Raw genomic sequence first — 143,455 nt, 5'->3', positions numbered from 1 at the left:
GCAGGGAGAGAAAGGGAGGCATCAGGGGGCCTCCAAAGCTTGGGGCCGAGTCACCGGCTTCGGGAATCGCTCTTTACCGAGACGGGGCAGACACACCCCCACCATGCTTCTCTTTCCAGGTTTCTTTCGGGTGAAAGACTCTGAGGCCTGGGGTTTCTCGGGGCCAGGCCTTGTGGTCAGAGGCAGACAGGGTGGGAAGTTGAACTTGCAAAATCTGACATCGGGCCCGGGAACCTCCATGCCAAGCGGATTTCCGATTTCGGTGCAATATAAGCGAAAAGAACTTTAGCCCAACCAGAGAGCTCACGGAAGGCTTCCTGGAGGTGGCGGTGCCTGAGCTAAGCTTCAGGAGGAGCAAGAGCGGACCAGGTGTAGAAACAAGAGGCAACGTAACAGCCACCTGGATTGCCCTCTTCCTACGAGCCAAGGACCATGCTGAACACACATTAACTCAAAGCTTTTAGACTGAGTGAGACCCGCGCTTGGCGAAACCATTTAGAAGGTTGTAATCAGCATTTACACACGAAATGAAATGTGATAGAAAACATCAGAACGCCTCCCTCAGAGCAACAACTGCTCTCTCACGACATCCGTCCCTCGGTTCCTCGTGGCGCGTGTGTGACACGCTGGCTCACGACGTGGAATGCGTTTCTCACTGTGGGTCATGACGGAAAAAGCTCGAAAAAGCTAGTGGATTTCCTCACCTCATCCTCACAACCACCCTATGTGTTGGTTCTCCTGTGACCCTGCTTTGCGGATAAGGACACCGAGGCACAGAGACGGGGGGGTGTGACTTTTCAAGGACACACAGCTGGGAAGCGATGGAGCAGGACTTTGCACACTGGGGGCTCTGGTTTCAGAGGCTGCACAAGCTCCAGGCTGAGAGACAGCCCGGCGGACGGGTGGAGGTAGGACTTCAGAAGAAGAATGGGCCCTCCGGTCGAGAATGAACCGTGAGTGCCCTGGGGAGGGGGGGGAGGGCCGAGCTTTCCTCCTCCGCAGGCCAAGTGTGGGAGGCTCCAAGGGAGTCCATGGGAACTTAGACCGGTAAGTCCCCAGGTGAGGGATGGAGGGAAGAGGCCCGTACACCTCCAGGGTCTGGTGGGACGACAAAGATGTGCATGTGTTTCCCATGAGCCAGTGGGGGATGCCTCTGAAGGGAGCCAGCTGGAGGCCGTCCTGGAGAAGAGGCTCCTGGGAGAGGGCTTTCTGGGTGCAAAGAGGCTGGAGGGGCCGGGAGATGGCGGGTGAGTCTTCAGTGGGCTCACTTCATGGAAGCTTCGGGAATACACTCTCCAGTGACAGGGGTCCCCAAAGAATCACCCCACCCAGAAAGATGCAGCAACTGGGCCTCAGCCACACGGAAGGCCTTGTCCCCACCTTACAACTATAGGAGCCAAGGAGATATTGTCCTGCCGGCTTCCTTGCCTTCCTGCGGACCACAGCTCTGGGCGGGGAGAAAGGATCCAAAGAGAGAAATAGGGACGAGGCCCACGTGCCCCAACATGGCCTCACTGCACTCTGACCCAGGCTTGAGCTGGCGTTGAGGCAAAGCTTGAAACTGGGTGGAGCTGGAGGTTTTGAAATCACAGAGAACTGGATTTTTTAAGACCTGGAAAAGGAGGCAATTCATTTACTCTCAGAGAAGCAGATGTGTGTGGTCTCAGTAGCCAGACCACCTGGGTTCAAATTCTCATTCTGCCGCTTCCAAGCTGTGTGGCCTGTGGAGGGCACATAACCTCTCTGTGCCTCAGTTTCCCCCTCTGAGAAATGGGGATCTTATAGCCCTTGTCTCATAGGGTAAAGAGGAAATGTTGCTACGTGAAAGCACTTAGAACAGACTGGCTTGCGGAAGTCGCAATGACCTTTTCTAAAAAAAATTAGGATTGTTGTTATTATTCATTATTATGATGATGATTTATATTTTTCTTAGGTGTGCATAGCTGGGGTGAGACAGGGTGCTCTTGTGGAAGCTCCGCTGGGGTCCTGAATTCTGATTCTGCCCTTGTGGTCCCCACGATCTCGGGCAGGTGACCCCGCCCTCCTCTGCGCCTCCCCTTCCTTCTTTGTAAAAGGGTCAACAGCAGAGCGTCTTCGGGATGCCAAGAGCTCCCGGACATCGGGTGCCTGTGCTGCATGAGCTCCATACTGACCAGAGTCAGGGCTCTGAGTGGGGGGCCCTAGATACAGACTCTCCCCGGCTGTGTCCTCTCCTTGTCCCCAACCGGTGGGTGAAGCCCCTGGCTCTCACGCACCTGGTAGGAGCAGCCTATGCCAGGCAGGGCTGTGGCCGGAGCGGGTCCTCACGCCAAGGTGCGTCCAGGGGATGCGCATGGGAGCTCGCTCTGTGAGGAGGGGGGGTCTTCTAGACGAGCACTGACAAGCACGTAGGCTTGGCCCCGCCCACCCCTGCCCTGGCCCCGCCCACCCCTGCCCTGGCCACGCCCACCCCGCCTGGCCCCCGCCCCCCAGGCCTGGCCCCGCCCAGGCCTGGCCCCACCCCACCCCCAGCCTGGCCCCGACTCCAGCGGTGGCGGGCTGGGAAGTCACCCCCAGACCTGCCCTCTTCTCTCCCACGGGTTGGTGGTAGTGGTGGGTGGGGAGCCGGCGGGATCTGGGTTCCTGGAGAAGGGGCTCGGGGTTTTGCTCTCTTCCCTCTCTGCTCCTCTCCCGGCGCCCCCACACCGGAAGAATGAAGAAGATGGTGGGGAGCAGAATTGTCTGGCCTCTGTCACCCCACGTTGGGGGCAAGGAATGGCCGAAGGTTATCGGGCAGGAGGTGGCGGGGCCTCGTGCTGGCTTCCTCACTTTCCTCCAGACTCCCTGACTACCAGCTCAGAGCCTGAGTTTTTCTCCTCTGTAAAAGGGGCATGTTAATAACAGCGCCTCCTGCAGAGTCAGAGAGGCCTCTGGACAGGAAGTGCCCAGCACAGGGCCTTGCATATAGGAGGCGCTCCATGAATGGCGGTAGCTGTTAGAATAATGCTAATTATTATTACAGAGATCCAGGGTGTCCTGGGCGCATGCTCAGAAGCCCTTTCTCAGGGTCTTACTCATACTGTCTCCTGAATTTTGGATTCACCTGGCTATTCACAGTGGCTTTTGTTAGTTCTTGGAGGGAGCCACCTCAGGGCCTTTGCACTTGCTGCTCCCTCTTCTTAGAACCTTACACAAGTCATCTCATGGCTGACTGCGTTTCATTATTCCCGTCTCAAGTGACATATCACCTCCTCTAAAAGGTCTTCCCTAATGCCTGCTACATGTCAGGCCCCAGCTCCTTGCTAGCATGTCACACGGTTTTGTTTTCTTTACAATATTTCCTACTATCTGAAGTTATTTCTTTGTCCACTTGTTTATTATCGGCCTCGCCTCCCCCACGCCCACCTCCCTAACTAGAATGTCAGATCCAGGAGGGTAGGACCGTGTCCCAGTGATTAGAACTGTGCCTTGCACGTCACAGGGACTCAATAAATGTTTTTTTAGTGAATGAATGAATAAGTGAATGAGTATAATGGAAGCGTTGGGACTTGAACTCAGATCTGTCTGACTCAGAAGCTCACACTTTTCCCTCCCAGGGAGGTCCAGGTTCCACCCTGGGGCAAAGTGTCACCCATGAGTGTCTAAAAATAGTCCTTATCGAGTGACCCATTGTGACTTTATTAACGTTAGCCATACTGCCTCTTTTATGATTTTTCTGAAGGCCGCTGCTAGGGGGATTCGCCAGGCCAAGGGACCACCGATGGGTGATAAGCAATATTTGCGACTCGAGTGACAACCATCGTGTTGACGGGAACCCTGTGGTGTCTGCTCGTCCAGCATCATTCCCTCTCTTTCCTTTGGGTACCAGCATCTGGGGTCCCCTTTGAGAAACCGGCCTCCTCCTGGTCCCCGGGCAGTGGGAGGGGCCCAGGGCTGGCCAATCAGAGCACTTCATCCTCCAACCACAGTGATTGGGTGAGGGCTGAACATGTGACCCAAGCCTGGCCAATCCGAGCATTTCAACCTTACGTCCCAGTGATTGCTCCAGAGCTGGCACTGTGACCCAAAGCAGGCCCTAGGGAATAAAGCATCTCCTTTCCACTGGGCTTGCTAAACTGAGAGGATCTGAGTGTGAAGCTGCTGGGGGCCCTGTTTCTACCATGAGCCGAGAGGCTGCCTAAGAATGACACCAACACATAGGAAAGTATAGCCAGTCGATGGACAGAGATTTCTGATGACATCATTCACACACCTAGATTCAGCTGTGCCTGAAGTGGGCTCTAGTCCTTCAAATTCTGTGTTAGGTGAGCCTGTATTTTGTTTTTCCCAAACCAGTTTGATTTGGTATTCAGTTACTTGCCTCCCAGAGAACTTTGATGGAAAGGAACGGTGAAAAACATTCCGAGCCTATGACTTGCAAGCTAGCCTAGACTGAGGACAGAGGGGAAAGAAGCCCCGTGGGGAAGAGATGGTTAAACGGAGTCCTGGGGGAGGAGGAGGATGTAGCAGGTTGGTATGTCCCCAAATCTCAGACTTTCTTGTACCACATCATAATTCCATCCGTATGCACACTCCACCTACACTTTTATTTACTTACTCAATATTTTTCCTTAAAACGACTCATCTAAGATAAGCTCAACTCGGTTTTTAAATAATAACATCCACGAAATTGTATACCAATATGCTAATTATATCAATAAGGATGAAAATAAAAACACAATGAGAAAAATGAATATCCAGGGTCAGCCCTGGTGTCCTAGTGGTTAAGTTCAGCATGCTCCACTTCGATGGCCTGGGTTCAGTTCCTGGGTGTGGGCCTACACCACTGGTTGGCCACCATGCTGTGGCAGTGACCCACATACAAAATAGAGGAAGATTGGCACAGATGTTAGCTCAGGGCCAATCTTCTGCAGCAAAAAAAAAAAAAAAAAAGAACTTTCTGTCCACGTAACTGCAAAAATTTTTGTTTCTGTCACCAAAAGGACATGAGCCCCAGTCTGTTGCAAAACAGTGTGAAGATACTAAACACAACTGGATTGTGCCTTAAAAATGGTTAAAATGGTCAATTTTATGTCATGAGTTTTTTTAACCACAATTAAACAATTTTTAAATTATTTAAAAAAATGAGAGGGAGGACAGGAACAGGAGCAAGTGTGTCCACAGCTCGCCTTCACAGTCCGACCGAGGTAGGATGAAGATGAAATTAACCCTTGCTTATACTCCAAGACAGACGTAAGTCACGGACGCGGAAATCCTAACAACCTTCATTGAGTGCATGGACACTGGGGAAGGGACGGACTGCTTAAGGAGGAAGAAAGCAAGCCAATGGCCCATGTGACATCTAAGGAGTCACTTCTCTTTCATTTGGCTCAGAAAACTTAACCAACTGAGGAAGTTTAACATCGCTAGTGACGTCCTGTGGGTAGTATGTAGCCCCTGAGATCATGTGACAAGCAGGCACCTCATCTCTGTGGTATTTTTCCCCTCAAAACCCAGAAGCCCAATCTAAAGATGAGAAAAACTAGAACAAAACCCAAACGGAGAAACGTTCTACCAAATACCTGACCAGTATTCCTCAAAATTGTCCCAGCCATGAAACACAAGTTTCTCACCAAGAAATTGTCACCAAGGAGACTCAGGACACATGACAACTAAATGCAACGTGGCATCCTGGAAGGGATCCTGGAACAGAAGGAAATTAGTGGAAAAATTGGTGAAATTTGAATAAAGTCTAGAGTTTCATTAAAAACAAACCAATGTGAGTCCCACTTGGAAGAAATAGTCGTGACGATTGTTGGCATTTACAGAGACCTCGACTCTGAGTGGGGACTGCTCTAAACACTTTGCGTATATTAGCTAATTTATCCCTCAACAGCTGTGTGAAGCAGATGCTGCTATTCTCCTATTCCAGAGGAGGAAAACGAGGCACAGAGAGGGTAAGTGACTTATCTGAGGCCACACAGCTCGTGAATGGCTGGGCAGACCCAGGCACCGGGCTCTGGAGTCTGTGGTCTTAAGCATTACATGCAACAACCTTTTAAAGTCATTTGGGCTTTCCTTTTTGTAGTTTTTTTTTCTTGTTTTTTTAAATTGTGGCAACATTGTTTTATAACGTTATATAAATTTAAGGTGTACATCATTATATTTGGAATTCTGTGTAGATTACATCATGTTCACCACGCAAAGGCTAATTACTATGCATCACCACACATGTGTTCCTAATCACCCCTTTTTCCCTCCTCCCTCCCCCCTCCCCTCTAGGAACCACCAATCCAAACTCCATTGCTATTTGTCTGTTTGTCGTTGTTTTTATCTTCTACTTATGAGTGAGATCATATGGTATTTGACTTTCTCCCTCTGACTTATTTCACTCAGCAAAATACCCTCAAGGTCCATCCGCGTTGTCACAAATGGCCAGATTTCATTCTTTCTCATGGCTGAGCAGCATTCCATTGTGTATAAATACCACATCTTCTTTATCCATTCGTCCCTTGATGGGCACCTAGGGTGCTTCTTGGTCTTGGCTATTGTGAATAATACTGCGACGAACATAGGGGTGCAGGTATCTTTATGCCTTTGCATTATCAAGTTCTTTGGATAAATACACAGCAGTGAAATAGCTGAATCATATGGCAGCTCTATTCTTAATTTTCTGGGGATACTCCACAGCTTTCCACAGTGGCTGCACCGGTTTGCACTCCCACCAGCAGTGTACAAGGGTTCCCTTCTCTCCACATCCTCTCCAACATTTGTTGTTTCCTGTCTTGTTAATTATAGCCATTCTGACCAGAGTGAGGTGATATCTCATTATAGTTTTGATTTGCATTTCCCTGATAGCTAATGATGTTGAGCATCTTTTCATATGCCTGTTGGCCATCTGTATATCTTCTTTGGAGAAATCTCTGTTCAGATCTTCTGCCCATTTTTTTATTGGGTTGTTAGTTGTTTTGTTGTTGAGATGTATGAGTTCTTTCTATATTTTAGGTATTAATCTCTTATCAGATATATGGTTTGCAAATATCTTCCCCCAATTGTTAGGTTGTCTTTTCGTTTTGTTGATGGTTTCCTTTGCTGTGCAGAAGCTTTTTAGTTTGATGTAGTCCCATTTGTTTATTTTTTCTATTGTTTCCCTTGCCTGGTCAGTCATGAGACTTGAAAATATGCTGCTAAGACCAATATCAAGGAGTGTACTGCCTATGTTTTATTCTGGAAGTTTCATGGTTTCAGGTCTTCACATTCTGTCTTTGATCCATTTAGAGTTAACTTTTGTGTATGCTGTAAGATAATGGTCTACTTGCATCCTTTTGCATGTGGCTGTCCAGTTTTCCCAACACCATTTATTGAGGAGAATTTCCTTTCTCCATTGTATGTCCTTGGCTCCCTTGTCAAAAATTAGCTGTGCGTAGATGTGTGGGTTTATTTCTGGGCTCTTGATTCTGTTCCATTGATCTGTGTGTCTGTTTTTGTGCCAGTACCATGCTGTTTTAATTACTATGGCTTTGTAGTATATTTTGAAATCTGGGAGTCTGATCCCTGCACTTTGTACTTTTTTCTCAGGATTCCTTCAGCTATTCAGGGTCTTTTGTTGTTCTATAGAAATTTTAGAATTCCTTGTTCTATTTCTGTGAAAAATGTCATTGGAACTTTGATAGGGATTGCATTGAATCTGTGGACTGCTTTAGGAATTATGGATGTTTTAACTATTTAATTCTTCCAGTCCAGGAGCACGGAATAGCTTTCCATTTCTTTGTGTCTTCCATTTCTTTCAGCAATATTTTGTAGTTTCCAGTGTACAGATCTTTCACCTCTTGGTTAAGTTTATTCCTAGATATTTTATTCTTTTTGTTGCAATTGTAAATGGGATTGTATTCGTAATTTCTCTTTCTGCTACTTCATTGTTACTGTATGGAAATGCAACTGATTTCTCTCTGTTGATTTTGTATCCTGTGACTTCATTGTATACATTTATTATTTCTAAAAGTTTTTTGGTGGATTCTTTAGGGTTTTCTATATATAAAATCATATCATCTGCAAATAGCGACAGTTTCACTTCTTACTTTCCAATGTGGATCCCTTTTATTTCTTTTTCTTGCCTGATTGCTCTGGCTAGGACTTCCAATACTATGTTAAATAAGAGTGGTGACAGTGGGCATCCTTGTCTGGTTCCTGTTCTTAGAGGGATAGCTTTCAGTTTTTCTCCATTGAGAATGACATTAGCTGTGAGTTTGTCATATATGGCCTTGATTATGTTGAGGTGTTTTCCTTCTACACCCATTCTGTTGAGAGTTTTTGTCATTAATGGATGCTGTATCTTGTCAAATGCTTTCTCTGCATGTGTTGAGATGATCATGTGATTTTTATTCTTCATTTTGTTAATGTGGTGTATCACATTGATAGATTTGTGGATGTTGAACCATCCCTGTGTCCCCGGAATGAAACCCACTTGATCATGGTGTATGATCTTTTTAATGTATTGTTGTATTCGATTTGCTAGTATTTTGTTGAGGATTTTTGCATCGATGTTCATCAGTGATATTGGCCTGTAATTTTCTTTTTGTGTTGTCCTTGTCTGGTTTTGGTATCAGGATAATGTTGGCTTCATAGAAGGAGTTAGGAAGCCTCCCCTCCTCTTCAATTTTTCAGAAGAGTTTGAGAAGGACAGGTATTAAGTCTTTGAATGTTTGGTAGAATTCACCAGGGAAGCCATCTGGTCCTGGACTTTTATTTTTGGGGAGGTTTTTGATTGCTGTTTCGATCTCCTTACTGGTGATCGGTCTACTCAAATTCTCTACTTCTTGATTTAGTTTTGGAAGGTTGTATGATTCTAAGAATTTATCCATTTCTTCTAGATTATCCAATTTGTTGGCATAGAGCTTTTCATAGTATTCTCTTGTAATCTTTTTTATTTCTGAGGTGTCTGTGTAATTTATCCTCTTTCATTTCTGATTTTATTTATTTGAGCCTTCTCTCCTTTTTTCTTGGTGAATCTAGCTAAATGTTTGTCAGTTTTGTTTATCTTTTCAAAGAACCAGCTCTTAGTTTCATTGATTTTTTTCAATTTTTTTTTTAGTCTCTATTTCATTTATTTCTGCTCTGGTTTTTATTGTTTCCTTCCTTCTACTGTTTTGGGGCTTTGTTTGTTCTTATTTTTCCAGTTCCTTTAGCTGCACTGTTAGATCATTTATTTGAGATTTTTCTTGTTTGTTGAGGTAGGCCTGAATTGCTATAAACTTCTCTCTTAGAACCACTTTTGCTGTATCCCATAAATATTGTCATGTCATATTTTCATTTTCATTTGTCTCCAGGTATTTTTTGATTTCTCCTTTAATTTCTTCATTGACCCAATCGTTGTTCAGTACCATATTGTTTAATCTCCACATTTTTGTGGCTTTTCTGGTTTTCTTCCTGTAGTCGATTCCTAGTTTCATACCTTTGTGCTCAGGAAAGATGCATGGCGTTAGTTCAATCTTCTTAAATTTATTGAGACTTGTTTTGTGGCCTAATATGTGATCAATCCTGGAGAATGTTCCATGTGTGTCTGAAAAGAATGTGTATTCTGCGGTTTTTGGGTGGAATGTACTGTATATATCAACTAAGTCCACCTGGTCAAATGTTTCCTTATTGATCTTCTGTTTGGATGATCTATCCATTGGTGTAAGTGGAGTGTTAAAGTCCCCTACTATTATTGTGTTACTGTCTATTTCTCCTTTTGTGTCTGTTAATAATTCCTTTATATATTTAGGTGCTCCTATGTTGGGTGCACAGATATTTGCAAGTGTTATATTTTCTTGTTGGATTGTTCCCTTTATCATTATGTAGTGCCCTTCTTTGTCTCTTGTTACAGTTTTGGTTTTAAAGTCTATTTTGTCTGATATAAGTATTGCTACCCCCGCTTTCTTTTCATTGCCATTTGCGTGGAGTATCTTTTTCCATCCTTTCACTTTCAGTTTGAGAGTGTCTTTAGGTCTGAAGTGTCCCTTGTATGCAGCATAGATATGGTTCTTGTTTTTTTATCCAATCAGCCACCCTATGCCTTTTGCTTGGAGCATTTAGTCCATTGACATTTGAAGTAGCTATCGATAAGTACATACTTACTGCCATTTTGTTACTTTCTTTCGGGGTGTTTTAGTAATTCTTCTCTGTTCCTTTCTTCTTGCTCTTTTCCCCTGCGGATTAATGGTTTTCTTTAGTATTATGGTTGGGTTCCTTTCTCTTACTATTTTGTGAATTTATTATTGGTTTCTGGTGTTTTGTTACCATGTGGTTCATATATAATAACCTACGTATATCAGAATCTATATTAAATTGATGGTCTCTTTAGTTTGACCTCTTGCTAAAAGCTCTACTCTTTCACACCTCTCCTCCCACGTTTTATGTTTTTGACATCATATCTAACCTCTTTTTGTATGTTTGTATCCATTACCCTCTTATCATGGAAATAAGTAATTTTAGTACTTTTGTCTTTTGACCTTCATATTAGCTTCCCAGGTGGTTGATCTGCTACCTTTACTGTATATTTGTCTTTACCAGTGATTCTATTCCTTTTTTTGGGGATAATTTTCTTATTTCTATTTGTGGTCTTCTCTTTTTCACTTAAATAAGTCCCTTGGCATTTCTTGGTGATAAACTCCTTTAGTTTTTGCTTGTCTGGGAAGCTTTTTCTCTCTCCTTCCATTCTGAATGACAACCTTGCCAGGTAGAGTATTCCTGGCTGTAGATTTTCTCCTTTCAGCACTTTAAATATATCATTCCATTCCCTTCTATCCTGTAAGGTTTCTGCTGAGAAGTCAGCCGATAGCCTTATGGGGTATCTTTTGTATGTCACTTGTTGCCTTTCTCTTTCAGCTTTTAGGATTCTGTCTTTATCTTTAATTTTGGACATTTTAATTATAATGTGTCTCGGTGTGGGCCTCTTGGGGTTTATCTTGTTTGGTGCTCTCTGTGATTCCTGTACCTGAATGTCTGTTTTCTTCCTTAGGTTAGGAAAGTTTTCAGCTGTTATTTCTTCAAATAGATTCTCTGCCCCTTTGTCTCTCTCTTCTCCTTCCGGGACATCTATAATACAGATGTTAGAGTGTTTGATGTTGCCCCAGAGGTTCCTTAGACTGTCCTCATTATTTTTAACTCTTTTTTCTTTTGTTTGTTCAGCTTGGGTGATTTCCTCTAGTCTTTTATCCAGCTCACTGATCTGTTCTTCTGTATCATCTACTCTGGTATTGAGCCCCTGTAGTGAATTTTTCATTTCCAGTATTGTATCCTTCATTTCTGATTGGTTCTTTTTTATATTTTCCAGTTCTTTGTTGAAGTTCTCACTGAATTCATCTGTTCTTCTCCCAAGATCTGTGAGCATCCTTATGACTATTAGTTTGTACTCCTTGTTAGGTAGATTGTTTATTTCTGTTTTGTTTAGTTCTTTTTCTGTGGTTTTGTCATCTTCCCTTATTTGGAACATATTCCTTTGCCTCTTCGTTTTGCCTTTTTCTCTGTGCTTATATCTATGTATTAGGTAGATGAGCTATATATCCTGATCTTGGAGAGGTGGTTTTATGTAAGAGATGTCTTATGAGGTCCAGCAATGTGCTTCCCTCTCATCACCAGTTTCAAATGTTCCAGGAGTGACCCCTGTGTGGACTACATGTGTCCTTCTGTTGTGGCAGGGTTGCTCCTGCTGCAGGTGCCCAGGGAGGCTAGGCTGTCCCTCTGACTGGCTGGTTGTAGTGCTCAGCTGCATGTAGCAGCCAGGGACCCTTCAGACAGTTTATCAGGTTTGGGGGGCCCCAGCACAGTTGGCCTCAAGGTCCAATAGTACATTCTTGTTGCAGTTTTTCTGTTAAGTGAGTTGGCCCCCAGTGTGGCTGGTTGCTAAGCTCAGCAGCTTACAGTGGCTGTAGGCCTCCAGTGTGCAAGGCTGTTGTCAGCTCTCTCAGGCTTGCTGCTGAGTGGGGCCGGCTACAGGCATGGGAGCACCTAATTGTTTCAGGGTTTGGAAGGCTGGGCCGATCCCCCATGTGGCTGTTTAAGAAGCACAAGTCTTCTGCAGCTGACAAGCCCCACGGCACACAGGTCCACACGCACTGTCAACACAGTCCTGTCCAAGGCACACGCCCTGATCCACTGAAGTGGGCCCAGTCACCCCACTGTAGAGGCCTCACACAGTCTGCCAATGTGCGCTCACTCCTTGCATACACCCTGCCCCACAGAGGTGGACCCACTCGTCCAGCTGTGAGGTTCCAGGCACCACCCCTCCTCCCCATGCAGGCCTAGAAGTTGCCCAAGGGCTTTCTCTTGCATGGGGCCAGTGGTGGGCTGCCTTCCCTGGCTGAACTGGATTAAATTGGTGCTCTAGTCGGTGGGGCAGACCCAGGCTAACAGGTCAGGGGAAGAACTCCAATGGCGTCTTCCAGCATCCATGTCAGCATGCCCATACTAGGTCACAGCAATAGCTGCCACCAATGTGTCAGTCCCTGTGGAGGTCTCACCTCTCACCAGGATGCGCCCAGAGCCTATCAAGTGAGTCTCTTTTCACCAAAGGACTGTGCACCTTTCTTTCTGGTGATTTTAGGTTGCTTGCCCAAATGGGTCAATTTGCACATGGGCCCTTTAAGAGCAGGCTTTCCCTTTCCTGTATGTCTGATAGCTTTTCTGGGGGTATTCCCCATTGTTGTTAACAGCCAGCAAAACCAGCTATTATGACACTCGTCTCGGTTGTGCTGAGTCCAAAAGCAGCTTATGGTGGTAATGCTCCCCTGCTCAGATGCCCCACTCCTCCAGGGAAGGCTGTGTGCCTTAGGATTGCTCCCAGCTGGCCATTAAGTGCCGCAGCTCAAAAGTGACTTTTTTCTTTCCAGAAAGGAATTTCTGCCTCTTCCTTCTCTGTCAGCAGTGTCCCTGGTTGTGGGGTTCTTTTTTTTTTTCTTCCAAATTTTCAGTTCTCTCTCAGGGGTAATCATTCCAAGAGTATTGTAAATTTGTTGTGTCCATGGGAGGAGGTGAGTTCAGAGTCCATCTATGCCACCATCTTGACACTGTCCCATTTGGGCTTTCTAACATCTCTAGGGGGTAGATATTATTGTTTCCATTTTTTCACATGCAGAAACAGAGAAATCGTCCAAGGTCACACGTACATAAGTCGCATTCACCCCAAGCCAGCCTCACTTCCTTCCTCCCATCCTCAGACAATTAATTTCCTGGAGGATAAGGTCAGGTCCTGTTTTCCTGGCTTCTTGTGTCCCAGCAGCATCATTCATTTCTCCTGCCGTGTGTGTGTGTGTGCATGTGTGTAGGCTGATGGTGTATTGGAGGCGGTCAGTAAAAACATCATTTTATTAATAACAGGACAAGTAGCCAGTGCTGGGCGGCCCTGGACAAAGCCGAATTGTAAAAATCTGCGTAAAGGCCAAAAGGACTTCCTGTGCCACCAGGGGCTAAGTTCGGATGGGAGAAGTCTTATCTCGCATATTTCACATTTCCGTGGAAGGATGTCCCTGTTGTCCTGGAGAAGCATCCCCAGCCCCTTTCAGGGGGGTTGGAAATATCTGCCTACATTTTGGTTGTCACAATGCCTGAGGATGGAACAGTACTGACATTTACTGGGTTAAACATGCTTTAATAATCGGTGAGACTGTCCCATACAACAGAGACTTTGTAACCAGACTCCATGGGTCTGCCTCTTGGTGAGTGCAGAACCGAAAAGCACAACCAAGGTTGATGTGTGTGAAGAAAAAAGTTTTGGGGCCCGGCTCCATGGCCGAGTGGTTAAGTTCACGTGCTCCGCTGCAGCGGTCCAGGGTTCGGATCCTGGGCACAGACATGACACCGCTCGTCAGGCCACGTTGAGACGGTGTCCCACATCCCACAACTGAAGGACCTGCAACTAAGATATACAACTATGTACCGGGGTGGAGGGGGTTTGGGAAATAAAGCAGGAAAAAAAAAGATTGGCAACAGTTGTTAGCCCTGGTGCCAATCCTTAAAAAAAAAAAAAAAAAAAAAAAGCTTTGCTTGGAAAAAAAAGTTTTATTGCTTGCAGAAGCCATGGAGAATGCGGGGATGGCTCCTAAAGCAGTGCCCCACCCCCACAAGCTTAGTGCAGGTGGAGGTTTTATAAACCAGAGCGCAGAGGATTGGTTGCAACTGTGTAACAACTGGGCCTGATCAGGGTGCAGTGGGCAGGCTGTTATGTAACAGGTTCCATGCAACATGCCATTCAGAGCTGGAGCAATTTGCAGGGCTCCTGCTGCAAGTGTGTCAGTTTCACGGTAGGATGGCAACATCTACAAAAATGAGGACATGCTCTTCTGAGAAACAGGACGTTCAGTTTCCTCCTTGTCTGGAAAAACATTTGACAGACTACATTTACTTATGGATCAGATTTTCATTAACCCTTTCCTTGCCTGGTTTCTGGTCACATCTCTTTTCACTTCAAATGCCAGTGGCACCTCCGTTAGAAATCTGGAGTTGGGGTAAAACCTTGATGGCTTTTGTCCCCACCTCCCTATTATGAGATTGATGCTTCTGAGAGACGAAACTGAGCTTGCATGGCTCAGAGCCTCTCCCTCTTTTTGGATCTGCCTGTCTCCGGAAAGCGTACATTTTGGTCTGACCCCTCCTGCCATGTGATAAAGGGCCTACTGGAGGTAAGTTTATACGGAAGAGAAGCTAGTGGCACCCCTGTCCCCTCTAGTAGTCCCTTCTTTCATAGTTGAAGAAGTTTTAGCTGGACACATGGTTGCACGGAATAAAGACTACATTTCCCAGCCTCCTTTGCAGCAAGTGTGGTCACGTGTCCAGGTTCTCGTCAATGGGATGTGAGCAGAAGTGCAGTTTGGAGGTCATGCCTTTAAAGGAAACGGGCCTCCTTTTCTTGTTTTCCCTTCCCTCAGGCTAGAGTGGGGACATGGTGGGGTGGCATCTTGGGCTGTGGGGACAAGTGCAACACCATAGAAATGGCCCACAATGCGATGGAAGAGCCCAGGCTCCTGACACCCTCCCAGAGCAGAGCTGCGCACCAACTTGGACTGTTGCAAGAGAGAGAAACACATTTCTATACAATTTAAGCTATTGTTATTTTGAATCTGTTACAGGCAGCCAAATTTATTTGCTAAGCTCAGCTGTTTAATTTGGGGGGAGAGGTGATGGCAAACCCACCGGACCACACAGCTCAGCCACGTTCCCTGAGATTGCTTATTCTTCAGGTGATAAAGCCGACCTGTTGCCCTCTCTCTCTCTTATTCCTGAGTCTCTCTCTCTGTCATTTGGTTCTGCCTTCAGTTCAGGACAAAGGGTGTTATTCACTGAGATCTTAAATCTCCGTCTGGTTGCTGGTCGGAAAATAGGTGCCAAGGAACCTGAGGTTATATGGACCTTCTTCTGCAAGGCAAGCCCTACCACACAGGGGAAAGACCAGATGTGGGTTTCCCCCTGGATGCAGGAAACTGAAGAGAAAACGTCCCAGGGGTTTTATATTGTGGATTCATTCGCTCACCATCTGAGACTTCCCTCCTTCTGACGTGCCTTCTGCTTACTGCAGAGGCTAGAAAACTAAAGCCACACTTCCTCACCTTCCTTGGAGCTAGGGTTCTGCCAATCTGGCATTCACGCGATTTGCAACGTGGAAGTGAAATGGAGGCTGTGCTTATAATGCTTCTGCCATTTATTTTGGCGTGCACAGTCACAGAGATGCTGGTGTTTTTTTTCTGAGGCACCACCAGTGACTGGCTTTTTGTGTTTTGGGGGACCTTTATCTGTGTGAATCCAGCAAGCACGGTATGGTTCTGGAGCCAACAACTCCAGTGGTAGCAGCTTTTTGATTCCACACATTTTCCGTGGTGGTTCTGCAGCTTCAGGGGGCCTGATGGAGTCAGCTTCCTTTTGCTTTTGCACCAGAGGGCATGTAACCAAACTCAGTGGGTTCGTCTTTTGGTGAGTGCAGAGCTGAAAAGCAAACAACCAAGGCAGTAGGAGGTGAAGAAAAAGTTTCTTGCTTGCATGAGCAGCGGAGAAGCCTGGAGCCTGCTCCTAAAGCAGCGTCTCCCTGAGCTCAGTGCTGGTGGAGACTTGATACACAAGAGAGCAGAAGATAAAAGGTTTATCTGTGGGGCCGGTCCAGTGGCACAGTGGATAAGTGCACACGTTCTGCTTCAGCGGCCCAGAGTTCGCTGGTTCAGATCCCAGGTGCGGATATGGCACCGCTTAGCAAGCCATGCTGTGTTAGGCATCCCACATATAAAGTAGAGGAAGATGGGCACAGATGTTAGCTCAGGGCCAGTCTTCCTCAGCAAAAAAAAAAAAAAAAAAAAGAGGAGGATTGGCAGCAGATGTTAGCTCAGGGCTAATCTTCTTCTTCTTCAAAAAAGGTTTATCTGTAACAACAGTGTAACAACTGTGTTCATTTCAGGCACATGCATAGCATGTATATGTGTTATTACATACATCACATGACCTAAAAATGACTGTTTGGACCCTCCAGAGGAGGAGAAGTTAGGATGCTAATGAGTTAAGGTAACTTTAGGACGGCTGGTGCCAGAACATTTTTTTTTGAGGAAGATTAGCCCTCACCTAACATCTGCTGCCAATCCTCCTCTTTTTGCTGAGGAAGGCTGGCCCTGAGCTAACATCCGTGCCCATCTTCCTCTACTTTATATGTGGGACGCCTACCACAGTATGGCGTGCCAAGCGGTGCCATGTCTGCACCCGGGATCCAAACCAGTGAACCCCAGGCCGCTGAAGTGGAACATGTGAACTTAACCACTACACTACCGGCTGTCCCCTGGTGTTGGAACATTTTGCGAAGATCTTCCTGCCAACGTGTGGTTTCTCTGCAAAACAGCAACATCTGCAAAACTGGGGCAATTCCTGCAAAACAGAATACATAGATTCTTTTTGCCTGAAAAACACTTGACAAGTTTTGTTAGTTGTTTATCAGATGCTCAGTAACCCTTTCTTTGCCTGGTTCCCTGGTCACAGGCACCCAGGTGTCTTTCCCTGGAATGAGTCTGTCCCCTTCAGCCTCTCGGAATTCGAGTGAATCCAAAGCTAAATCAAATCAGAAGCACAAGCACGTCATAGCATCTGACCCACCCTTGAAACACTTCACAAACGTGAGCACCGTAGCATTTCCAAACTGAAAGCAACTTTCTTACCTTGCTGTTTTCAGCTCCAGCCCATGTATCAATAGGAGGGAAAACGTTCATGTCCAGTGACACAACACTATTTGTTTAAATAAAAAGATCTAGAAGAGTCATGGTGGTTTTTTTTTTTGTTTTTTGTTTTTTGTTTTTTTTTTAGCTCTGTGAGGGTGGGAGGAGAAGGAAGTGACAGGGGAAACTCACAAGTCTTTGAACTTTTCAGGATAAGAGAGTGTCAATGTAGACCTTATCACCAGATTATTAGTTAAGACAACTAGTCCAGATTTGGCAGGTGTCATGGACTGAACCGTGCCCCTCCCCACCCCCATTCATATGTTGAAACCCTCGTTCCCAGTGTGACCACATTTGGAGATATGACTGTTAAAGCGGTGATTGAGTTTAAATGTGGTCCTACGAGTGGGGCCCTAATTCAATAGGATTGGTGTCCTTATAAGGAAGTGACACCAGTGATGCACACACACAAGGAAGCGGCCATGGGAGGAGACAGGGAGGTGTCACCCATTTGTTACTGGCAGTTAGCCTAGAGTTTCAAGGCAAAGTCTTGTAATCACTTTTTTTTTTTTTTTAGCGCTAAGAGGAGAACAACAAAGCAGCTTCAATGTGGTCCAAACCCTCACAATGGAAAAGGAAATCAGAAGAATAGGACTAGGAATGAATAAATATAGAACACGAGGCCTGCAACGATTTGTATCCACCAAGATAAAGAAACAAAGTAGGAGAGAAAAGTAAAAATTTTGGTTTGAGCTGTTCCAGGATTGCTGTGAACTTGGGCCAGGCTTTTGGTCTCAATCACCTGTCACTTTAAACTGCGTTGCATTTGGAGGTTAAAGGTGACTTTCAGCCACTCTGAATCTTGGGAACTGTCCACATCTGTACAATTGCCTCACCTCTCAGAGACGTGCATTTGGTTTTGTCTTCTTGCAACGTTGGGAAGTCTACAAGGGTGCCAGCTCCAGTCTTCAAGTCTTACTGCCAGGCCCCCATCTTCCCCTTAATGCCCATTTCATATTTGAAAAGCTTCTCATGGATGTTCCTCCTTGCCACCTGTGTGCCACCTGCTCCTCACCGCATCCAATGCCTAAGAGCCTGGGCTCTGCTCAGATGGGAAAATAAGCCTCTGAAATATCAGTTTGGGGGCTGCCCGGTGGCATAGTGGTTAAGTTCCCATGCTCCACTTAGGAAGCCCAGGGTTCGCTGGTTCATATCCTGGGCTCAGATCTGCAGACCACTCATCAAGCCACGCTGTGGTGGTGTCCCACAAAATAGAGGAAGATGGGCACAGTTGTCAGCTCAGTGACAATCTTCCTCAAGCAAAAAGTGGAAGATTGGCAAAGATGTTAGCTCAGGGTCAGTCTTCCTCACCAAAAAAAAAAAAAAAAAAGTTTAGATGCTTTTGGCTGCAAAAAATGGATAATGCAACTCAAAATGGTTTAAAACTCGACATGTATTATCCTACATAGCAGAGATTCCAAGAATAGGGCCGTTTCTGGGTTGGTTAACACAGTGGCTCAGTGATAATAACACTGAAGAGCCAGATTCTGTGTCTTCCATGGACCCACAGCAGCATCCAAGGCATAAAAGGGGACCAGCTGTTCCTAGGTCTCTTCAAGAGCAAATAAGATCTTTCCCATCAGCCCCCGGCAGACTTCCTCTCACTCGTCATTGGCCAGAACCACTTCACATGACCATCCCAGGGAATGGGAGCATCGCGATTGGCTCGGCCTTTGGCCAATCAGAATTTGTCTTTCCGAGAGGGCTCCAGTCCTGAAGCCACCACCCAGAGCAGGGGGAAGGCGGCTGTCATACAAGCTGGGGCTCTTCCAGCAAGGAAGGCGGGATGGCATGGATGCCTCCACCAGTCTCCCACATATGCCACACCTGAGGCAGGTACCAGCTCTCCAAGTCCCCGCCCCCAGTGCCAGCCTCAGGCTCTTCCTTCTGCATTGTCTCACATTTAAAAGCGGCCCTATGGAAGGGTCCACCTGGCAAGACCGGGGCCTCCTGCCCAGAGCCATGGGAATGAGTCATCTTGAAAGCAGATCTTCGAGCCCCAGACAAGGCTTTAGTTAACTGCACCCTTGCCCTCGTCTTGCCGGTAACCTCCTGAGAGATGCTGAGCCAGAACTCCCCAGGGAAGCCGCTCCCAAATTCCAGACACACAGAAACTAGGTCCCATCATAACTGTTCTTTTTTTTTCTTTTGAGAAAGATTAGCCCTGAGCTAACATCTGCTGCTAACCCTCCTCTTTTTGCTGAGGAAGACTGGCCCTGAGCTAACATCCGTGCCCATCTTCCTCTACTTTATGTGTGGGATGCCTGCCTCAGCGTGGCGTGCCAAGCGGTGCCATGTCCACACCCGGGATCCGAACTGGTGAAACCTGGGCTGCCAAAAGCAGAACGTGCGAAATTAACCACTGTGCCACCAGGCCGGCCCCCATAACTGTTCTTTCAAGCAATGAGTTTTTGGAGTAATTTGTTACACAACAATGGACACACTCCTTCACAGGGACCACGGGCGGATTCGATGAGGTCATATATGTAAACACATGTGCTTGATGCGTGGTACACGCTGACTTTAAATGATGCCTGTTACTATTTTAATTTTTACTGCAGTTTATCAAACTTTCCTCCAATGGTTTAAAATCAATCTCTTTTACAGGTCCCCCTGGGCTGAACTGAGCCACGTGCCAGTCCTTGGAAAGGGGCCATCATTACAGTCTGAAGCAGCACTGAATAATCAAAATATAGTCGAGCCACAGAGCTATTTTTTTTTTAAGATTTTATTTTTTCCTTTTTATCCCCAAAGCCCCCCAGTACATAGTTGTATATTCTTCATTGTGGGTCCTTCTAGTTGTGGCATGTGGGACGCTGCCTCAGCGTGGTTTGATGAGCAGTGCTATGTCCATGCCCAGGATTCGAACCAACGAAACACTGGGCCGCCTGCAGCAGAGCGCGCGAACTTAACCACTCGGCCACGGGGCCAGCCCCCCCCCCCATTTTTAAATTTTCTAGTAGTTACATTAAAAAGCGAAAAGACAGGATAATCGATTATTTTCACCTGTTTGCCACTGCTTACATAAAATAGATTTCAGGTGGCCATTATTCTGCTGACTCTGGACTGAGTAGTCATTGCAATTGAAGCTATATGTAATTAATATATCTTGAACTCTAAGAATCATTGAAAATTATATCTTGAAACTTGGGTATTATGAATTATTGATTAAAAACACTAGATGAGAATATAATATTCTTATATATTTGAAGTCACTGATTTTGTGGTCCTTGCCGAAAGTGGATTGTCTTGACACACTATTATTAATAAAAATGATGGGTGCCATACTCATAGAGATTTCTACCAAAAGAATCAATGCTAGAAAACTACAACAACAGCCAAGGTGGACGCTGTTTCCTTAAATTATTCTCCACTGTGCAGAGGAAGACAGCGACACCCTTAGGCAGGGCATTTGAAGGCCTGCATATTCTCACCTCTACCCACATTTCCATTCTGACTTCCCACAGTTTCCGCCAGAGTGTATGGAGGCCTGTACTCCTGTAGGGGAGGAAGGGGGTTTCCTCCACCCTCTAGGTCCTTCTGGCTGGCCTAGGAGTTAAATTGACACGAGACACAATAACAGGAGAAAATCAAACGAAGTTTAATAACGTGCATACATGGGAGAAGCCCAGGAAAACTGAGTGACTGGCCATAATGGCTGAAGCCGCCACCTTAAATACCATCCTCAGCTCAAGACGAAGGAGGATGTTGGGGGTGGTGGTTCAGGACTTCAAAGGAAGAAGGCAATCCACGTGGAGATGAAAAAGCAAATGTTTGGTCAATAAATGTTTGCTGGGCCATCTGTAAACAGTGGGACCCGAGAGAGAGAGAGAGAGAGAGGGAGGGAGGGAGGGAGAGAGAGAGAACTGTGATAAAATGGCCTTGCCAGGTCCCTCCCTAGAGTTATCTGCCGCACTCAGAGCTATCTATGACGCTAGCTCCTTCCTGGGACAGACCTTCTGTCTTAAATTCTTTTAGGCAGTGACGGAGAAGGTCAGAGTTTCCTTCTGAGTCTTTTGTTTTTAAAATAGTCAAGCCGAACAGACACATTTTGGGATTGCCAATTCTGATCCCCGACACTGTACATGCAACCACAACCACAATACCCAGATTATTTAGCAGGCGACATCCCACTCTTCCTCAAGAGCTGCCCCTGTTCCTCTGCCGTCCCTTGGGTACTCGTTGACCACTCTGTGCTCCCAGAACACTACGCTGGCCCCTCCTCCATAGCCCTCATCACGTTTGGTTGAGGGACGCCCCCACAGCTACACTGTGCTCCCCGGGAGTAAGGATGCGCCGTGTTCTGTGCATCCGAGGCCCCCAGGGAATGGCCCCCAGGAAGCATTGAACGGATGTTTAATTGACTGGCGCAGGAGGCACATTGTATGTCAGAGAGAGACTCTCACTCCTGTCTGTGTATCGGAACCATCAGCAGAGGTCTGTGAGCATGCAGGTGCCCGGGCTCCGTTCCAGACCCACTAAGTCAGGGTCTCGCAGGGGCGGGTCAGGTTTGTGCGTTTGGGGTGCCAGCTCTGCAGATGATCCTGATGTGGGAACAGCTGAGTGTGTAAAAAGATAGGTCAGTATAGACCAAACTGCTGAGGAAAGGTCATAGAGGAGGGGCCTGCCCCAAACTTCGGAGTTTTGGGGAAAGATATATCAGATCAAGTAAAAACAAAAGCAAAAATACAGACATGAAAGTAAAGATGACAGTAAGGGGACCAGTTTTTTGAGTAAAAGGCTTATGGGAGAGTAATCGTCGATAACTGCAGATGAGCACAGTGGGCGAAGATTGTGAAAAGCTGTGCAGATCCAGCAGTCAGCAGAGGGTAGAGATGGGCACATCACTGAATCCTGTTGTTGGTGACACAAATGATCCATAACCGATCTATAAATCAAAATTGGGGTGAGTTTATTATGAGCCAGATATGAGGACCAGCCGAGGCCTTCTTTCCCCAAGGAAGGAAGCCCACCCAAGAAGTGGGGGGTACAGAGCGGTTCTATACTGTCTTGGAACGAAGAGCAGACACCACATATGACAAAAATGTCCTTTTTACAACAATCACGAGATGCTTAGCTGGAAAAACAGGTCAGGGGTCACAAGGGGAGCACAGCACGTGGCTAATTAATCCTTAGTTTCCAGGGAGAGATGTTTATCCTTAAAGAAATGCTGATACGGGGGTAAGTTACATCTCTCTTTAAGGGCATCATCCTTGGCTTTGGGACATTGTAAATGTTTAAAGCAGAGGTACAATGTGTGCTCAACAGGCCACATCAGGCCGTTTTGAGGAAACAAGGTCAGGCCCAATTAGTTTTACACCAAACGGCTCCCTCATAGACTCCGATATATCCTATTGCTTGTCATTTATTTATCATTGTCCTGGCAGCGAACGCTCAAGAAGAGCCTAGCTTGCTTATGAAAAAGAATGAAGAAGGCCTCATTCGTAAGAAAATATTTCTCTGAAGTCTTTCTTCGGAAATTTGCCAATGAAAGAATCAGAATTTGAGAGCTAGAAATACACGTTTATCCTTTCCCCTTAAGTTGAATTCTGCAGAAAACGATTCTCTGTTGGAAAAAAGCAACGGTTCCATGGTTAAATAAATTTGGGGATTAAAAAAGCAAAAAGAAACAGGTAAAATTAATTTTAATAATGTATTTTATTTAACCCAGTATATCCAAAATATTGACATTTCAACATGTATTCAGTATAAAAAATCGCTAATGAGATGCTTTATATTCTTTGTTCTTTTTTTGGTGAGGAAGATTGGCCCTGAGCTAACATCTGTGCCAATATTGCTCTATTTTATGTGGGATGCCACCACAGCATGGCTTGAAGAGTGGTGCTAGGTCCATGCCCGGGATCCACACCTGTGAACCCTGGGCTGCCAAAGTGGAGCACGTGAACTTAACCACCATGCCACCCGGCTGGCCCTATATTCTTTTTTCATACAAAGTCCTCCAAATCCAGTGTGTATTTCACACTTATAGCATGTCTCAAAGTGGACCAACTGCATTTCGAGTGCTCACTAGCCCCATGTGTCTAGTGGCCACTGTTGTGGACACTGAATTGTGCACGGTAAAGCAAGATCAGAGAGGTTTGGGTCTCACTCAAAGGCACACAGCAGGGCCCAGCTCTGCGTTCTTCTCAGCCCCTGGTTTTGGGGCCTGACCTACAGCATGCTCTGAGCCAATGCCTCTCGAATTCTAAAGCATTTGAGAATCACCTGGAAAGTGAGGGTCCCAGCCCTACAGCATCAGAATCCCCATGACTCTGGTACATGTCTCCGGGGCCCACCTGGGGGACCACTGCTCCCACACACTGGAATCACTTGGGGAGCTTGTCAGAATCCCAGGGTCAGGCTACACCCCAGCCCAACTGAATCCTACTCTAAAGCTGGACCAGGATGTGGGTCCACCTTTAAAAATCAGCTTCACGGAAGTGTAATTCACATCCATGAAAATTCACCCCTTTTAAGTGTAAACTTTGGTATATTTTGACCCATGTAACCACCACTACAGTCAAGAGATAGACCATTTTCATAACGCCCAAAGATTGCTTTGTGCCCCTCTGCAGTTAATGCCCCTACCCCAGGCAACCCCTGATCGGCCTTAAAAAAAAAAAAAAAAAAGAAAAGAAAAGATTAGTTTCATCTCTCTTAGTCTTTCTCATCAATGGAATCACACTGAATGCGCTCTTTTGGGAACATTTTGAGCACCCATTTCACCCAGCATAATGTTTGTTTTCTTTTTTTGAGGAAGATTGGCCCTGAGCTAACATCTGTGCCCATCTTCCTCTCCAGCATAATGTTGCTGGCCAGACCCCTACCCAGTGTAGCCAAGGGACCATTTAGAGCTGAGAGTTCCGGATGCGCTTCCCGGCCTGTGGCGCCCCCGGCTTTTCTCCCAGAGGCTCAGAGAGGCCTCCGGCTGGTCTCCTTGTCCTTCCATCTCCAGCCCATCCTCCACTTGCCCCCAAATTCTTCCAGCTCCTTGGCCATGACCCCGTCATTCGGGCTGTAACAGTACAAGCCGTCGGGATTGTTCCACTCCATCCTGCTCCGCCTTGCCGTGCCGTTCCCTGGCAGCCGACGCAGGGGGGATATACCCCCTCAATCTAGTTCTTAACCTCTCTTGTCATCCCGTGAGGGTGTGGGCCAGGACGCCCATGCCAGGCCCACCGTGGTTGGATGCAGGCTCTGTGAGTGGCGCCCCCCGGTGGTGGAGGTGTGTAATTGGGCGAGGACCGTGGTGGCATGGATGCTCATTTAGACAGGGGTGGGGGCTGGGCCTTTGGCCTCTGGGGGGTGTAGGACATCAGGGCCTCACCCCATTTACAGCTCCTGGGGATCACCGGTGAGCACGTGCTGTGGCCGCCACATGGGGAGAATATTGATTAGTGGTGGCTCCCAGCTGGGCAGGGACCTTGGCCTGGGCGGGGCTGGGATGGTTTCCTCTCTTGACAAGAAGGCTGGACTCTAACAGGAGATTCACAACTCCCTGACCTGCTCCCCGGGCCACCACCCGTCCCAGGTGAGCTCCATCCACTGGCCCACTGTTGATAGTCTCTTTTTGGCGGAATCACTTCTCCAAACGTGTTTTCAGGAAAGTTCTCTGTTCAGAGGCCTCAGGGACTGAAGGCTCAGGATGCCCTCCGCCTCTGCAGAAGGGACAAGATTTTGGGAGAGCGTCCTTTGATATCCTTGCCACTTTCTTCCTTTGTAAAAGCCTTGATTTTTCAATGGACACATTGGAACACAGCAAAAGTGACATTGTCTGTGTTCCTCTGAACCCATCTCTGAAGACATGTGGCCATGGGACTGCATTTCGGCCAATAGGTAAAATAGAAGCGTAGTTTGGGACTTGCAGGAATTGGCCTTAAAGAGAGTTTTTCTAACAGCTTCTTCCTTTTCACTACTGACTGGAATGCAGGTGTGACAGCTGGAGCTCCGGCAGCCATCTTGGATCACAAGTTATGTACTGAAGATGACAGAGCGATATGAGCAAGGAAGCTGAGTGCCCATGATTATGAAGCTGCCACGTTAGCCCTCCATTTATGTAGAAGTAAATTAAACTTTCGTCTTGTTCAGGCCACTTGATTTTGGGTTTTTCTGCTACTTGCCACTGAACCTAGTCTTGACAAAATGCTCTCTCAGGGACACCCAGAACCACAGGCTTAAACCGCCGTGGGGATTTTTCTCTCTCTCTCTTTCATACCTGCCTCTCTCTGTGCCCTGGACTCGTTCTTCTCCTTTCTTACAGACCAGCTGTCTCCGCAGAGGCCAGAACACGGCTGCTCATGGCCCCCAAGTTCTCTGCTCACAGGTTGGCCTCTCAGAGGGACACAGAGTCCCCCAATCTCCCAGGACTATGAATCCTGAGCGAGCACAGATGCAGCTCCTGCTTTCAGCAGGGCCAGGGGTGTCGGGGAGGATGCTGACCCAGAGGCTCTGGCCACCGGGAAGGTCTGAGTCCCCTGACCGGCAACCTGCAGGACCACGCCCACCGTGACCTCCAGCGTCTCTCTCTGACCGCCCATTCCTTTTTTCCCCCGTATCCGTGGTTCTGATTGTCCCCACCGGAACAATAGCTCCCCCGTTAGAATCTGGGGTTCCCGGGCAAACTGAACAATGTGAGGAAATGCTGGTGATACCATATGGCCTGGAATAAAAGCACGACGAAACTGTTTGTTCCCGAAGCCACTGAGCTCAGCTGCTCCGTCAGGGTCAGTGATCTGAAAGGAATTAAGGCGGAGGGTGGAGCCTGTGAGCTTGGGGAGGAGATGCTCCAGGCCCGGCAGCATTGTAGCCCGGAGGTCAAGGGCACGGCTGCTGGAGCAAGTCTGCCTGGGGGCAATGCCTTCACGCTAGCCTCTGGGAGCCATTGGGCAGGCTATTGCTCTGTGTGCCCGCAATCTCTGTAAAATGGGGGTAACAATACCGTCTACCTCGTTAGGTGGCTGCAAGGGTTAACGCTCCTAGATCTGCGCCCGGTGGGTGCTGAGTGCTCAGTTTGGGGAGCTCCTGTGGCACAGCCGTCAAAGCGATTGACATGCGGCATCGCGTCTGTCTGCCTGGATTGGAGCCCCAGACTCTCCACATGCTGGTGGCTGTGGCTTTGAGCAAAGCACCTCTCTGAGTCTCCGTTTTTTCCAGTGGAACTTGGTGAATACTCAGGAACGCCAGCTCGTGGTTCAGCCGTTTGTGGCTTGAAATCGGCTGGCCGTGGCGGGAGTATTCACACCACAGAAACGGACAAATCAAGGCTTTTGTTTTGCTTTCAGACAGCTGGTTTACCGGCCAGCCACGGCACCCTGCTCCATGTTTCCGGGCGTCCTTTCTTCCTCATCTTCCTCTGAGACCCAGAACAATCCATCCAGCTGTCTCCTGCGTGTCACCATCGCCACACGCAGACCCACAGTCCCCTCAAGCCCTCATGTGGGAACTCAGCTTGGTCACCTCCACTCTGCCCTGCTCCCAGGCCCTCCACGGTGGCCCCCGTCTCTGCCGTTCCCCGTGTCACCCTCCGCGCTCCCCACCCCTTGGAGCCATCCCCAGCTCCTCTCACAGTCCCATTCAGTCTGTCAACAAATCCTGTTAGCTCCCCCTGCAGAGTGTTTCCAGAATCCCCCATCACCACCGCTCCCAATCCCCAGTCCCCAAGCAAACTGCTGGTCATCTCTCTGTCACTGCAGGTTCGTTTGCATTTTCTCGCCTCTTACATAAACTGAATCACACAGCCGGCACTCCTGACTTTTGTCTGGCTTCTTTGACTCAGCATAATTATTTGGAGATTTATCCACCTTGTTGCATGATCAGTGTTATCGAGCCCTAAGGGACCGGTGGTGACCCCAAAGTGGGTCCTTTGGCCTGGAGCCACTCGCGCCTATAGAAGGAGACGGGTTTCAGCAGAGCAGAAACTTCATCCGTTGATCAAGGAATGGAGAAGGCAAGAGCACGTGCTCCCAAACACCTTCTCCCCGAGGGGAAAGCGAGCAGGGTTCTTGTGGGACATGAAGGGGAGGGATCTAGGGGGCCAGCTGAGTGGCGCAGAGGTTAAGTTTGCACGTTCTGGTTCGGTGGCCTCGGGTTCACCGGTTTGGATCCCGGGTGCAGACATGACACCACTTGGCAAGCCATGCTGTGGTAGGCGTCCCACGTATAAAGTAGAGGAAGATGGGCACGGATGTTAGCTCAGGGCCAGTCTTCCTCAGCAAAAAAAAAAAAAAAAAGAGGAGGATTGGCAGCAGATGTTAGCTCAGGGCTAACCTTCCTCAAAAAAAAAAACAAAACAAAGGGGAGGGGTCTCTGTGTCATTGCTGGGGACAGGGGCATTTGGGGCATGTGCAGATCTTTCTTTCTTGCCCAGGCACCTCATCACCATCTTGGACCTTTGTGGTTTGGACCGGTTATCCGGTTTGGCCATGTGCCGATGTTCTGCCTTGGTTCCTGGAAGCAAGCACAACTGAAAACCAAAGCTTAGGTGTGGGAAATGTTATAGGGACTTCTCGGGGTGACATCATCCCTCCTCTGACTCCGTGTGTTCCCTCATTCTGGAGGAGCCATGGATGAAGGTCGTCTCCCCTAACCACTTGCAGTGACTGAGGGACGGCATCCCAGGGGCCCACAGAGGAGCAGAGCTGACCCCTGGCAGCTATCAGGGACGTTTGCTTGTCACCAGGTGGGACCCCCAACCTCTCATAGCCCATTTGGAACTGAGTAGATTCTAGTCTTTTGCAAAGAAAGGAACCCAGGCTGTTTAGAATGTGAGGTCCAAAGAGGAGAAGAAGCAGAGTAGCCAGCAGAGACCCCCCAAGCCGTAGAAGCCAGGTGAGGCTCGGAAGAGCCTGCTGGACCCCACTCCTCATCTACTTTGTTAGGTCTGGTCGGCTTTTTTTTTTTTTTCTTTTGAGGAAGATTAGACCTGAGCCAACTGCTGCCAAGCCCCCTCTTTTTGCTGAGGAAGACTGGCCCTGAGCTAAGATCCGTACCCATCTTCCTCTACTTTATACTTGGGACGCCTACCACAGCATGGCTTGCCAAGCGGTGCCATGTCCGCACCCGAGATCCGGGCCGGCAAACCCCGGGCCGCCAAAGTGGAATGTGCACAGTTAACTGCTGTGCCACCTGGCCAGTGGTTGGCCTTTTTTATTTAACCAGTTAGCCTCTTTTTGTAGCCTGCTGGCGCTGTAGATACAGGCCCTCCAGGGGGAGCACGGGCCGGGGGAGTATGAGGACAGGAGAGGGAGTCCCAGCATCTCCCTGGGGTGGGCCGCCAGCCCACCAGGGACTTCTCTTTGTGTCTCCGGAACGAGAGCTTCAGGTCTGAGAGGGGCTCACAGGAGAAGTCAGGATGCCTGGAGTTTCCAAGTTTTCTGGTCCGGGGTCCTCTTGACCCAGGTGTGGTGCACCCAAGGGGTGACCCTCTGTGCTTTCAGGACACAGCGAGTGGTTAGGACGACCAAATGAGGCCCATGTCACTTCGGAGGAAGCTGGTCTTGTGGACGTCCCCCAGCGACATCAGGAGCTCATCCCTTTGTATGGATTCCCCACAATTTGTTTATCCACTCCCCGGTGGATGGGTACCTAGGTTGTTCCAGTTTTGAGAAACTAGGAGCACCCTGGTCTGAGCACTGTCCCCTGGGGTCTGGGACCACTTCTCCCTGTTCTCCCTGTTCTGGGCCTCAATCTTTGCCCCGCACGTAGCCACCAGGATTCCATTAAAACCTAAACCCCATCTTGTCCCTTCTCTTCTCTGTCTGAGCAGAGCAAAGGCCAGAGTCCTCAGCACACTCACAAATTCACACGCCCTTCCCCATTAGCTTTGTGCCCTCGCCTCCCACGCTCTCCCCACACGCATTCTCCGACAGCCGCTCTGTGTTGCAGCTGTTTGTCCCTTGACCATGGCGGGCCACGCCCCAGCTCAGGGTGGACCCCAGATCCGGCCTCTGACCCAGATCTGCGCCAGTTCAGATCCTGGGTGCAGACATGGCACCGCTTGGCAAACCATGCTGTGGTAGGCGTCCCACATATAAAGTGGAGGAAGATGGGCACGGATGTTAGCTCAGGGCCAGTCTTCCTCAGCAAAAAGAGGAGGATTGGCAGATGTTAGCTCAGGGCTAGTCTTCCTCAAAAAAAAAAAAAAAATCTGCCTTCCAGGCAATCAGGCCTGTGGAATCCACGCACATTCTTCAGAGGCTCAGACTTCAAGGTTCTGGGCCTCCGTCTCCGTTCTCCCTCCCGTGTCTCCACCTGGGGCGGATCACTTTGTCCGCACGAACTTGCTTCTTCCTCCAAGGAGCCATGATGATAAGTCTGACCCCACTGTGTAGGGGGGACTCAGGTATGCAAGGCACATAAATTCCCTGGCACGGAGAAGAAACTCGATAAAAGTTGGTTCCCTCCACGCCGGGGGACGTCCCGATGTGTCAGGCCTGGAGTTTCCACTTGGGGAATTTGTGGTCCAGTAAAGAGAGAAGAGTAATGCTGTCGGGGCCAGAAGGGAGAGGAAAATGGGGAGTCCCGACAGCCGGCTGCTTCCTGCTTGGGGCGGAAAGGTGGGTCTTCCATCGTTCATTCATTTCTTCATTCATTCATTCGCCATTCAACCGTGAAGTTTCGGCTGACTTTCAGTTGGCAGGAGTGGGTGGGGAGTGAGGAAGGGGAGGGAGAGAGAACTGAGTGGGCAAAGGGTCAGTGTCGGGGGGCGGGGGCCACATGTGCAGACGAAATCAGGCAGCTCTCCATGAGGAGTTCTGACTTCGCAGCCAAAAGGCAGAACTCATTCTTCTGCTTAAAACCCTTCAGTGGTTTGTCTTTGACACTGAATCAGAGTCAGGTCGCTCCATCCCTGTGTGGCTTCTGAGATCCCACGATCCTTCCACACCACCCCAGGACTCGGAGCACCAGACCGCTGCGCTGCCTGCATTTCTCTCATACAGACTCTCTTCCTTCCCGACCCTCCGTGTCTCCCCCGAATGTCACTCCCACCTCACAGCTTGGCTTCAGCCGCAGCCTCCTCTGTTCCACCCCTGTCCCAGCTCTGGGTGGGCGAGTTTTCTTACCTCCGACCCCCTTGGACTGGCAGAGCCTTGGGGGTGGGGCTTTGGGGGTGGGGCTGTACCCCAGACGTGCCAAGGGATGTCACAGGAGAAAAGGGGCTGACGTGGACCCAAAGAAATGAGTCTGCGTCCTTGGAGGTCCGTGGTGCCTTTGACCAGAGAAGAGCCAGCCAGTTTCCACTCATGTTACACCTGTCGGCGCTAATATGAAAAGAAGGCAGCTGTGCAATCCCCCTGCGTCCCCAGGCCCACCTGGCCCTCCGCGGAAGGGTCAGCGCTTCCACCGCTGGGCGCTCTGGACTGGCGCCCTGATGCCGGCTTGGAGAGCTCCCGGCAAACCAGTGCGTGTTGCTGGGCCCACACGGTGTTTGAAAAATACCTTCAATGAGTCCCTGACATTTACAAATGTAAAGATTGTGCAGAAAAGTTCAGAGTTCCAAATCCTCTTGAAAAACAGCAAGACAGGCTGTGCTGGCCCACGTCTCTGCAGGACAGCGGTGCGCTGGTCTTCGGCATGTGCTCCTCCTTCCCTCTCTGTGCTGGGTCGGCGAGGTCCTCGGCCTCTGGCTTCGGGCTGGGCATCTTTGAGAGATTGGAAGGAGAAAGAAGAGTGACGTCTAAGTATTTGTTTCCCAACATCCTCCTGGCCCAGGCCGTGCTCCTGTGCCGACAGCCACAGCTCCTATTGGGCAGCGTGTCCTACACCCGCAGCCTTGGTTCTGGCTCTTTCTGGGTTCTGGCACCATCCTGCCTTCCTTGTCCTTCAGGTCAACTAGTGGGAGTGGCCCCTTAAGCTGTCAGTCCCCGTGAGCCACCCCCTCCGCTAGTGGCTTTTTTAACCCTGCCCACGCCTCCATAAGCCATTCAATGCTTTTCAGATAAAGTCTTTGTGCGGGCCATCTGTTTCCTGCCAGGATGCTGACTAACCCCTCCCCACGCACACACAAACCTACCCTCTCTGGGCCTCCCCCACCCTCACTCCGTTTGATGTTATTTTTAAAGCATAATCCAGATCCGGAAATATGCACCCATCCTAAGTGTAAAGCTTGACAGATTTTCACAAACTGCACACCTCTGTTTAACCGGGACCCAGATCGAATTCAGAACATTCTCCCGCGGGGGTCCAGGGCGGGCAACTCCAAAATGTTCCGCAAGGGCACGTTGACTGTTTTGAGTGAAAGTTACTTGAGAAGCAAAGAGGGCATTCTGAGCCTCCTGTCTCCGTTCCCCTGAAAGCGGGAAAGGAATCTCTGCTATGACAGATGCTCTCCTTTCATCCTCCTCACCAGACCTGGGGATTCAGGCCCGAGAAGCGGCGTCAACAAACCTTGCTAATTCACTGCCTGGAGCCTAAACTCTGCTTAAATTCCTCACTGTTTATGTAGCTCAAATCTCTTTGTCCCATCATTCCTCACAAACTTACCGTTTCTTTGCGTAAAAGATGTATACACTGCCTGCTTTGTTCACTCACCCAGCATCATGTCTCTGTGATCTCCAGTACGTATGTATTAAACTGGGGTTTTCTCCTGTTCATCTGGTCTCGTGTCAGTTTTATCATTAGTCCAGCCATTGAAACACAAGAAGGATAGAAAGGGGGATTTTCCCCACCCTGATGCTCCCAATGCCCCAGCTCCCTCGTGCCCCCTCCCGGTCATTGTCCCCCAAAGGTAACCGCCATCATAACCGCTAGTTGCACGGGTTCACTCTGCCTGCATTTGCACTTTATATATGTGATCTATATAGGTATAAAGTGGAATATATATATTCCACTATATATATAAGTGGAATCCTGTGTTGTACACTCTTGGGTCCGACTCCTCTCTCTCCACCTTAGGTTTGCAAGCCTCAGTGGTTGCCTGAATTACGTCGCTGGACCACACGAAGTCACTGAGATTCAACCCCCTTTTGATCCACACAAATAGCACTTCATAGCTTCCACCGAATAGAGTGTTCTTTCTCATCCCGTGTAGAATGTCGTCATCCAAATAGACCAGGATGTGTTTATCCCATCTATTCAGATGGGCATTTGCATTGTGTCGTCGCATTTCTGCTGTGCTTTCCTCGCAGCAGGTATAAGACGAAAGTGAAATGTTTCTTGAAGCTGTCGAGAGAGAGAGAGAGAGAGAGAGAGAGAGAGTGTGGAAATAGACCGTGGAGCCAGGGGGCTGTGCGTTTTGTGAAAAAGTGGAAGGGAGTGTGCTTCCTTGTGGAAGTGAGGAACAGGCTATGAGCTGACCCACTCTGCAGCCTGGGACCCGCTGTCGCCCTGGTTGGACAATGGGTTTGCGATCTCTGCTTCTCGGACATTCACACGCTCCTTGCCTCAGGGACCGCCAACAGCGGGAAGATCCAACTCACACTTTCTGCGGATCAGAGGACCGCGTGGGGCACGGCTGTCGTGTAGTGGGTGCCGCTTTCCTCGGAGCCGCTGTTCTGGGCTGCCCAAGGCTCCCTGCTGCGTCCCTCTCCAGGAGTGACCCTCCTCCCGGGGGAACGCCTCACCCAGAGCCACAAACCTCCTCCCTGGTGGCCAGCGATCGATGCACCCGTGCAGGGACCCAAAGGCCCACCCCTGCATTGGTTCCCCCGGGCTCCCATAACAAGTACCACCAGCTGAATGGTTTAAGCAACAGAAATTTATTTTCTCAATTCTGGAGGCTAGAAGTCTGAAATCGAGGCGTCAGTAGGGTTGTGTCAATGCGAATAATCCATAATCAATCTATGAATCAAAATTGGGGTGAGTTTATTATGAGTCACGTTTGAGGACTATAGCCCGGGGCCTTCCCTCCCCAAGGAAGGAAGGGCACCAAAGAACTGGGGTGTTCAGGCTGGCCCGGTGACACAGTGGTTAAGTGCACATATCCCGCTTTGGCAGCCTTGGGTTCGACGGTTCGGATCCCAGGTGTGGACATGGCACCGCTTGGCATGCCATGCTGTGATAGGCGTCCCAGATATAAAGTAGAGGAAGTTGGGCATGGATGTTAGCTCAGGGCCAGTCTTCCTCAGTGAAAAGAGGAGGATTGGCAGCAGTTAGCTCAGGGCTAATCTTCCTCAAAAAAAAAAAAAAAGAATTAGGGTATACAGATTGGTTATATATTGTCTTGGAACAAAGAGCATACGTCACATATGACGGGAATGTCCCTTTTACAATAGTCATGAGATGCTTTGCTGGCACAGCAGGTCAGTAACTAATCCTCAGGTTTTAGGAAGAGATGCTTATCCTTAAGGGAATGCCGATATGGGAGAAGCTCCATCCTTATCTTTAAGGGCATCATTTTTGTCTTTGGGACATTGTAAATGTTTAAAGTAGGTGTAAAATGTATGCACAACAGGCCATCTCAGGACCTTCTGGAAAAGCAAGGTCAGGTTGAATTAGTTTTAAACCAAATGGCCTCCTCGTATGTTCAGGTATTTTCTATCGCTTTTCATTTATTTACTGGTGGGTTCCTTCTGTGGATTATGAGGGACGGTCTGTTCCAGGCTTCTCCCCGAGCTTCTGGTCCCTCAGTCGTCTTCCCTCTGTGTGTATCTGTCTCGGTGTCCAAATTTCCCCCTTTCATAAGGACACAGTCATATGGGGTTAGGACCCATCCTACTGATGCCATCGTAACTCGATTATCTGCAAAGACCCTATTTCCAAATAAGGTCATGTCCACAGGTCCTGGACTTAGGAATTCACCATCTTTTGGGGGACACAGTTCAATCCATAATAACCCCTTTGCCTCAGTTTGGTCCAGGCCAATCTCAGAGCTCCCCATGGGGTCTTAGAGTCGACCGAGGCCTCACGTCCTGTCCCACAGCAGGTCAGCCTCTCCCTCCGCCCAGTCCTGCCTTCCATGCCACCGCACAGACATCGTTCTGACAGCACTCCCAGGCGAACCTCCTCCGTGCAACTGCCTGTCTCGGAGTCTCTTTCCAGGGACCCTAAGACACTGGGCAAACACAGGGACACAGAAGCTCCCAGAACCAGCTTTGCTCAGAGTGAAGGCTGGTGATGTCCTCCAAAAGGGTCACTGGCTTTGGCACACACATTGTGACCACAGTCTGCAGCATGCCCTGCTCCTGTAGCAGGGCAGCAAAGACCTCATGCTGGATGGCCAGGGTTCAAATTCCGGTCTTGCCATCCACTGGCTGTGTGATCTTGTGAAATTACTGAACCTCTCTGGGCTCCAGTTTCTTCGTGTCTAATGGGGATAATACACATACCTTCGTCCTAGGACTGATGCGAGGATTAAGTGAATTAATCCCATAAAGCTCTTATAACTGTGCCTCGTACACAGTAAGTACTCAATGTGTGTTCACTTTCATTATCCCAGGTTTCATTATCCCAACCCCTCAAAACTCCCAAAGGAGGCAGGCTCTGGGTCCTGAATTTCTCCTCCTAAGTCTTAGTGCTCGTCTCCTAATGGCCAGCTTACCTTAAAGTCAACCCCTCTGGGATGTGTTTGCATCTGCCAGAGTGTCAGAAAGTTTCATATTACATTTAATTGACCATGAAACTTAAACTTAATTTTTGTTTTAGATAGAAAAGGTGCTTAGGCAAATTGCCTCAGAGGTCCACAAAGTCTTGCAAAGTGGATGAAACAGAACAAGAGAGGCACAGGTGTACAAAAGAATGTCATCCTTTGCAAGAGGCTGCAAATTTGAAAAGCAAATTGATTGCAAATGCAAAAGTAAATCCAAGCGCCTTTCACATTGTTGTTTTTTGTTTTTGTTTTTGCTTTTTTTTTTTTTTTGCTGAGGAAGATTGTTGCTGAATTAACATCAGTGCCAATCTTCCTCTGTTTTGCATGTGGGATGCCACCGCAGCAGGGCTGATGAGTGGTGTAGGTCTGTGCCGAGGATCTGAACCTGTGAACCCAGCCTGGCAAAGCAGAGTGCACCAAACTGAGCCACTACGCCCCTGGAATGGCCCCCTTGCTTTTTTTTTTTTCAGTAATGACTTTCTCTTTTGAAATAGTTTGACTCAAAAGAACTTGCAAAAATAGGACCAAGGACTGGCCCAATGGCATAGTGGTTATGTTCACATGCTCCAATTTGCTGGCCTGGGATTCTGCAGGTTTGGATCCCAGGTGCAGACCTACACACCGCTCATCAAGCCATGCGGTGACGGCATCCCACATACACAATAGAGGAAGATGGGCACAGATGTTAGCTCAGGGACCATCTTCCTCAAGTAAAAAGAGGAAGATTGGCAACAGATGTTAACTCAGGGCCAATCTTCTTCACAAAAAAAAAAAAAAAAAGGACCCGGAGCATCTGTGTATTTTCTTTGCCCTGTTTGAGATTTTTACTCACAACACCTCTGAAAGCAAATATATAAGTTTCTTTTCTCACCCCAACAACCCATTCTCTGATTCTCTGACACCAACTGGTGTGTCCTCCAATTCAGTTCACTTCTGACACTAACTACCCAGAGTCAGTGTCAGACGCCAGTCGCAAGTGTTGGGTCCTGAGGCTCCTCCCACTTCTGTCTGACTTGGCTACAAAGTTGGGGGGGGGTTCCCACAATCCCTCCCCCTCTTCAATAATGTGCAAGAATGGTTCCCAAGACTCAGGGAAGAAACTGACCTGCATTTTCTGGTTTATCACAAAGGATACAACTCAGAACAGCTGACAGAAGAGATGCATAGGGCAAGGTGCACGGGGCTTCCATCGCCCTCTCGGGGGGGCACTACCCTCCCAGCACCTCGGGATGTTCACCAGCCCCAAGCTCTCTGAACCTTCTTGCTTAGGGTTTCTCTAGAGGCTTCCCTACACAGTCAGGCTGGATTAATTCCTTGACCATCGGTGATTGTCTCAACCTCCAGCCGTCTCCCCTCCCCAGAGCTCTAGGGTGGGGTGAAGCTGAAAGCCCCAGCCTGCTAATCATGGCCTCCCATCCAGAAGCTACCTGGGCGCCCCATACCACTGTCACCTCATTTGCATACAAGAGACTCTCATCACATGGGAAATTCCAGGGGTTTTAGGAGCCGAGTGCCAGGAACCCGGGTCAAAGGCCAAAGTTTAGTTTTGATTAGACCGCACCCAGCTTTCCCGGGCGCGAGTATTTTACATAAGCTGAGTGCCTTGTCAATATCAGGAAACTGACGTTGGGACAATACTGTTAATTCAGGCACAGACCTTATCACATTGTTTTTAAAAAGTGTTTGAAGTGCCTAGAAAAACACGAAACACAAAAGAACAAGAGGGGGTGAACTGTATGTCAACCACATAGAGGGGCTGGATCTTCCACGGTCCATCCGGAGGGTGCCGGCTTTAGGCAAATTCCCTGGCAGCGGCCGGCTGCGAGACCGTAGACTGAGTGCCAGATGGATGCGGTGTCTGATTGTGACGTGCCAGACCCCTGGGTCCAGTCCATCTGTGCCCCCCTCACTTGCCTCTGAGAAATTCGGGAACATTTTGTCCCCAAATTGAGACTGGAGCCCACTGTGTGTCCTGCATCTCTGCCTGCTGGAGAAATGGATAGACAGCTGGGACGAGTTGCTCTGCAGACAGACTCCGGCTGGCTCCGCTGGGTGTGGGCTGTTGGTGCCTCGGTGCTAATCGGCTCCCACTAGGGAGTCAATCGCATTGCCTCAGATTAACTGGTTTATGGTTTGTTTCTCAGATGTGCCAGGTTATTTCTCTTTTTTTTTTTTTTTTGAGGAAGATTAGCCCTGAGCTAACTGCTGCCAATTCTCCTCTTTTTGCTGAGGAAGACTGGCCCTGAGCTAACATCCATGCCCATCTTCCTCTACTTTATATGTGGGATGTGTCAACGAAAATAATCCATAACCAATCTATAAATGAAAATTTGGGAGAGTTTATTCTGAGTTGAAATCTGAGGACCATGGCCCAGGGCCTTTCTTCCCGAAGGAAGAAAGGGCACCAAGGAAGTGGGGTGCACAGAGTGGTTATATACCCCCACACAGGGTCTTTCACATATGATTGAAATGTCCCTCCCACAATAGTCACAAGATTGCCCTGTCAGCACAGCCCTTGATGGACACAGCAGGTAGTGGGTCTGCTCTCTCAGAGGGCGTAGCAGGAAGCAAGCCTATTGTCTCTAGCTGGGTGGTCACAGGTGAGCGCAGCAATCAGTTCCTAGCCTAAGGGAAGATGCTTAATCCTTAAGGAGATGTCACCATTGGGAGGGGGAGGGAAGTTGCACCTTTATCTCAAGGGCCTTTGTTCTTGCCATAGGGAATATCTAAAGCAGATACACAATGCATGCTCAACGGCCACGGTCAGGCCCTTTTGGAAAGACAAGGTCAGGCCGAATTAGGTTTACACCAAATGGCTTTCTCATATTCTCCAGTATATCCTATTGCTTGCCATTTTTATTTGTCAGATGCCTATCACAGCATGGCTTCACAAGCAGTGCCGCGTCCGCACCCAGGATCTGAACCAGTGAATCCCAGGCCACCGAGAAGCAGAATGTGCAAACTTAACCTCTGCACCACCGGGCCGGGCCCCTGGTTATTTCTGATTAATGTCTCCCGCCTGAAGACGTCCTCAGACGATGGGACTCACAAATCCAACAGTGCCCCTGATGAGAATGTGGTTTGATGTCAGTGGAAACAAGCAGGGCCGTGCCTGTCTGCTCTCTGCCCTCCTCTCCCCATCACCTTTGTTACCGCACAAAGCTGCGGCTCTCCCATCCAATGTTCGTAAAAAAGCCCATTAATTACGTCATCAGCTTTTGCGAAAAGGAAACAGCTTTATTGCAACATCGATCTGCAAGGAGACGGGAGGCACATGCTCTTAGATCTGTCTCCGTGATCCAGGACTTGGGGCAAAATGTATGGGATGCAGAGCAGGGTGGTCTGAAGTGTGGGGACAGATGACTGGAGGTGAGGAGAGGTGAGGTCATTCATGATCTGCGCAGGTGGAGTCGAGCTTCGTGGTTCTTCACAGGACGCATGTTCACAAAATGGCATTACTGTGATCCAAGGATGGAGTTTTAGCTTCTTGACCTCAAAAAGGCCACTTATGTGGCATTTGCGCAGGCCCAGTTGATGGGTTGGTGGTCTCAATTGGGCTGAACTGGACAAGGGGTCTCAGTTCCTGAAAAACTACTCTTTGTTACTCTGCTGATGAGATGGGGTCAATTGAACTGGTCCTGGAGGGCCCACGGTTACACCATTGCTGCCAAACCTGAAGTGAGTTCACTCACCCGTTGTGCAGCAAGCCGATCTCTGACACCGGGGGTGGTGGAAGAAAGTAGGAATTTTATTATTGCACAGCACTGACCACAGAGAGAGGGAAGCTAACGCTGAAATCCCAAACTCCTCGAGAAGCTAAAAGGAAGGGTTTTTATTTGGGGCTTTAGGTAGGGGAGGGGGAGCATATGACCTTGCTGGTTGCAGCTTTCCCACCAGCCTGTCTTTGGCCTTGAGACTACTTGCAGACAGGAGGGAGTTCATGACCTTGCTGGTCAGCAGCTTTCCCACCAGCCCATATCTCCTTGTGGGGAGGAGATAGTCCAGGTGCTTGTCCTTGATGGTGTCTGTCTCCATGGAGGATAGTGGATTCTGGAGCCAGGAAGCCAGAGAGTAAGCAGGGAATGAGTGTTTGGGTTTTAACCCCATATGTGCTGGGTTTAATGTGGGGAAACTGATATCAGGGTCGATATTGCTTATAGCCATACAACTGAACAGTACTGATCAATAAAAAGGAATGGCTCATTGATACGTACAATTACATGTATGAATCTCAAAATAACTATGCTGAGTAAAAGAAGTCAGATAAAAGATACATACGGTGTGAGTCCACTTAGACAAAACTCTAGAAAATGCAAACTAATCTGTAGTGACAGAGGGCAGATCAGTTGCTGCCTGGGGCTGGGACGTGGGGAGGGGCAGGAGGCAGGGTTGCGATGGAGCAAGAGGACATGCTTCGGGGTGATGGAAATGTTTACTATCTTGATTGTGATGTTGGTTTCATTGGTACATACGTATGTCAAAACCTATCAAATTGTAAATTGAAAGAGATGGATGCTCTCCTATGTTCACTGCAGCACTATTCACAACAGCCAAGATGTGGAAGCAACCCAAGTGCCCATCGACTGATGATTGGATAAAGAAGATGTGGTGCATATACAATGGAATACTACTCAGCCATAAAAAAGGCAAAACTGCCCCAATTGCAACAACATGGATGGATCTTGAGGGTATTATGCTAAGTGAAATAATTCGGACAGAGAAAGACAAACACAGTATCACTTCACTCATATGTAGAAGATAAACACGTATAAAGGAGAACAGATTGGTGGTTACCAGAGGGGAGGGGGTGGGTGGAGGGTGAAAGGGGTAAAGGGGCGCATATGTATGGTGACGGATAAAAGCTAGACTGTTGGTGGTGAGCACGATGCAGTCTATATAGAAACTGATATATAATAATGTACGCCCGAAATTAAACTATGTTATAAACCAATATGACCTCAATAAAATAATTTTTTAAAAACCTATCAGGAGCTGGCCCAGTGGTGCAGCAGTTAAGTTCACACATTCCACTTTGGTGGTCTGGGGGTCGCTGGTTCGGATCCTGGGTACGGACATGGCACCACTTGGCAAGCCATGCTGTGGTAAGCGTCCCACATATAAAGTAGAGGAAGATGGGCATAGATGTTAGCTCAGGGCCAGTCTTCCTCAGCAAAAAGAGGAGGATTGGCAGCAGTTGGCTCAGGGCTAATCTTCCTCAAAAAAAAAAACAAACCTATCAAATGGTACACTTTACATACAATTCATTGCACGTCAATTATACTTCAATAAAGCAATTTTAAAAACGAATAAAAACGGGCCCCTTTTCACCCGTTAAGCTGTTAAAGTTGTTTGTTGTTTTTAAAGGTAATATCCAGGGTGGTAGTGTGAGATCGTTTCAAACACTGAGTTCTAACCTTGGTAGAGGACAGCTCCGCCTTGTGCATCAAGAAGCCTTGACATTTGACCCATTCATTTTACTTTGGGGGACGTTTTCCAATCACAGATGTGTGCAATGATAGAGCTATGATGGTGGTCATTATAGCTTTCTTTCTTTTTTTTTCCTGAGGAAGACTGGCCCTGAGCGAACAGCTGTGCCAGTCTTCCTCTATTTTGTGTGTGGGTCACCGCCACAGCATGGCTGCTGACAAGTGGTGTATGTCTGCACCCGGAAACTGAACCCTGGCCTCTAAAGTGGAGCGTGCGAACTTAACCACTGGGTCACAGGGCTGGCCCCTCTTTCTTTTTTTTTCAATTGTGATATAATTGACATATAACATTGTGTTAGTTTTGGGTGTACAACATAATGATTTGATGCATGCATATATTGCAAAATTTTAGTCCGCATCCATCAAGTCAACGTAGTTACAAATTTTTTTCTTGTGATGAGAACTTTTAAGATCTACTCTCTTAGCAACTTCCAAGTATACAATACAATCTTCCTAACTATAGTGGAGCTTTATTTTTTTTATTTTTATCTTTTTAAAGATTTTGTTTTTCCTTTTTTCTCCCCAAAGCCCCCCGGTACATAGTTGTGTATTTTTACTTGCGGGTCCTTCTAGTTGTGGCATGTGGGACGCCGCCTCAGCGGGGCCTGATGAGTGGTGCCCTGTCCGCGCCCAGGATCCGAACCAGTGAAACCATGGGCCGCCGACGCGGAGCACGTGAACTCAACTGCTCAGCCATGGGGCTGGCCCCATTTATTTCTTAATATAAAAGTAATCAGAACTAAAAAGATTGTCCAATAGTCCTGCAGTAAAGTGCCAGTTAAATAAATTATTTTGCGTCTACATAACAATACTCTGCAGCCATCAACGAAGTTATTGAAGAATGTCGCTGACATGGACGAGCGGGCTATGTCTGTTTTAGTCCCCGCCTTTTATCCCCCTTGGGAAGAACTTTTACTGCAGAGAAATGCTCTGCTCTAATTTCACTTTTCAGATTTGCAAAATATGCCATCGAGTGGATTTACCACGGCGTTTTTCACGAACACCCTATTTTGGTTGTTTCCATTTTTTTTCTTGCTGTAAACGTTTTCATGACTGGCCCAGAAGTGAATATTTCCGTTTATCTACGATTGTCTTAAGATCAGTAGAAGAGGATTGTGAGGTCAGAGAGAATTCACATTTTATGTTTTCGGACACATCTTGACAATCCTCTCTCCAGAAAGCTCGCCTGTTCTAGCCAGTACCAGCCACTATCATTTTAAAACTCTAGAGCAGTGGTTTTCAGACTTATTTTTCCCTTATTTTCTCCCCTGCTGATCTGATAATATGTATTTGTGCATCCTCTCCGCCCAACCCCCTTCCCATGCGGCCTGCAGACTTTGAGAACCAAGGATGGAGCTGATTTCAAAGTGTCCCTTATGCAGGTTGCTTGCCCGTCCATCCCAAGGCCTTTGGACCCTACTGGTGGAAACTGGGAGGCTGACTCTGGGACTCAAGGAGTCACCTTGACCTTTTCTCTTGTTGCCACCTGTTCTGATAAACTCACGCCCACTGCCTTGGAAGCTGTTCAACATCCACACCACCACCCCAGGCTGCAGACGCCTGACAAAAATCAACCCGGAGACCAGGCTGGTGCCAACCTCGCTGTGACCCTACCCGGGGCCAGCACTGCATGCCTGGCACCTCTCGGGACACAGAGGACCTTGGCCACGCGGAGGCCGCCCCGCCTGGCCGGGGGCACAAGGTCACGCTGCCCGTCAGCAAACGCAGTGGCAAGCTGCTCTTCTGGGCCCCGGCCGCGTCCGAGCTGGATAGAGGGTCGTTGCAGAGCTGGAGGGACCTGGTGGGACCCTGATTGGTGCGAGGGGACCCTGCCCCAAACCCAGGCCTCTTGCCAGGTTCACGCCCGAGTCCCTGGGGAGCTGGTCACCCTCACGGGGCCATCGGGGGTGGATGGGGCTGGACTCAGGGGGCAGGACTGACTGACTGTCTTTGGGGATAAGGGAAAACCAAGACCCCTGCACGGGGTGGGACTTCTCAGACACTCTTGCTCCTCCTCTAGGCCTGGCCCCCATTCGGGAGGAGGCAGAAGGACAGTTAGACCATTGAGGCATCACGAAAACACGGCTGGCCCCGCAGAGGGTCCCCGCAGAGGCTGTGGACTTTGGAAATGGCTCTGTCTCACAGGTGACAATTAATGACCATAATACCTGATCTTCTTCCCCGACCTTCTACGCCCCCCTGCATCTTCACATCTCGGGGTAGAACACCTCCATTCTTTCAGGTGTTTATGCCCCCAACCTCAGAGTCATCTCTGACTTCTCTCTCACACCCCACATCTCCTCTGTCAGCAAACCCTATTGGCTTCAGATCACAGTTTCTCCGATATCTCTCGCCTGGATTGTTGCAGTCACCTCCTAACCGGTCTCCCCTGCTTCTGCCTTGCCTGGGGTTGCCACGGAGAGCTGTACAGGTTGTGCACTGCACAAATGCTGGGAGCACCGTTTGCATTGTTATGTGAATCACATTGCAACTGTCAGGCGAACGGTTGCTCACCCTGTGGACCTGAATAATGTGGCAACTCTACCCTAGACGCCAGAATCAATGCACTCTGCAGCCAGAAGGATCATTGCAGGACATCAGGCGCATCACGTTCCCCACCAGCTCAGAAGTCTCCAGGGGTTCACTAACTCTCTGAGAACACAATCGTGCCAGCGGTCTACATGAGCCTGCATGAATTATTCCCAACCAAGGCTCGTACTGCCCCCTAGGGGTATTTGGCAACGTCTGGGGATGTTCCCTGGTTATCTTCCAATGTGGAGGGAGCCAGTAGTGAAGTGGAGGGCCCGAGGTGCTAAAGCAAACTCCGCGCAATGCACACGACAGTCCCATGTGGTGAATCACTGTCTTGCCCAAAATCCCAAGAGCATCCTCCGGCCTTATCTCCCATCTCTCCCTTTTGCTCTCTCAGCTCCTGCCACACTGAAGTCTCTGCTATTCCCTCAAAATGACAATCTCCCTCCTGCCTCAGGGCCTTTGCACATGCTTTTCCCTCCCCCATTATCAAACTCCTTTGAGTGAGCATCTAGGAGGGGAGGACTCTAGTAAGAACGCCGCTCACGGGCCCCCGTGATAGCGTCTCTTGCCTCCTCCCTCAGTCATCTTCCTGAGCTCCTGCGGCAAGCAGGTGTCTGCCCAGCTGACCATCATTGCCACGGCCATCTCTCCAGGGGCCACCGAGGGAGACAATGTCACCCTATCAGTCCAGGGCCTCCCTCAGAATCTCATCTCCCACAGCTGGTTCTGAGGAGCTGCCGCCACTCAGGTTACCCGGATCCTCAGTTTTAAATTCAGCCGCCGTGCCGACGCTCCGGGGCCGGGAGACAGGCAGCGCTGACGGTTCCCCGACCGTCACTGATGTGCGAGTGTCCGACGGCGGCGGCCGCAGCCTGCGGCTCATCTCTGTAGATGGGGCGGGGGGCCATCATGCCATGCTACTCGTCTCTGGCAAGGCCTACTCCGGTCAGGGGTGGGGGCTCTCTGGTGGCAAACTAGTGATAGTTAGCATTTATTAAGCGCCTTCTGTACACCTGGTGCTGCTCCATGCCCTCTGCAGATAGGGTGTCCTGGGCCCTTCGCTGTGACTTTTAGACCAGATTCACGAATAAGGACGTGGAGGCTCAGCGAAGCTTCACAGGACCCCCAGGGGCACCCAGGGAGCTGGGGCTTGAACCCCGTCTCTGCTCCAAAAGGAGAAACTGAGGTTTGTGGCAGAGGTCAGCTATTTTAACAGATTTGGGGTTACTTGCATAGTAAGGGAGAGGTAATCACTCCCCAGTTTCTTTCCTTTAAAAAAAAAAACGCTTCAGGGGCGGCCTGGTGGTGCAGTGGTTAAGTGTGTGCACGTTCTGCTTCGGCGGCCCAGGGTTCGCCAGTTCGATCCCGGGTGCAGACATGGCACCGCTTGGCAAGCCATGCTGTGGTAGGCGTCCCACATATAAAGTGGAGGAAGATGGGCACGGATGTTAGCTCAGGGCCAGTCGTCCTCAGCAAACAAACAAACAAACAAACAAACAAACAAAAAACCTGCCTCTGCAGGAGGGGGCAGATTTGGGACGTCCACTCCCGTGGCAGCTTTGTCCCCTTGGGTGGGGTAGAGAGGAGAAAGGGGAGGGTACCTCGGGGTGGGGGCGGGGCTGAGTGGAGGCAATCTGGAGGGAAGCCTGGCTGAGGAGTGGGTGGGTGGTTGGAAGACTCAGAAATCCCTGGAAGAACAGGGTGGGTGACCAGCCCTTGAATGCCGGGCTCGTCTGCACCAGCTGCCCTCAGCACGGGGGCTGCAGAGTTTAGGCGCGTGGTGGGGTGATTCGGAGACAGGTGTGGATTGATCCAAGCGCACAGAGGAGACGGGGCTGGAAATAGCCAGAAGCCACCTGAGGACTTTGGAAGGTGGCACCCGCGGAGGCTAAGAGCCAAGCAGACCAGAATCCCTGGCCCCAGATGCCCTGTGACTTTAGGCAAGTCAGCGCACCTCTCTGAGCTCCAGGGTTCTTACCCACGAGGTGGGATAACCACATCCCTTACTTTACTCTACTGTTCGTCTGTCCCCTGTGTGTATCCCCTTCTAACACCCCGTGTCGTTTACCTATTTATTTTGTTTATTGTCGCCTGTACCGCTAGAACAGAGTTCTCTGTTCTGTCCCCTGCTGTCCCCCCAGCACCTAGGGCAGGCACAGCAGGTGTTCAGGAAAAGTGTGTTGAGTGACTGAGTGAGCACCTTCCTCTCAGGGCTGCTGTGAGTATTCCAGCACTCCCCAGTCATGACCACAGTGGGGATTCCCAGGTACTGAGCGCTTACTCTGTGCCAGGTGCTGTTCCCAGCCTTAATTCATTCGATCCTCACAACCACCTTGTGAGGCACCCAGAACTCGGACGCCAGCCTTCCGCTCATAACCTCAGGGCCTCTGAGGAGGCAAAACCACCGTCATCGCCCTCGTACGGAGGGGATCGGACGTGCCCGAGGCCACGCGGTCAGCAGGCGGAACAGCCAGGATCCCAGCCCCCGCAGACTGGCTCCAGGGGCAGCTCGCTCAGCCTCAGGCTTCACAGGAGCGGATCCCTGGTGACCATCCCGTGGCAGCCGTGAGTCCCAAACAGGGGCGGCAAGACGAGGCGGCCGAGGTCTCTTTCCCACCATGCCAAGGGGCCCCTTGTGCCCTAAGGAATCGTTATTGAGTTTTCTCAGCCTTCTCTTGAGCCACCCGCCCTCTCCCTGCCTCTGTTCTGGAGCCGCCTGAACCTCCCTCCGTGACTCAAACTCAGCAACTTCTCACCCGCTGCTCCCTCTGCCAACCTGACTCACTCCTGCATCCTCCAGCTCTCAGAGCAGCTGTCTCCTCCTCCAGGAAGCCCTCTCTGATTTCCACACTGGCTCAGGCACCCTCCTCTGTGCTCCCCCATCCCAGCCCTGCCCAATCTGGGTCGTCCTGGTCTGGGGACAGGTGTGTTTCCCCTACTGGGTTGTGAGCTCATGAGGGCAGGACCCTAGGGATGTCACTGCTGTGCCGCCAACACTACCAGGCACAGGGATCGGCACAGAGGAGGAGTTCATGGGATATTTGTTGAATGAATGAATGAATGAATACACGACTAATGGTCGTTCTCTGATCTGACTGATGACATTAAATCTTCTTGGTCTATATGCTCCCAAAGACCAACAGCTTGTCTTGCCCATAGGGAATTAAAAAAAAGGAAAAAAAAGCAATTCTCGTATATTGAACCTTTCCTAGGTCTCAGCTCAGATGTCTCCTCCTCCAGGAAGCCCTCCCTGCCCCCTCCCCCCCAGGCTGGGTCAGGCGCCCCCTGGGGCTCTCCCACCCTTTGTTTACAACCAGGAATTTGGATCACTAGCATCATTTCAGCTCACTTAATGCTTCCAGGCTGCTCAAGACGAGCTTGGCACCGGTTTTACTAAGGCTTCGACCACAGAAGCCACCGATAATATTTCTATTGTTTCGTTGTCTGTCATTGCTGTTGACCATTGTAATCCTGGTTCTTGGTCCCTTTGACTCTGGCATGCTCGAGTCGTCCCTCCCTGACACCACTTCTTCCCTGACTGCTCCTCATCCTGGCAGAGCTGGGGAGGGGGGCTTATGAGGAAGGGCGCATAGTTCTCAAGGGGACCCACGGGCCAAAGGGCAGGGTTTTCTTTCTCCCTTTCCACCTTGCTCTCTGGATGGAGAAGGAAAGTGAGCCCTGGGCGCAGCGGGGTGGCCAGAGTTCCTCCCTGTCTGTCCTGGGAGCCGCTGTCATCGACGTGCCTGTGAATTTGCAGCGGAGAAGAGGGGAAGAAAGGGGAGCTGGAGGGGCATTTTTTTTTTATCCTTAAAGGGCAACTGAGGCAAAAGGGGGAATCTGGAACATTTTGATAAGAAAAGCATTTTAGAGGCAAAGAAATGATTTTGCAACGTGCGGTGTGCAGAGGCGAGGGCTCAGGCCGGCTTTGCTGTGTGGCCCTGAGCCTGGCCCTTCCCTCTGGCCGGAGCTTCCTGGCTGACCCCGGCGGGCTGCAGGGCTCCAGGGTCCTCCCGCAGGGCTGAGAGTTGTCAGCCGGGTCTGTGGTTTTCTCGACAAGGTCTGCTTCCTCCCAGTGGGACAGAAGGCAGGGCCTCTGGGGAGGAGGCAGGGAGGAGGACTGGGTCTTCATGTCGGACCGGCGTGATGAGGCCCCCCGTGAACGATTTCATTCACGCTATTTCATTTAGATTTATGACATTATACGAGGCAGGAACGATGCCATTTTACAAATGGGGAAACTGAGACCCCAAGGACAGCACTCACTCCTCAAAATGTCAAAAAATGGGATGCAAACCCAGGCAGTCCAGCTCTGAGCTCTTAACCTCTAAGAGCAGTGGAAGCAGAAAAACACAGACATAGGAAATAACAATAAACATGATAATAATGACTGAACACTATGAGCTGCTTTAAGCACGTCCCATCTGATACCCCATCAGACCTCAGCACTACCCTACGGACTGAGTTCTACTATTCTCCCCATTTTGCGGTTAAACAAACTGAGGCTTACGAGGAGAAGGCCCCTTGCCCGTGATGTTAGAGCCAGTGACCACCAGAATCCATATTTGCTTCCAAATATCCTAAGAGCTTAACCACTGACTGAGCGGGGAATGGGCCGTGCTTGGGCCAAAGTGGGGTCTTTTGAGGGATGGAGAGGGGCGTGGCTGCCAGCCTCTGTTAATTGGGCTGATGGGGGGGGGTTTGGGGTGTCAAGGTCAGCTGCACAGGAGCACGGCTGCTGGGGTTGGGGGTCCCCACCCATATCCACTGTGTCTTCGAGCATCCATAAAACCGTGTGCAGAATGGCCAGATGGAAAGCCAGGAACTCCTGCTGTCTTGTTCCCCTTTCCTCCTCCACGCAAGGGAACCCCCAAGGGCCAGTTGGAGAAAATGTCAGCGGTCAGTTTCTCCCACCAAAGATGACAGAAGAAGTTCCCATTCACCAGAGATAGGGTCTGTGCCCATCCCTGGGCTGGCAGGAGGAATTCTGCGGTGTGGAGAGCCCGGTCCTTGGGGGCTTGGCAGGCCAGGGTCAAGTTTAGCTTCTGTTTCTTCCTAGATAGTCTTGGAAGGTGCCTTCACCTCTCTGAGCATCCTTCTCCCTCTGTGGGGCACGGGGCGGCCGATCATGCGTCTCCCACAGAGTGACCATCATTGGAGAGAGCACAGCGACCCTCAGGGGGCCCAGGCAAAGCTTCCCAATGTTCCTTGTCGCTCTGCAACGGCCTCAGGATGCAGGAGATCTTATGCCCACTTTACAGCTGGGGAAATTGAGGCTCAGAGAAGAGAAGAACATGCTGAAAGTCACATGGCCAGTAAACAGAGGGCAGGAGTCCAGCCTCTAGGGGTGGGGTGCCATGTCACACCCTTAGATCTCCCTCTGCTTTTGAAGACCATGACTAGACACCCCCATCCTACCCCCCAACCCCCGGAATGCTTCCTCTTTCCCCCACAGTCTCGCTTTTGACTATATGGAGTCTGCCAGCTGCAGCCCAGCTCATCCTTGGCGTCAACCTGCTTAACACCACCCGGAGTGAGAAGGATGTGTTCCTTCTATGTCTGGGACCCCCTGGACACCCCTGCCTCAAGGCAGATTCAGAGATGTGGGCACAGAAAACAAGGCTGTCATTCTGATCTCTGCCTCCACACCTCAAGAACCTTCTAGCGGTTCCACGCCCAAGCAGGATGAGTCTGATTGGCCCAGCCAGGGTCTGGCAACAACCAGTGGGATCCCTTGTTCTGGGGGCAGAGGTAAAGGGGTGGGCTGTGGCTGTCACGGCTGTGGGTGGGGAAGACTGGCTAAGAAGTGGGTAGCAGGACCTGACTAGCATCCCTCTTACGAGCTTGATTCTCTCTGCAGCTGCTATTAATTGACCCATCGTCATGTCCCAGACCCTCCGCTTTATTTGTACAATCCCATTTAACGGGGTTCAGAGAGGGCAAGTTACCCAAGATCACGGCTAGAATGAGGAGCAGATCTGGCATTTGAGCCCAGCCATTCATCTCCAGTGTGTCTTTCGGTCATTCTAATCCATCCCTCTCTCTCCGGGTCCCTCTGTGACCACGTCTTGCTTGGTCTCTCTCTCTCCTCGTGCAGAATTGCTGGCCAAGCCCACCATTTCAGTCAGCCAGCTCACTGCCATAGAGCAGAGGGAGATAGTGACCTTCTACTGTGACAGCAAGGATGACGACATTACCATCCACGGAGTCTCCAGCAGTCTCCCCCTGGTGTCTCATGAGCATATGCAAGACCCTTCCCATCCTCACTGTCCGATGGGAAGACTCTGGGACTTCCCAGTGTGAAACCTGGGGCGTCCTCCAGGTCCAGAGCAGCGACCCCACCTACCTGACGGTCAACTGGGAGTCGCTTTCCATTCTCCCCAGCCCCTCACCAACACTCACTTCCTTGGTGATCTCATTCAGTCTCCCAGCTTTAAATACCACCCAAATATGGACTTGTCTACCCTCGAACTCCAGCCATGTAACTGTTTGACGTCTCTACTTGGGTTTTACTGGAAACATCCAACTTGACATTTCTGAAACTGAGCTCCTTAACCTTCAGATGTGTGGTCCAAAATCTTGCCTGGGTTGGGGTGAGGAAAGAGCATTTACTGGCGTGCTCTGGACGTGTCTTCCAATCCTGCCTCCCCAGGGATAAGGCTGGTTCAATCTCCATCAGACTCCTGCATCTCGTTCGTAATTGATCCAGGGCTTGTGTGGGGAGAAGAGAAATATTAATATTTATTGACACCCTGGGTCCCCCCTAAGAGAGCTGTTGCTGATGCTGTGTTACTGGTGTGGTTGTTCCTGTCCTCCTGGGTGGTCCTGATCCTGTTGAAATCAAGTTGGAGTCCGGTGTGCACAGTGGGGAGGTGGCTGAGGTGACAGGATTCCACCATGACCTTCTTGGAACAGTCTCGCCCACCTCCTATCTATTCCTGGTTTCTCCCCAATGTTTCCATCTCATCTCCCACCATAAGAACAACCACCATCCTTGCTGTGTCCAAGGGAACACAAAGGCATGTACAGGTGCTTGGTGCTCAACAATGCCACCCACCCATCCCGCCTGGGTGCTCTTAAAGTGTGCGTTCTTGGTGAGTCTCTCTTCCTGTTCCTCTCCTTTGTTTCTCTGAGAATCAGAGCCACACAAATACCCCAGAGTTTGAAGAGGATCCACCATGTGGCTGGTGGCAAAGCAGGGCTCCGACCACAGGGAAGGACCTGGCTTGGCACAACCTCAAGAAGACCTCGTTAGCTCTCTGTGGGGTATCCATGATTTGATTCTCTGGAAGTAGTGGGAAGTTGATTTTCTCTATATAAGCACTAACACAACACTCACACATGCTATGCACGCATAGAGCCACACACCCACAAGTATTAATCACACATGCACAGCACACTCACATGTGTAGAACATACAGCTCACACACAACACACATGTAACATACAACACTGCGGAATACGCCACACATGGAACATGCACACAACACACAGTACATGACACATTGCAGACACACAACACACACACACACTGTACACATTGCCCCCACAAAACATACGCACAAAAGACACATATGCACAACACATATGTAACACACAGGACATATTCACAAGCAAAACAGACACACATGTCTTACATGCAAGAAACAATACCAAAGACACACAACATGCTCTCATGTAAAACACATATACACACAATATATAACATGTACCCAATGGACACACACAACACACACGTCGCAGACACTCAGCGTCCTCACATACAACACAGAAAATACACCGCATACCTATACTGAGCACCCCTCAACACACGTGCAAGCTTGCACTGAGGAAGACCCCTCTGGCTGCTGTGTGGAGGATCTGAGACTGAGATGGGGAGACCGGATGAGGGCAGGTGAGGGATCCTGGCGGCCATGGGGTTAGGATGGGGAGAGACGAAGATTGAAGGAATATTTAGGAGGGGGGCAAGGGCAAGATTTTTCTCCTCTCCTGGAATGTCCCGACTGGAAACTCCTTGTATCCCTCTTTCCAGTCGTTGACATTAATTTCAATAAGACAAGACTCAAACTCTCGGCTTGCGTGAGAAACCCAACAGACATTGTGTTTGTTTCCTTCATGTGTGTGGGAGGGGAGCCAGGTGCCAGTGCTCCCCTTCTGGCTTTACAAAGAAAGTCCGCAAATTGCCTGATGAATCCAAAACCAGCCTCATAATCCATCTCAACACGGTGCCTTCTAGCACCCTCTACTGATGGACGGGAGATGGCCAAAGGTGAAATAAAACATCTTAGCCGTCTCCAGCCTAGGATTCTGGAAGGATGGCTCTCACGAAATGGAAGTCCTCCAGAGAGAGCCACTCCAGCTCAATTTTACAGAGAGGAAATCCGAGGCCCGGAAGGAGAGGGGATAGACTCATGCTACAGAGGACCCACTGGCACAACTGGGGCTAGCTCTTCACTTCCTGTCCTCATCCGTGTCACCCAACAGCCGTATCTAACTCAGAACTTGATTTCTAGGACATTCCCAGGTCAAGCTCGCTGGAGATGTGATGGAGAGACCTGGGGAGGAAGGAAGGAAGGTTCCTGCCACCTCCTTCCTGGGAATGGGAGTGACCAAGAAAAACAGTCCTTTCTCCCTTATCTCTTCCTAACTCCAGCCCTGGGCCGGCATTCACTTTCTCTAGACTGGTGGCGGCCCGCGTATGCCAATAGACCCAAACTCCAAGGACAGGTGGGAGTCAAAAACGTGGGCGATGCTCCAGAGGGACCCTCACTGCTCCCCTCACTGGCCCTTCCCCAGTCCAGCAGGGCTGTTCCAGGTCCAGATCTTGGGGTGGGGGTGGGGTGTGTTCTCTTGAGGACACCCCGTGCTGGTTTGGGTCTGTCTGCATCTCCTCCCCTGCTTTCTCCGGGGATCCCAAGGCCTTCCCTGGCTTTCCCATCTCTTCTCTTGTCTTTCTGCTCTTGCATAGGACAATCCCCAGCCTTGAGCCCCTCTGGCAATCAGAAGGGATATAACTGCCTCTGAGGCCAAAGCTATTTTTGAGAATCTCCAGGGGTGGCCCCCATCCCAAGCCCCATGACCTCTTCACTCCTTTTTTTCCCCCCAAACGCTGCCACCAGACCCCCCAGAGCAGATCTAGGAGGAATGTTGGCCCTGCCAGCTTTGCTTAAAGAAGCTGCCGTGGGAATGCGACGTGAGAATTTTGTATTTGACAAGTCTGAGAAACCATCCTGTCTACATCTTCCACTGGGCCTTTTAGGACCAGGGATGGGGATAACGTGGCTCACGGCCTCCCAGGGAGCTGGTTCAGATTCTAGGACTCTGGCTCCTGTTCTGTGTTCCTTCCACCTCCAGGGCTTGGAATTGGATTGCCAAGGAGGTGGCATTGGCCTAGCATGTCCTGGGATGAAAAGGAAGTCTTGGAGTAGAGGTTGCAAGAGTAGCCAGGTGAAAGGAAAGAGTTCTGGGCCAAGGACGGGGCCCTGGGTCCTACATCTGCTTCCGCTTCTGATTCTTTGTAAGAACCTGCGGGAATCTCTTCTTCTCTGGCTCTGTAAAGAGAGCAAGCTGGCACTTTCTAGGCTGTGATTCTAAGGCGATCGTGCCTGTGGGCCCCAACTTATCTCTCTGTTCACCTGCAGAAGGAGCCACCCTCAAGCTCTTCTCACGGCCCCAGGAAGCCCGTTGCGCAAACCTGTGTTGCATCTGTTGTTCTCCACCCTAGGAAACATGGAGGCAAACGATGAGGTATTTTCATGCCGCGTTGAGCCTTTGGACAGGTCAAGAGCTGTCACCGATCAGCCTTTTCCTCCTTGCTGAAGAGTCTGTTGGATAAATTATTGAGAGGATTTCCCTGCAAAAATGTTTTCAATTCCATTCCACCCATTTGCATCCTATCATTTTCTGGTTCATTTCGTTCCGTTCTTTTCCAGTCCACTCCATTTCACTGCATTCCTCATGTCTCCATGGCAATTATTTTCAACCACCGTTTCCCTTCTATTCCTTTAACTTCACTCTATTTCTTTCTTTGTCACACTGTTCCACTCATTTACTTTCCATTCCATTTAGTTTTATTCCATTCCAGTCCATTCCTCCCCATTCCATTTCTTCCAATTCGATTTCTTTCCACAAAATTCCCCTTATTGCCATTCCATTCCTTTTCATCTCTTTGTATTCACTCCATTTCATTCCTTGGCATTCCATCCCACTCTACTGTTTGATCCTATTGTGTTCCTTTCCATCTCTCTCTCTCTCTTTTTTTTTTTTTTGGAGGAAGATTGGCCTTGAGCTAACATCTGCTGCCAATCCTCCTCTTTTTGCTGAGGAAGACTGGCCCTGAGCTAACATCTGTGCCCATCTTCCTCTACTTTAAATGTGGGATACCTGCCACAGCATGGCTTGATGAGTGATGTGCATGTCCGCACCCGGGATCTGAACCAGTGAACCCTGGGCCGCCGAAGCGGAATGTGCGCACTTAACTGCTGTGCCACCGGGCCGGCCCCTTCATCTCTTTCTTATGTCATTCCTTTCCATTCTTTCCCACATCTTTCTATTACATTTTATCTATTTTTACTTTTCCCTTTTAATTCCACCCTATTCATTTCTTCTGCATTCCACTACCTTCTAGTCTATTCCTGTCCACACCATTTCCATCCCATCGCTTCACTTCATTTCCATTCTTTTCCTCCCATCCCATTTTATTTCAGTTCTTTCCATCCACATTTTCAATCCATTATTTTTCCCACCACTCCATTCCTTTCTATTCCATGTTCCTATTTACATTCATTTCTGGTTGATTGGCTTTCCTTTCATTCCACTGCATTCAGTTTCTGCTCATCCTATGTACTTCTTTCCCCTTTATTTCCCCTTGCCCATCCCTTCCCCTCCCATTCAACTCTAGTTCACTGTTGTCCGTTCCCTTCCACTCTGTTCTCCATTCTGTTCCTTTTTCACTCCTCTCCAATCCACTCCACTCTATTGTGTTCCATTCCATTCTACTCCGTCCTTTTCATTTCCACCTGCTCCCTTCATTCTCTTCCATTGCACTCCATTCCACTCGTCTTTGCCACTTTCCGTTCCACACTTCAACTTCTTATTCTCGAGTCCTCTCATTCCACTCCTTTCCATTTCACCCCAGTCCTTCTTGTTCATTTTCTTTTACATTCCCTTCATTTCATGCTCTTGCATCAGTTTCATTCAATTCCATTTCATTATTTTGGCTTCCACGCATTCCATTCCATCACCTCTTCATTATTTTCAATTTCATTCCTTCACTTCTATTCTTTAATTCCCTCGATTTCCCTTTGTTATACTACTTTTCTGTCATTTCTTCTCCATTCCTTTTCTCTAGCTTTCATTTCACAGCTTTCTGCCCCTTCCTTTCCTTTCACTCAGTTCATTTCCTTTCCACCCTTTTCCATTCTGATCTGATACTCCATTTCATTTCTCTCCTTTCCACTCCATCTTATTGCACTTCATTCTTTTCCTTTTCATTCTATTCCCTTCATACACATTTTTTTGGATGCCAAGCCATTTTATTCCACTCCATCCCTGCCTTTAATTTCCATTGTCTTCCTTTCTGTTCTACTTTATTCCATTTCCCTCCATCCCATTCATGCCTTTCACATCCCTCTCAGTTGCATTGCTAACCGATCTACTCCTTCTGATTTGTTTCCTTTTCTTTCCAGTCCTTCATTTCTTTCATGATATTTACCTACATTTCTCCCGTGGGGAATTTGAGGCAGTTCCCAGCAAGCTTGTATACCACACCATAAAACGGTGCTAAATTAGAGATAGGAGTCACAATCAGGAAAATATTTTTAATAATAGTAGGAAGTCAAGATATGGATAAAAAGTGGAAAAATCCTGGACTTATATAGTATCTGTCGCTATACTTCTCATTTGTTTTTGAGTTTCCCAGTGGCCAAATGAAAAAGAGAAGTATGATTAATTTCATCAACCAAGAGGAAGAAACTTATTAGCTCATCCAGACATAAGCAGAGCTTCCCATAGCAAGTCAAGATGATGCAGGCGATGGCTTCCTAGCTCTGTGGACTAGGGAAATTCCTTTAGAGAACTCAGGGGATAACATCCTTGTCGTCAGGACAGCCAGACTACTCCACATCCGGGGATGGACTTTAGACCCTAATGCTCTGAAGGAGCCAGTGACCCATCAGACTTGGAGGAGGCAGAACAGGGGCTCAAATCCCTGTCCAACTGACAGTGTTTTGTTGGGTTTGGAAAACAGAACGTTTGGGGACATGGAACTCCAATATTTTAGTATCTGAAGTGCTGGCTTGGGGTCGAGGGACAAGTGTGTTCCCTGTTATTCCAGAGGGCAGATCAGAGGATAGGTTAGAGAGTGGATGATTTTAGCCCAAATGACAGATGAACCCTTCTCAACAGATGTGAATGTCCTATATCTCTTAGGGATTTTTAATGAAAAAGACAAACCTTCTGAAAGCAGTTCAGATGAAATGGGGATTAATTGGGAGAACACTGGGGAATCTCAGATAACACAATTTTGGAAATTACTTGTGGGCCTCGTGGAGACTGGATGTTATCACGAAGCTTTTCTCTCTTATGTGGTTGCTCATTTTTGCTGATCTGTGAATTCATTCCATTCTGCTCAATCCAGATTGAATTCCTATGCAAGTTTCTTGGTCACTACCCCCCTATAACTTCAGAGTATATATAACAACATCCTCTCCTACCATTTAGGGTTTCCAGGTTCAAATTCTCCAGGGGAGAACCACGTTGGCTCAGGCCGCTGTCTGGATTGCGTTTAGTTTTGCCAGCTCTCCAGTCAGCTATGAGCTGGTACAGCCTGAGCCTCTTAAGTCCCTCTTTCATCAGGGTCTGGGGATGGGAGCCACATTTGTTCCTTTTTGTCAGTAGAGCAAAGGTGCTTCCGAAAAATCTCACCCAGTAAACATCGTCTTATATCTCTTTGGCTAGAATGGTGTCACGTGGTATTCCTTGTTGCAAGGGAGGCTGGGAAAGTGAGGTGTTAACCTTCCCAGCCTCGTCAGGAGAAGCAGATGGAGGAGAAGACATAGGGACGAATGTCAGGTCAGCCAACTCAGTGTCTGCCATGTTCTGGAGGGATGCAGTGAGCCACACAAAGGATCTGGAGTGGAACGTTCCAAGGAAGAGGCGGCAGGTGAAAAGGCCCTGAGGTGGGTGTATTAGTTATGTGTTTCTGCATAATGAATTACCACACACTTAGCGGCTTAAAGCAACACACGTCTATTATCTCACAGTTTCCATGGGTATAGGAGTCCAGACACTGGGTAGACGGGGCTTCTGCAGGGTTGTAATCAAGGTGTTGGCCAAGGCTCAGGTCTCATCCGAGGCTCACCTGGGGAAGCATCCACTGCCAAGCTCACGTGGTTATTGGCAATATTCAGTTCCTCGCAGGCTGTCATAATGAGGGCCTCGGTTTCCTACCGGCCGTCAGCTGGAGGCCACCTTTAGTCCTTTGCCACGTGGCCCTCTCCATAGGCAGCTCACAACATTGCCTCTTGCTTCTACAAAGCTAGGGCAGAAGTCACGATCTTATGTAACAGAATCGTGTACATGCCATCATGTACATCTGATCACCTTTACCATATTGTATCGGTGAGACTCAAGTCACAGGTCCTGCCCCCAAGGGAAGGGGATAACGTAGGGCATGAGTACCAGGAGGTGGGATTATGGGGGCCACTGTGGAGTCTGTCCTCCACAGTGGGGAAATATAGGACCATCCCAGGAAAGAGAGAGGTGCCAGCGGGACTGAAGGGCAGTGAGAAAGGAAGAGGATCTTGGGAATTTCCAAGGGTGGGGAAGGAGAGTGCCGGAGTCTTTGGGCCCGAGGCTACAGCAGGTAGACCAGGAGGGCCCATCCCGAAAATGGAAAACTCACCTTTTCTCTTTGTGTAACAGGTGCTTGTGAACTCAAAATGCAGCATTTACTGCCAAATGGACCCCTCACTCTGACGGAAGCAGAGATCCTTTCTCCCAAAGTCCTAGAAAAGCCATGCACCCAATAAATGTCATTGAATATGTCTCCCTCCCTCATATATTCAATGACAGTTATTCGTGCATATTTTGTTCCAGCCATTCTCTTTGTACACCTTGTGACATTCCGTTTCAATGTGTTGTTCAGCTCTGGACTCTGGCTCCCACCAAATCTTAGGCTTTTGACTCATGTTTCTTTAAAGGCAATAGAAACAGGGCAAAGGTGGCCAAGAATTAGAAGGCCAAGCTGGAAGACCGAGCAGCTGGGGATGCCACGGCTGCATCACGAGGACGGACAAACGCTGTCAACGGACACAGCAGTCAGGGAGATGGGTGAGTGTGAGTCAGCCACAGATGAGCATGGGGGACGTTTGCATGGGTCAGTCAAGGAGCGTCTTTTCAAATCATGGTAGAGGATAAGGAACAAGGAGCTGTTAAGAGATGACAGGAGACAGAATGGCTATAACTAACAAGATGGGAAGCAACAAGTGTTGGAGAGGATGTGGAGAGAAGGGAACTCTCATACACTGCTGGTGGGAATGCAAATTGGTGCAGCCACTATGGAAAACAGTATGGAGATTTCTCAAAAAATTACGAATAGATTTATCATACAATCCGGCTATTCCACTGCTGGGTATTTATCCAAAGAACATGAAAACACACATAAAGATACACGCACCCCTATGTTGACCACGGCATTATTCACAACAGCCAAGACTTGGAAGCAATCTAGGTGCCCATCAAGGGACGAATGGATAAAGAAGATGTGGTGTTTATACACAATGGAATACTACTCAGCCATGAGAAACGATGGAATCCAGCCATTTGTGACAACATGGACGGACCTTGAGGGTATTATGCTGAGTGAAATAAGTCAGAGGGAGAAAGTCAAATACTGTATGATCTCACTAATAAGTAGAAGATAAAAACAATGAAGGCAAACACATGGCAACAGAGATTGGATTGGTGGTTACCAGAGGGGAAGGGGGGAGGGAGGAGGGCGAAAGGGATAATTAGGAACATGTTTGTGGTGATGGAGTGTAATTAGTCCTTGGGTGGTGAACATGATGTAATCTATACAGAAATCAAAATATAACGATGTACGCTTGAAAAACAAAAACAAAACAAAACAAAAAAGAGATGAAGGGAGAAAACATAGAATGAAATGAGGGACTGAGGCACCCGGGATGGAGTAGGCACGAGATGCTCAGAATCCCAAGGAATTCAGGGGTGGAGACGGTGAGAATGAGATTTGCTGAAGGTAGAGAGAGTGAGGAGTCAAGGATGACTCCCAGGTTTGTGGCCAGAGCATCTGGCCCACTGGCTGGCCATTTTGTGAGGCAACAGTGGGAGAGGAGCAAATTTGGGATAGAGAGGGAAATCAAGAACGTGGTTTAGACGTGTCAAGAATCAACTTGAGAATCAAGGAGGCAATTTTTCATAAAAGTCTAGATAGATCACAGCTGTGGAGTCACTTCTGGGAATTGTCAGCGGAATTCAAAGCTACGGGGCTAGATGAGATCTTGTGTTGGGGGTCTCCAAGTCACCCTCAGGCTTGATGATTTGCTAGAAGTATTCACAGGACCCAGAAGTCATTATACTCATGGTTGTGGTTTATTACAGCAAAGTACAGAGAGTCAAATCAGGAAAGGGAAGAGGTGCACAGGGTGACGTCTGGACATAGCAGGTGCAAGCTTCAAAGTGTCTTTCTCAGTGGAGTCACATGGGAATTCCCCCAGCGATGACGTGTGGCAAGACGTGTGAAGGGCTGCCAGCCAGGGAGCTCACCCTCAACCCGAGTGTCCAGGGTTTTTATAGGGGGTCAGTCACATAGGCATATGCTACCTGTAGGACCGACCTCGGTCACTGAAGCTCCAGACGCCCAGAAGGAAAGGTGTCATCCACGGATCACACTGTCTGCATAAACTATCTGGACACACTGGGACCGCATGGCTCAAGGCCTCAGGGATGCAAACACACTTTTATCAGACAGAACAAGAGTTCAGTTCCTAGAAGCTGGCCAAGATCTAGTCACGAAAACAGGCCTTTCTTGGGACTATTCAGGGTGTGAGCAATCCTGGCCTGTTGAGTTAACGCTTTGCCTTACAGATCTCAAAGACAGTGGAGGAAGACAGAGGAGAGCAGGGGCTGACGGCTAAGCCCTGGGTCCCTCCAACGTTAATAGTTTGAGGACACGATCAAGCACAGGGAAAGGACTGTCCTTTTTTTCTCCTCTGCCAAGGATCCCGTCTCCGTCAATAGCCTAGGGACAAGTCATTCTCCCTCTAGTATCTTCCAGCATTTAGAACAAATGGGTCCACGACCTCCTCGCTCTTCAGTAGAGGTTCAGACCTTCCCCAACTCCAGGCCAGCAGGAGCTGAGTATGAAACTTGGGCCTCAGTCAATCCCCAAACAACTGACAGAGGGAAGCTCTGGGCGGAATGGGCATCTTTCTAGAAGGAGCTGCCGTGTCTCAGCAGGAGCTGTTCTGAAGTCCCTGTAATACTAGGGTCAGGTCAGGATTCGAGTGCTCCTGGAATCGGCACCGTCTTGTTCATTTTGAAAGAAAAATACAAAGACCAGACAAAAGACACAGTCAGTCTTAAATTACGTATTACCAATGCTTTAACGTCTGAATATCTTAGAGGAAAACTATAACAACAAAAACAGGTGAACAGAGAAAAAGGAGGACGAGCGAACGCTCACGGCATCCCCTTGTGCTTTTGTTGTATTTGGACTCAATCTGTTGATCGATCTGCAAGCCTGGACATCTCTGCAACACAGCCAGCAATATGGCATTTCTATGTCTTTTATCTGTCTTGCAGGATTTTTAAGGTTTCTTCTTCTTCTTTTTTTTTTTTTTTGGCTTCTATTATGAATAAACATGAACTTAGCTGTCTTGTTTGCAAACTTAGCAGTGCTGATGTAGACGAAGATATTGACGTGTAGGCAAACGGCAATATAATCTAGAAATTCAGAGCACGGACTCTGGAATCCAGCTTCTTGGACCCAACTCCCAGTTCTGCCCTTAGAATACAATCTAGGGTAATTTACTTAACATTTCTGGGCTTCAGTTTCAGCTTCTGTAAAATGGAAATAACAGTGCAACCTCCTAAGAGCCGCTACGAGGACTGAATGAGAAATCTTTATAAGGCTATACAACAGCGCCTGGCGCAGCATGTTACATAAACGTCCACTATTATTCGTTTCATATTCAATGACTTTGTAAACTCTCCTTGACGTTAATTTCTCTTAGTTAATTCTCTTGGGTCTTCTGGTTTGTAATGACGTCCACTAATAATAGGAATTTTGTATTCTTTGTACCTAATGCCAGTCCTTATCTATCAGACAGACACTGAAATGTTTACAGGTGAAATCATGTGTAGGCTTCGCTTCCAAATCACTGGGCGATGAGGAGAGTGCAAAGCACAGGTGGGGGTACAGATGACACACGATGGAGTGGAAAATTGTCTAAGTTGCATGATAGGCCAATTGGGGGTAATTAAACGAGTCTCTCTACTCTTTTGTTTGAAATTTGTATAGTAAAAATTAAAAAAAAAAAATCAGCTACCCACTTCAACTTAAAACCTAACATTGTATTTAACCCTCAAACATCAGAGGCATGCCAGTTAAAAGAGAACACAAACAAGAATGCCACTTTTACTGACATTATTTTGCAAATGGCAGCCAACACAATCCCATATGAAAGGGACTATCTGGCTAAAAATACTGGTAAACAAGAAATGAAATTATCTGTAGATGACTGTCTCACTAGAAAAGCCAAGAGGATAAAATGGATACCAGAGGTATTCATGACATTTCAGTAGGTTAACCAGATACAAAATAAATAAATAAATATTTTTTTGCTGAGGAAGATTGGCCGTGAGCTAACGTCTGTTGCCAATCTTCCTCTTTTTTTGCTTGAGGAAAATTAGCCCTGAGCTAACATCTGTGCCAATCTTCCTCTTCTTTGTATGTGGGTTGCCACCACAGCATGGCTGACGAGTGGTGTAGGTCTGTGCCCGGGAACCGAACCCACAAACCCAGGCCACTGAAGTGGAGCATGCAAACTTAACCATTAGACCACGGGGCTGGCCCCCAAAAATAAATATTTTTAAAAAATCAACTACAATAACCAATTATAAGAAATGTTGGGGGCACAGATTACATGTCAAATAGCAATAATTTGTTGTTGTTGTTAAAGTCAGGATTTATATGAGAAAAACTACAGGAGTGCTTTGACATTGTTAAAAAACCTTTAAAATACTGTATTTTCATACAACAGGGCTCCAATTTGCAGCATCCTCCCTGGAGAAGTGGAAATAAACATCACAATTTGCTCACAGGGCGAGTGTGCTGGTTAGCGAGATGTTAAAGCATTTAACATAAGGCCAGGAACCTTTGTTTCTTAAAAAAAAAACAAAAAACCCAATATTTATTGAGCACCTATTACATGCCAGGTACCCTGGGTGCTGCGGAGACAGCAGTGATCAAAACGGATACAAATCCTTTTGCTTACAGAGTTGACAGTCTAGCCATGAAGGCAGATAGATAACAGACCAAATACGTATCTAAAAAATTGAGTGTGTTAGTGAAAACTTCTCTATAGAAAAAATAAAGAGGAGGAGGGAGACAGGAGTAGGTGGGGAGTGAAGGGTTGGTTTGCAAGTTTCCAAGGGTTGGTGGGGGAATGTCTCATGGGAAGGTGACACCTGCCTAAAGACCAGACGGTGAGAGCCAGCTGGAATCCTCAGAGGAGGAGCAGGCCAGGCAGCACGAACAGCACATGCAAAGGTCCTGAGGTGGGAGCCTGCTAGAGTTAGAGAAGGAGGAAAGGCCAGCGTGGCTGGAGCTTAGCCAGGAAAACGGTCAGGAGACGAAGGCAAAGACAAAAAGGGAGGGGTAGGGTACAGATCCTAAAGGCCTTACAGGCAGAGAAAGAAGAAGATTTAAAAAACAGAAGGATTCTGGTTATTTTGCTATTATTATTAACTGCAAAAACATATCAGATTCTCGAAGGGCTTGATAGGAAGTGACGGGACTGGAAAAGGGGTTTGTCGCAACTATCACAGGTGTGCCTTAAGGACCAAAGGAGACGGTGCAGGCCAAGCGTCCGACAAGGCAGCAGGCGCCCGGGAGGGGTCCCCGCCGTTCCCCTCCGGATCCCATGTCAGGGCCAGTCGCGGGCGTCAAGCGGGGCCCGAGGCCAGCCTTCCCCAACTCAGCCACTCCCCACGCATCGGGACCCCGGTCTCCGCCTGTGGGTCCCGCTCCTCCCCCCGGGGACACCCGGACCTGACGCCCGCTCCCCATCCAGCCGCATCCCCGCACCCACGGCCCGCGTGGAGCTGGAGCCCCGCCTCCTCACCGCCCGCGCCGCGAAGGCTTCTGGGAATTGTAGTTCCCGCTCGCCGAGCCCCAAAGCACTTCCGGGTTCGGCCAGAAGCGCAGCCATTGTCCTGCGCGCGGACGCTGGCTGTCGCCGCGCGCCTCGGCCCTTTGGAGCTTAACTCGAGCGGCGCTGCGGATGCCGAGTTGGGGGGTGGAGCGAACACGCTTAGCCCGAGTCTGTCGTTTGCAGAATCGGAGCAGGGCTTGCTTGAGCCGCGCTCGTCCTGCCGCAGAGACGCGCCGGGCACGGAGGCTGGGACAGGCCGGGCCGCGCGGACGCCCAGGTTGGTGAGGGGCGGGGCGGCGCTGGGAGCCCCCTGCGCGCATGCGCAGGGTCTAGGCGGGAAGCTGGGTTGGGGAGTGTGGGTGGGAGATCTGGGACCTGCGCGGGCGGCGCTTCAGCTTCGGGTCCCCGAAGTTGGTGGGGGTTCTCGTGCAGCTGCAGCTGCCGGGGCTGTGCTTTGCGCGCGTGCGCGGTGCTGGGTCACGTGGTGCTCTGGTCCCGGGCCTGAGGGTGCCCACCGTGGTGGGCGACAGGTCAAGTGCATGGGTGCGGGGGAGATCCTCGCCTCCCCCTCTTCCAATGCCGCGCCTGTTTAATGGAGGGCCTGAGGACGACCGGGCTGAGGGAGTGCTCAGCTGCAGATTCTGGTCCCTGCAGGAGATGCTCTGCGCCACTGTCCCCATCCCCTTGAGCAGGCCTTTGAGTAGGAAGGACGAGGCAGGAGGCGATATTCTGGGCAGCCGGGATCCTGGAGCAGACGCCGCTCTTCTCGCAGGCCTTCGGGCACCCTGCAGGTAGAGGAGAGACCAGGCTGGAGTTGCACATTCTTGCCCCGGGAGAGGCAGTGCTCCTTCAGCAGACCCTCAGTAGGAGTCGCTGATGGACTGCAGACGCCCAGGATGAAGGCGGGACCGGGGCCCAGAGGCAGGTTCTAGGCGGAGCACTGCCTGCACGTGCTGGGGGTGTCTGGATGCGAAGCAGGGGCTCCGAGGGATCATCCTGGGAGCCAGGGAGCATAGGGCAGAGCCCCAGGGCATTCAAGTCTGGTGGAGACGCTGCGGTGGAGGTGCAGACCACGAGAGCGGGAAGGACAGAGCTGCAGCAGCTGCCATCACTGCTGTTTGGGGAGGAAGCAGGATGCTGCCGGCGTGAGGATGAAGTAGGCGTTCCCGGGACCTTTGTCAGAGTTTGCTCTGCTTGCAGGCATGACAATGCCCAGGTTGGGAGAGGGACAGAGTCTGGGCTGCAGCTCTGGACCTGGAAGGGTCTGTCCTCTGTCTGTCACCCGGGGGCTCATGTTTGGGCAGGAGGAAGCGAAAGGGCCCACTTGCGGTGGGAGCTGCCCTGTCAGGAGCTTGAGACCCCCCAGGCTGGTGAGTGCCCTGGTCCTGGGGCTGATTCTGGAGCTCTGTGCTCCAGCCAGTGTTTGGGTGTGCTGATGGCAAGCAGGCTGTGGGGCAGGTGACCCCACAACCTTCACGGGGGCTTGTGGGTGCCTGTGGTGTCCCAGGTGGGTTGAGGCCCAGAGTGGGGATGCAGCTTCTCATCTCAGGAGCAGGACGGGCAGAGAGCCCAGGTCCTGGATGCCGGTTCTTGGCGTGAACCTGCCCTGTGTGTGCGTGGATATGTCACTAGGAGGGAGAACCTGGGTGGGTGGCCCCTGTGCGGTGGCTGCTGGAGTAGAGTCTGGGGCCCCAGTTTGGAGCTGCGGGTTCCCGTCTTGGGAGAGCCGAGGCTACTCCAGCTGTACTCCACACGTGCACTGGTATCCGGGCAGGATGGTGAGACGTGGGCAGTCCTAGGACCCTGGTACTGCCGGGGGATGCCCAGGTGGGTGGAGGGAGCAGCTGCAGACTGCACTGCAGAGGGTAGGGCTGCCCCAGGGCCCTCTGTGCCACACACACACAGCATTTGTCCTGGAGGTGGGTCTTAGACAGAGGGTGCTGGGGTCTTTGTGCAGACGGTGCCCTCATCACCGCTGGGTGATGGCCAGGTTAGTGGAAGGACAGGATCTCCCTGAGGGGCCCAGGAGGGTACTTAGGCAGCAACCTGGACAGGTGTGGCTCAAGTAGTGGCCTGTGGAGGAAACTGGGTTTGGGTGCAGGGTCTGGTACGGCTGCATTGTGAGCCCACACGATACTATTTGAGTGAGAGTCCACTGGGAGTGAGGGAGCGGGTAAGAGGAAGAGAGAGAGCAGGAGTGGAGTGTGTAGGGTGGCATTTCCCAGGGGCTGTTTTGTCTCAAGCTCAGAAACATCTAGTCGGTACAAAGACAGCTGAGCTCCAGAGGTATACATTCTGGGCCTGCCTGAGACAGGCTGCCCTTGGCTGGCATGTGCTGGTATGTGTCACAAGGCCCCCAGTCCTGGGCTCAGTTGCCGTTTTAGGCCTGACGACATCCAGGTTGGTGGAGGGACCAGGTCAGAGCTACAAATTCAGGGCCCAGGAGGGTTTGGGGGTGGGAATCTTGGCTGGCGCTGTTCTGGTCGGGGCCAGCGGACCCCAGGACGGTGGAGGGACAGGTCCTGGGTGCCTGGAGCTGTGTGCATGTGCTTGGCTGTTTGAGCGGGAAGTGGGAGGCAGACCGCGAGGGGTATCTGCAGGCTCAGGGCTGGTGAAGGGGAGGGGAGACCCGGGGAGGGTGGGGCTGTGTCTCGAGCTCTGAGCTTCGTGCGTCTAGTTAGGGAGGGGGCTTCTGGGCCGTAATCCCCCAGCCGGCTGCTTGCCCTAGGAAGCGGTGCTGGTTTGGGGCTGCAGATTCAGCTTGAGGGGAAGGGGTGCACACTAGGGGATCCTCTATGTGCTGGGTGTTTGTGGGCGTCCCAGGACCCAGGGGGGTAGGGAGGGTCTGATTTGTGCTGCCGATTTTGGGGGTGGGCGGAAGGCCGCCTTTGGGCGTGAGGTTGGCTCACGGGTAAGTGGCCCTGAGGCCCGGATAGTGGAGGACCCGGGTTGGAGCTGCCGAGTCTCGGCCTGGGAGAGGGACTACATGTGCATGCATGGCTATTCGGGCAGGAGTCTGAGCAGAAGCTTCTAGAAGCACGCTTGCCATGGGGAGCGCATCCTGGGAGCAGAGACTTATCCAGGGAGGGGGCGCCATGGTGGTCCTGCACGATGATGCTGTACTCAGGCTTCTCCTTGCAGCTCAGGACCTCGGGCCCCTGCCCGCCTGGAGGAGAGCATGGAAGAGCAGGACGAGAAGCCGCCAGGGTCCCTGAGGGCCTGTGCGCAGGTGAGTGGAGGTTCTGCTGGGACACCCAGAGCTTGCTGCCACCCAGGCCCCACCGCGCAGCCCTCTATGCTGGGGAGGCTGCCCCAGCTCTCTTTGCAGCGTTTCGGGGCCTGTTGGTCCCTCCTAACCGGTAGGCTTCTAGCATTTACACACTATACATTGTATTTCCTCGACGCTCCACTGACATAAGGACAAGCCCTGGAGCCCTGTCTGGCCACGGACCTGGGGAATGCTGTGAATTTACCCCAATGAACCTGCCACCTTCACCATCACTACTCTGTCTGGAGGAATTTGACACCCTGTATCAGAAGGCCTTAGAATGCTGCTTCCCCATCGGCCAGCAGCTCACAGCTCTGTTTGAGAACAAGCAATTGGAAATACGCTAAGTGTGCGATGTAAGAGGAGGTGTAAATGAATTATGGTTAGACCATGAAATCGAAAACACTGTAGCTATTGATATAAGAAGGCATACTTACCGACATAAAAAGGTATTTATAATGTATGTTGAGTAGCTAGCGTTTAGAAATGGTCACTTTTTAAAAAAGGGATGTTGTTTGTGTGTGTGTAGAAAATATACTAGAAGATTATAAATATTCCAGTTTACAAAGATCATCTGTAAGTTACATTCCAAGTGACTTTCTGTGTTCATTTACTTATCTGTATTTTCATACTTTTGTACAATGCATTTTAAAGTTAAGAAATTAACCATTTAGAGAGTTTTCCTACAACAGATATTCTTTGAAAACATTTAATCTCTTAAAAAGTTTAAATTAGAATTTCACCTTCCCCTTCCTGAGCAGTTCAATCCGGGAGGCCCTAGGTGGGGCCGAGTTCGGGAGGCATCTGCCGTTGAGGATGGGTGGCCTGCTGTGGGTGTCACAGGCTGATCAGGGTGTGGAGGGCGTCACTGGCCAAGCAGGGTGAGGAGGGCATCTGCACGGGATGGCAGCTTGGCACGGGGATTCAGAGCCCAAGTGGGTGAGGCAAGTGTCTGTACAAGGGAGGGAATCTGTTTTGGGGTGACAGGGCTAGAGTGGGTGAGAAGGAGGGGAGACCCCAGTGTGGGCAGCCCAGGTGCAGCGATGGTGTCCATGCAAAGGGCGGTCCAGTGTAGGCTGTCGGAGCTGGAGCAGGTGAGACGTGCACCCATGTCGGGGACGGGGACGCTTGCTGGTATGCCATGTCACAGCTCAAGCAGGCGGAGGGCATCCACGCATGAGGGTAGCCCGGCGTGGGGTATCAGAGCCCACGCAGGATGTCAAGGGCACCCACACGGAGCCCGAGTCCGAGTGGCACGAGAGTGAGGCCGTGAAGAGGCCGCCTCGTCTCCAGAGTCAGATCCCAAGCAGAGCAAGGAGGACCCTGGCAGGGGGGTGGCAGAGGCCGGGGGCCGAGGAACCTGTATGTGGGAGAGGCAGTGACAATGGATGTGGGAGATTAGTTCCCTACAGGGGGTTGATCAGGTAAGTAAATACACTGAGGGTCCAGCGAGCCAGGGTTCTCGCTGTCAGACACGGAAAGAGAAAACCCTGGAATGCACTTTGTGGTGTGCAGTGGGAAAGGAGGCGTTGACGTGGCTCATGGTTTTCAGTAGACACGGGTGTAGACATATGTGGAGAGGTGCCTATGGGTGTGTGTGTGTGTGTGCACAGACATATGCACACATATTCCCTGTCTGTCCACTGTGAGGGCCTGGGAGCCGTGACATTCTGATGCCAACGTGCACACCTAGTGCCCAGATTTTGATTTCTACGTATGCCACAGGCTTTATGGGTTCACTTTTAACGGATGTTTAGTGTTCATTTTTTTGCTGTTACAAATAGCACCGCTGTCAGTGTTTGTATGTATGATTCCTTGTACACACGCGCGTGAGTTTTAGCGTGAGTTATGCAAATGTAACTTTACATTCACAGCATTATTGGAACTACAGGTAAGGCTTGCCTTGACATGGCCATTGACGTTTTGTGCTAAGCTGATGACTTTGGGTGTTTTCTGGGAATCGTAATGGTCCTTTTGCCATTTTCTAGTGCGTTGTACACCTGAGTTAGCAATCTGTTGTTAGAGTGTTTACTTCCATCACATATTTATTGATTGCCTCGCCAGCGTGAGGGCCTGTGTGAGGCACTGGGGAGAAAGCCGAGTTAGTTCTCACAGACAGAAGTGCACTTTCCATGTGTTGCAAGGCTGCGTGGGAAAAGCACACGCACCCTCCTTCTTGTATTGGTTATCTGTGATCGTGTGCCCCAAACTTAGCAGCTGAAAGCGGCCAACATTGATTGTCTCACACAGTTTCCGAGGGTCAGGAACCAGGAGCAGCTCGGCTGGCTGTTTCTGGTGCTCAGGGTCTGGCAAGGTTGTGATAAGGCTGGGGCTGCTGCCTCCGGAAGGCTTCTCTGGGTGGGAGGACTCGCTTGCAAGGTCACTCATGTGGCTGTTGGCGAGAGGCCTCCACACCACATAGACCTCTTTCTCCCAGAGCAAATGATCTGAGAAAAAGAGAGAGAGAGAGAGAGCGCTTAATTGCACCCAACCAAGATGGAAGCCAGAGACTTTTAACATCTGACCCCGGCAGTGACACACCGTCACGTCCTCTGTAATCTGCTGGTCCCACAGACCCACCCTGGTACCATGCGGTCAAAGACGACCCAAGGGTGTGCATACCAGGAGGCAGGGGTCCTGAGGCCATCTTGGAGGCCGGCTACCACACGTCTCCAATCTGAATGTGCCTAGTTAGTTTTAATCGATATCAGAAGATGCACAGGTACCTTGTTTGGGCCTGAGGGATGTTGATGAGGGCCCTGGCAGGGAGGAAAATCCAGGGAGCCCAAGTCTTGGCTTTGAATGAGTGACGGGCATTAGTCCAGTGAGCTGGCCCAGGAAGGAGCCGTATTGAGACATCACCTGAGAGAGTTCAGTGGCTCCCACCCTGGAAGTAGCTGGGCCAGCGAAGGTCTTCAGGTGACTCTGAGCCCTCCCTGCCTTCAGGGACTGAGACCAAAAGTCCTGTGAGCCAGCCCTGGTGGCCTAGTGGTTGAAGTTCGGTGCACTCTGCTTCGGTGGCTCGGGTTCGGTTCCTGGGTGTGAAGCCACACCACTCGTCTGTCAGTAGTCATGTTGTGGCGGCAGCTCAAATGGAAGAACTAGAAGGACTTAGAACTAGAATATACAACCATGCTTGGGGCTTTGGGGAGGAAAAAAAAGAGAGGAAGATTGGCAACATATGTTAACTCAGGGCGAATCTTTCCCAGCAAAAAAAAAAAAAATCCTGCCAAGGGGGTGGTAGAGCCTCACCCATCCCCTGTCAGTCTGAACATTCAGAGCCGGGCGGGTTGTTGATGAGTTGGCGACCCCCGTGGTGGAGGGTCTGTCCTGCGCTTTTGAGGAAACTGAGAATTATTCATAGATGGTGGTGTGGGATGGGAGAGAGAATTTTCTTGGGCATGAGAACTAGTGAGACCCTCTGGTCCGGAGGACCTCTGAGTAAATCAGACGGAACCTTCAGCTTTCTAGTTGGATGAGGATTGGTTGAATTATTGATCAATGTCCGCTTGAATCAATAATTAAGAAACTTCAGGGCCTCCACGTGGGCCCTGTGTGTCACGGCCGTTGAGCTGAAATGTGAGCTCTGTCCTGTGTCTCCTGCGGGCACTGAGAAAGAAACACACCGAAGAAGGACCAGTCCCCTGATGGGGTGCCTGTTAGAGTTAACTTTCTGAAGGTCCTCACGGAGACAGAGAGCTTCCAGCTGGCACACCCCAAAGGCAAAGCTTCGAGAATTGAGTTCAGCGATAATTCTGTGCCTTGACTGGAAGCTTTGTTGTGTTGCCTCAAGGACCCCCCAAGTTGAGAAGGGGGTGTGTGGTCACCTCTATTTACAGGTGAGCAAATGGCAAATGGTCCTGGGTCTGCTTTGACCATGGGCTTGCTGTGAAGTGGACAGGTCACCTCGTAACGGCTCTGCTCATCTCCTTCCTCTGCTCTGGGTCCCATGTGGTCCCAGTGAACAAAAAGGATAATTTTTAAATGCTCCAGAAGGACATTATGTTAAGTGAAAGAAGCCAGACACAGAAAGACAAATGTGGCCCAGTCTCACTTACATGTGGAATCTAAAAATGTCAAAGTCACGAAAGTGGAGAGTAGAGTGGCACTTGCGAGGGGCCGAGGGTGGGGGAGACGCAGAGATGTTGGCCAAAGAGTGCAGAGGTTCAGTTACGCTGGGTGAGAAAGTTCCGGAGATCTCATGTGCAGCACGGTGACTGTGGTCGACAAAACTGTATTGCGTACCTGAAATTTGCTGAGAGAGTTGATCTTCAGTGTTCTTACCACAAAAAAGAGCTGTAACTGCGTGAGGTGGTGGGTGTGGTCATGCGCTTGCCTGTGGTCTTCATTTCACAATGTGTATGTCAAACCTTCTCGTGCACCTGAAAGATGTACAATGTTTATTTGTCAAGTGGATGCCAATAAAGTTGTAGAATGAATAAATAAGTTGTTAATAGTGAAAATAACAATGCTCCAGAGCACATAGACGTGGGGGTAAAGGCTTTTAATTCCATGCCACCGTCCCAAACCGTGCACATCCCCCTCATCCTTTCAAATTCAGAGAACCCACATTGTGCTCCTACTCAATACTGAGGAAAAAACACAGATGAAAAACATAGTTCTTGACAGGATAGAAGTCATGACCCAGGGGAGAGAGATCTAAGGATGGAAGTAATACGAGAATGATTTCACTGATACTGCAAGGATCCAGTGTGAACAGCTAAGAAATCCTGAGGGAAGAGGAGACCAGACTTTGTGCAATCTGGGAACACTGCATGGAGGAGGTGGCATCTGATCTGGGGCTTGAGTGATCCGTCAGACTTGAGTGGAGGGGCGGTTGATAGAGGGGAGCTGGGAGCAGTCAGTCAGTGTTCAGACCATCTTTGCTGAGCTCTGTGGACTTCGGTGAGTTTACTGAACTTTATTCCTGTTAATTTCTGTTTTGGCGAAATAGACATCACTCCTTTCTTCAAAAAACTTTCGATGGGCCGTCCCTGTGGCTGAGTGGTTAACTTTGCGCACTCTGCTTTGGTGACCTGGGTTGCCGGTTCGGATCCTGGGTGCGGACCTAACACCACTTATCAGGCCATGCTGTGGTGGCGACCCACACAGAACAACTAGAAGGACGTACAACTAGAATATGCAACTATGTACTGGGGCTTTGGGGAGAAAAGAAAAAAAAGAGGAAGATTGGCAACAGATGTTAGCTCAGGGCCAATCTTCCTCACCACAAAAGCATACCTTTTAAAAAAAAACCACAAACACTTTGGAAATTGCTGGAATTGCAATACCATTGGCATTCCCTTTAAAAAAAGAAAAAGAAAAATTTAGATAATTGGGTGAGATAGTCTATGTGGAAGTATTCTATCTATTATTAAACGTACTGAGCAAATGACAGATGACTAGATTATCTAAAGGAAGCTGCAGGAGCTGAGACGGAAATACGGGAGACATTCCTCAAATGGTCAGTTATAAAGTGGATAGGGAGAGTGGATGGGGGTGGATGGGTATGTGTGTGCACACGCTTGTGACAAGATGGTTTTGAGCATTTAGTTTGAGTGAGTGAGTTGGGAGCAGGTTCTGGACGCTGACGCCTTGAGTTTGCCGAGGAGGAAGGGCGCCCACTGGAGATTCTTCTAACCAGAGGAGCGATCGCGCCCAGCAGTGGTTGGGTGCCTTTGGGGGCCACAGGGACATCCGTGAAGGCTCAGCACATCCCGTGTCCCTCCTCTCAGTGGTTGCCTTACTGTCCACACACGTTTATGAAGGGCCTACTGTGTGTCAGTGTTGATTCAATCGTGAGACCGTGGTGAACAGGAGAAACGAGAGCTCGGCCCTTAGGGAGCCCACTCCAGTGGAAGCTGGATAAAAAGCAAAGGCTTAGGTCTGTGTGTGACGCCCAGAAATGGCAGCAGGTCCCGTGGTGGAATCGCCTGCCTGGATGGGAGCTGTTGACTGTGAGCTGGACTGATCTCCATTCTGTTTTCCTCGTGAAAACTTTTACACCAAAAGGTGTCGAGAACAATTTTGATTAAAGAGAAGGGGCACCGTGTTCCCCAAGTAGGATTGTTGTAGCACTTGTAGCAGATAAGGAACATTTTGGAGTTTTGTTTCTTCCAAGTACCTGCTGAGGTAGAAACATTAAGTTGTTCAGTTCTTGGCATTGTTTCTTAACTGATCTTAGCTGTTTTAAAACAAAAAACGGGCCAGCCTGGTGGCATAGTGATTAAGTTCCACGCACTCCACTTTGGCAGCCTGGGGTTTGTTCACAGGTTCGCGTCCCGGGTGTGGACCAACCCACTGCTCATCAAGCCATGCTGTGGTGGCGTCCCACGTATAAAGTAGAGGAAGATGAGCACGGATGTTAGCTCAGGGCCAGTCTTTCCCAGCACAGAAAAAAAGAAAGAAAGAAAGAAAGAAATCTTTTTCTGACTTTAAACGTATTAATGTCAGCCATTTTTAATAACCATTATGCAAGAGTGAAATTTTCTCTAGGCTGATGAGCCACATCTATTGAAAAGTACAGTAGTTTGTTTCCTTTTAGTTTGTGATTCAGAGACTCTGAGTGATAATCAAGAATCAACAGCATTTGCTTTTCAGTGTTTGAAGATTTAAGGAGCAAAGTATACTTCAGTGGGCTGTCATTTGACAGGTTGAGTTATTGTGCTCTGGAGAAAAAAGCTGCAGGAAGCTACAAAGGAATTATCTTGTTTCAAAGTGATTTTTCAAGAGGAAACACTTTCTGCTGGTTTCTGAATATTTAATTAAGGAAAATAAATGGCATTTACAAAATAGATACAGGATTAAAACATAGACAGTGCACCTGCCTTTGCATTCTAACGCCCCTCCCCCCGTAATAACTGCTTTTAATGCTTTTGACGGTGTCTTTCCAGATTTTTCTGTGCATGTTTGTATTCTATAAAAATCGATTTATATTCTATATACTGTTCTTAATTTTTCATTCAACAATATGTTATAGATATCTTTCTGTCATTTATATGCGCAGACTGTACAAATCTATTTCTTCTTGTTTTGGCTGCTAAATAGTGTTTAGTTATCTGAATGAAGCCTGATTTAACCAGGCGCTTACTAATAGACTTTTATTCCCCCCTCCCATTTTTGCTCTGATGACGTAACCCTTTAATGAGAGTTCTTGTACATACATCTAAGTATACTTTCTATTATTTCCTAAGGAAATAGTTACAAGTAGATTTATTGGATATTACATTACATTTAAAAAATATATTGGCATTAAAGAAAACAAAAGTAAACGCAGAGAGTATATGTAAAAACTGATGAAATCTGAGTAAAGTCTGCATTTGAGTTAAAAATATTATGCCAGTATCAGTTTCCCGGCCTTGACAATGTGCCGTGGTTGTGGGTGACACTCTTGGGGCAAGCTGGGGGGAGGGTCACAGGAACCCTCTTTCTATTTTTGCAACTTCTTGTGTGTCTTAAACTATTTCAAAATAAAATGCTTTTTAAAAATATATATTGCCAATCCAGGAAGGTTGTATCCACTTTAACTTCCATTAAGAGTGGATGAAGCTCCCGACCAGGGGCCTCCAGGCAGGAGACATTAGCATCAGGCAGAAGAAAATCTCCCTGTGCTTGGGGTATTGGTTACATCCAGGGATCTGAGCACATAAGTAGGTATAAAGAGGATAATGGGAGCCGGAGAAGGCAGGCACAAATATAGAAAGCAGGAAGGCTAGAAGAAAACATGTCGTTGAGTTGTAAGTGGAGGTATCAGTATGAATTTATGGTCTCGAATATATAGAGATAGTTATAGAAATAGAGATTTGACTTTCTCTGATTTAAAGAGGCAAGCATCTTTTTGAATATTCACTGGCTGTTTTCTTTCTTCGTAGTTGAGTTGCACTGTACTTTCCTTGGTCCATTTTTCTGTTGAGGCTTCCTTTTTTTTTTTTTTTTTTTCTGATTTGCAAGAAATCTTAAGAGTGTAGATTCTTACTGGTGGTGCCTTTATTGGTGGTACTTTTTGCCAGACATTTTATGGAGTTAATTCATTGACCTTTTCCTTCATGATTCTTTGGTCACGTTGTATTTCGTCTTATTTGTTTACAAGTCTGTGATCCAGGACTTCAGGCAGGGCCCAGCTGGATGGTTCTTTTCCTCCATGTCGTGCCTGGGGTTGCTCGCTCATCTCCATTCGGCTGGTAGCTGGGCCGGCCTGGAAGATCCACAGAGACCTCATGTCCGTGTCTGGTGCCTCAGTGCTCCTCCACACGGGCCCTCTCTCTCCACAGGGCTAGCTTGAGCTCACCAATGGGCGGGAGCAGAAGTTCGCTTGGCGGGATGTGTTAAGACAGGTGGTCTTTCGAATCCCAGCCTACCTACTGAGCAAGTTTTGAGCCATGAGTTAGCTCTCTGATTATTTCCCTTTTTCTCGCTGGTTTTGTCTTCTCAGGACTCCCTCCTTCCTCAAGAGATTATCATCAAGGTCGAGGGAGAAGATGCTGCGCCGCTGGCCATCCCATCCCAGGTGAGTTGGACGTGGGCTCTTTACACTGAGAAATGCGCGTGGCTGGTTGGCGGCGGAGGCCAGATGGAAGTGAGGAAATGGAGATACGAGTGGACAGCCTTTACAAACCCTTGGGTAGCATGTGGAAGATTGAAGAGAATGAGAGCCACAATAAAATTTGAGCGTGAGCAGCTTTTTAATTTTTTTCTCGAAGGATTGAAAACATTTGACCCCATTAAGTGGTTACAGGAAGGAGTCAATGGAGAAAAAGAAGTTAACAATCGGGAGAGAGAGGTGATAAAACTGTAAGGCAGAATTCTTGATTAGTGCCAGGGGAATTAATTCAGAGCGTGGGTGAGGAAGAAGGCTCCGCAGAGGAAGGAGGACTCATGCAGGAAGACGGAGGTTGACGGAGTTACTTGAGGGCTTGGATTTTTCTCTGTGGACAGTCAGATAAAGTTGTCTGTTGGGCTTCAGGTGGGACATGGAGAGACGTTTGACGAGGACGGAGAAGGCCTCCAACAGTAATTTTGGATTATGAGAGAACAAGCTGCTCCAGGAAGTATCGTAGGGTTGCCGGTGGGTCTGAAAGGATCATTCCAAGAGAGTGAGCAGTAATTGATAATACTCTATCTGGCTGCTTCTGTGGGTTTTTTCCAGGGGCATTCTGTAACCTGCTTTTCATGGATAGCAGATTGACATTCAGATTTGCTCAGTTTTGGTAAATCTGCCAGGTGCGTTCAGTGGAAGCCCCGTAGGTCAAGGTAGTATTAGAGAGAGAATTTTTGCGTATGTCAAATAGATTAAAATGAATTATCTATGGACTGTAAACTGAATAATTAAGATGGAAGAGATAAAGAGAACACTAACTAGAAAGGAAAGAATATAGACCAGGAGTTGATAATAGCAGACGTTTGAGTAGAATAGTGGCCCCAAACCGTTGAAGAAGAAGAAGGGCAAAGTGAATAACTGAGCAAGAAAGGTGGAGCAGTCTGGTGTTGTAATAAATAGTAATAATCTGATGTTGTAATCAAAAATAGTAATAATCTGGGGCCAGCCCAGTGACATAGTGGTTAAGTTTGCACGCTCTGCTTTGACAGCCCACGGTTCATGGGTTCAGATCTCGGTTGCGGACCTACACACTACCCAGGAAGCCACGCTGTGGTGGCTTCCCACATATAAAATAGAGGAAGATTGGCACAGATGTTAGCTCAGGGCCAATCTTCCTCACCAAAAATAATAATAATCTGATATAATCGAAGAGTGGGCAGTTCGAAGAGTGGGCAGTTCTGTATGTGTGATTTAAGAGTTGGAGTACTTTACAGTGATTCCAAGACCCTCTGGGGTCTCATCCTAAGAGTGAGGCGCTGAAGAACAATCCTAGGGTCTGGGAGTTGGGCTAGTCCTATGAATCAATGACTGGAGACAGTCTCTGGTGTCAGGCAACCTTGAGGTTGCATCTCAGCTACCGACCTCAGGTGTATGCCTTAATTTCTCTAAGCTTCTAATTCTTCATCTGAAAAATGCTGCTACTAATAGTATTTTCTCACAGGGACCTTGTAAGAATTAAATGGATGATAGTTTATGCAACATTCTTAGCACACCACCTGACGCCGCACATTAAGCAGTTCATTCAAGTCAGTCATTTTTCTACTGTCATCAGAGAACTCTACAAGTGCATGCCGTGGATGATGCAGGATTAAACAATACAAGTTCTTGAATTAGAGGTCAGGTCCTGGGTTGAAGTCTTCAGTGGAGGAGGGTGGTGGTGTTCGAGAGGTTGGTAGGACAAAGCTGCAAGAAGGGTAAATGGCATGAGTTTCAGTGTAACTGGGAGGACACACATGCTCCCCCTTTGGTGCTGAGCCCCCTGGGATGGGAGAGCGTGACCACCCTGAGCCTGTGAGGGCTTAGTAGGAGGGGGTCCCCGGGGGCAGGTATAGGTTTCCATTAACACAGGGATGCAGAGGGTAGAGGTGGGGAAGGATGCTGAAGCTGTGGGATTTCATTATTGCGGAACATGAGGTCCTGAGGGCCTAGTGGGAGGGCTCGGGAAGGAATTTGGGGGAGTGCAGAGTTTGGCATGGGTGAGAGGAAGAACAGAACGAGTGGAGACAGGAGTCTGGAAGAGCCGGTATCCACGCGTGGAAGGACTTTTTCAAATGGGTCTGCGATAGGCATTGTGAGATTCAGGTGAGGGGAGAGGGCTTAAATCAGAATTGGGACCAGGATTATTTTGATATATTACCATCTCTTGATACTATTGATTCACATATTGAAATAATTTACCAAAGATGTAGTTATTATGGACTATGCAGCCACCCTGCACTAAACCCTGGAGTTACCGTTGCAGACTGTGAATACCTTGTCCCTGCCCCGTGCATGGAGCCTGGTGACAAAGTTGACCATTCTGCAAATGATAAGAGAATGTGCTGTTTTGATGGAAGTCCCTGGGACTTTGAGAACATGGAGCCAGGAGTGGAGCGGGACGTGCTCATCTAGTCTAGCATCATTTGGTTGACGTTTGGACAAGGCTCATGTTACAGGGACCTACAGTAATTGGCAAAGGGGGGATATGTTTATGAAAAGGAAGCGTGGATTGGACGCTGGAAAACAGTATCTCTAGATCTGTGTTCAATACTGGTGGCAGTTTGCAGATGATGTTTCTGAATCCCGTTTTGGGCTAATCATGAAAATCTTTGAGATTTGGGTGAAATTTATGGGCCCCAACTTAGAGAAATGCATGTCCTGTAGCATTCTGCATGGAGTTTCGTGGGATTCAGGGACCCTGTGTTCTGGTCATGACCCACAGCGTAAGAACGTCTGATCTGTTGAAGAAATCTTTAGTGGCTAGTGGCATGGGCCTTCCCTGGATTTTGCTGCCTTTCAGTAAGGACAATCACCCTCAGCACTTCTTTTTTGGATCAGAATTCCTGCCCGATAGTCTTGGGAAACAGGTCCTTTCTTGCTTAAAGGAGGCAGGCCGAGAGGCCCCTTTACATGGCAGTAATGACAGGGAGTGTCTCATGAAGGCCCCACGGTGCAGCTCTGAGTGTCGACAAAATAGAACTGTCAGCTGAAGATGAAGAGTTCAGGGTGGAGGCTACATTGGCTGTCAGTTAATTATTCAGGATTTTCAGACCTAATAATCCTGGTAATAATTGCCAGCCTTTATTTTTTGTTTAGTAAACTCTGCCAATATATATAGCTTTCCCTATATTGTCACAATTAATTCACTCAAAAACCCAATGAGTTTGGGTATGATTAAGCCCAATAAACAGAAATAGAATAAACCCACCATTGAAAGACTGATTGTCAGATACATATATTTTTTTAAATTCAGACATAGGCTCTTTATAGGTTGGAAAATCCAAGCTTCTTTTCTTCCACATTTGGTGCTCTTACCCTATTCACACTGCCTTTCATTAAGGCCCACATTTCATCTTCTCTCTCAGGCATCAGCAAAGTAAAGCCCGTGGGCCCAATTCAGCCCTCTGCCTGTTTTTGAAAGTACCATTTTATTGTAATACGGCCGTGCCCGTTTGTTCATATATTTTCTGTGGCTGCTTTCTTGCTACACCAGCATTGCTGAGTAGCTGTGATGGGGACTGCATGACTTGCAAAGCCTAAAATACTCACTCTCCAGCCTTTGACAGACAAAGTTTGCTGACCGTTCTGTTAGTTGCTTGGGAATTTGGAGGGAATTGCGTTTTCACCAGTGCAAAAGTCAGCATAGGCATTTTCTTTAAGGTGGACAAGAGGGAAAACAATTTATGTCAGTTCTTATCTGGGGTTCCTCTTTGGGGTTGAAAAAACAGGTCCAGCATCCAAAACCCAAAGGGGCTCCCCCAGAAGACACCTGTACACTTTGACTAGAATCCTTTGAATGCTGGCAATCTTAGGACAACTTCCAGGCCATCAGATTTTTCGTTTTCCATGTGTCAGACTTTTCCTCCTCTGTGAACACTGGAGGGAAAGGGTGCCCAGCTGAACGGGAATGTGTGTCCTGTTTTAGGAAGGCGTGAACTTCAAGATTGTGACTGTGGGCTTCACGCAGGAGGACGAGGGCATTTTGAACCCTGCTCCGAAGACCCTGGACAGAGATGTGATCCTGGAGAACCACAGGGACCTGGTCTCTTGGGGTAAGAATACAGTCTCCTTTAATAGAAGTCTGTATATTGAAATTACTTCTCATTTCTATCGATTTCAAGTTATGGAGTTCAGAGGCCAGAATGATCTTGGCCACACGTAGGTTGTGTTTATGGGTTTTATTCCTCAGTGAAGATTTAATTTTAATTTGTAGGGCAGAAAAGGTACAGCTTGTTGGAGCTTGTTCAGTCTTCATGGTTTCCAAAGGCCTAAGACTGGGACCAAATTCTGCAGTGATTGTATTTTTTTTTTTCTCCAGCCCAGCACCCAAAATCCTGTATCTTTCCCTATGAGCTTTTCAAACCAGACTTAATCTTTTGGTTGGAGCAAGCGGATGAGTATAAAAGGAATTCCCCAGCACACATATCCAAATGAGAAACAGACACATAGGAGGGAGTAAAGAAATTTTTTTTTTTAACGAGCTCAACATTTTTTTTTTTTTTTTTTGAGATTGGCACCTGAGCTAACAACTGTTGCCAATCTTTATTTTATTTTTTTCTCCCCAAATCCTCCTCTGGTACATAATTGTATATCTTAGTTGCAGGTCCTTCTAGTTGTGGCATGTGGGACGCCGCCTCAGCATGGCCTGATGAGCGGTGCCATGTCCTCGCCCAGGATCCAAACTGGCGAAATCCTGGGCTGCTGAAATGGAGTGCATGAACTTAACCACTTGGCCACAGGGCCGGCCCCCTAGAAATTTTGATTGAAAGGCATGCTGCATTTTCTTCTGTTTCCCACCCTGCAGTGGATTGTACATCACTGCTTTTTCCAGATACTCTCTATTGCTGGACCTTGTAGCCACCCAGGCTTCTGCTTCCAAGCTAACCTCCATTCTCTCGCAGTCACAGGACTCCCCGTAAGGCATTTAGAGAACTGAGATAACAGTGCCCCCATTGTTTTTCCTAGTTCCCAAATGTACTTTGCCCAGGTCTTACTGACACAGACTATGCTAGCAAGTTTCGTGCCTTCAGAAATTCCTAGAAATGTAGGCGCTAATCTCTTATTTCAGTAAACATGTGTTTAGCACTAAAGAGGGCAAAAGGGGACCCTTTATTTCTTTGCTAAGGATTGCAAAGTTGTTGTGAGATTTTGTAGTTCTGCATAGGTGATCTTATTTTTGGAATATGGAAATTTTGATTTTGCATCTAAAGTCTTATGCATTCAGCGAAACTAACATTAAAATAGTCCCATTTTAGTGCCCTATTATACTGTTGGGCTGTGGTGGTCCTCTGTGTTCTGCTTCCTCCCACCCTTTTGCTTTCTCTATCCAGGTTACGGTAACTGAAAACTAATCCACGTGTGTTTTGCATACTCTCTTGTCAGCTTTATTCCTCTATTCCAGGTCTGACACTTTTTGGCTAGGGTGTTTCATTTTGCTTTCTTCCAGACTTGGCAGCCGCCCTTGGAAGAAGAGAATCAACCTCAGAGCAGAACACGTTGGATGATGAGCCGTCCCAGGGAGTGAAGATAGAAGAGTTGACAAGAGATGATCCTTGGTTATCTTCCTGTGGAGAAGTTCAGGATTATAAGGACCAGTTGGAGAAACAACAGGAAAAACAGGAGAGACTTTTGAAGGAAGGAGCCTTCACTCAAAGGAAAGCTGTTTCTCATGAGAGAGTCTGCAAAGGTGATGAACTTGAGAAGGGGGGTCTGAATTCCAGTTTTCTTCCACCCCAGATGATACCCGTAAGAAACCATTTTCATAAACATGCTTCACATGTTAACAAGTTGCGTCATAATTGTCTCATCAACAGTCATCGGATGGTTGATGACAGTGAGAAACTGCTTGAGAATAATGGATGTGGAAAACCTCAGAGCATTCGCCTTATTCAGTTTACAAGAACTCAACCGGAAGATAAGTCCTATGGACTTAGTGACGGCATTCAGTCTTTTAGCCTTGGTACGCCCCTAAATATACGTGAGAAAATAGGTGCAAGAGGAAAAGCCTTTGATTTTAAGGAACGTGGGCACGTTTTGAAGCACAGCCTATCCCACAATGAACGACAGAGAATCTCTGTTCAAGAGAGTCAGTGCAAATTTAGTAAAACCTCCCAGAGTTCATCCCTTGCCCAAAACGTGAGAAATCATTCTGAAGAGAAACCCTTTGAATGTAACCAATGTGGGAAATCCTTCAGCTGGAGCTCTCATCTCATTGCCCATCAGAGGACTCACACAGGGGAGAAACCCTATGAGTGTAACGAATGTGGGAAATCCTTCAGCCGGAGCTCTCACCTCGTTTCCCACCAGAGAACTCATACTGGAGAGAAACCTTATAGATGTAATCAGTGTGGGAAATCCTTTAGCCAGAGCTATGTCCTTGTCGTGCATCAGCGAACCCATACTGGAGAGAAGCCTTACGAATGCAGTCAGTGTGGAAAGTCATTTAGACAGAGCTACAAGCTTATCGCCCATCAGAGAACTCATACCGGAGAGAAGCCCTATGAATGCAATCAGTGTGGGAAATCCTTTATTCAGAGCTATAAACTTATTGCGCATCAGAGAATTCATACTGGAGAAAAACCCTACGAGTGCCATCAGTGTGGAAAGTCCTTCAGTCAGAGTTATAAACTTGTCGCCCATCAGAGAACCCACACAGGAGAAAAGCCCTTCGAATGCAATCAGTGTGGGAAATCCTTCAGCTGGAGCTCTCAACTGGTTGCCCATCAAAGAACTCACACTGGAGAGAAGCCCTACGAATGTAGCGAGTGTGGGAAATCTTTCAACCGCAGTTCTCACCTCGTCATGCACCAGAGAACGCACACTGGAGAAAAACCCTACGAGTGTAATCAGTGTGGGAAGTCCTTCAGCCAGAGTTACGTTCTGGTCGTGCATCAGAGGACTCACACTGGAGAGAAGCCGTACGAGTGCGGTCAGTGTGGGAAATCCTTCAGGCAGAGCTCATGCCTTACTCAGCATCAGAGAACTCACACTGGAGAGAAACCCTACGAGTGTAATCAGTGCGGGAAAACGTTCAGCTTGAGTGCTCGGCTCATTGTCCATCAAAGGACTCATACTGGAGAGAAACCCTTCACGTGCGGTCATTGTGGGAAAGCTTTTATCAACAGCTCTAAACTTATTAGGCATCAGGCAACTCATACAGAAGAGAGACCCTATGAATGTAGCTAGTTTGGAAACCTTGCCACCGAAGTTTCTTTTCTTTCCTTTTTTCTTCTTTCTCTTTCAGGGGAATCCATTTGTTGGGAAGAGCTGGTGTAAGAACAGCGTGTGTGGAAAAGCTTTCAGTTCATCCTCTATTATTGTGTATCTGGAAATTTGTTCTGGAGAAGAAAGGAATGGAAACGATGAATCACGTATTTTACTTAGCAATTCCGTATTCAAAATCAAACTTAGCCCTTATGACGTATTTCCACAAAAGTAGTAGGTATTGGCACTTTTCCTTGCAGAAAACACTCAGACCCAAATCTGGGAGAATTGCCATTAAGTGGGCAATATGCTGTGGAATGAGTGTGAGCGAAGTAGGGTTCTTTTCCAATAAAGAGTTGATGAGACGGCCAGCACGGGTGGGCTTGTTGAGAGGGTTGTAGTTAATAGCACTTACGCTGGAAAACAGTTTTTCTGTGTATCATTTTACACGCAATTTCCCCAGTAGCTGCTTTGTAATCTGTTTCATACAGCACTTTCTCTTATTGTGAAGATTTTATAAAAATTAGGAAAATGGCTAAGGTATGAAGTGAAAAATACATGACAAGAAAATACAACATTCATTTCTAGAACCACTGTGATAAGATATTTGTGTATGGATCAGGATCGAAAGGAATTCTGGGTGTATCTGTTTGATTTTTAAGTTTATGCCTGGTTTTCTCTTTTTTGGATTCTATGCTATTTTGCTATAATAAAAGATTTGATGAGTAAAAATGAGTCAAAGACACAGATACACAAAAACAGAGTTTTTCATCTCTTTTGTCTAACCATTTAGGAAGGACTGGGTGGCCAGATAGCAAAGATTCCTCAGCACTCTGAGATTGCCGTTTGGATCAGCACAAGCAGATCATCTGTAGTACTTAGAGCCCAGGGATAGTCTCCATTGAAAATAAAATATTTGCCTAGGAATGTGGACCTGGAAGTTTAGGCCAGAAAGGGTTCTGTATGGGGTTCAGAATGCATGGGCAGTATAGTGGGCATTTTCTTCATATATACAGAACAGTATAAAGGAGTTCTATCTTTGAGGGATTTTTTCTCCTCTCACGTAGTATTGTCTTTTTTGTTCTGGGATATATTCCCTAATGTGAGTTCTGAGTGGCAATCACTCCCCTGGCTAAGTGCTCATCACCTAAATTGACCTTGCAAGAATGTTTTTGGAGAGGCGAGATTGAAAGCTACTGGTTTTTTTAGATTTAGTTTACATATCTTTCTGGTCTTTGTCCCTAAATCCTGTATTCTAATCTTGTGGATTTTCACGGACCTGAAATCTCTGATCCCAGAGCGTTAATGAAAAATAAGAGGAGAGGATAGAAAGAGAGAGAGAAAGCTAAAGTGACATTTGATAAGGGTTTCCCTTAGTAAAACTCTGTCCCCACGAGATGACCCTAAGTGGAGCCGTCTCTGTGAGGATTAAGCCAGAGAGTGCAGCACACCTGGCCATGACTGGAGTTCTGGGGGAACAAGTGTTGATGGCTGGAGGACTGGCTCCCCATCCAAAGAGCATCTTCAGTCCATGAAGGTCCTGAGGGAGAAACAGCAAGGGTTTTCCATATGTTGCCTTATGGGGAGGACATAAAATTGTGAAAAATCCTAATTTAGCAAGAGGACCTGAAAAGGCTTCTTTTCCCCAAAGTTTTAGATACAACCAGTGTCCAGTTCTGGGTCCAAGTGGATGATCTTCCCCGGGTGTGTTGACTCTTACTTTTTAGGCAGGAGCCACCATTGTACAAATGAGAATAAAGCCAATGGGGCTAAGAAGGAAGGCTCTGAAGATTTCAGGTTTGGGAAGTGATTTATTGAGAGCTCTTCAATAAATGTTAAAAGTACTTCGTTGAAAATGTGCACTTGGTAAAACTGCAAACAATTTTTGAAGTGAGTGTAAGTAATTGTGTGTGTGTGTTTCTGGCCAGGTTGAAAATGTGGATCATCTGTGCGCACTAAGTCATAAGTGTTATATCAGTTTCTAGGTGGTGATTTATGGTTGCCAGATGTTTTGAAGATAGATTCAGTAAATAAAAATGTTGATTTTTATCATCTCAATAATTTCCTTTTGTAGGAGAGGTATTCTCTCCCCCCACCCCCACAATTTTATTGAGAAATAGTTGACATGGTATTCTTTTAATTAAAAAACGGTCAACCAAAAATGAAGAGAAGTTAAAGTGACAGCCAAAAATATGTAAACTTCCGAACCTAAAATTCAGGGTTAAAAAGGAATTAGTAACTTGATTTTAATGACATATGTATGACATATATGTAATGACATATGTCCCTTGCATAAAAATTTCTGTGTGTATAAAATTCACAAAATTAAAGTTGTGCCTTGCCATAGAAAAATTTTATAGAGATTTTTTACAGACCAAATTTCTTTCACCATAATCGCGTAAAATTAGAAATAAGTGAAAGGTGACCAAAATGTTTTTAAGTACAGTCACACGCCACGTAACATTTCAGTCAACAACAGACTGCATATATGATGGCAGTCCTGTAAGATTATAATGGAGCTGAAAGATTCCTGTTGCTTAGTGATGTCCTATTGTAATGTCATAGCACAACACATTGCTTGTGGGTTTGTGGTGATGCTGATGTAAATAAACACTGAACTGCCAGTTATATAAAAGCATAGCACTTAGAATTATGTACAGTACTTGATAATACTTGATAATAAATGACTGTGTTACTGGCTTATGTGTTTCCTATACTTTTTATCATTATTTTAGAGCGTGCTTTTTCTACTTATAAATAAAAAAGTTCACCATGAAATAGGATGCTGTGTCATGCCAGCAGCAGCCTCATTCATCTCGTGTTTACCATGTGTCTCGACTGTATCATTTCCTCTTGTGCTTGGTTTAGTCTCATGTTGTTTTGTTCATCATGGCCCCTAAGCATACAAAACCCACCACTAAGGTTGCCAATAAGAGGCCATATCAAGTGATTAACCTGGAAATGAAATTAAAAGTGATTATGGACCACGAAGGAGGAAAATCAGTGATGGTTCTCTCTTGCCAGTCAGACACATCCCATTCCACCACAGCTCCAGTCTTGAAAGACAAGAACAAAGTGACAGAAGCTGTTAAAGGATCTGCTTCATTGAAGGCAGTGAGACTCACACAGATTTGAGAAGGGCCTATGTCAGACGTGGAGAAACTTCTAATGACCTGGACTGAAGGCCAGACACAGGAGCGTATCCCTCTCAGCACCATGACCATCACGGCCAAAGCAAAAGGTTTGTTTGCGATGTTGAAAGACAAGGCTAGATCTGACTACAATGTCGAATTTGCTATCTCTGGATGGTTTAAACAATTCCAGGATGGTTATTCATTACATAGTGTGAAAGTGAGCCATGAGTCTGCAAGTTCTGACGGGAAGGCAGCTGAAGAATTTTTGGAATTCTAGCAAAACCGATTGTGGAGGAAAGTTACTTGCCAGAGTAAATATTCAAAATGGATGGAACTCCGTATTCTGGGAACAGATGCCTGAAAGGGCTTTCATCCATAAGGAGGCCAAGTCAGTGCCAGGTTTCAAGGCTTTTAATGACAGGATAACAGTCTTGCTTGGGGGCAATATTGCAGGCTACAAATTAGAACCCTTTGTGATCTGACACAGTGAGAACCCCAGGGTCTTCGAGCATATCAATAAGCACACAATGTTACAGGAGCAGTAAGAGGTCATGGATGACCCAGCTCCTCTTCCAAGATGCCCTCCTGAATTGCTATGGCAGTGAAATGGGGAAGTACTGTTTGCCGAATAATATACCTTTCAAGATTTTCCTTATTGTTGATAATGTTCCTGGACATTTTCCTTTTATTGGTGGTCTTCATCCCAATATCAAAGTGGTGTTTCTCCCTCCAAACACCACCTCTGTGATCCAGTCACTGGATCAAGGAGTTATAGCAGCTTTTAAGGCCTACAGCCTGAGCAGCATGTTTGCCCAGGCTGCTGCTGCAACTGAGAAAGACACTGATGCACTTCTGGAAGGATGACAACATCTGTGACTGCATCAAGAACCTTGCTTGGGCTCAGGATGATGTCACCAAGGAGTGTATGAGTGGCATCTGGAAGAAGGCACTCAAGAGGTTTGTCCTTGACTTAGAAGGATTTGCTAAGGATGAGGAGGCTGTGGTTGAGAGGGCAAACAATTTACCCTGGGTGTGGATGCGGATGACACTAAGGAGCTCCTAGAGGTGGTTCCTGAGGAATTGACTAATGAGTTGTTGGAACTGGAACAGGAATGCATAGCTAAGGAAGAGGGAAGAGAAAAGGAAACTACAGGAGAAGGAAAAGAAGAACCCCCAAGAAAATGCACAGGGAAGGGTTTAGCAGAAGTTTCACAGACCTCAACAAGTTCCTGGAAAAGTCTGAAAACATGGACCCCAACACTGAAAGGTTTTCATTAATAGAGAGGCATGTTCATGGTGCATCATCAGCCACAAGCAAATCTATGATGAATCAAACAAACAAACCGAGCCAACCACCATGGACATATTTCTGAAAAGAGTGGCACCTTCTCAAGATTGGCCTCAGGCGCGTCCTTCAGGAGGCATCCCAGAAGAAGGCTGTGTTAGCATCGGAGATGACAGCTCCATGCGTGTCAGTGCCCCTGAAGACCTGCCAGTGGGACAAGATGTGCAGGTGGGAGACGGTGATGTTGATGATCCTGACCCCATGTAAGCCTGGCCTATTGTATGTATTTGTATCTTAGTTTTCAATTTAAAAGTTTAAAAAGTAAAAAAATAAATAAATAAAAATAGAAAAAAGAAGCAGAGAATGAAAAATGAGCAGAATGTGGCTGAGCGCTTGGTTATTGGCCTTGACAAAGGGAGTTTCTCAATGTTTCACAAAGATCCTGAGAATCACAGCTGTGAGTACAGACGAGGAAAGAGTGTTGCAGGCCAGCACCATCCCTAACCTGTCTGCAAAGGCCAGAAAGGTCACAATTTGTGGGAGGCAGTGCTCTCTTTCAGTGTTTGTGTTCGAGGGCCTGGGTACTCCACACCGTGTTCCATATCTGAGAAAACAGATGCACACACTTGGAGTTTCACATTTGGTGATTCGTGTTTATTCCCATGACATAATCACGATCACATTTGTTATCACCGAAAATACTTACTGTCCATTGGGGCCACCCGGTGGTGCAGCGGTTAAGTTCGCATGGTCTGCTTCTCAGTGGCCCAGGGTTCGCCAGTTTGGATCCCAGGTGTGGACAAGGCACCGCTTGGCAAGCCCTGCTGGGATAGGCCTCCCAGATATAAGGTAGAGGAAGATAGGCATGAATGTTAGCTCAGGGCCAGTCTTCCTCAGCAAAAAGAGGAGGATTGGCAGCAGATGTTAGCTCAGGGCTAATCTTCCTCAAAAAAAAAAAAAGTACAGGAAATACTTACTGTCGACCTCTGACGTGATTTTCAGATACAAATCTACAAGGATACTACAGAGGCCATATCCAGGTTAGCATTGTCTGTTTCTCTGTCAGAACAAATGCCTTTACCCACAATTATCAGAAAACCTTGCTCCACGTTTGGAGTGGCTTTTGCTGTTTGGTTGGTGCGTTGGTTTAACAAGGTCCCTGAGGTCCACTTTCACTTCATCTCTCTGCTTTGCTGTCCCAGGAGATGCTTCATTTTGTGGCCTCTTCCCTTCAGGGTTATACAACGTGGCCTGCAGCTTCATCATTCCCATTTGAACTGGGAGAGAAAGGCTTCCTGTGACTTTCCCAGAAGAGCCAGGAAGACATTTTCTAGGAATCCTCTGCTCCTCGTATCCTTCAGTCTGAGTGGTGGATGGAGATATCATTTTACTGATAAAAGTAAAAGTTCCTTTTGCTTTTTTTAATCTTTCCTTCAAACTCCTGGAGCCATCACGGGCAAAGGCTATGAGATTACCATCAGACAAATAAAATCAAACTCTGAAGATGAGGGTAGCATGAGCCCCTCACGAAATACGTGGCCAGGCTGTGGGGGCGTAGCCGTATGAGCACACTTTTCATGAGTGGTGGTGGGAGGAGGAAAGCTTAAGAGGCAACAAACAACATTCTAACGATGCTTGTTTTATGTATATTTTGTGTTACAAGGACAAGGATGACACTATCATTTATCTTTTAGCATGTGCAAAGGAGCTGATTTTTTTGCTGCTTCTCACGATGAAAATAGCCCTTCTTATAGATCCCTTTTCAAGGTGATGTCCTTATTGTATTCATTCAACCAATAACTTTATTGAATAATTTCAGTGAGTCAAACGCTTTGCTAAACTCAAGGGGAAGATTACAAAACTCCTCATTCCTCTTTTCTACTCCACGTCCACTGCCAGTGTGTTAGTTCAAATTCCTATCACTCATCTCTAATACGACCCCAATAAATGCCAATGATAGAACCATGGATCCCAAATACCCCCCTACAATTTGATCCTTCCCACTGGTCATATCATTTTTCTGCTTAAAATCTCACGATACCCCAACATTTTCTTCTGGATGGTGCACTAATCCCATATTGGGACTCAAAATAATGTTTTGATCCTCCTGCCCAATTTTCCAATTTTTCACTGCCTGTCACTCATGGATCCCTGTGGTCTTAATTTGAAAATTTACTTGGAATAATCTTTTAATCATCTATGTCTTCCAACCTGTAATCTTATTTGTTTCCTTTTTAATTTATGTTTTAAAGTCTAGTCATGTAAGTACCCTCCCATTATCCTAATCTTTCTTGCATATGGACATCTTTGATAAAAATAGTCTATTTGCACAGTAGTTTCCAACTGCAATAATGGTGTCCTTTGGTTGTACTCAGCTTTTCTCAGCCTTCTTGGAAGTTTGGCCAAGTTCTGGTCAATTATATATGAAAGGCAGTGAAGAGGTCGTAGAAAAGTGTTTTTCCTGATAAAATGGAAGAGGATGTGAGCACACGCTATCCCAAATTCTTCCTCTTGATACCTGTGTGCAATATGAATAAGATGGCAGAAATTGGGTCAGACATTTATAAATATGTGGTGGCATAAGGACAAAGCTAATGCACTGAGGTTTCTGTGGCAAAATGTTATAAAGAACTTGGCTTCTGGAAGACGTCCACTGGGGGAAAAAACCTTGAAATTTTCTTCATCTAGAATTCTTGTGAAGTAAGTAAATGGCATTACTGTTTAAACCAGGAGAAGTCAAATGTCTGTTACTTGTAGGTAAACACTCCCTAATATATGGGGGTTTATTTTGTTTTGTTACATTTTTTTGATGCTAATGTGAAGGAAATTTTAAATGTATTTTATAAAATACCTTATTTGTCAGTTATTGATTTCTTTGGTAAATTATTTTGTATACAGCCTCTTTACTTATGTATTTCCTTAATTCTAACATTTTTTAGTTGATTTTTTCCATTCTCAAGAAATGGCAAGAGATTGCTGATATAATACAAATAATTTCTTGGTTAAAACACCTCAGTGGTTTCCCATCGTGATCTTAGGGAAAGTCACAAATTACTTTCCATGGCTTACAAGGCTCCAAGTGGTTATCTACTTCTCTGACATCTTATAACCTTGTAACCCATGTCACTCCTTGTTTATACTTCAAGAAAACTGTCATTCTCTTTTTCTGTTGCTATTTCAAGTCTGGGGCTTCTGTTACTTTACAGGATAAATGTCACATGTCCTTGGGGGCAAATCTTGGGGCCTCTAGGAAATGATGAGGAGATGAGGTACTAACCTTGCTCATGACCTCCCTGAACCACCAGCGCTTATGACAAGGGAGCTCCCTGAACTATAAAGTTTTGGGGTCTTAAGATATGGGACATAGATGGAATCTGCCTTGTCAGGGGGGTTCAGCGATTTACAGAAACAAATCTTTACACAGAGGGACAGAAATAAGTTCTGGAACATAGAGGCATACCTCGGAGATGTTGCAGGTTCGGTTCCAGATCACTGCAATAAAGCAAATATCAGTTTCCCAGTGCATATGAAAGTTATGATTACACTATCCCGTGGTCTGTTAAGTGTACAAGAACATTATGTCTAAAAACACAATGTACATAATTAAAAAATACATTGTTGCTAAAAAAAATGCTTACCTTCTGGGTCTTCAGCAAGTTGTAATCTTTTTGCTGGGGGAGGCTCTTGTGAAAAACAGTATCTGTGAAGCTTAATAAAGTGAAGTACAATGAGATGAGGTATGCGGGTAAATTACCAAGCCAACATCCATCAGGCTCCTTCTTACTTCGCAATAGAATATCAGTTTGGTTCAGGTCTTCCCCCTCTTCCACGTGGCCAAATGTTCCAAGAGAGGCTGTCCCCATACCAGAGGCATAGATATTTAGTGGTTTAAGCCTATCACGATGGCTCTGTTTTATTTGCTACGTAAGGACTTGCAATGCAAATCTGGCAAATAGACATGAGAGGATGTCTGATGAAGAGAGCGTCTTTAAAAATATGCAAAGTAGGAATTTCCCCACATTTTTCACTATGAATATTGACTTTTCAGTGCGTAATGCTTGAAACAGTTGTTGCCATCTTGGGACCATAAGAAAACCCACTCCGTAGGCAGAGCTGATGCACAGAAAATCGTATCTGGGTTTTAGTTGTGCAATAATGAATTTCCTTTGTTTCAACCACTTCTAGTTTTGTTGCTGATAAGCAAAAAGGCCTAACTTAAATAAACATTACTTTGTCTCTTCCTTTCTGTTAGGTACTTTTTATTGCTGTTTCATGTCTTACTGCATTGGCCATAACTTTTACAAAACTGTTATTTGATAATTACATTAATAAGAATACTTCAATTAACTGCAGTTTTACTTAGTAAGCTTAGAATATTTTCTCTTAAATGTAGTGTTGACTGAGGGTCAATTTTAACTCTTAGTTATGAAAAGGAAAGCATCTTTGCCATCTTCCCCCAACTCCTTCCGACTTCATCATCCGTCAGTCACAACTGTGTTCTGCATGTCAGCCTGGCCAGTTTCTTTGAGTTTCCTGAGTAAACCCAGGAGGAAAGTTTGCTTTTGCAATTCCTTCTACTGATAATTACTTATTCCGCATCCTCCAACTGAAAAAGTCATACTCCTTCTTCCATGTTAAATGTAAATATTAACTTTATTTCTAAATAATTGAATAATTAATGATCTTTCCAAAATACTATAAAAATGAACTCCTGTTTACTCTCACAGAACCTTTTCTAATATTTTGTTGTGGGATTTCTCAGAAGCCCTGTCATTATTTCTGCATTATAAATAATTTGAATTTTCTGGATATTATGATGTTTTGACGTCTTAAAAAACCTTTCTGTTCTGTCTGGGAGAGCCTGCCCCTGCCTGGGCCAGCCAATTCTTAGAGATGGCAAAGGGTCCAGCCTGGAGCATGATATGCAAACTAACCAATGCTCCTCTATCTGGCCTGTGCACCGCAGGAGGCAATATTCCGCTGCCTTCACCATCCCAAGGCCAAGGGCTAGGCAAGTAGAGGCCACCCCTATAGCCCAAAGTCCACTGAAATTATTCAAACCAGCCACTCCTAAGATGTTTATCCGGCCCTGCCTTGCCTTTCCCATGGAAACCTCAGTAAGGGCCAGAGCCTAAGCTTTCCCCTCATTCCCGTCTTCTGCCTCCTGACCACCCTAGTGTCTTTCCCGTGTGGCCCTGAGTGGCATGCTGTGCCACCTGTCTCTAGGACCCGTGAGCTTGGTAAACTCGCAGGTTTCCCTGAGCCTCTTTCCTGTCTCCTTTTCTGGCTGCGCCTGACTGACCATCTCATAAAAGAAACAAACAGTTTCCTGAAGAGTTTCTCCCTGCTATAGAAGCTTAAACTCCAGACGACCAGGTCTATGTCCTACTCAATTCTGTACGCTTGATATATTGCACAAGGCTTATTCTTTGTAATAGTAAAATATGTATATATGTATGTATTCAATTATTAAATCGTTTATTCAAATAATAGTTTTTGTTTGCCTACACTGTTGGGTATGATGCTTTTCACCTTGGACACAAAGATGAATCGAATGCCTGCCTTTAAGGCCACCACAGTCTAGTTTCGGAGGAAACTAAAGCAAGCACTTGAAATCCCATGAGTTAAGTTCTGTGATAGAGATAAGCTCTGGTCACTGTGGAATCCCAGAGTAGGACCACCTGGCTCAGTGTTGGGAGACAAAACAGGTTCCATTGGAGAAAAATGAGAGAATGTATAAGAAGCCTCAAGAAAATGTCATTGTGATAATGAGAATATTGGTTATATTAATGTACATACATAAATATATAATCTAATATTGGTTATAATACAGTGTTTGTTAACCTAATAAATGAATGGAGAACAAGGATGAAATGTAATTCTCTTGGGCCAATCCCTGAGCCTTTACTTTTTTTTTTTTATTAATGTTATGATAGATTACAACCTTGTGAGATTTCAGTTGTACATTTTTGTTAGTCATGTTGTGGGTACACCACTTCCCCCTTTGTGCCCTCCCCCCACCCCCCCTTTTCCCTGGTAACCACTGATCAGATCTCCTTGTCAATATACTAACTTCCACCTATGAGTGGAGTCATATAGGTTCATCTTTCTCTGACTGGCTTATTTCGCTTAACATAATACTCTCGAGGTCCATCCACGTTGCTGTGAATGGGCCAATTTTGTCTTTTTTTATGGCTGAGTAGTATTCCATTGTGTATATATACCACATCTTCTTTATCCATTCATCTGTCCGTGGGCACTTAGGTTGCTTCCAAGTCTTGGCCATTGTGAATAATGCTGCAGTGAACACAGGGGTGCATGTATCTTTTTTAATTAGTGTTTTTGTGTTCTTTGGATAAACACTCAGAAGTGGAATAGCTGGATCGTACGGTTCTATTTTTAATTTTTTGAGGAATCTCCATGCTGTTTTCCACAGTGGCTGCACCAGTTTGCACTCCTGCCAGCAGTGTGTGAGTTCCCTTCTCTCCACACCCTCTACAGCGCTTGTTGTTTCTTGTCTTTTTAGTAACAGGCATTCTGATGGGCATGAGGTGATATCTCATTGCTGCTCCCTTTTTTAAACAGAAATGGAAACATGCATGTTTTACATGTAGTCCATATTCCACTACTATATAATATTCCATCCAGATTACTACCAGTTTTAGCACTCCCAACAGTAAAGTGGTAAATCTCCTTTCGTACACACAAATACTTATGTCCTTATCTTCTGTGCTTTGATCTTTAAATTCTATAGTACAGATTTCTAAGTACTGCTGGGCCGAAAAGAATGCGCTTCTTTAAAAATACTTTAATATATCATTGCTGGACCATTTGAGAGAAAATCATAGCAATTCATACTGTTTCCACACTCCTTCAACTCCAAGGATTTATCAAATACCGAATGTTTTTGCTGATGTGATGGGGGACACTGTGTGGCAGAGATCTCCCACTTCATTTTGCCGTTCCCTGCATAGTAAGCACGAGGGGCGCCTTCTCGTATGTTTATTGGCTGACTTTGTATTTTCTTGTCTGTGAATTGCTTATGAAATGCTTTTGCCCCTTTTTTCATTACTTCATTTCTTTTTGAGTTTCTAGGAGTTCTTTCAATGGCGGGGCTGTTAACTCTCCTGTCAAAAGTGTCACAGTTATTTTCTCTCAAACTTTGTGAATGGCAACTTGACCGTAAAGAAGTTTAGGATTTTCGTATAGTTAAATGATTTGTTAGCTCCCTTTTGAAAATCTGGCTTCATATCTAGTTCCAAAAGGCCTTACCCATCCTAAGCTTAATCAGAAAGGCACCTAAAATGATTTTCAGTATTTACATTAACATTTTTTCATCTCTAATATGACTGTAATTTACTTTTGTAGGTAACGTAAGGTCAACGTTTAACTTCATTTTCTTCAAGGTGGATGGCCAATAGGACAACGCTATTCATTTGAAAGTCACCTGAAATACCATCCTTCTCATTATATATTTATTTATATATTCATATATGTATATAGGTAGATGTAAAACACGCACGTGTGTTATATATACAGAGAGAGAGAAAGATAACGATCGAGTCATCTTTCGTGTGATCTGTTCCTGCATTCTGTCCTCTGGTCCCCTGGGTTACTGGCACATCTTCTGCGTTGTTTTAGTATTTATGCCGAACACATACTTTTGAAATTTAAAATTATGAAAAAGAATAATGTTAGAGTTAAAATGTGGCTGCACTTAGTTCTCGTGTTCTCCCGAGCAGGTGTTCTTTTTCGCGGTACATCTGCGACCGACTTCTTTCAGTCATTTGTGGGGTCGTTGGTCTGTCCCCATTTTCTTTCGTTTGTTCACTCAGCCAGTATGTGTCGCACCCCTGCTGTGGGCCATCCGTCACTCTAAGCTCCGGTGACGTATCAGAACTAAACAGGTCCCATCCCTGCCCCCACGGGGCTGAGATTCCAGGAGCGGGAGGCAGGTAGTCAACGTCTTAAGAACAAGACAGTTGCTGTCACGTGTTGTGAGGGACCCGCGCAGGGGAACTGAGAGAGAGTGTCTGCAGCCAGCCAAGCGGAAGTTGCTGCGGAGCTGGACCAGAGAGAGGGAAGTAGAGACGGGAAGAAGTGGAGGGATTTGAAGTGTATTTCGGAATAATAGTTAGCAGCCTTTGTTATGAGCGAGATGTGAGCAGTGAGGACAAGGGAAGGCTCAGGGATGACGCTAAGGTGGATGGTACTTCTGTTGACCCACCCGGGGGAGGTGGGAGAGGGCTGCTCGGGAGGAAAGACTCACTTCTCATCGGGCTGCTTTTGGTTCCCGCTCCCTGTAGACATCCAGATGGTGGGTGGATGTGGTGGGATTCAGTATGGGAGGCAGGGCTGGATATAAAGATTTGGGAGTTCGTGCCTGGCCCACATCCATTTAATTGATTGCCAAGCTGACCCAAGCTTTCTCCCCGTCCCCCTGCTTCTGGTCTGGGGATTGATCTAGGATCCTGCTGGGAAATGGGCTCTGCGGGTGGCGCTCCTTCTCCAAAATGGGAATATGGATTCCTCTGATCTGTAGTCCTGATCTCATTTGGGTGGCAGGATAGCCGAGTGGTTAGAGCCTGGTCAGTCAGGCTGCCCGAGTTCAGTCCTGACTCTGTGCTTAGTAGGTAGACAAATGATAGTCACTTCTCTGAGACCCCGTTTCTCATCTGTGAAATGGCGATAGCAATAGTGACAACCTTGTGAGTAGTTACTGATAATAGATAATAGAGCATTTCCAACAGTCCGGAAAGTTCTCACTTCCTGTGAGTTCTGTGAGAATTAAACGAGAGAAGTCGTATAAAAATGCTTAGCCTAGCGCCTACCTTCTAGTAAGGTTGCTGTAAACATAAGGTGTTATAATACCTCCTGTGCGTCTTCTCATTGTCTGGTGCCCTGCTGGCACACCTCTTGGCTTTCATAGGACAGTTGTTAAAGCGGTGGCTCGGGAGCTGGGCTCTGTGTGCTCCGGTTCCAGCTCTTTCTCCTACGAACTGGGTGACCTTGGCCAAATTCCTTGACCTCTGGGCCAGGGGGTCCCCGAGACCACCCCTGTGTTGGGAAATTTGCTAGGACTCATGGGGCTCAGCACGTGGGTTTGCTCATGGCTGAGATTTCTTGCAGCCACACACCGGGCCGCCCCTGGCCTTCACTCCATGTGCCTGTTCCCTCTGCTGGTGTTTTTTTAACCATAATAAGTCTTGGCTGCGAGTGTGCATGCTGACTCCTGTGCGTCCTCCTGGCGAGTCGCAGAACTTGGGGCTGGTCCTGGGGACCGCCGGCATGAGCCCCAGGACGGCGGGGCTGGCTCTTTCTGGCTTCTCTCTCTCATTCCTGCTGCTTAATACTGTTTTGTAGGTCCTGGACATTTCTGGAATGAGTAATACGTTGACACGCATGCACTCAGCCTTACTATACCTACCTTGCCTGCCTTCTTGTTAAAAATATATCCGTGAATTTTTTTTTAAAACTGAAATAGCTGTGGAACCACAGCTCAGTCTTACCTTGTGACACCTTGTCGCAGGTCCTTCCAGGGACAGGCTGAAGGTAAAGTGTCATTCTGAAAGCACGCTCACGTGCAGTTGTCTCCCTCACAAGGAGGCATGTCCTGGTCTCAGTGAAGACAGTGGTGACATCGGAATATAGTCGATTGCTGTATTTCAGAACCTGTAACTGCTGGTTTTTTCTCACTGGACAGGAGCAATTCACTGAAAAGCTCGGGCCACGCTGCGTCCCTTGGGCTGACACAGCATGATGTGCCCCTGCAGTTTGGACCCCTGTGTCAGCGGTCTCCCCTGGGTGGGGAGATGAGTGCACACACACGTGGTGGTTGCATCTGTCCACTGCTGACCTGGACCCTGGGAAGGGTGTGGCTGTGGAGGGGGTGGCGGCTGGGGCAGTAAGGGGGCAGATTTGCCCAACTGCTGGTGGAGGCGTGAGGCGATGGCTGGTGAACAACAGTCACGGAGGCAGCAGAGGTGGTTTTGGGTTTGTGCGGACGTGGGCCCTCGAAAATCAGGCGCTGTTGGGATTGGAAGTTGTCACAGTCTTTCTGGAGGAAGAATCGGCAACCTGCAAGTTAGAGGCAGGCTGTGACACGCGCGGGCCTTGTGATTCGGCCCTGCCAGGTCTAGGAAGTTGCCCTCAGAAGTGCTCCCCCTGAGCAAAGGATGTTGCTTTTTGTGTGTGTGTGTGTGTGGAAGATTAGCCCTGAGCTAACTACCGCCAATCCTCCTCTTTTTGCTGAGGAAGACTGGCCCTGAGCTAACATCCGTGCCCATCTTCCTCTACCTTATATGTGGGACGCCTACCACAGCATGGCTTGCCAAGGGGTGCCATGTCCGCACCCGGAATCCGAACCGGCGAACCCCGGGCCACTGAAGCGCAACGTGCACACTTAACTGCTCCACCACCAGGCCCGCCCCAAGGATGTGGCTTGCTTTACTCTGGATAACCATGGAAGATCAGTTGGTTAGAGTCAAAATTCTTGGCACCAAACGTTAATAAAACTTGATCGGACTCACCAAACAGAACACCAGCCTGCTTTCTTCTCTACTTTTCTTAGTGACGCAAAGTAAGCTATAGCAAACATGCGGTTCAGCCAGTGAGTGTTTGTGTTGATGGTCCTTCCCATTCTAGGAGCCGGTGACCTTCGAGGACGTGGCTGTGGCCTTCACGGAGGAGGAGCTGGGGCTGCTGGATGCCTCCCAGAGGCAGCTGTACCGGGATGTGATGCTGGAGAACTTCTGGAACCTGCTCTCTGTGGGTGAGGGGAACCTCTGGTTAATTGAAACTTAACTTATTGGAGTGTTCTTCTTCCCCAGAATGAGGATTTTTTTGTCTTTGTACACAAGTTAAACTGGGTTTTTGTTGGTGTGGTTTTTTTGGTTGGTTTTGGGTTGTTTTTTGTTGTTGTTTTCTTTTTTTTGGTGAGGAAGATTGGCCCTGAGCTAACATCTGTGCCAGTCTTCCTCTATTTTGTATGTGGGACGCCACCACAGCGTGGCTTGATGAACAGTGGGTAGGTTTGCGCCTGGGATCTGACCCGTGAACCCTGGGCCGCCAAAGCAGAGCACATGAACTTAACCGCTATGCCACTAGGCTGGCCCCCTAGACTTTTTTTATAGAACTGATCCCACATCTTTCCTTGTTGATCCTTCAGAGGCCTGAAGGTCATGAGATTAGGGCTACCATTTCACATGATTTATTCTTTTTTTTTTTTTTGAGGAAGACTGGCCCTGAGCTATTGTCTGTTGCCAATCCTCCTCTTTTGCTGAGAAAGACTAGACCCGAGCTAACATCTGTGCCCATCTTCCTCTACTTTATGTGTGGGACTCCTGCTGTAGCATGGCTTGAAGAGCAGTATGTAGGTCCGTGCCTGGGATCCAAATCCAAGAACCCCAGGCCGCTGAAGTGGAACACACAAACTTAACCGCTACACCACCGGGCTGTCCCCAACATTTTCAGATAATTTTTTGCACCTCAAAAATGAGCCTAAGTCTTGCATTTCTTGCATTTTCAGGACAACCACCTTTCAAACCTGGTAAGATATCTCATTTGGAACAAGACAGAGAGACCTGGGTGACCGAGAGAGAAGCTCCAAGAGGTGCACATCCAGGTGGGAACCGTGGAGCCTCGAGTCCCGGCTGGGCAGTGGGGGGTGGAGCTGGCACATGGAGGCCGAGTGCTCACCCTCGCTCTTGCCCGTGGGCACTCCTGGTGCCATGGTAGCTGCTTGGTCTGCAACCTCATTTCTATTTCTCAGTCCTCCCCTTTGCGTGGTTCCTCCGTGCTTTTCAGAGAAGGACATAGCCAGAGTGAGTGAGGGGTCTCTGGACTCTCCTCCCAGGCAGTGTGAGACAAGCCGGTGGCAGAGAGACTGTTCCAGAAGATTGAGAGTGCTCTGATGGACTTCTCACTTAACTCTGTTAGCCTCCAAGGCCCTGCTTGTAAACAGGTTCCTGTCACCTCAGCCCCCGAAGGTCAAAAGAGCCCACAGAGAATTTCAGAAAGCGTGGACAAGTTCTTAAAATCATCTGGAACTATGTGGTAAATATGCCAGTCTGGTGGTTTGCAGTCGGTAATGGGGACAAGTTGCACTTTCATGTCTCTGTGCCTTATCAGTGTCACCTGGATCCCTGTTTAATATGCTCAGGGAAGCTGCAGACCCAGCTGACGCACGTGGGGCAGGCGGTGCTGTGTGCCCTCCACAAGCCCAGCTCATACACACCTAGAATTAGACCCACTCTGGGAGGCCGCGTAGGGAGAGTGCGAAGGCTGAGCTCTATAGCCAGACTTCTCTGTATGAGTGCCCGCCCCCCACTTCCTCACAGCGTGGCGGGCAGACTCAGCTCGTTACTTACCCTCTCCGTGACCTGGTTTCTTCATCATAAAATGAAGATAATCACGGCTCCTACCTCAGTGTTATCCTGAGGGTTAAGTCAGTTAATATGTGTCCATCATTGGCGCATAGGAAGTGTTGTAATAGTGTTACATGTGATTATGATATGATTATGGTTATTAGCAACAATAGCCTTATTAAGTGGAGAAGTGAATTTTCTCTGTAAAAATCTGTTCAGAATTTCTTTTTTGCTTGGCAACTGTATGAGACACAGTTCATTACTAATAGGATCATATTAACATTTAACTTCAAAGCTCATTTTTTTGTGTGAGGAGGACTGGCCCTGAGCTGACATCGGTGCCCATCTTCCTCTGTTTTTTATGTGGGACGCCACCACAGCATGGCTTGATGAGCCACGTGTAGGTCTGTGCCCGGGATCTGAACCTACGAAGCCCAGGCTGCCGAAGTGGAGCACACAAACTTAACCGCCATGCCACCGGGCTGGCCCCAAGCTTCAAAGCTTATTAATAGGAGCCTCTTCCTTTTTTCAGACATAAAAATAAGTGCCATGCTGGTTAGGGTGCCTGAAGCTGAATTTTTCTCTAGGCCGTCATTGGCCCAGGTTGGAAAGCTTGATAGCCCTGAGGCAATCCTGTTCTTGTTCTCATGAGTTGTCTTTAACCCCACAGGAGACAGGAATGCAAAGGATTTGGAGAATATTCAAGAAAAGGAATTAACATCCCTTCCCTACAGAGAGCTCCTCTGCTGGAAAATCTGGGAGCAGGCAGCTGATGAATTAACTGGGAGTCAAGACCGTAGAGTGAACCTTCAAGGGAGAGGTTTCCGGTTCTCGGAAGATGCTTCTCTCTGTCAAGGCTGGGAAGGACCCCCTACCCGAGATTCCCAGATTGAAAATATGGTGGGTGGTCTTAAAGGGGAGGGGTCCATCAATTTAGAAAATGAAGAGTTTCTGTCCTGGAAAGCAGTAAGACTGGTCTCCTTTCAAGAATCTTGGATGAAAGCCTTTGCGAGTGAGCCATGGAATGTTCACGAAAGATGTAAAAAACTCAACATGGAAGATGCCAAATGTAAACGTGACGGGGATGGTTATGGCTTCAGCTGGATATCACGTTGTCATGGTGACCACAGAGTACCTGCAAGAGAGAAACCGTGTAATTGCGATAAATGCCGAACAGACTGCGTGAAAAAGTCAATACTTCCTCACCCTCACCTTGGAGAGAATGGCTTTAAAAGAAATGAATGTGGAAGTGGCTTCAGGGACGAGTCAGACCTTCCCACTCACCCCAGAGTGCCCTTGAAAGAGAAACTCTCTAGGGGCTGGCCCCGTGGCCGAGTGGTTAAGTTCGCGCTCTCCGCTGCAGGCGGCCCGGTGTTTCGTTGGTTCGAGTCCTGGGCGCCGACATGGCACTGCTCGTCGGACCACGCTGGGGCGGCGTCCCACATGCCACAGCTGGAGGGACCCGCAGCAAAGAGTACACAACTATGTACTGGGGGGCTTTGGGGAGAAAAAGGAAAAAATAAAATCTTTAAAAAAAAAAAAAAAAGAAAGAGAAACTCTCTAAGTATCGTGAGTTTGCTCAGGGTTTCTGGCAGACTGCCCATCTCGAGAGACATCAAAGAACTCCTCCAGGAGAGAAATCCTTTCAGAGTCACGAGTGTGTTCGGGGATTGAGGCAGAACACACATGGTCACAGCCGTCCCCGGCCCCACACGGGGGAGATGCCCTAGAGATGCGACGTGTGTGGGAGGGCCTTCAGGTATAGATCCGTTCTTCTCATTCATCAGGGAGTGCACACGGGAACGAAACCCTACAAATGTGAGGAGTGTGGGAAGGCTTTTGGTCGAAGCTCCAACCTCCCCGTCCATCAGAGGGTCCACACCAGAGAGAAGCCGTACCAATGCAGCAAGTGTGGGAAAGGCTTCAGCTACAGCTCGGTGCTGCAGGTGCACCAGCGGCTGCACATGGGGGAGAAGCCCTACACGTGCGGCGAGTGCGGCAAAGGTTTCTACGCCAAGTCTGCGCTCCACAAGCATCGGCATGTCCCCCTGGGGGAGAGGCCCTACAGCTGCGTCAAGTGCGGGAAGGGCTTCACTTGCAGCTCCCACCTCAGCAGCCGTCAGAAGACGCACGCCGGGGAGAAACCCTACCCGTGTGACAAGTGCGACAAAGGTTTCAGTCACAGCTCGTACCTGCAGGCTCACCGGAGAGTCCACACAGGGCAGCATCTCTACGAATGTGCCGCATGCGGTAAGTTTCAGTTACAGCTCAGGGCTGCTCGCGCATCAGAGGCTGCACACGGGAGAGAAACCCTACAAATGCGAGTGCAGGAAGGGCTTCAGCTGGAGCTCCGACCTCCACATCCACCAGAGGGTCCACACGGGAGAGAAACCCTATAAATGCGTCGAGTGTGGGAAGGGCTTCTGGCGGAACTCAGACCTTCACAGTCACCAGAGGGTCCACACGGGAGAGAGGCCCTGCATCTGCAACGTGTGCGGGAAGGGCTTTATTTACAGCTCTGACCTCCTCATCCATCAGAGAGTCCACACCGGAGAGAAACCCTATAAATGTGCCGAGTTTGGCAAAGGCTTCAGCTACAGTTCCGGGCTTCTCATCCATCAGAGGGTGCACACAGGCGAGAAACCCTACAGATGCAAAGAGTGTGGGAAGGGTTTCAGGTGCACCTCAAGTCTTCACAAGCATCAGCGAGTCCACACGGGCAAGAAGCCCTACGCGTGTGAGCAGTGCGGCAAGGGGTTCAGCTATGGCTCCAATCTGCGCACCCACCAGAGACTGCACACAGGGGAGAAACCCTACATGTGTTATGAGTGTGGAAAGGGCTTCTGATACGGCTCAGGGCTCCTGATTCATAAGAGAGTGCACACCGGAGAGAAGCCATATAGGTGTGACGTGTGTGGGAAGGGCTACAGTCAGAACTCCCACCTTCAAGGTCATCAGAGGGTCCACACTGGCGAGAAGCCCTACAAATGTGAGGAGTGCGGGAAGGGCTTTGGTCGAAGCTCCTGTCTTCAGGTCCATCAGAGGGTCCACACTGGCGAGAAGCCCTACCAGTGTTCGGAGTGTGGGAAAGGCTTCAGTTATAGCTCAGGGCTGCGGAATCATCAGAGGGCGCATTTAAGCAAGAAACCTTGTAAATAAGTAGGTGCGAGCTGAGGTCTCCCGTTAGAACGCAGAGCTTTGTAGTCGTCTGAGAGCTAACATGGGAGAAAAACGTTAAGAACGTCTCATGCAGCCAGGGCTGCAGGCGAGGCCAACGTTCTCCTAGTCTGCGCGCGACGGAAGGGAACATCTGGAAGTTTCATAAATAGGGAATGCACTTAGTCACAAACTTCGGGCCTCAAGAGTCTGTAGCACTGCAGAATAGTCCTTAAAGATACGACGTGCGGGTGGCTTCAGTAAAAATCATCGCGCTCGTCCGAGCTGGCCTAGAATGGAGCTTTACAAATAATACGAGTAGTGAGAATGTTTCGCAGGAGCAGGTTATGGACACGGATTCCTTGTCGGGGAGAAATACCTACAAATGGGACAACCATAGGAAAATAGTGTCACCTGACTAAAGCCAATATTGTAGGAATCTTTGAGAAGGTAGTTTTTATAAAAACTAAAAGATGATAATGTTCGTGGAGGCCAGTCACTTTTAGAAGGTCAGGAGCAGTTACAAGGAAAGGCTTTCTCAGGGCGGGTCTGGGTAACGGGTCGCCATCATGTTTTCATCATGTTTTTGTGGTTGTGCTTTCTCTCGTAGAGGTAAACTGCTCTCAGAGAGAAGTTGTGCTAAATTATAAGAATCTCTCATTTTCTCAGGTTTTAAAAACAAAATCTGATTGGGGTTTAATTGGCCTTGCATTGAATTTACATTTAATTTGGAAAGAACTTACGTCTTTTTTTTTTTGAGGAAGATTAGCCCTGAGCTAACATCTACTGCCAATTCGCCTCTTTTTTTTTTTTTTTTTTTTGCTGAGGAAGACTGGCCCTGAGCTAACATCTATGCCCATCTTCCTCTACTTTTTATATGTGGGACACCTACCACAGCATGGCTTGCCAAGCAGTGCCATGTCCGCACCTGGGATCCGAACTGGCAAACCCCGGTTGGCCAAACCGGAACGTGTGCACTTAACTGCTGAGTGGGACGAGGTTGGCGCAGGTGCTGTGCTGCAGTGGTCTGCTGACGGGACAGACCCTGTTCTCCAGGAGGTCATTAGGTCTGAGGTGGTGAACGAACTGATGGTACTGTCTCATGAACCCCGGAGCTCACTGCCTGTCTTTGAGAGCGGCTAGGAGAGGAGGGGGTGAAGAAGTGAGACTCCGCCCACACCCCCTACTTCAACTCCTGAGCTCTGAGTGTCTCATACACATCAGAAGATTCTCAGGGACCCAGGACCTGGGTCAAAACGCCTTGACTGATTGTTAACCTAAAAAGAACCAAGATGCACAATATGATGTCTCATTTGTGCGGAGGAACAAATACGTGTGCAGAGACGTGTATCAGCATATACAATCATGCATCACTTAATGACGGGGACACGTTCTGAGAAGTGTCATCAAGCGATTTCGTTGTGCGAACACCATAGAGTGTACTTAGAGAAACCTAGATGGTACACCCCACCACACACCCAGGCTCTATGATACTAACCGTTTGGGGCCACCATCGTCTGTGTGGTCTGTCGTTGACAGAAAAGTCGTTACGCGGTGCATTACTGCACACACATACTCAGAGTGGACTCGGGGACTTGAGATGTGGAAGGAGACATTTTATTGTATACACACATTTGTAACTGTTGGAATGTTTAGCTGTGTAATTGAAAAGTGAACCTAGCAGATGGAGAGACTCGTTTTCTGTCTAAAAAATGATTTCGGTGCTCACACGTATACAGCCCTCCAAATCGGCTCAGAGGTATTGAGGTCGGTTTGGATCGTGGCACTGTGGGCTGTCGGGGAGGGAAGTTCCTCCGGAGTCCATCCAGCTGGTGTGTGCCAGGCTCACCAGCTGCCAAAAGCCAGGATATTATGCCCATCAAATGGCCTCACAGAGGACTTGTACCGAACAGGGTGTCTGGAAAACCATCTTAAACATATTCTTTTCCCTGATGCTGGAAACCTGAGGTCCTCTGTGGTATTGATTTTCTAGAAGCCTAAGTCCAGAAGGTCAATAGACTCTATCTTGATTCTGGAGCGTGTGGGGTAAGGGAAAGCACACGTGGCCCCAGGTGGTGACAGGCAAATGCATTTTCTCCCCACAAAAGCACTAGGGACTCCAAAGAGTGAGACTCACGGGGCTGCGCCTGAGGAAGGCTTCAGATCACACAGGAACTGGCCATGTGAATCGTGTCGCTCCAGGACAGCGCTGTCCGACAGAAACAGAGCAGACCAATATGGGAGTTTAGTAAGCTGATCTATACCAAATAGTTATCAATAACTTCCTTAGACCAGCCATAAGGAGTTAGGAAGAAAACTGGGAAGGGATCCCATTCACAGCAGCAGCGACAAAAACCCTAAACATTCAACAAATGAAATTTCAAAAGGGCAGGGATTTTTGTCTCCGTTGTCCACTGCTGTATGTCCAGTGCTTAGAACGGTGCCTAGCACATAGTAGGTGCTTGAAAAACAGGTATAACAATGGCCACAGACAAAAATTCCTGTCTTCATGGAGCTTAAATCCTAATAGGGGGAGGTAGGCAGTAAAGAAAATATGTAAGTAAATGATAGAAGGTGTTAAGTACTGAGACGAGGAAGGTAAAGTGCCAGGGGCTGTTGCAGTTGTAAATAGGAGTGTCCCGTAGGCCTCGCTGAGAGGGACATTTGAGCAGAGGATAAAGAAGGTGAAGCAAACCTTGTGGCCATCTGGGAAAAGAACCTACCAGCAGAGGGAACAGTGAGTGGGTTTGAGAGAGGGCTCGCAGCCCAGCGTGGTTGGACCAGAACGGGCAAGCGAGAAAGTAGTAGAAGATGAGATCAGAGTGGAGGGGCTAAAAGAGAATAAATTAACTCAAATGTGGAGAATCTGCATATTTATCACAAATATTATTGAGGAATAGTAAAGAAAACCTCCTCCTCCCCATCCAACAAAAAGACTGAGGATCTGCCATAATTAAGGATGACTCCCATCTCTGTGGTAGATCTTACTAGATTTTTTTTTTAATCACGACGAAACTGTAATGTCAAGACATCAAAAGAGGCCAAAAGAATTTCACTGTCCTCTTTATGTGCCCTAAGTTGCAATGTCAAGCTGTAGCTGGGTGTTATTTCTCCAACTACTACCCACTGCTTGGAGACCCCCGTCTTCACTTAGCAGTCTAGTCTGGGACTAGAGCCGGGCAAAGTGACTGCGCTCATCCATTTTTGGGGTACTTTCCTCCAGGCCAGAATTGTGAGCCTCTAGGGAAACCGTTATTCAATTTTCTTCTCCCCATTAGGGCACCAAAGAGAAAGATGTTTTCTTTAATAGAAATCTTAAAGTGCTAAAAAAGCGTAAGTCCCAACAAGAGAGTCTTAAAGAAAATATGAAAACTTTACGTGTTTTCGTGATTTGTTGCAATACGTGTCTTTTAAGAGGACCCGCCAGATCGTGCCCTTCCCCGGCTCAACACAGAAGCCGCTGGTCGTTAATTGTTTCTGCTTCTCCGGAGCTGGGGAAATATTACAGAGCTGGGTCCAGAGCCATGTGGGGGTCTCAATTTCCAGAGACCCCCTTCCATAGAAACAAACCGTGCAAAAAAGTATTGAAGTAAATTTTAATTGAAAAATTGCCTGTTTATACAATCAAAGGGATGTCTACAGAGTAACAACCTATAAGGATTTTCACTAAAATGGTAACAAGTGTTCGTTTTCCAGGTGGTAAGCTATTTAGTCTTCTTCCTTTTTATCAGGGGTGGAGAGCGATAGGTCTTAATCATTATTAACATTCCACTGCTATTTCATCGCTATTGTAATTATTACTATTTTAGATAAAGGGACAGAGCCCAGGTTGCACCAGATTTACCGAAGACCCCCGGGCAGCCCTCCGACGGCTGGTGCTGCCGCTGCGGCTGCCGCGCAGGGGCTTCTGGGGATTGTAGTCCACAGGCTCCCTTGCGCCTGCGCCATGGGCCCGGGGGCGCGCCTCGTTGAGGGCGACTTTGTTTGGGGAGCTGAGGTGAGTCGGCCTGCACCGCGCCCCCTTCGGAGGCGTCTCCGGGGATGGGAGTGGAGGATGCGCCGCTGTGACCCAGCCCTGTGGCCTGGAGTAGGAGGAGTTGGAAGCAGGGACTGGTGGTCGATGAAAGGACCTCTTTGGAGAGTCGGGTGATGGGGGCTCCGGCCCGGACTCCCTGGGATCGAGGCGGGGAGCTTGGGCTGGGTTTGGGGGCTTTGACTCAGGAAGCGGCTCTGCAGGTTTCGGGATAACGGCTTGGGCTGTGCATGCCCGGGGCGGGGTTGCTGTCGGTCTTGGGACGTGCGTCTCTGGACCCAGGCGGGGCAGGGGGGCGCTGGCTCCGCTTTGGGGGTGCGGGTTTGGGCTGTGCGTCCCGGACTGGGGAGAGGGACTGGCTCGAGCATGAGAATGGGGGGCGGCTTGGGCTGCTCATTCCGCGGCTTGCCTGCGGGGGGCCGATTCTGCTCAGGACATCCCTGGGTTCTCTGAGCCTTGAGTTCTGGATGCTGCCTTGGGTCCTCGGCAGCCCTGACTCCGGCGGGGCCTTCTTGACTGCGGGGCGGGGGTTCTGGCCTCTGGACACGGGGGGGGGGGGGGGGGGGGAGGGGGAGAGCTCCGACGGTGCATCCCCTCTCTAGTAATAGCTCTGGAGTCTGTCCCTGAATGCACTTTGAAAAGAACTGCCCCGAATTATTAACCCCACCTTCTCCTTGCGCGCTGTGAGCCAAGGAATGCGAACTTTGAGGATTACAAGACACAGCGAATTGTAAGCTGCTAAATTGCAGTCAACAAGTTGGACATTTGAACGCTGACTCTGCATTGGGTAAGATTAGAGAATTAATTCTTTTAGGTGTAGTATTAGCATTTTAAACACTATTTACCATCTTTTAGAGCTACATAACGAAGTATTTATGGACAAAATAATATGATGTCAGGCATTTGCTTCAAAATTTTCTGTGAGTACGTGGGGACCAGGTGGTGGTGTAGTTGAGGCAAGAGTGACCACCTGCTGGTGATTGTTTAAGCCGTGTGATTGGTACCTGGGGGTTCCTTATACTGTTCCGTCTACCTCTCTGTATGTTTGAAATTTTCATAATAAAATATTTTTGAAACAGTTTTCCAGTTAACCAGCTAGGAAGTGCCCGGGGCGTAAAAAGGGTGGCTTTTACTCCTAGCTGCACGTAGCGTGTGGGGGCCAGATCTTGAGCATCCCCCCTGAGACTAGACCCCGGTGCCTCTGGAATCACTGTGAGCTCGGAGGTGCGGTCAGAGTTTCCGGCCTTTCCGTGGAATTCTGTAGTCTTCTTCCTTAAGGAAACTGATTCATAAGTCTTTTGTGTCTTGTCTCTTGTCAAGAGGCTATTTTTTTTTCTTCTATCTCTGTAAATATAGGTTCAACTTCTCAAACCTGATTTTTCCAGAACTGAGCTCCTGATCCTCGCCGACAAAACCTGCCCCTCCTGTGGTCTTCCTCATCTCTGTAAATCCTTCCAGTCACTGAGGCCAAAGCCCCCACTGCTCTTTCTCTCCCACCCCTCGTGCAAACGATCAGCTGATCCCGTTGGCTGTATCTTCAGTATAAATGCCGAGCCCAGTACCTTCTCCCCACTTCCACCTCCACGGCCCTGATCCAAGGCACCGTCATGCCTGCTACCTGCTCCCCTCTTGCCACTGGTCGTCCCTCCCCAACAGCAGCCAGGCAATCCTGTTAACGCCTGAGTTGGATCCTGCCCTCCTCTCTTTAAAGTCCTCCCGTTGCCCCCATCTTACGCGAGTAACAGCCAAAATCTTTAAAATGGTCTCTAAGACCATCTACCATCTGGCTCCCATTTACCTGTGTTTCATCTCCTCTTGCTCGTTTCCTCGCTCACTCCACTTTAGCCACATGCCCTGCACGCTGCCACCTCAGGGCCTTTGCACATGCTGTCCCCTCTGTCTGGAACGCTCTGGGTACAGATATTGGTATCACTGTCTTCCTTACTTCGTTAGCTCTTTACTCACATCTCACTTCGGTGAGCCCCTTCCTGACCACCTGTTTCGCTCCCCACCCCGCTTCCCCCATCTTTTTCCTCCATAGCACTTATCATGGCTGTGTCTTGAGTGTCCAGATCACTGCCTGGCGCACGGTGGGCTCTTAGTAAATACGTGTTGAATGAGGGAATGCATTCCTGTCCTCCCTCAGCCAAAGGCGGAAGGCAATTAAGCAGCCACAGTAGACTGCTGATGGAAGTGCCAGCCACGTAGGTCCCTGCTGGGGTGTCCCCCTAGAATTCATGTGTTGAAATCCTGGAAGGTGATTAGGTCAAATGGGATTGATGCCCTTGTAACCGAGGCCCAAGAGAGCTCCCTTGCCCCTCCCACCCTTTGAGGCCACAGCAAGAAGTCTGTTGTCCAGAAGAGGGCCCTCACCTATGATGCTGGCACCCTGATCTCAGACTTCCGGCCTCCAGAGCTGTGAGAAATATATTTCTGTTGTTTGTAAGCACCCCCGTCTGCAGTATTTTGTTATAGCAGCCCGAACAGACTCAGACTCTACCTAATGTACGAGGGGTTATCCAGGAAGGCTTCCTGGAGGAAGTAACATCTAAACTGAGACCTGGAAGATAATAATAGTGAGAATAATAACAACACGATGTTCACACTCTTTAGCATGGCGTCCAAGATTCTTCAGGATTTGGCCCCTGGTGATGTTTCCAGCCTCATCTTAGCCACGCCGTCCTGTGGTTCTCTGTGTTCTGGTCCAGCCCCATGTGCTTCCTGTGCTTTGATTGGACCACAGTATTTCCCACATCTGTCCTTTTGCTGGCACTTCCATTGTTGCCCCTTATCCTTTTCCTTCCTTGTCGGTTTGGAAGCACCTGTTTCTTCAGGCATCTGCTATGGCTCAACTATCTTTTTTTTTTTTGGTGAGGAAGATTGGCCCTGAACTAACATCTGTGCCAGTCTTCCTCTATTTTGTATGTGGGACACTGTCACAGCATGGCTTGACACAGATCCAAACCCACGAACCCCAGGCCGCAGAAGCAGAGTGCATGAACTTAACCATTACAGCACTAGGTGACCCCATGCCCTCTTTTTTCCTGAAGTTTTCCCTGACCGCCTGGACCTCTCGGGGGTGCTGGCTTCCTGTTCCCTGTGCCTTTGTGCAGCTTTGTGGAATGTCTGCTCCAGCCCTTCTCTCCTTCCGGGGAATTCATTGGCTCATCTCTCCCCGCGGGTCTGCCCAGCCTTTAGATCAAGAACTGACTCTCACTCTTATGTCTGGAGCACTTAGCAGAGAGCCCAGAGGACTGTAGCCCACCCCTGTCACCCCCTATTCTGTGCCAGGCGCTGTTCCGAGCACTTTGCATGTAATGACATTGAATCTCCACGATGACCCCGTGAAATAGGTTCTCTTAATGTCCTGCCTTGTGCCAGTGAAGGACCAAGGCACAGGAGACAGTTGCCCAAGGTCAGGGGCACACAGCCAGTGAATGACGGAGCCTTGAACCAGGGCAGTCCGACCTCAGAGTCTTCCTTCTCCCCAGCCGGCTCTGCTGCCTTCCTCAGAGCCTGCCTTCGACAGGCGGGTCAAAGATGATCTGTGTTCCTTACACTTTTGATCTCATGATCTGACCTCTTCACTCTGAGAATTAAATTTGGCAAAGGCTCAGACGTCTCCACTCATTCATGTATTTGGCACCTATTGCATGCAGCCGTGCCACATGTATGTGAATAATGCAGTCTCTATTCCTAGGGGGCACATGTTACAGGAGAGAAAGCAAAAAGTACCCGGAAAGGTTGCTGCGCATGTGAAAAGTGTTACAAGGGGTGTTGGTACAAGATCCTGTGGTCTGATCATAGAAGAATGGTCCCATGGTCAGGGGATGTGGGAAAGTCATTAGAAAAGTCCTCCCACAGTCCCATCGTTCAAAGTCACTTGAACTGGCCAGTGATAGGCTTTGTCATGTGCACGCAGCCAAGTCTCACTAGTCCTAGATTTGTGGACAGGCTTTCTGAGGGCAGGGCTGCAGTGCAGTCGTGCAGGTTGGGTACTGCACAAGGGCACCATATCTAAGATGTGCCATTCGCATTATAGGATACACAGACACACACACAGGCAACAGTCAAAGTGCCTTCTTCTAACAAAATCAGTATATTATAATAATTTCCTAATAGCTGGAAGAGAAGTATCTTGAGAAAGGGATGCATTTTTTTAACTGGTGCAAAGGCAAATTAGAATGGACCAGGGACAGCCCTGTCCACAGTCCTGCCGCAGGCCCTCAGGGCTGAAGCTGGTCTCGTAGAGTCCTTTGGCTCAGACGCTCACGGCTCAGACGGACAACTTGGGCACGACCACGTGACATTCACCGTCACACACACAGAGGAAATGCCCATTATCCTGGTCCCCAGCGGATCCACACGGTTGCCACATACGTCTGGAAGTGTTCGGGTTCGTCTCCTCGGCTCTGCAGCCTCTAGAACAGCTGGAGGGGGAAAGAGCCAGGAACCTGGCAGCCGGGTTTGGGGAAGGACTTGGAGCTTATGTTTCTGACCGTGTTTCTGGGCAATCGCGGTTCCGAATTCAGCGGCACCTTGACCTCTGGCTCCTCTTCCCCTAGAGAGGCTGATCTGGGCACCTGGTCTCCAGCCGCTGCAGTGACGCAGATCAGGGTGACGATCAGGTGGAGGGAGTGAGAGGCGCCTTTGTGGGAGAGAGCTGTGCGGACTCGGCAGGTGGGGAAACGCGGGGAATTGAGGCCGCGTCTCTGTGGTTCCCCACCTCCAGCTCCACGTCTGCCCTTCCACCCTGCTATTGCCCCGAGAGGCCGCCGTTGCCCTCTGGCCATTGGGCAGCCACAACAGCAGAGTCTGGAGAGAGGGCGATGGTGAGCCGGAGGATCTAGCCCCCAGTTCTCTCTCTGCAGGATTGTCACCAGCTGGCTGCGCTTCTCAGCAGAAAGTTACAGTTCTTGTCATGCGGCCCTTTCCACGCAGCCCTCGGTCCCAGGCCCCAGGATTGCTCCGTCCCCTCCCCACTTCAGGCCGAGTGGAGTGCTGGCGCCTCCCTGTCACTCCCCAGGGTGCTGCCAGGCCCCTCTGGTTACACCCAGCCTGCACCGTTGTAAGTAGTCTGTTTATTAAACTCCCCTCACATCCGATTGTGCCATCTGATTCCTGCCTGGTCCCTGAAACCAGAAGTGGAGGAACCCAAACCCCTTTCCACATACATGTGGGTGCGTCTGTGTCCGTGTGTGCCTGTAACTCCACCTGTGCTGTGCCCGGCTCTTAGCAGAGAACAGATTCTAGAAGACAAGAGCCTGGTATCTTTGTGTCTTTGCACCCACATCCAATGTGTCAGAGCCGACTCTATTTATGCCTCCCTTACTGTCAAGAGTCATTGACTGACTGCTTGATCGGTGGCGGGGTCTTTAGCAGGCACAGCAGATAAACGACTGAGGCCTGGCTATTTCTTCAGGATTTATGGTTTTGTGACAAGGTTAGGAGGAATATATCTGGTAGGTTTTAACTAGTATTATAAAATGACGCGATGAGTGCTATCCTCGGGAGTTGAACGAATCTTCGTTGGAGCCTGAAATAAGGGGCTTCATGCTTTCTCTTAAAGGGAGGAAAGGACGGGAGAAAGTCCGAGGATTTGCCAAAAACACATTTCATATCCTATTAACCTGAATTTGTAACGCTGTGCGCTGCCAGAGCTTGCAACTCAAAGGGTGGCCGGTGGACCGGTGACAGTTGGGGAACGAAATGTTACTGGTCTGTGAACTTGAGTGTCAGCGTTTAAAAATTTGTACAGCAATTTTAGTAATTGTATGATTGATTAATCTACTAATAAAAACACACTCGGACTTGTAATTTCTATGCCTTTTCATTTCCTTTTTCTAGAAGTTTCTTTTTTACTGTATTCTACCAAAATATTAGTCTGTGGCCGATTGAAAATACTATAAAACTGGTCCCTCTCTGTGGGTAGTTTGAGAAGCACAGCAAGAGGACAGAGATGTGGCTTTTGGTCTTGATCTTTTAGTCTTTGAGGTTCCCACAGTGCCTAAAGCAGCAATTGGATGCCATGAGTTTCTCCTCAAAGGCCAGAGGCCCCTGTGTTTACAGGGTTTATCGGACAGAATCCCAGCAGGAAATAGATAGCATGGTCAAATAGGGTCACTTGAGAAGAGCTTGAGAAAGGGACAGTTGACAAAGGTGGAAGCAGGGTATGGTCGTCCACAAAGGGGACCGCGGTATCCCTGAGCTAGTCAAAGCAGGGTCACTGGTCCCAGGACCAAAGGGCTAAGGGAGCGAGCAGGTACCAGAACCTGGAGAAGGAGCTGTGGGATGAGGACCACTGACAGGCACGATGACCTTTGGTCAAGGGTCATGGAACATGGCCAGTCCACAGCAATCCCAAGGAAAGCACTGGGGGAATAAATACTCTGACTTCATTTTGTCCCTCCTCTGGATCCGCTGCTGGCTTTCCCCATTGGCTGAACCCAACAGGAAGTAGAGGACAAGGGAATCCACTAATAAAAGCAGCACAGAGAAGGGAGTTGAGCAGACACGGAGAGGCAAGCTTGCAGCGTTTCTGTCTCCCTGCCGCAGTTCTAGAGAGTTCCAACTCAGAATACTGTGGGCGTTTCCAAAGCAGCGAGCATGCCTCATACGTCCTAGGTGTGTCATCAGTATTTGCAAAAGTCATGGGAGCCCTTAGGATGGAGGTGATGTCAATGCATTCACGAGTCTGAGAAAAGGAAGAGAGCATGGCGGTTTTGACCCAAAAGCTTGAGGAGAGAGAGAGTGGAGTTACCAAAGGGTCTGGGATGACGGCAGTGGGGGAGGCCCGAGGAGGTGGGAGTTCAGTCTATCGAGAGCGAGAAGAGAGGAAAAGATACCGTGGGAGAGGAGAATGTGGGAGAAAATAGTACAGATAGGAAGGAACCGATATTCATTCACTCCTGGGTTCTTCTTCATTGCAGTCCCGCCTTCTCAGCATCCAGCCCCTTCCCAGAGGAAGACAGTATGCTTCGGTTCCAGGTAAGTTCAAGCTTCCTTTCTTTCTCTTAAATGCCATGTCCATCCTGAGGAGCTGGGGATCTCGATTTTCTGGAAGGGGCTCAGCAGTTTTGGAGTCACTGCCGTGTGGCAGGCCCTTTCCTTACAGGCCCTTCCTGTAAGAGCTGTGTGAGGCAGGCGCTGTTCCTCCCTCTGTAGAAATGAAGAAAGACGCTCAGAGATGTCAAGATGGTTTGCCTATGGGTGCCTGTCCATTCATTGCTTGTCACGGGTCCACCCGAGAGGAGGACGGAAATCAAGAGTAAGAGTTCAGGAACTTTGTCAGAAGCCACTTGACAGCCCTAACAACAACCTTTAGTGGAATCAGAGGATCTGGGACAATATTTCTAAATAGCAATCGAATTGACTGCACACTCCTATATATTCCAGTATGTATTTCTAAAAAGGAAATGGATTAATCAGATTACCAATAATTCTTTGGTATCCCCTAATACCCAGACAATAATCAGGTTTCCCTGGTTGCCTCAGAATTGCTTCTTTTTGGTATCATTTGCATGTTCCTCTTTCCACACCGTTTCCTGTAAGCGGGAGCACTAGATGCTTGACCAGACTCAGATTTGAGCTGTTCCCAGAGTACGTCGCAGATGATGCTGTGTGCTAAGGGAAAGATGTTAAGAGTTTTGCGATGATGTTGATTGGTTTATAAACTTGGTTTATTAATATTTTTGGACTGTCCTGATACCCGAATCCTATAGCAGTCTCTGCATGGGGTGGCCCAACTTCGAGGGTGACGGGGGACATGGGGGTTTTGTTTTCCCAGGCTCTATGGTTGAGGCCAAGAAGGGAGAATGGGAGTAGGCTGGAGCAGCCCCCCCTCGCACCCGTTCCCCCTGCAGAGTCCATGCCTCCCGGGCTGCGGGGTGTCTGCATGTCCTGGCTCACTCGCTGCAGCTCCACGTCCTCCCCCAGCCTCGCGGAACCCTCTAGCGCCCCGCAGTGTCCGAGCCTCACGCACAGCCAGTTGTCCAACAGGAAGCAGGATTTGCAGAGTCCCAGCGCCAGCATCGCAGCACATGGCTTCAAAACGAGGGTTGGGAGCAGAAAGACGACAACTTAAGGACTGGCACAGCTCCCAGCTTTGCCTTTTTTCCAGTGGCCCTTTGTGGGGACGATTGATGTGGCGTGTGCTCGGTGTTGTAGGAACACGTGACCTTCAAGGATGTGGCCGTGGTCTTCACCGAGGAGGAGCTGGCGCTGTTGGACGAGGCCCAGATCAAGCTGCACCGAGAGGTGATGCTGGAGAGCATCAGGAACCTCGTCTCAGCGGGTGAGCACAGCGACACCTGTCACCAAGCATCAAACCACTGGTCCCGTTGCCTTAAATGATCAGCTTCAAACCAGAGAGAATATTCCAATGGGAGCACAAAGGGGAACTGGCCACTGGAGAGAAAATGCCTAAGAGATGCACGTACAATGAGAGCCTTGCAGTTAGTGAGTTTTATCAGGTAAGTGTGGGCCAGTGTCCCTTGGGATGTGCTGGTCAGAGAGCTGTCTTCCACCTGCACCACGCCCTTGGGCATCTGATGCAGTTAGCAAGCCCACCCCGCCCCCCTCACATGTTCGGGCTCTTGTTCTTTCCTCCTGTTTCTCAGAGTGAGATTGAGAAAGTTCACACGGTGCCAAGGGCCTTGGTCCCTTGCTTCCTTCTGGAGAAACCCCTGTGTTTGGGACAAACTCACATGGAAGGAACCAAACTGGGATCCGTCATGTAGGAAGTACAGTGTAGGTGTCAGCTCGCTTGCTGGTAAGTCTCCAGCCTCCTTGCAATTTCTCAGAGGTCCACACACGGATATGTATGACCTCAGTTGAGTTCATAAGATAGTTGCTGTTACCGTTCCCCTTTCATGAAGGAAACAGCTGAGGCACAGAGTGGAGAAGTAACTTGCCCGTGACCACACGGCTTGTAAGAAGAACGAGGATTGGAACCCTCCCAGTCGGGCTCTAGGCCCTGTGTTTTTAGCAACTATGTGAAACTGAGTACCACTGTGCCTATATGTTAGAGACACAGGCTCCTCCGAGAATGGCCTAAATCAGGATGCTGCCCCACTGGAGAGTCCTGAAATCAACTTACTGTGTCGTAGCCAGTAGTTTTTGCAAAGCAAAATAGATTAATGGACTAGAACACAAAAGAATTTGTCAGAGGACCTTGCACCTAGTAAGGTTAGTGTCAGCTGTTAGACTGTTTTAGTTAACAGTCTGTGTCTGTCTCTGTGTCCTGGGTTGCAGTGTAAATGCTTTTTTTATTATGGGTACAGTCAAAACAATTGGAAAACCGCTGCTTTAAGCCTGTTCTGGGTAGCTCAAAGTCCCCCTTTCTGTGATACCACTGTATGAACTAAGGTCACTCAATAGAATGACTCAGAAACTGCCTTGAACAGGAAGCAGGGACCTAAAAGGGGAGACGTTCAGGAAATGGATTGCAGGATCTCGGTGAACTTTCTCTGTCCCTGGAAGCCAGAGAACCTCAGGGAAAATAGCGAGGATATCTCTTTAAGCTTGTCTCAAAGGTGTACATGGGCCTCCCCCACTAACTTCAGGACCACATTTCACAATGTTATCCCCATTTCAATCCCCACTGCTGCTTTAGGCTCACCATGTACAGTTGTGCAGGTTGTACACAAACATTCATGACAGTTCTACCCATTAACAGTGATGTGAAGGAAAAGACGTTATCAAGAGGTCTTGTTGCTTGTTTCTACAACCTTATACAGCATCTTGGAACGTCCTTGTGATCCTTTGTGTCTCTCACTATGTCCAGCACTCCAATATTATGTATTTTATATATATGCATTTATTCCACGTGAATTGTATTGGATCCCTTACCTTTTGTAGCAAGATGATTAAATGATTAAAGGCTTTTTATTGACTATTCTTATAGCAGGGAGGTGAATTTCTTCCTTTATAAAGTCTTCCCAAGATTTCTTTTGATTTCCCTCCAACACCTGTTTTTTAATCGGCAGCTCATAGATCAGAATGACCGTGGTCCCAATTGTTTCATATACGAAAGGAAGCCAGTCACAATGTCCTACCCCATCCTAGTGCGTTTTCTCAAAACCTCTGGATAGACGATTTACGTGTTCCCTTAGCCAAATTCTCTTTCTCCTCACAGGAGACGGGATTAAAAACAGCGTTTCGAATCTTCAGGAAAAAGGGTTGAGTTACCTCTCGCGAGAAATGCTCTACTGTTGGCAGATTTGAAAACAAAAGATGGGTGGATTAATTGTGAGTCAGGATTATGTCACGAACCTTCAAGGAGATGTCCCCAATGTTTAGAAGGAGATGTCTCCCTCTGTGAAGAGTGGGCAAGAGCGTCTCTTCAGATTTCTGAAAGTGAAAACGGTGTAATAAATGCCATTAATTTAGAAAACCAAGATGGCGCGGCTTGGAAAGGCTTGACACAGACCCCAAAATCTTGGAGGAAAGCCCCCGTAATGACCAAGCCCCAGAGTTCTCAGGGAAGATGGAAGAGAATTCATATGGAAGAGAAATCGTGTGGGTGTGCTTGGTGTGAAGACAGCTGCCATGGGACCTCACGTGATGGGGATGATTTCCAAGAATGTAAAGGAGAGGGACCTTATGCATACACTGCCTGTGGGGAAAACTCGGTTATGAAGTCAACCGTCCAACAGCAGAATGTGGTCCACGCAGTCCCAGAGCCTTTGAGATGTACTAACCATGGAACAGGCTTCACAGAGGATGCGAATCCTTATGGTCGTCACGGCGCTCATAGAGGAGAAAAATCTCATAAATGGGATGCGTGTGGAGGGGACTTTAGTCTGAGCTCAGTTGTTATTGCTCATTATCCAACACCCTCAGATGCAAAAGCGTATGAATGTCAAGAGAGGGCTAAGGACCACAGACAGAGTTCAGACCTTCCCAGATATCAGAAGGGGCCCTCGGGAGACAAGCCCTAACCATGCATTAAGTGTGGCAAGGGCTTCAGGCGCAGCTCCTCTCTTCGCAACCATCACCGCGTCCACACTGGGGAGACTCCCTACAGATGTGAGGCGTGTGGGAAGGGGTTTGGGTTCAGGTCCCTTCTTTGTATTCACCAAGGCGTGCACACAGGGAAGAAGCCCTATAAATGTGAGGAGTGTGGGAGGGGCTTCAATCAGAGCTCCAATCTGCTCGTCCATCACCGGCTCCACACCGGGGAGAAGCCTTACAAATGCGGCAAGTGTGGGAAAGGCTTCAGCTCGAGCCCCATTCTTCACGTCCACCGGAGGTCGCACACAGGCGAGAATCCTTACAGGTGTGGCAAGTGTGGCAAAGGCTTCAGCCAGAGCACCCACCTTCACATTCACCAGAGGGTCCACACAGGGGAGAAGCCCTACATGTGCGGCGTGTGTGGGAAGGCGTTTGCGTACAGTTCAGTCCTCCAAACTCATCAGAGAGTTCACACAGGAGAAAAACCGTACACGTGTGAAGTGTGTGGGAAGGGCTTCAGTTATAGCTCCTATTTTCACTTACACCAAAGAGATCACACCAGAGAGAAACTGTATCGATGTGACGAGTGTGGCAAAGGCTTCAGACAGAGCTCAGATCTTCACGTCCACCTCTGAGTGCACATGGGAGAGAGGCCCTATAAGTGTGGAGACTGTGGGAGGGGCTTCAGCTGCAACTCGTATCTTCTCGCTCATCAGAGAGTGCACACGGGCGAGATGGAATATCCGGGTCGTGAGCATGGCGAGGGTTTTAGTGATAGCGCAGACCTTCTTGCTCATCAAAGACTGCTCCAAAGGACGGAAGCATTATGAAGGGAGGAAGTCAGGGTTCCATCAGGAAAACAGAAGCCACTCTCTGTCCTCCAGGTGACAGAGGCTTCCTCGGCCATTGGGAGGGCCGGGGGAGGGACACACAGGGACACTGCCACCCACCATGTCAGCCCGCAGCACGGAAGCAGGTGGTTCTCCAACATTCCAAGAAACTACTGTGGATCTCGAGAACTTCGGCAAAGCTGCCATCAACCGTCATGTGCTCCAGTGGCAAAGTAAGTGATTCTTGACAAATGGACGGTTTGTGGCAATGGCAGTAGTTCGAGGTCAAATTTCCATGAGTGGGCATGCCCCGGAAGGAGATCCTAGTTGGGATGAGTAGGACCTCAGTCCACCCAAAGTCTTTAGTTGTCTTTTTTTGGAGAGTCTCTGCTAGAAAGATATTCTCTGTATAAAGAACATTCGAAAGTGTGCTCAGCAATGAAACCCATGTGATTCACATGGTGGGAATATTAGCCCACACTCAGGTTTCCAGGTCCATTAGATGCTCTAAACGGGAGAGAAGCTCTATAGAAGTGACAATTTAAGGGTGTGGCAGAGACACTGCTGTGTGTTCCTCACACGGGTTCTGTTTGCTGCGCCCATAGGAAGACTCCATTTCCCAGCGACCCTTGCCTTAAGAGTGGGTCCACGTGAGTGAGTTCCAACCAATGGCAGGTGAGCAAAAGTGATAGGAGCCACCTCCAGGCCTGGCCCTTAGGGACATCTCGTGACGCCCTCCAGGCTTCTCTTTCCTGTCACAGTGACCTGGAGGCTGTTTGTTCCAGACTGGATTGATGGAAGGTGGCATTCTCCCCTGTGTTGGACTTTTTTTTTTGGAGTAAGAAATAAGCGTTTATTGTGTTACACTCCGGAGATTTGGGCAGTTTATCTGTTCCTAGCATCGCAAAGGCTAAACTGACTAGTACAGAGGGAGATAACAGCAACATTTCACAGTCACTGGAGTCTGCATAAGAAAGCAACGTTGCAATTCAGAGTTCAAAACTTTTCATCTTTAAGGCTCTGTGTGGCAGTGCAGCCACCTAAAGTGATGTGGAGAAGACTTCTTCAGGAAGAATCTTCATTCTTTGTGTGTACATAAAAGAGAAACGTTCCAGATGATGTGCATTGAGTAAAACTTTACCGAAAGTGCAATCTTTAGACAAAAGAAATCCCGAGCAGCAGAAGAACTCGATAACATGTAATGGTGGGAAAGTTGGTGAGCTCACACCTTAAAGGCAATAAAAAAATTAGGTAGAATAGGTGTCCTGCTAGGAGTCTGAATAAAGTTAATTAAGTAAAACTAATATTTGCCAAAGTGAGTAACAATTTTGTTGTGAGTGATGTCAAATGGATCCCAACTCCTAGCGATCCTGTGGACAGCAGAGTGGAGCCCTGCCTGGTCTTTCTGCACCATCCTCTCCCCTTCCGGCACTCCATCAGACATGCTCTGCTGCTATTCATAGGGTTTTCATGGCCAGTTTTTTTGGAAGTGGGTGGCCAAGTCCTTCTTCCTAGTCTGTCTTAGTCTGGAAGCTCCACTGAAACCTGTCCGCCATGGGGGACCCTGCTGGTGTTTGAAATACTGGAGGCATAGCTTTCAGCACCACAGCAACACGCAGCCACCACAGTGTGACAACTGACAGATGGGGGTTGTGGTTCCCAGACTGGGAAACAAACGTGGGCCAAGCAGTGAGAGCCAAATCTTAACCACTAGACCCCCAGGGCTGGCTGAGTTAACAATTTACAGAAAGCCAAAAACGTTCATCGTCAGAAGCAGACATCATTGCTCCTCAGCAGTCTTGTTTAGTGATGGGTTTTTATAAGGTTCTCATTTTGTCAGGTTCCTTCCAAAATTATGATTTCATTTAGGATTATAGATGGGTTGGGGAAGAGGCGATATCTTGACAGTATCTTTATTCATCTTCAATAACAATGCCCTTTTTGTATCTTAGCGATTTGTGGGTTTCTTCATTTGGACCATATTTTATTGTTAGTTTTTCTTACATTATTTTTTCATGCTGGTCATGGCTTGTATACAGAACAGCCACTCAAATGCAAATAAAACCATCCGTGAGGTGTCGCTTTCTTACTGATGCTGGGGGCAATAGTGAAAGACTGACAAAACTCAGTGTCAGCAAGGGAGTGGGAAAAAATCAGCATCCTTATATAAGTTGATGGGGGGAATAAAAGGTACAACGTTTCTGGAGAGGATTTTGTGTACATTTATCAAAGTGTATAATGAGCATTGTCTTTGAACCACTAGTCCTACTGCTCAGAATTTATCTTTAGGACGTAATGGCACAAGTGGGAAAAGATGGAAAGGACTATCAGAATATTCAGAGGAATATTCAGAAAGGAATCTCGTCCAAGAATATTTGCCGTAATAAAACTTGTAAACAGTCTAAAGGTCCACAAATGAGAGATTGAGTCAATTATGGTGTCCCCATCTAATGGAATAATATGGCACCACTAAAAATGATCTAGACCGATAAAAATTTTCATATATTGTTTGAAGAGAAGAATCAAGTCGTAAAAGATCAAGTATGATCCCTGACTGATACACAAGATTTTTTGGGTGCACATCAGCGCTGGAAACCATCACCCTCCACCACTCTGCACTTCGCTTTGCAGTGTTGTTTCAAGGACTATTTCGAAGATTTCACCCAGTTGGGAATATGACTAAAGTAGGAAATACTTTCCCCAAATTATTTTCCCTTCTCTATAATTCAGAGGCTTGAGAGAACAATTTTGTTATTAGACATAGCAACTGTTATACAATGTTTTTTCATAATGGATTGACTGTCGAGCTCATGACGGGGAAGGTGGGTTGTCTGGAGAAAGCAAGTAATGGTGGAAGGTTGTGAGGTGGTGCTTTGGAAGGAGGCTGCCAGAGATGGAAGGCAATGGGCTGCCCTTTCACTAGGCCGTTGCTACAGTCTAGCTCCTTGCAGGGGTAATCACTGCAAATGGACCAGGAGGAGACCCAGCTATCGTCTCACTGGATGACCTTCCTTGTGTCTCTGAGCTGATCATGCTACGTCTTGGGCCAATCCTTGACTTGCTGAACCTTATCCTGTGTGCTTCCTATGTAACCTAAAGTTTACTGAGCTACTGACCAGTAACTGGCACTTCAGAAGTGGCAAGGATTGCAGTTAATTCTAGGGGCAAGGTGCCAGTGACCAATTTGTTGCCTTTCAGCTCCAAATTCACCCTTCCATACATACTCCATGATAATGAAAGACATCCCTCTGAGCAGTTCTCCTTGGCAGTAAACACCATGTTAAGCTTTCTCAGAAGTGGGTGCTGGAGGGAGATTGCAGGAGGACAGGGTCTCCTGCTGTTCGTAGCAGCTACATGGTCAGTCATCAGTGTGGCTGTGGGGACGTCTGGTCAATGCTCCGCACTAGCCACACGCCCAGAATGCACAGTCCCTTGGTGACCTCATGGCTCTGGCCTGTTGATCACATTCCCACGGACCTCTGGACAGAGACCCTCATGGACTCCAAGCCTTCTACCCACACAGGCACACCCGTTCCCTCTGCACATCCAGGTACCTTCCACTGGCTGAGGTTCCTCTGTTCTCCAGGTGGATGCCATTCGCTCCCCTCCGCCTTCTGCATGCCCATGCATCCCCCCACCAGTTAGCCTGCCTACAAACTACCTACATCTTAGAATGTTGCTTCCTGCTTGACCAGTAACCAAAGACCAGCTCTGACTCAGGCCAAACAGAAACTTCCCTGCCATCCAGTAGGCTGCAGCTTCACTTTCTTCATAAAGTCTGAAACCCAGCCCTGGAGAGATAGGGTTCCCCTTCCAAGTTTGTCCTTAGATACTCTCCCTCAGTATTAGGGTACCATATAGAGTTTAAAAATAGTGTACAGTTACTCTTTTAAAAAAGTTTAATGATTCTTTATATTAAACTTCTGTTTAAATCATTGTGTGGTTCCTGTCTCCTTATTGGACCCAGACTGATAGGTGACAACTGTAATTGCTGTTTCGATGGGAGTTTGCAGTCAAAGAGTACAGTGAGTTTCATGTAATTGAACAGCGATGAGGGAGAAAATATAGGAAATATGCTCCTTGACTGTCAGCCTTTTGCATGATAGTTGCAGACATTGAGGGCTTGGAAAAGTGGCCTTAACACCTACAGGCAAACTGGAGACACGATCAGAAACCAGGTGTGGGAGGTCTCGGTGGACAGAGAGCTGCTGTAGGAGATAAAGTTCCATCTTGATGAAATTATTTACTATCAATAAGACGATATGACTGTGGTAAAGGGTAAGTCAGAGGTGAAATTCGGCATAATCATGGTTTACTATTTGCCAGGGAAAGAATCTTTTGGGGTTCAGAATGGGTGCAGCTTTTCCTCAGGATAGAGACCAGCCCCTCAGCCTCGATGGAAGTGTCACAAACAATACTCCAGTTTGGCAAGGAGAAGCCCTTGCATATCACATGTAGCTTATTTACTTATCAGCTTGATTGGGGTATAATTGACATACAAAAGGTTGCACATATTTAATATGTAAAATTTGATGAGGTTGGACATATGCATACACCTGTAAAACCTTCACAACAATCAAGGTAATAGACATATCTATCACCTCCAAAAGTTTCCTTCTGCCCTTTCGTTTCTTTATTTTTCTGTGGTGAGAACACTTAACGTGAGATCTACTCACTTAGCAAAATGTTAAGTGTATAATACAGTTTTGTTGACTTTAGGCACTATACTGAACAGCATCTCTAGAACTAACTTACCTTGTGTAATTGAAGCTTTATTCCAATTGAATAACAACTCCCCATTCCCCTCCCCCTGGCCCCTAGTACCCACCATGCTATTCTCTGCTCCCACGAATTTGACTATTTTAGGTACCTTGTAGAAGTGAAATGATGCAGTAGCTGTCCTTTTGTGACTGACTTGTTTCAGTTAATGTCCTCCACACGCAAAAGAATGAAACTGGAGCCCTATCTTACACCATCCACAGAAATAAACTAAAAATGGATTAAAGACTTAAATATAAGGCCTGAAACCATAAAACTCATAGAAGAAAACAAAGGGGGAAAACTCCATTACATTGGTCCTGGCAGTGCTTTCTTGGGTACGACACCAAAAGCGCAAACAACAAATGTGGGACTACATCAAACTAAACACCTTCTGCTCAGCAAAGGAAGCCATCAACAGAATCACAAGGCAACTTATGGAATGAGAAAAAATATTTTCAAACCATATATCTGATAAGGGTTGTTATATAAAATATATGAGGAATTTCTGCAATTTGATAGCAAAAACGAAAACAGCCATCTGATTTTAAAATGGGCAAAGGACTTGAATAGACACTTCCCCAAAGATGCACAAATGTCCAACAGGCATATGAAAGGATGCTCAACATCATTAATCATCAGTGGCATGCGAATGAAAACCGCAGTGAGATATCACCTCACAGCAGTTAGGATGGTTATTATCCAAAGTTAACAAGTGTCGGTGAGGATGTGGAGAATTGCAACTCTTCTATACTGTTGGTGGAAGTGTAAAATGGTGCAGCCTCTACGGAAAACAGTATGGAAGGACCTTGAGGGCATTATGCTAAGTGAAATAAGTCAGAGAGAGAAAAACAAATACTGTGTGACCTCACTTATATGTGGAATCTAAGAAACAAAACAAAAACAACTCAAGGATACAGAAAACAGATTGGTGGTTGCCAGAGGCAGCAGGTGGGGAATGGGCAAAATGGGTGAAAGGGTCAAAAAGTAAAAACTTGCAGTTATAAAATATGTAAGTCCTGGGATGTAGTGTACAGCATAGTGATGATAGTTGATAATACTGTATTGTATATTTGAAAGTTGTTAAGAGAATAGATGTTAAAAGTTTTCGTCACCAGAAAAAAAAATTTGCAGAATAAATTACCTAGGAATAAATTTAACCAAGGAGGTGAAAGACCTGAACACTGAAAACTATGAGAGATTAATGAAAGACATTGTAGAAGACACAAAAAATGGAAATATATTCTGTGCTCATACTACCCAAAGCAATATACAGATTCAGTGTAATTTCTATCAAAATTCCAATGGCATTTTTCACAGAAATAGAACAAACAGTCTTAAAATTTGTGTGGAACCACAAAAAGCCCTGAATAGCCAAAGCAATCTTGAGAAAAAAAGAACAAAGCTAGAGGTATCATGTTCCCTGATTTCAAACTATATTACAAAGCTATAGTAATCAAAACAGTAGGGTACTGGCATAAAAACAGACACATACATGAATAGAATAGGATAAGATCTCAGAAATAAACCCATGCATATATGGTCAATTAATTTACAACAAAGTAGCCAAGAATATACAATGGGGAAAGGATAGTCTCTTCAATAAATGGTTTTGGGAAAACTGGAAAGCCACATCTAAAAGAATGAAACTGGGCCACTATTTTATACCATGCACAAAAATTAACTCAACATGGATTAAAGACTTGAATGTAAGACTTGAAACCATAAAACTCCTAGAAGAAAACATAGGCAGTAAGTTCCTTGACATCGGTCTTGGTGATGGTTTTTTGGGGTTTAACACCAAAATCAAAGGCAACAAAAGTAAAACTAAGCAAATGGGACTACCTCAGACTAAAAGCTTCTGCGCGGCAAAGGAAACCTCAACAAAATGAAAGGCAACCTATGGAATGGGAGAAAATATTTACAAGTCGTATATCTGATAAGAGGCTAACATCCAAAATATAGAAAGAACTCATACAACTCAATAGCAAGAAAATAAACAATCCAATTAAAAAATGGACAGAGGATCTGAATAGACATTTTTTCAAAGACATATAGATGGCCAACAGGCACATGAAAAGGTGCTCAGCGCCACTAGTAATCAGGGAAATGCAATTCAAAACCACAGTGAGATAGGACCTTCCAACTGTTAGCATGGCAGTTATCAAAAAGACAAGCTATAACAAATGTTGGTGGAGAATAGGAAACCTTTATGTACTGTTGGTGCAGCCAGTATGGAGGTTCCTCAAAAAATTAAAAATAGAACTACCATATTATCCAGTAATTCCACTTCTGGGTATTTATTTGAAGAAAATGAAAACATGAATTTGAAAAGATATATGAATCCCCGTGTTTGTTGCAGCATTATTTACAATAGCCAAGACATGGAAACAACCTAAGTGTCCACTAATGGATGAATGGATAAAGAAAATGTGGTATATATGTACGGTGGAATATTACTAAGCCATAAAAAGAAAGAAACTTTGCCATTTGCGACAGCATGGATGGACTTTGAGGGCACTATGCTAAGAGAAATAAGTCAGACAGAAAAAGACAAATACTGTATGGTCTCATTTATATGTGGAATCTAAAAACACAACAAAACCGATCTCATAGATACAGAGAACAGATTGGTGGTTGCCAGAGGGGGAGGGTAGGAGGTGAGTGAAGTGGGTCAAAAGGTATAAACTTCCAGTTATAAATAAATAAGCCATAGGGATGAAATGTACAGCACGGTGACTATAGTTAATAACACTGTGTTGTGTATTGGAAAGTTGCTAAGACGGTAGATATTAAAAGTTCTCATCACAAGAAAAGAAATTTATATAGCTACACATGGTTGCTGATGTTAACTAGACATATTGTGGTGATCATTTCACAGTATATACAAATATTGAATCATTATGTTGTATACATGAAACTATCATATCATATGTCAATTATACCTCAATAAAATGTTTTAAAAATTTTAACCATCTGTCTTGATGGATGTTAACTAGACTTATTGTGGTGATCATTTCCACATATATATAAAATCATGTTGTACACCTGAAATTAATATGTTATAAGTCAATTATCTCTCAATAAAAAATATGAAAAAAAGAAAGAGAAAGCTGGTGAGTTACAATAACTTTATTTTTATGGCCTTTTATACTTTTCAAAGTGTTGTTCCATACATTATTTTGTTTTGTCAATTTTATTCAATTTGTAAATGCAATCTGTAGATAAGAGATCATCAAACCTGAATCAAAAAGTCTCGAAGAATCATGCTAAATTTGAACTTTTAACTCAATAAGAATTCTATATAATTATTCCAGCTCTGCATCAGAGCGGTCTGAATTAACAAAGTTCTGCTCTATTGCAGTTAGAATAGACCTGACAATTTTATGGCCACTTTATATCCCAGAGTGTCGTTCACACATACACTTAATAATAAATACTGTTTCTTCACACAGCAGCCTTTGTCATAACAGAGCATCCCACTTTAAAGAAAAAAAGTGACAATGTCAAAAGCTGATAAGCATGTAGAGAAACGGGAACTCTCATACATTTCTTTAGGGAATATAAAGTGGTGCAGCTACTCTGGAAAATAGTTTGGCAGTTCCTTAAAAAAACTAAACATAAACTCTCCATACAACCCAGCCACTACACTCATGGACATTTACCCCAGAGAAATAAAAACTTAAAGGCACAGACACACACACAAAAAAACCTGTACGTGAATGTTCTTAGAAGCTTTATTTATAATAGCCAAACACCGGAAACAACCAAAATGTTCCTCAGTGGGGAAATGGTTAAACAAACTCTGGGACATCCATAGCCTGGAATAGCACTCCGCAATAAAGAGGAATGAAATTGATACACACAATGGCTTGGAGGAATCTTGAGATCATTATGCTGAGTGAAAAAAGCCAATCTACTGTATGATTTCAGTTATCTAACATTCTCAAAATGACCAAATTATAGAGGTGGAAAACAGATTAGTGGTTGCCAGAGACTATGGATGGTGGAAGAAAGAAGAATGGGTGTGACTACAATGGAATAGTTTTGCATCTTGATTGTGGTGGTAGTTACCCAAATCTACACGTGTTAACATACAATTACACATGCTCATTGCATCAATGTAATTTTCTGGTTTTGATGTTTTATTATAATTACAGACCACATAACCATTGAGGGAAACTGGGTGAGGGGTATTTGGGACCTCTTTTTACTATCTTTCAACTTCATGTGAATCCATAATTATTTTATAATGAAAAGGTTAAACAATTTTTTAAATAATTTGATGCTTAGGATTTCTATAGAGGATTTTATTTATTTTTGCTAGATTTATGAGCAATACAGGACCAGGGAGCGAGTTGACTTGGACCTGGGCTTGAATTGCTGCCAGGTTGGGTCTACTTCCTATTCACCCTTACTCCTGGGGTGCAGTTGTTTGGAGTCTCAAGCACAAAACCCATGTGTTTTGTTTGTTTCTTCATTTTTTAACCAGAGTCATTCCATCCCATCTTTGGCAGGTCCTGAATCCAAACTGTTTGCTTCTCAGGCTTTTACCTTAAGGAATTGACAAATTACTCCCTAGATAAAAGTGGTCTCAAATGCCTAGATTAGCTTGATGGATTTCCTTCCCAGGATACCTAGGTCTTCTCACCAATTCTTCACTACCTTTCAAATTCTCTGATAGCTTGAGAAGGATGTTCATTTTCTCCATCAGAAGATGGCTTCAGATTACTTATTAGATGAACACTGGGCTGGATGGCTACAATAGACTCTTTACTGCCTCCCGTTGCATTTAAAAATTCTTTTCATCTGAAAAATCTTTGATTTTATCTTGTCCTGTTTAATATATGTGAAACTTCAAGACTGAGATTACCAAATATTCTTTTTCCTTTCACAGAGTTAGAGTGTGTTATGTTGGGGATCATGTGGTCTGATTTGTGATCATGGTTTTCTTGTATTAAGCTCTGTCTCTTTTTATATGTTTGCTGTTATTTCTTTTTGTTTTTCTCTTCAAAGAGGAAATGGCCCAGGACTTACATTGGCTTTGGTTGAAGGGAATATGGTTCCTTGTTCAAATATTTCCAGTCCCTTCTTGCCAAAATAATAATAAGCTATATCTAATCTAGCATTTAAATCAAAATTCTACTTTACAGGAATTTTAGAAGATTGGAGGAGAAAATATGAGAAGCCATTAGACAAATCCAGAATCTGGACACCTAATTTGACGTCTTGATTTCTTCAACAGTTCAAGGACATGAAAAATAATAGTAGTAGTGTATGTGTGAAGGATATAGTTCTAGAAAAAATTAGCTTTAGGTGAGATAATCAAATATAGTGAATTGATCTGTTTGGATATTGGTTGGAATAAACCAGCTGTAAAAAACATTTTTTCAATAAACAGGAATTCAGATTGGGATACATATCAGATAATACTAAGAATTGTTAATTGTTTCATAATGGAATGATTTTGTGATTATATTAAAAATTGTTATTTTTAAGCTGTATATAGTATTTGGAAGAAAATGACAATGTCAAGCAGTTGCTTTAAAATACTTTAGTAACAAAATTAAAATATAGGCAACAATATTGTAATAACTTTGTATGACGAGAGATGGTAACTAGTCTTATCAGGGTGATCATTTTGTAGTATAAATAAATATTGAAATCACTATGTTGTATACCTGAAACGAATACAATATTGTATGTCAACTATACTTCAGTAAATAAATTTAAAAAATAAAAGTAAAGGGCCTTATTATAGAAGATATCCTCACGTCCTTCTAAGAAGGTTGACTGAAATAAATGAATGGTACTTAGAAGCTGGAAAAAAAAAAAAGGATAAGTGGTATAGTGTTGATAGGTGTTGAATTTAATGTATATGTGTTTGGTATTTTATGTTGTTATTCTCAGTACTTTTTGCATTGCTTTTGGAAGTTTAAATTTTAAAATTATTTCCCGCCCGGAAGGAAAGTGGTAAAGACAAACTTCCCTTAGATTCACTCGTTATAGTTTTCTGGACTCCATCTCCCACCTCAACCTACCCTGCCTTCCTGAATAGTCATGACCTCACCTCGTTTAAACTGATTCGTACAAAAGAAATAGTCATAGCAAATGTATGATGTCAAAAAGCAACACAGGAGTTGTCCAAGGAAAGCCTGCGTTTGAACTCAAAACATTTCAAGGAAACAGCCCTTTTGCGTATTACCGTATTTTCTCCAATTCCTTGCCAGCGCAGCTCCTTTCATTTGTCAAAAACAACATTGCTGTTCGTATTTTACAAAAGCCTGATCTGTGCTTGGAACTCCTTGTGGATTCTTGGCAACTTGGAATAAACAGTTCATGCCAGATCCAACAGTCAGAGGAAGATGAACAGAGGCTCATACAAAGAGACAGTCGAGTCAAAGCAAGTCTGAGACCCCCTAATCCTTAAGGTCGATGTCCGGTGCAGCACAGACCGAGTCCCTTCCAGAATCTTATGTTCTGTCATGCACATCCCTATTCTGCTAAAATGTGTTAATTTTCTTTTCATATGAAAGGTTTCGTTCTTCCCCCTAAATATCCATATTTTCTTTAAATTTCCACGTACTAGGTTTTTTGTGGGTTTTTTTGAGAAAAATTATTATGAAAAGAAAAGCCAAGGGCTCATTGCGCTGGAGAACTGACTCGGGTTATATTTAATCAAAACAAACAGCAGTGGGAAGGCGGAAGCACGGCCACGCGGAGGATTCTGGGAAGTGTAGTCGAAAGTACTTCCGCCCCCAGGCGGGCGGGGCCGAGCCCTGTGGCGCTTTGGCCTTCTGGGAAGTGTAGTCCAGAAGTTCCGTGTCGTCGACAACACTTCCTCTTCAGGAGTGCGGGGTGTGGCCCTCTGGTATGGGCTCCGGATTCTGGGAAGTGAGTCGCAGGAACTTCCGCTCCAGGGAAGGTTGCGGCCATCATTCCCCACGTGGAGGTGAGACCCGAGTCCCAGCGCATCCTCAGCCTAGGCGGGGTACCAGCCATGGTCGTGCCGTCTGCTTGGTGGAGGAAGAGGGATGGCCGGCGGAGGACAAGGCGTACAGGCGTGGGCGTTTCCGCCTCGGCAGAGCCTCCTGGCGTTTGGGGCGGTTCTCGTGTCCCAGGTTGGGGGCGGACCGGGGTCCTGCCCCGCCCCGCGGTGTGATGGTCTCCTGGGTCCTCTGCTTCCCCAGCCCTCGCTTCCGCTTGCCCGTCAGCATTGCCGCTTCCTGCCAGGATGGCTTTGAGCGAGTGAATCTCGGGGAATCAGTTTCCAGGGTGTAATTAGAGTTCTTACCCAGTGCGATTGTGAAAGTTAAGTGCAGTTAATACTTTTAAAACGCTCAGAACAGTGATGGCACACAGAAAAGGGTGCTCACTGTTATGGATGCACAAGACTCAAGCCAAAGCAGATATAACAATGAAAATCTATGAAAATCTTGAATTTCCCTTTTAGCAAGGCACCATCCATAAAGGTAGAAGACATACAGTAAACTAGGCTGGAAATATTGACCTGTTTGACATCTATGCTAGAAAATGGCTTAAAATCCTCAATAGGGATCTTAAGAGAGTCATAAGATAATGAAACCCCAATAGACATATGGATATGAATACAACAAAGAATATGAATAGGCAAGTTAAAAAAAAAGAAGCAATAGATTTAGCAAGTAAATACATGAAAATGTGATTATCATATAAGTGAATATATTTAAACAAGTTGTCTTTCATTGACCATGTTACCCAAAGTTTTAAAAAATTGGTACTATCTCAAAAGGATCTTTTTGGACACCGTAACTCCTCAGACGAGGGAAACAAGAGAAAGAATAAACAAATGGGACTTCATCAGACTAAAGAGCTTCTTCAAGGCAAAGGAAAACAGGATTGAAACAAAAAAAAAACCAACTGGGAAAAAATATTTACAAGTTATTTATCCAACAACCGGTAAATCTCCATAATATATAAAGAACTCACACAGCTCAACAACAAAAAAATCAAACAGCCTGATCAAAAAATGGGCAGGGGACATAAACAGACATTTCTCCAAAGAAGATATACAGATGGCCAATAGACACATGAAAAGATGCTCATCATCACTAATCATCAGGGAAATGCAAATCAAAACTACACTAAGATATCACCTTATACCTGTTAGAATGGCAGAAATATCCAAAACCAAAAGTGACAAATGTTGCAGAGGCTGTGGAGAAAAAGGAACCCTCATCCACTGCTGGTGGGAATGCAAACTGATGCAGCCACTATGGAAAACAGTATGAAGATTCCTCAAAAAATTAAAAATAGAACTACCATATGACCCAGCCATCCCACTACTGGGTATCTATCCAAAGAGCTTGAATCAGCAATTCCAAAAGTCATGTGCACCCCTATGTTCATCACAGCATTATTTACAATAGCCAAGATGTGGAAGCAACCTAAGTGCCCACCAACTGATGATTGGATAAAGATGTGGTGTATATGTACAATGGAATACTACTCAGCCATAAAAAAGGATAAAGTCATCCCATTCACAACAACATGGATGGACCTTGAGGGTATTATGTTAAGTGAAATAAGCCAGATAGAGAAAGGTGAACTCTGTATGACTCCACTCATAGGTGGAAGTTAAACATAGAGACAAAGAGAACTGATTGGTGGTTACCAGGGGAAAGGGGGAGTGGGGGGTGGGCACAGAGGGTGAAGTGGTGCACCTACAACATAGCTAACAATAATGTACAACTGAAATTTCACAAGGTTGTAAACTATCATAATCTTAATAAAAAGTTAAAAAATGGTAACATCTAATGGTTTTTTTTTTATTGAGTTAATGATAGGTTACAATCTTGTGTGATTTCAGTTGTACATTAACGTTTGTCATTCGTGTTGTAGGTGCACCACTTCACCCTTTGTGCCCACGCCCCACCCCACCTTTCCCCTGGTAGCCACTAAACTGTTCTTAGTCCACATTTTTAAATTCCTCATATGACTGGAGTCATACACAGATTATCCTTCTCTCGCTGGCTTATTTCACTTAACATAATTCTCTCAAGGTCCATCCATGTTATTGCAAATGGAATGATTTTGTTCTGTTTTGCAGCTGAGTAGTATTCCATTGTATATATGTACGACATCTTCTTTATCCATTCGTCTGTTGATGGGCACTTAGGTTGCTTCCACGTCTTGGCTATTGTAAATAATGCTGCAGTGAACGTTGGGGTACACAGGACTTTTGGGATTGCTGACTTCAAGCTCTTTGGATAGATACCCAGTAGTGGGATGGCTGGATCGTATGGTAATTCTATTTTTACTTTTTTGAGGAATCTCCATACTGTTTTCCATAGTGGCTCCACCAGTTTGCATTCCCACCAGAAGCGTGTGAGGGTTCCTTTTTCTCCACAACCTCTCCAACATTTGTTACTATTAGTTTTAGATATTTTTGTCATTCTAATGGGTGTAAGGTGATATCTTAGTGTAGTTTTGATTTGCATTTCCCTGATGATCAGCAATGATGAGCATCTTTTCATGTGCCTATTGGCCATCCGTATATCTTCTTTGGAGAAATGTCTGTTCATGTCTCCAGCCCATTTTTTGATCAGGTTCTTTGATTTTTTGTTGAGTTGTGAGAGTTCTTTATATATTATGGATATTAAGCCTTTGTCAGATGTATGACTTGCAAATATTTTTTCCCAGTTAGTGGGTTGTTTTTTTGTTTCAATCCTGTTTTCCTTTGCCTTGAAGAAGCTCTTTAGTCTGATGAAGTCCCATTTGTTTATTCTTTCTATTGTTTCCCTTCTCTGAGAAGACATGGTCTCCTAAAAGATTCTTTTAATACTGATGTCAAAGAGTGTACTGCCTACGTTTTCTTCCAGAAGCCTTATGGTTTCGGGTCTCACCTTTAGGTCTTTGATCCATTTTGAGTTTATTTTGGTGAATGGTGAAAAAGAATGGTCGATATTCATTCTTTTACATGTGGCTTTCCAGTTTTCCCAGCACCATTTGTTGAAAAGACTTTCTTTTCTCTTTTGTATGCCCTCAGCTCCTTTGTCAAAGATAAGCTGTCCATAGATGTGTGGTTTTATTTCTGGGCTTTCAGTTCTGTTCCATTGATCTGTGCACCTGTTTTTGTACCAGTACCATGCCGTTTTGATTACTGTAGCTTTGTAGTATGTTTTGAAGTCAGGGATTGTGATGCCTCCAGTTTTGTTCTTTTTTCTCAGGATTGCTTTAGCAATTCTGGGTCTTTTGTTGCCCCATATGAGTTTTAGGATTCTTTGTTCTAATTCTGTAAAGAATGTCATTGGGATTCTGATTGGGATAGCGTTGAATCTGTAGATTGCTTTAGGTAGAATGGACATTTTAACAATGTTTATTCTTCCAATCCATTTACATGGAATGTCTTTCCATCTCCTTATGTCGTCATCCAATTCTCTCAGAAAGGCCTTGTAATTTTCATTATATAGGTCCTTCACTTCCTTAGTTAAATTTACCCCAAGGTATTTTATTCTTTTTGTTTCGGTTGTGAATGGTATTGTATTCTTGAGTTCTTTTTCTGTTAGTTCGTTATTAGAATATAGAAATGCTACTGATTTTTGCAAACTGATTTTGCACCCTGCAATTTTGCTGTAGTTGTTGATTACTTCTAAGAGTTTTCCAATGGATTCTTTGGGGTTTTCTATATATAAGATCATGTCGTCTGCAAACAGTGAGAGTTTCACTTCTTCCCTCCCTATTTGGATTCCGTTTATTCCTTTTTCTTGCCTGATTGCTCTGGCCAGGACCTCCAGTACTATGTTAAATAAGAGTGGTGATAGAGGGCATCCTTGTCTCGTTCCTGTTTTCAGGGGGATGGCGCTCAGTTTTTGCCCATTGAGTATGATGTTGGCTGTGGGTTTGTCATATATGGCCTTTATTATGTTGAGGTAGTTTGCTTCTATGCCCATTTTGTTCAGAGTTTTTATCATAAATGGCTGTTGGATCTTGTCAAATGCTTTCTCTGCATCTATTGAGATGATCGTGTGTTTTTTATTCCTCAGTTTGTTGATGTGGTGTATCACGTTGATTGATTTGCGGATGTTGAACCATCCCTGTGTCCCTGGTATGAATCCCACCTGATCGTGATGTATGATCCTATTGATGAATTGCTGAATTCTGGTTGCCAAAATTTTGTTTAGAATTTTTGCATCTATGTTCATCAGCGATATTGGCCTGTAGTTCTCTTTTTTCGTGCTGTCCTTATCAGGCTTTGGTATCAGCGTGATGTTGGCCTTGTAGAATGTGTTAGGAAGTGTTCCATCCTCCCTAACTTTTTTGGAATAGCTTGAAAAGGATAGGTATTAAATCCTCTCTGAAAGTTTGGTAGAATTCCCCAGGAAAGCCATCTGGTCCTGGGGTTTTATTCTTTGGGATGTTTTTGATTGCTGTTTCAATCTCTTTCCTTGTGATTGGTTTGTTCAAATTGTCTGCTTCTTCTTGAGTGAGCTTTGGGAGATTGTAGGAGTCCAAGAATTTATCCATTTCCTCTAGGTTATCCATACTGTTGGCATGTAATTTTTCGTAGTATTCTCTTATAATCCGTTATGTTTCTGCAGAGTCTGTTGTTATTTCTCCTCTTTCATTTCTGATTTTGTTTATTTGGGCTTTCTCCCTTTTTTTCTTTGCAAGTCTGGCTAGGGGTTTGTCAATTTTATTTATCTTCTCAAAGAACCAACTCTTTGTTTCATTGATCCTTTCTACTGCCTTTTTCATTTCAATAGCATTTATTTCTGCTCTGATTTTTATTATTTCTCTCCTTCTGCTGACTTTGGGCTTCATTTGTTCTTTTTTCTCTACTTCAGTTAGGTGTAGTTTAAGATTGCTTATTTGGGATTTTTCTTGTTTGTTAAGATGTGCCTGTATTGTGATGAATTTTCCTCTTAATACAGCTTTTGCTGTATCCCATATGAGTTGGTATGGCATGTTATCATTTTCATTTGTTTCCAGGTATTTTTTGATTTCTTCTTTAACTTCTTCAATGATCATTGCTTGTTCAGTAGTGTATTGTTTAGTCTCCACATCTTTGTGCCTTTCTTAGCTTTTTTCTTGTAATTAATTTCTAGCCTTATAGCATTATGATCAGAGAAGATGCTTGTTATTATTTCAATTATTTAAAATTTGTGGAGGCTTGCCTTGTTTCCCAACATATGGTCTATCCTAGAGAATGTTCCATGTGCACTTGAGAAGAATGTGTATTCAGCTGTTTTAGGATGAAGTGATCTATATATGTCTATTAAGTCCGATTGTTTTAGTTTTTCGTTTAGCTCCACTGTTTCCTTGTTGATTTTCTGTCTGGATGATCTGTCCATTGATGTGAGTGGGGTGTTGAGGTCCCCTACTATTATTGTGTTGTTTTTAACATCTTCCTTTAGGTCTGTTAATAGTTGCTTTATGAATCTTGGTGCTCCTGTGTTGGGTGCATAGATATTTATAAGGGTTATTTCTTCTTGATGAAGTGTCCCTTTGATCATTATATATTGTCCCTCTTTACCTGTCTTATTTTGAAATCCACTTTGTATGATATAAGAATTGCAACACCTGCCTTTTTTTCCCTGCTATTTGCTTGAAGTATTGTCCTCCACCCCTTCACCCTGAGTCTGTGTTTGTCCTTGGGGCTGAGGTGTGTTTCCTGGAGGCAACAAATTGTTGGATCTTGTTCTTTAATCCATTTTGCCACTCTGTGTCTTTTTATTGGAGAGTTCAATCCGTTCACATTGAGAGTGATTATTGATGCATGTGGACTTAATGCTGTCAATCTGTCGCTCATTATCTTGTTTTCCTGTGTTTCTTTTCCTGTGTGCTTTAGCCTACCCATTTAATATTGCAATTTCTTATGCTGGGTTTCTTAGATTTTTCCTTATTTATGTTTTGTGGCTCTGCTCTGTTTTTTAGTTTAGTGGCTGCCCTGAAGTTTGTATTTAGAATCTCATGTATAATATAGTCTATTCTCTGGTGATCTCTTACTTACTTGGCCTAGACTGATTTAGACCCTTTGCTCTTCCCCTCCTAAATAATTATTTTCATTTCTTATTCCAACTCGTGTTATGAATTTGTAGTTAGAGTGATAAGATTGTCCTTGCTTTGGTAGTTTCCTTACCTTTACCCTAATGCTATAGTTGAATATTTGCTATCCTGTTCTGGTTCTATCCATTGGTCTCCCTACTCTGTGGTTTGTGACCCCTTTCTCCCTTTTTTCTTTTTTCAGGTATGAGAGGCTTCTTGAGAATTTCTTGTAGTGGAGGACTTTTAGTTACAAATTCCCTTAACTTTGGTTTGTCTGGAAAGGATTTAATTTCTCCCTCATATCTGAAGGATATTCTTGCTGGATAGAGTATTCTTGGCTGAAGATTTTTATCTTTTAAAGCTTTGAATATGTCACTCCATTCTCTCCTAGCTTGTAAGGTTTCTGTAGAGAAATCCGCTGAAAGTATGATAGGAGCTCCTTTGTAGGTTATTCTCTGCTGTCTTGCTGCCCTGAGTATTCTTTCTTTGTCTTTCACTTTTGCCATTGTACTACTATATGCCTTGCAGTAGGTCTTTTTACATTGACAAATCTAGGAGATCTGAAAGCTTCCTCTACACACATTTCTCCATCAATCCCTAGATTTGGGAAGTTCTCGTCTATAATTTCATTAAGTACACTTTCTGCTCCATTTTCCTTTTCCACGTTCTCGGGAATTCCTATGATCCTTAAGTTCTTTCTCCTCATTGAATCTACTATCTCTTGGAGATTTTCCTCATTTTTTTAAATTCTTAGCTCTCTTTCTTCCTCTCTCTGGAGCCATTCAACCAGTCTATCTTCGATTATGTTAATTTGCTCTTCTGTGGTGTCTACACGGGCATTCAGGGAATCCGTATTCTGTTTTACCTGGTCCATTGTGTTTTTCATCTCTAGTAATTCTGTTTGATTCTTCTTTATGATTTCAATTTCTTTTGTGAAGTAACTCCAGAGCTCATTGGCTTGTTTCTCTCTCTTTCTCTCTACCTCATTGAGTTTTTTGATTATAGCTGCTCTGAACTCATTTTCACTTAGTTTACCTAATTCCAAGTCCTCAGGACTTAATTCTCTGTTTTTATTGTTTTCCTTCTGGTGTGGGGCTTTTATAAATTGCTGGATGGTAGAGGAGTGGTTTTTTCGCATGGTGGTAGAATTCGGTTGCAGTTACAGCCTGTCGCCACTAGATGGGGGTCGAGAGCCCTGCGTTCTGAGCTCTCCGCCTTGGGGCAAGATGGCAGCGCCCAGTGCGCTTTGCTGGGAGGGAGGGGCTGCTTTTCTCACGCGGGATCTGGATTCGGATCAGTTCTGTTCTGTAGTCTCCCAGGGCCCTGGGTTTATGGGGTCCCTGCACAAGGAAGTTTTACCCCGTCAGCGAAGTGTACTAGTGGCGGGAGTCCTGGATGATCCCGTGGTTGCACGGCCCCTCCCCCGCTCCTTCCCGGGCACAGCAGTGATCGCAGACTCTAGGGGAGGGAGCGACGTTCTCTCCTACCGTTCCAGGGCCTTGGAGGCCGTCAGCAAGGTCTATGTTCTCCGCCTTCTTGGTACTGTAGGTCTCTGACGTGTTGGCATTAGATTTATTATCTGAAATTCAGTTTTTCCAATCCTTTGTTGTAGTTTGGAGGGGAGAGAGTCCTGGGTCAGCTCACCCCGCCATTTTGCTCCGCCCCTTCCTCTGGTAATATCTAGTGTTAATCACATATGGAAAATCAGGAATACTTGTACTTTCTTGGGAGAAAGGTAAAATAGGAAAAACTTTTGGTGAGAAAATATGCTGTTTTACTATCAACATTTTAAAGGTGAATAAAATGGTGTTTGTTGTTTCCGTTTTCACTTCTCAAAATTCATTTTAGAGAAATAGGCAGGTAGGCTAAGATGGAGTAAAAAGAAATTGTTTGTGGCATTGTTCTTAATAAGAAAGAGCCTAAAGCTAAGTTATGCCTTATGTGGAACCATTAAATATATTTTAATCATTCATTCCATGGAATCTCATGAGCCATGAAAGGAAATAAAGTTGGTAATGATGATTACAATAAAAGCTAATGTTTACCAAGTGCTTGACTATCTTCCAGGCTCCGTTTTGAGTGCTCTTCGTATATCCATTCATTTATTCCTTCAGTAACTCTGTGATGTAGGTACCATTTTGTAATGAGGAGATTGAGAAATGGTGAAGGAACTTGTCTGAGCAAGCGAATGAGGTGTGCAGCCTCGGGATTCCAATGAGGCTGTCGGGCTCTCAACCTGGACAGTGTGAGTCGATGAGCCTGCCACGTACCTTGAGAGCACAGAGGACAAACTTTATGCCAGCCCTTGAAGAGTGACTGGGGGCCTGTTGCAATTTTTAAAAAAGGTGTATTATCCAAAATTAGCATGTACAAGACAAGAGCGACAGGCAGTTATCAAACATTATTGGGATTAAACTGATAAAACTTCTCAGGGGCATTTGAGAATATCACATAGCATTTGCAGAGTTAATTTGCATTTTCCTGATGTCTAATGTTGGACATTTTTAATGTGCTCATTGGCAATTCCTGTATCTTCTATTCTGAACTATCTTTTGAGTCTTTTTTTTTTTTGCCATTTTTAATTGTTAGATTTGTTATTGAGTTGTAAGAGTTCAGGTGTTCTCAAGACAAGTCCTTTATGAGATCTATGCATTCAAATATTTTCTCCCCTCTGTGCTTTGTCTTTTTATATCCTTAAGGATTTATTTTGGAGGGCAGAATATTTTAATTTTGATGAAGTCTAGTATAGTGATATTTTATTTTATGGTCTGTGCTTTTTGTGTCTTATCTAAGAAATTTTCGCCTATCCTAAGGTCACAAAGATTTTCTTCTATGTTTTCTTCTAGAAGCTGTATAATTTTAGCTTTTCAGTTTGAATCTGTGATACATTTTGTGTTAATTTTTGTGTACAGTATGAGTTAAGGATCAAATTTCATCGTTTGTTCCCATATCCAGTTGTTCAAATTCCATTTGTTGATGACTATCCTTTCCTCATTAAATTAATTTACCGCCTTTGTAGAAGAATCTTGATTGACATACACACATGCACTCTTCTATTCCTTTGATCTATATGTCTATTCTTTGTCAATTCCATACTTTCAAGATTATTATAGCTTAATGGTAAATCTTGAGATCAGATAGTGTGAGTCTCCCAAGTTGGTTCTTTTCAAGATCGTGCATTTTAGAATTAGCATGCTAATTTCAGCAAAAAAAAAAAAAAGGCTGTTGGGATTTTGATTGAGATTGTGTTGAATCTATAGATCAATTTTGGGAGGATGAATATCCTAACACTCTCGAGTCCTGTAATCCATGACCATGAATTTGTTTTCTGTATCACCTCTCCCCCAACTTTAATGTAACCGTCATGTGAGGAGGAGTTTTGCCCCTTGTTTATTGCTGTGTCTTTGGTGACTAGGACAGGGCTGGCACATGGAGGTGTTCAGTCAATGTTTGTTGAATATGAATGACACCTCACTATCTCCATTAGACTTTGACATTATGAACAAGCAATGTGATTAAGCATACTACAGGGTGGACGGCAGTAGTCTCAGACTGAAAGGTCTGTCCAGCAGGTACCTTTTCTCTTAGACCTTTTGTTTGCTCTGTGACCGTATGCCCTGGCCCATAGCTACTTGCCTTGATGCTTTTCACTTACTTTGGTTGAGCCAATCATAGTCTTTGTCCTACTGATGTTGGATTTTTAAAATAAACCTTGAAACAGTGATTTTCTGCTGTCTACTTAACGCCTTTTTTTTTTTTTTTTTTGCAGAGAATGTATTTAAGAGACCACTTGTGGAGTTTTCTTGAGCACCCCTCATTTCTTTACCTATGAAGTGTGTTTGTTGATTTGGTTTTTTAAATTTTGAAAATGTGTTCTTCCAATAAAATGTGTTGTTGAAGAAAAAATTGTAACTGTTCTTGAGGCCAATGGCATACAAATTAGAATTCTGCAAGGATTTGGGGCATGAAGTAAAAATGGCTAATTCCCACTTTGGTATTCAATCATATGTATGCTTGCAAATAAAACACTACAGTGCACAGATCTTATATGTTAAAGAAGTGTAAAATGCTGGACAACCAATGGGTCAAAGAAGAAATAAAAAAATACCTTAAGACAAATGAAAGTGGAAATACAACATACCAAAATTTTACGTATGATACATCAAAACATGTATGTACTGTATTTACATACTACAGGAATGTTAGGCTTATGGGATGCATCAAAAGCAGTTCTAAGAGGGAAATTCATAGCAATACATGTCTGCATCAAGAAAAAAGAAAAATCTCAAGCAACCTAACTTTACACCTCAAGGAACTTGAAAAACAACAAACAAAGCCCAAAGTTAGTAGATGGAAGGAAATAACAAGGATCAGCATGAAAATAAGTGAAATAGAGACTAAAGAGACAATAGGCAAAAATCAATGAAACTAAGAGCTAAGAGCTGGTTCTTTGAAAAAAAACGAAATTGACAAACTTTTAGCTAGACTCACCAAGAAAAAAAAAAAAGAGAGGACTCAAAAAAAATCAGAAATGAGAGGGGAGACACAACAACTGATACCACAGAAATAAAAGGATCTTAAGAGACTACTGTGGACAATCATATGCCAACATATTTGACAACCTAGAGGAAAAGGATAAATTCCCAGAAACACACAACTTACCAAGACTGCATCATGAAGAAATAGAAAGTCTGAACAGATTGGTTACTAATGAAGAGACTGAATCCATAATCAAAAGCCTCCCAACAAACAAATGCTCAGGACCAGCTGGCTTCACCGGTGAATTCTATCAAACATTTAAAGAAGACTTAATACTAATCCTTCTCAATCTCTTCCAAAAAGTGGAAGAGGAGGGAACACTTCCAAACTTATTTTACAAGGCGGCTTTACTCTGATGCCAAAGCCAGAAAAGGATGCCACAAAAAAAGAAAATTATAGTCCAATATCCCTGGTGAACGTAGATGCAATCATTTTCAGCAAAATGTTAGCAAACCAAATTCAACAATACATTAAAAGGATCATACACTATGATCAAGTGGGATTTATTCCAGCGATTCAGGCATGGTTCAATATCTGAAAACCAATCAATACGATACAGCATGTTAACAAAATGAAGGATAAAAATCATATGATTTTCCCAATAGATGGAGAAAAGGCATTTCACAAAATTTGCCATGCATTCATGGTAAAAACTCTCAACAAAGTGAGTACAAAGGGAACATACCTCAATGTAATAAAGGCTATATATGACAAGCCCACAGCTAACATCATATTCAACTGAAAAGCTGAAAGCTGAACAAGACAAACCCACTCTCACCACTTTTATTCAGCATGGTATTGGAAGTCCTAGCCGGAGCAGTTAGGCAAAAAAGGAAATAAAAGTCATCCAAATCTGAAAGGAAGAGAGAAAAGTCACTTTTTGCAGATGACATGATATATAGAAAACCCTAAAGACTTCATCAAAAAACTGTTAGCCGTAGTAAACAAATCCAATAAGGCTGTAAGATACAAAATCAATTTTAAAAAAAGAAGTGTAAAATGCACATTAACACAAAGAGCTTCAAAGACTGGTAATATTCTATTTCTTAAGCTTAAGGTGTTCGTCCTATTAATCTTTAAACAGTACATAAGTGCTATATACTCTTCTCAAGGGACAGGTAATTTTAGACATACAGAAGAGGTCCAAAAAAAGTTTGAAGAATTCTGTGTGCCCTTCACCCAGGGAAGTTTTTGAGGTGTTAGAAATATTCTGTATCTTGATGGTGCTGGTAGTTACACGTGTATATAGTTGTCAAAACTCATTGAACTGTATAATTACAAAGAGTAGATTTTATAATGTATATACCTTAACCTCAATAAACATGACTTTTAAAAAATGTCCAGAATTTAAAAAAATTAAGTGGCAGAACCTCATTACAGGAAATAACATAACTAAATTAAGATTTAACTCATAATCCCACCACTATTGCCATTCTCAAACATCTTTTTCATAATAGTTTATCACATTTATATAGATATTTTTATTAAGTAATTTGTCAATTTTAAATCCTTATTTCAATTAGTAATATGTCATAAGTTACTTCCTGTTCCCCACCTTCTTCATAAAGTTCATTTTTTATGACTGCATTATATTCCTGTGAGTGGATATGCAACAGGGATTTGAAGACCAAACGGTGAAAAGAATATGGCCTTGTAAAACCTGGGTATATGTAATGTGTTTCAAAAGTATTCTCCTATTAAAACAAAACAAAAAAAGAAGAAAATTACTCTTGGTGGCAGAGCTGGTATCGACATGAGAAAGCTAGATGGCGCAAGAAGGTTGCATTTTGTGGGGGGGATGGTGTTAAGTTTTGTTTCCCAACTTGGAGCTTGACATGTCTGTCCAGGAGCCCTTGGTTTCTTCCCTGGCTCTCCCCAGGCTACAGCTTCTTCTTTTGCAGAAACCGTCATCTTCTTCTTTGCGTGTCCACACCCAACGCTAGAGTGGCAGAGAGGAACTACTCATTCAGTGTTGGTGCTTCGTGTAGCTGCCAGCCACAGGGCTGACAAAAGGGGAATTAGGAGACAAAACAGAGGAGAAGCAGTCTAGAGAGTTTCCTTTATCTCCCTGACTTTTGATGGACTGTAGCATCACCAACTTTTTCAGTGAACTCAACCATTGACTAACAATTATTGTTTGTACTTTGATGACGTAAAACAAATTTCCTTAGAAACAAATGGGTGCTTACGCATGATTCCTCTCTTTACCCCATGGTGATTATGATGGGGTGATAACAGCTTATATTTATGAGAGTGCCTGATGACTCAAACAGAGCGGTCAGTGCTTTTCATTTATTAATTTATTTATTTCTCATAACAGCTCTATTTTCCTCATAGGTGAGTAATCATGGGTGCAGAGACATCAATTTTCTCTGAACTAGAGTCACACAGCCAATAAGTGGCTGAGCCACGGTTAAACCTCAGCAGGCTGATTCCTTAGCCTGTGATCGTGGGCAACACTCTGCTTTTATTAGCTGGCAGAATGGGCCTGGGCGGTGCTCAGTTTCCTAGCCCATAAATTAGGAATAATATCAGTGCCTATCATATAAAGTGATTGTAGGATTAAATGAGATGATATGAAAAGTGCCTGGAATAGTGCCTGGCACATACTATGTGCTTTCTATGTGACAGAGTAGAGTATAATTATAGTGTTTGGAAAACGCAACAAATTATGCTAGGAAACTCAGGGGACACCGCAATATTTTAAGGCAGTAATTCTCAGAAACTGGTATTAGAATCCCCTGGGGAACTTGGTAGAAGTGTTAAAAGAAATCCAATCCCATGATACTTTAAGGAGCCTGGGGGCCAGCCCGGTGGCACAGCAGTTAAGTTCGCATGTGCTTCGAGGGTTGAAAGTCATCACCCCACTAGTTGAGGTTCTGGATCTTAACTACACAAATAGTTTAGATAAGCAGAAAATGAATAGAACTAAATACACCATGTCGAGGATTGTATTAAATTTAGGTGCCCTTGGTGAAGATATGGTGGGAGTGGATATAAAAGCAAGGCCCATTAATATGCTTTTTATGGTAGATGTAATATAAAGACATAGGCAGATTGACAGTGGACAAAAAATATATATCTTGCTAAGTCTAAACAGAGGAAGGATGGAGGGTCTATATCAACATTAGAGAAAGTGGACTTCAAGACAGAATATGGGGGGCCAGCCCAGTGGCACAGCAGTTAAGTTCACATGCTCTGCTTCAGTGGCCCAGGGTTCACTGGTTCACATCCTGGGTATGGACCTATGCACCACTTATCAAGCCATGCTGTGGCAGGCGTCCCACATATAAAAAGTAGAGGAAGATGGGCATGGATGTTAGCACAGGGCCAGTCTTCCTCAGCAAAAAATGAGGAGGATCGGTGGCAGATGTTAGGTCAGGGCTAATCTTCCTCAAAAAAAAAAAATTTAAAAAATAAATAAATTATAGAAAGACAGAGTATCGCCAGAAAAAACCAGGAACATTTCTTGAAGATAAAAGGGTTGATTCATAAGGAAGACAAAACAATTATAAATGTGTTTATGCTGAATAACAGAGCTTCAAAACACATCATGTAAAAATTGCCAGCAATTCTATAAATCAATCCACTATGATAATTAGAGATGTTCGCAGCCTTCTCTCAGCAATTCCTTGAACAACTAAGGGAAAAAAAGTTGTAAATACATACAATATATGAACAACACTATCATCCACCTTCACCTATTTGTAACTTAGAAAACACTACCCTAAACATGCAGACTAAAACTGCAGCTTCTGGAGGAAAACAGAACAACATCGTGGCAATTTGGGGTTAGGCAAATATTTCTTAGGAACCAAAAAGAAAGAACCATGAAAGAAAAAAACATGATGCATCATAGTTCATCAAAAAGAAATACTTCAGCTTATCAAAAAACACTGTTAAGACAGTAAATAGGCAAGGCAGAGTTGGGAGGAAACATGAATGAGATCTGTATCTGACACAGAGCCAACATTCAGGATATATAAGGAACTTGTAGAGCACAGTATCAAGGAAACCATCGTTCCAATTACAATGGGCAAAAATTGGAAGTCAGTTTACCTAGGAAGACGGAAGAGTGGCTAATAAGCACCAGAAGTGCTGAACATTGTAAGGTACCAGGAGCAACCAAGTGAAAAGTGCAGCGAGTTACTGTCACACAGCCGCCAGAATGGCAAATGCTACAGATTCTCACAATGGCCAATGTTCGTTAGGAT

General features: G+C 46.5%; 3 protein-coding genes and 1 long non-coding RNA gene across 6 annotated transcripts; 3 read left to right on the top strand and 1 right to left on the bottom strand.

Annotated features, from left to right (window-relative positions):
- Positions 1 to 54,524: 54,524 nt before the first annotated feature.
- LOC139042141 (uncharacterized) lies at positions 54,525 to 62,220 on the bottom strand. The gene is made up of 3 exons (XR_011498408.1): positions 62,087 to 62,220; positions 56,623 to 56,725; positions 54,525 to 56,256 (listed from the first exon to the last, which is right to left on the bottom strand). It is a non-coding gene; the product is annotated as an uncharacterized lncRNA (long non-coding RNA).
- ZNF180 (zinc finger protein 180) lies at positions 62,149 to 91,675 on the top strand. Of its 3 annotated transcripts, none has more exons than XM_014831724.3 (5): positions 62,149 to 62,393; positions 65,258 to 65,345; positions 73,816 to 73,890; positions 77,885 to 78,011; positions 79,406 to 86,418. In XM_014831724.3, the coding sequence occupies exons 2-5, from the start codon at positions 65,295 to 65,297 to the stop codon at positions 81,142 to 81,144; spliced, it is 1,992 nt and encodes a 663-aa protein (XP_014687210.3). In that variant the 5' UTR covers positions 62,149 to 62,393; positions 65,258 to 65,294; the 3' UTR covers positions 81,145 to 86,418. The 3 variants fall into 3 exon arrangements, with proteins under 3 accessions (XP_014687210.3, XP_070354579.1, XP_070354580.1); XM_070498478.1 differs by lacking the exon at positions 79,406 to 86,418 and adding an exon at positions 86,784 to 91,675 and having other exon boundaries at positions 62,260 to 62,393; XM_070498479.1 differs by having other exon boundaries at positions 62,260 to 62,393; positions 81,203 to 86,423.
- Positions 91,676 to 97,144: 5,469 nt separating this feature from the next.
- On the top strand, positions 97,145 to 105,616 carry ZNF229 (zinc finger protein 229). The gene is given in 3 exon segments (XM_070498480.1): positions 97,145 to 97,635; positions 98,617 to 100,200; positions 100,202 to 105,616. Coding segments are annotated over 2 exon segments (1,194 nt in total). The 5' UTR covers positions 97,145 to 97,635; positions 98,617 to 99,910; the 3' UTR covers positions 101,106 to 105,616.
- A 6,319-nt stretch (positions 105,617 to 111,935) lies between these two features.
- On the top strand, positions 111,936 to 117,017 carry ZNF285 (zinc finger protein 285). Its single transcript, XM_070498476.1, is given in 4 exon segments — positions 111,936 to 112,122; positions 113,302 to 113,428; positions 115,271 to 115,411; positions 115,414 to 117,017. Coding segments are annotated over 4 exon segments (1,788 nt in total). The 5' UTR covers positions 111,936 to 112,107; the 3' UTR covers positions 116,919 to 117,017.
- The last annotated feature ends 26,438 nt before the right edge of the window (positions 117,018 to 143,455 follow it).

Source organism: Equus asinus, chromosome 26, assembly GCF_041296235.1.
Source record: "Equus asinus isolate D_3611 breed Donkey chromosome 26, EquAss-T2T_v2, whole genome shotgun sequence".
NCBI classification, from domain to species: Eukaryota; Metazoa; Chordata; class Mammalia; order Perissodactyla; family Equidae; genus Equus; species Equus asinus.
Note: the sequence above shows the minus strand (reverse complement) of the source record. Positions and strands in the feature narration are given on the sequence as shown.

Coding starts and splice junctions, on each gene's coding strand:
- ZNF180 (XM_014831724.3), top strand. CDS start 65,295: ATGGAAGAGCAGGACGAGAAGCCGCCAGGGTCCCTGAGGGCCTGTGCG. Junction 65,346..73,815: donor CCCTGAGGGCCTGTGCGCAG/GTGAGTGGAGGT, acceptor TTGTCTTCTCAG/GACTCCCTCCTTCCTCAAGA. Junction 73,891..77,884: donor CGCTGGCCATCCCATCCCAG/GTGAGTTGGACG, acceptor GTCCTGTTTTAG/GAAGGCGTGAACTTCAAGAT.